Here is a 135,765-nt window from a genome sequence, read left to right as displayed (position 1 = left end):
AGCTAGTCCAAGAATTTTGTACTCCAGTGAGAGAAATGTTAGTATTTTATTTTGATGTTAAGTAATACTCATCACAAGTATCTTTCTCTGCTCCTGAGAACCTCTGTAATGGACCTTACAGAGGACATTGGTCAATATCTTTTGACTTAGGTGAGCTAGCCTACCAAGTCCTGATGGACTAAATAGAGGACATCCTGGGCTTAGCTCCGAAGAGAAAGGAAATCACAAAAAAGTTAAATGGGAAGATTCTGTTTTCCTTGGTTCTCAGGAGGCTATATCATATAACTTCCACTTGCTAACCAAGCTAGCTATCGTTAAATGAAAAGTAAAACGAAGGCTTTAAAACAGAAGCTCAAAAACCAGTGGGTGGCATCATGATGGCTAGCGAGCTGTGCAGGTGCCATAAAAACTTGCTTTAGTAGTTTCATAGTGAGAAGTGTGTACACTTAACTGTGCTAAGTTTGGCTGTTAGCTTGTTACTTGCTACACGTGCAGGAAACCCCACTTTAGTAAAGTGGAGGCTAAAGGCTAATCTGCTGATAATGAAACCGCAACAGAGAGATGCTGCAAGGTATAGGGCAGTACCTTTTTCTTTTCCAGGTTGGCAGTGCAGTGATGGATATGTATACATTAGTGTGTGTTGTTTCCTTTTTAGGGGGCACAAATTCGTTATATCTAGCTGGGATCATCCGCATGTGGCATCATGCACCAAATTGATATGGCAAGGGAACCACGCTCATTCTGCTTGAAATCAGTACCAGGTGCCACTAGTGTCATTACTAAGACTGGGAGTGCCAAACACCCTCTGGTGTTCTTGCTGTCTGTTTCCACCTTGGCATGTCTTCCCTAAAAATCTGTCCAGTGCAGTCATTCAAACATCAGAGTCGTGCAACAGTAAATGCAAAGAACGCTGTCATTGTTTCCTCTAGTGCAAAAAATTGCACTTCAAACAGCCCCTGTTGGCTGTGCTGCCAATCAAACACGTCCTGCCCACTCACAGGTCTGGAGCATAAAGGAGCATTTCACATGCATCTCCAAAGACGCGTCTTTTCTTTTCTTTGAGCAATTAAAAAATTAACAGCGACCTTGAAAATCCCTTTAAGAAGTGAATCTAAAGAGGACCAGTTGGAGACATCCTCAAGCACCTCGGTGACGTGACGCCTGGTGGTATTGTTCACACTTGACCAAGAAAAAAACAAAACAATCGCAGGTTGACCGACGCAAACACGGTCTTAGCTTCTCTTTGTTCCCTCTTTCTTCCCCTCTTTGGTCCTCATTTCTCTTTCTTTCTCTCTCTTTTTTCTCTTTGTAGTTAGAGCACCAGAAGCTGTGGAGAGAAGAGTCCAAGCCGGCCAACAAAGCTATTGAAGCATTACTCCCCCCTTCCCTCCCTCCCCCATCTCCCTCTCTCTCTCCCTCTGTTTCAGGCCTTGCTGTGTTTTTGGCAGTTACTACTGACCATCATGAACGTCATTGCCAATTTTTGTGAAAACTGGCACATATGGCAGCTGAAGTGCCATATGCCATACAGAATATTTTTTGGACGTTACCCCCATTTGTATAATCGCTGGATCCGGTATAAAAGTGGCTCATTATTAATTCATTCCTTCCCAGTTTTTTTCTCTCTCTCCTGTTTGGTTCCCCTGTGTGGGTTTTTTTTCCCCTCATTTTCCTTCATTTTTTTCCAGGTCCGTTTGATGTCTAGGAGGACAGGAACGACAAGTTAATTTAATGTGCAGTGTGGGGATTAAAGCGTTTGGTTAATTCAAAGGTAAATGCAGGGATTATTTCTCGTGTGCACGTCCATCTCTGTGCATTAATCTTGTTTTTATTCTGCTGTACTATAGCACAAATTAGGTTTTAAATGCTTAAATACTCCAGTGCTAAATTGGTTTATTGCAAAAGTGATGCCCTGTAGAGTAGCCAGGGTTTTAAAGGATTGCCTTAATAGTCTTTATTTTTTTTAATATTGAAAAGTCCAATGAAAAATTTCCTATTAGCAAATGATGTATTCGTCTATGTTAAGAGCTAATTTCTGTTTAATATTGTGAATTCCTATGTTTAGCTTTTACTTAACCAAGCATTTTTAATTTGTTCTACTTGAGAAAATAAAACACTTCCTGTGTGACGGAGGAGGACTTTAGCAGCAAATTTAAGAGCTGAACTGGCTGAAGGTTGAGTCACTGTTATATCACTCAAAGTCTGTTGCCAGACTGACATTTATTTATATAAACTTGTGATTAAATGAGCCAAAATCTCTTGGACGCACAGATGCCTTTTACGGCTGCAAGTTCTTCCCGCTCTGTCTCACATGAACAGCTTTCGCATTCCTCGTCCACTATTGCAGGAATTGTTTCCTCTTGTGTGTCTCCGTCTTACTGCAGAGCGCACACACTTGACACACAAACGGCTCACACTTCCTCTCTGATTCTTCCTCACAGTCGCTGCCTCTCTTCCTTCTCCTCTTCTGCCCTCCTTTGGAAAGAGACTGAAAGATCTACTCTAACGCTCTCAGCCTTCCCAGCGTTTCTGTTCGTCCATCATGATGTCAGATTTTGGCTCTTCTTCATCGCACCTGGACCGTTAACTCAGCTCAGAGCTGCTACATTTGAACACTGATGATGTCACTAATAGATAACCAGGAGATTTGAGGCTTTGGGCCAAAGTCACTCCCTTCTTTCGGTGATCACATAACAAACGCACAGCAGTTCAGTTTTTCAGGAGGTTCTCAGTAGTTTTGGTTTATGGCTTCGCGTGCAGCGAGACATGAGCACTTTATTCAGTGACTTTTCCTCAGCTGTTCTGATGAGCTTTAGTGGCTTAATATAAATACTTCTGATTTATTTATTTCTCCTTATTATTATTTCTAGCACCCAAAAAACAAGCAAATAAAAATGAAATATCCTGAAGCTGCATCTGTACAACTGTTTTAAAAGCCGTCAAAGTCAAAGAAAATCTAATCAGTACTGTGCCAACTTACAATTATTAAGCTCCCGCTGGCTTTGACAATTTTGTATTTAATGATAAGCTGTGCAACATGACACCAGCTTTAAGATATAATCTTCCTGCAATTCCAGCAGTATTTTTGCACAAACACAAAAATTAACCTGCAAATATTCGAGCAGAAGAAACAACAAAGGTCTGTGCGGTGCTCAGGAACCCGTCTGCACCAGGGGTTAGTTCATGTGCAACACAATTAACTGGCAGAAAATGAAACGTAGTTCCCTCCCAGTGAATAAATGATTTGGGGCTAAATTGATAGCATCCGAATATTAAGTAAAAGAAAAGAAAAATTAGAGGCACACGAGGCAATGCTTCATATCAGGATTGAAATGTAAATATTTTCTTGCAAAACAAAATCTGTTATTTCTGCTTTTTAATCTTGCTGTCGTAACCGACAAGAGAAGCACATCAGAAGTTTATCTGAGTCTTTGCATTGAATGACTCCTTCATGCTTTACACCACACAAAGAAAAGATAAGAAGAAATGTGAACTAAAAGCAGTTCAACATGCTGCACCTCAGCAAGACGTCAGAAAGGTGCTCTGCATTGAAAGAGAGAGTTTGATAGGTGTCATATAAACCCTGTGTGATGGTGAAGTAAGAAAGCGTCCTGTCTCCCCTTTATTTTATTCATGCGGCGTGTGTGAACGAGTGATTTTTAAAACATATTCATCTCCACATTAAAAGTGGACGGCGATTTATTAAACATTTTTGCAGCAAACAGTAGCTGTCAACACATTCACAGCTGAGAACTCTGACTCTGTCCGGGTGAATAACCTGCTTTTCCTGTGATGTGTTTACCCATCGAAGATCAATGCATTTGTCTCTCGAGCTGCAAAGCAAAACATGCCTAATATTTGATGAGACGCCGTGACAGGAAGACAGTGGGGACGGGACGCGGCGCTGCCAGTTTCTGTCTGCTGAAATCCATTTGCAAAAGCTTCTGTTGTCATTCTCGTGATATGCTGGATGAAAGGAAAGGAAATTAACTTATCATTGCCGGAGAATTTAGTATTACAGGGAGAAGATTAGAGACAAAGTTTGTTTCTGAAGTTGCTCAGGTGTTTGTGAGGAAATGTTCAAGAACGCCTGTTGGTGCATGATAAAAATATGATCCTGTCAAAGTCTTTCTATAATTGATGGCGCGGTGATGATGACCACAAGATTGTTCCCACAAGGTGTTGCGTGATGGCTGTGAATTAATAATGGTGTGGGTATCAACCTGCTTTCCTCATGCAGTATTAATTCATCAGGTAAACTGACCGGATAGAAGTTTTAGATGAATACAGGAAAACATGAGCAACTTTTCATTTGATCAGAGTATGTGTTACAAATTTAATTTTTCAGGTTCTACGACTTTTTTTTGTATATAGTTTGTCAAGATAATGAAACAGTTTAAATCTTAATCAATATCTCAGTTTGAAATGTGAGTCTCATCTCATTGGTCTGATTTTTGGGGTCATTGTCACAGTTTTAGCAGCTCTGGCCGGATGTCCTCTTCTTCCTCCTTCTTACAAACCTCTGATAGGCTAAACCTGGGGTCACTAACGACGGTTTTGTTCCTCCAAGTGCCAAGATGACCGATATCCATGAACTAGCATGCATGACGCATATCTCAACCCAGCTAACCTGATCAACATGACATACCGTGAAATGTTGGCAGCAAAATTGGTTTAGTGGCTTGGTTGTTTGAAACTGTTGATAGCTGTCACAAAAAAGATTGTCGTTTTGAATGTTTATTAAATTCTTGGCACTTAGTCTATCTTGTTAAACCCATGAGTAGCATTATGCTAAATGCTTGGTTACAGCTAGGCTAGTATGCTATCATGCTACATGCAGATTTAGCATGAATTCAGTATCCTCATTTTTTGTCATTTTGGATCTAAATTGCAAAGTGTGACATTGTCTGACATGAAAAAGTTAAGTTATATATATGTTGCTTAATTTCAGTGATACCTCAATCAAGACTACAAATCTCATTTGGTAGTTTTTATTCCTTCTAACTGAAGACAATAAAGAAAACAAGAAAATGAATTATATAAAAGTAAGTTATGTGTTTTATAATTATAAAACACATAACTTACTTTTAAATATATGAAACTGGAAAAATGTGGGGAGGACAAATAAATACAAAGGTCCTTTTAGTTACATGTCTTGCAACGTGACTGGTATGTTGAAATGCTTCTGTGTGGTTATTTTGAAGCATTATCTAAAGTAGACTTCATTTTAGAGATCACCTGGACATTAACAATATTGTGTAAAAAATCAGGTGTCAAAACCATTTTTAAAAAACGGTTAAAAACTTTCCTGACTTGCCCGAAAAGATTCGAGTCCCAAATTTCTCTCATTTCCAGTTTGTCTTTTGACATGCTAATGATTTTAGCAAAATGCTAAATTTAACACAATTCTTTTTTAAATCTCATAATATTTTAAATGTGGTAGGTTTTTCTTTACTAAATTGTATCTTAGTTTGTTTGTCCTCACTACAACATTCAACCCAAAGCCTAATATTACTGTGTCCAGTGAACATTAAGGATGAAGATCTGAAGTGCATCTGTGAGCATCTGAGGATGCTCTCAGTAGATTTCAGCCTTAATAAATAAATGTAATTTAGCCTGATATTAGTGATTTTATTGCCACAGGCTTCACTGCATCTGTTCCACTTTCCACGTGTTGGATCGACAAAATATCGTCTACAGTAGAGGAAACACTTTTACTGAGATAAAATTTACACTGTTATTTCACTCTAAAAATTATTTTGCTGTTTTTTTGCAGTTTTCTCTTAACATGTGAATATGTTGGTATTAACTACAAAATTAGAATAAAATTTGAGTAGAAACTGAAGAGAGATGCTCTCAGGGAAAACTTCAGTTTCAAATGATCCAGATGACACACACTGCTGTGCATTTGTGTCTTAAAAGCACACACAAATACTTTATTTAACCATAGTTTATCGCACAGACATGCCCCTGAATAATTTTTTTATGTTCATGAAATTAAGTTCCTACAATCTTACTAATAACCAGCTGATAGCAATGCCTGAGGGAAAAAAGGAACACATTTCGTGTTCGTTTCTTTATTTTAATTTTAATTTTCGGATTGTCGATTTTGCTCTTAAGTGTCGTATTTTGATTTTTTTGAAGCCACGACTATTTCGACAAAGCTCGATGAAAAATACAGAATAAGTTAAGTGTGTTGGATTTTTCACAAGCACACAATGTCAGGCCAAATACCGGCAGCTCTCAGCAAACTGTGACAACTGTGTTTTATCCTTCAGGGGTTTGTATTGTGTGTGCATTTATTCCCCTCCGAAAAATTTGGGTGCACTCCTGATCACTCATACCACGACAGGATGCTTCAGCTGATCTGTACTCATATTTATCCACAGCACACACTGCAATCTCACACCATCTGTAAAAAAAAAAAAGTAACTGAAAATGACGGTCTGGAGAGGACGATTATTTTAAAATATTCTATTTAGTATTAGGTCTTTAAAAAATGTTAATGTGATTAAAAAGAAGAGGAAATGATTTTGTTTTTCACATCCACGTTCTCCTCTTGCTTCCTTTCTGACTGAGAAGAGCTTTACTTTCTCTTCAGCTGAAACTAGAGGGCGAAAGATCAACTGTTCTTTCAACTAAAACTAGAAGTTGTAACTTAAGTGTTATCTGTTTTTTCTAATATGCAAAAAATTACTTGTGAAACTAACAACAATAAGTAAAACATCACCTCAAAAACCGCCTGAAATACCAATAAATACTTGTTTTTTCCCCTTTCCTTTGGTAAAAGCTTGAGAAAAGCTTTTTGCAGAATATTTCTGGTATAAGAGCAGAATTCAATACAAGTGAGGAACCCAGTTTATCCACATAACCGAGCTCCAATGCAGAAACCTCCAATTCTGTGTTTGGGGTTTAGTGTTGTTTTAAATTATCAAATAAACCACTACAGTGGCTCTGGGAAGGCAAAGTATTCCTAACCCTGTGCTACCAGGATATGTGATTTCTGTCATTGGAAAATTGTTCCAAATCTTGGCAATCAAGGAACCAAAAATAACTAACTGACCCATAATAAAAATGAATAAATAAATAAATAAATAAATACATGTTCTATTTCTCTGTAGAAGCTGGGATTAAGGGTTAGGGTTTGTCCCATCAGTGGCTGATGATACAGACCTCACAAGATGATTGTAACCACTAACTAGAGACTTAGCATAGAGAATATTAATCATGTGACTGATTCATAAATTTTATGTTCAAAGTATATTATGTATATAATGTTCAAATAGTTATTGGTTACATCATTTTCTTTAAAAATGTCTATAACACCAGAAAGAATTTCTTATTGGACTTTACAATAAGAGAATGGGCCTTTAACTTCCTCTTCTTGATTTTTAGCTTTTAATCTTAAAATGACATGCAGGTTGAAAAATCAATGCATAATAGTACACATTTGATTTTTTTTAAGTAGCTATATTAAGACTTTGGTCAAGTCTTAGTTAGGGTACATTAGGAGAAATCTCTTGCACAGATAAAAGTAATGCCTTATTTTCAAATAGACATTAAAAAAGTCCTCAGTGAGCTGTACCTGACCTGCAGCTTTATTTCCATCACAATATCGAGCCTTCACTCAATGCAAATTATACACTGGCGCCCCCTAAATGAGCCCGAACACAGTACAGACAGCATCAGCAGCACTGACAGCAGCGGCAGAGATCCGCTGTGAGAGACTGCCCGGGATACCCAGGCGCTCTGACCGCATGGAGAACCGGCTGGCACGGCGGGAGGCAGCGGGAGCGCGCGGTGCCCCCGGTAATGCCTGCTCAGCTCAGAGTCCAAATTAAAAAAAAATTTAAAAGTGCTGCGAGTTTAAACCACAGAGAAAGTTGGTTTGTTGCACTGAGCAGTACCACCATGCATAAAGGAGGCTTGGAGCCAAATTTGGAGGGGCTGAAGTGGTGCTTTATTGGGTTAACTTAACAATAATAATAATGATGATAACAATAACGATAATAATAATGATAATGATAATGATAATGATAATAATATTCACAGTAATAATAATGATGATGATGGAAGAACATTTTTATTCTCTCGACAACTCGAAGCTGCTGTTGGCTTCTCTCCTCTCCCCTCACAATAGAAATCTTCAACTTAAATGTCACTTTATTCCGACCAATACAACCACCAACTATTGTCATCTGAATTACAATAATAATGGGCGGGGGGTGAGAGGGGTCTTTATCCCTCCGCACATCCATAAATCGCACGAAATGACAGTCGGCCAGTGAAGAGTTAAAGGGAGGAGACGGAGAGTGACACGCCTCATTGGGTAGATTATGTGCCGCAAACAAAAAGTGTGTGTCGGTGTGCCAGTCAGCCAGAGCATCGGGCCCCATCTGCACGCCTCTCTCTCCCCCTCTCTCTCTCTGTCTGCTTTTATCCGCGCAGCTCTCTCTCCCTGCCCCGCTCCTTCACTGCCAGTGTCGGCGGCAGCAGCAGCACTGTCACTTTCAGCACACTGGGGAGGAAATGTACTGATACTACGGAGCAGCCCGGGAGCGCATCACCATCTCCATCATCACCTCCATCACCGTCACCGCATCCCCCCTCTCGTCTTTTCGGGGCTTTTTTCCCCCGCATTGATTCGCAGCATCGCTCTCAAATCGTTTGTGGATTATTGTTCCCTCCTCATCGACGGAAAGGTAGGTCTGTGACGTGAAAGCTGTGTGTGGTTCGGATAGTTTTGGAGCAGGAAAAAGGGGTGGGTTGGGTGGTGGGTTCGCTTTGCGCGGCACGCGTCCTGCAGAATAAACAGCAGGGAAAAAAAATAGGGGGGAAAATAAAGCAAACGCAGATGTTTCCTCGCTGTCGCAGTTCAATCACAGCGCTGATTCGGGACAGTTTTAGCGGATGGGTGAAACACCCCCCAGTTTCAGCTCACCCCCACCTGCAGCGGGTTTGGAGGGAGAGGGTGGCTGCTTTCCTCCAGTTTGGATGTACAAACACGCCGCTCGGTGTCTCTTTTTATTAATTCGAGCCTGGCCTTGACTCATATCAGTCACCCGATAATTTGTGAGGCTTTCATCCACCTCAAACGACTATCTGGGTTCCTTTGAACATAAAGAGGTTCTGTTTAGTGCCGGAAACAATTTTTTTAGCTTCACATCGCAGCGCCGGGATCCGCTTTGGAAAGGCTGTGTGCGCAAAATGTTCCAGAGAATCTTCCTGCTGCTGCTAAACGTTTACGAAGTTACAAAATCCTATAAATCAGCCGACTTCAGTGGCAGCTGTTCTTTGTTATTTAATCAAATTTCCACACTTCTTTTAAAACAATAATACTAATGAAAATAATAAATAACAGTAGAAGCCAAACCAGAGGAAAGCATCGCTTTTTCCCTTTTTGGAGCCACAAAACAACTGCGGATACCGGGGACAAACAGACGGTAGCTCATCTGTTCCCACCGCCAATCACCGGCACGAGAGCAGTTATCAATATCCGCCAGTTTATTTCTGAACCGGATCACATTTACGCGCAAAAGCCACGTTTCTCCCTGCGCGCAAGAGTGCACAGACCTTTATCCCAGCTGTGGAGCTTTTAAATGATACTTAAATGATTTTCTAATTAATGGCTTCATTTCTTTGCACGAACTGTGCCAAGACCGCGCCTCGTGGACTATGAAAAATAATAATAATAATAATTATTATTATTATCATATAATAACAACTGCACTCTAAACTGTTAATTATAGTTACTTTGTTATAGGCCCAAAGTACAACAGTAAATCATTTTTATTCATATTTTGCTGTTGCTAAAATAAACCAAACAGTGATCAGAGAACATTATATACAACATATCATTTCAACAATTTAGAAATGGCGTCTTAAGGAAAAGCTATTTGTCTGAATTTATTGTTTGTATTTATTTATTTATTTATTTCTGCCGTCCTTTGTGCCTAATTTACGGCCGAACAAATGTGCATCAGGTGCAGGCTTCCGCGCACAGATTCTGCAGTATTTAAACGCCAGAGGAGGAAGAGGGGAGGAGAGGAGGGAGTGAAAGAGACGCAGCCGTCTAAACACACACATTCAGAGGTTAGAAAGGGAGAAAAGAAATAATTAACTGGTCGTGCTGCTTTAATTACAGTCTCAGAGGGGAAAGTGGCGGATTATGGTAATGAGGCGACATACGCTGCCGCTTGTAGAAAGGAGAGAAAGGTTGGCTGACATGAAATCACTGACTTTGACAGTCCACTTGAAACCCATTGGACATGCTCTCTCCGTTGGACGTGCTCGGACCTCACCAGCTCCTACTGAGGGCGCCGTCGTCTTATTATCCTTCTCTTTTTTCTCCTTTGTAACAAAAACAGTCCTCAGACAATGTGAGAAATCCAACAAAACCAGACACGATATTAAATGGATAAAGATAATATTTATAGAAAAATCAATGATCACACAAGCGTGAAGCACAGTCAGCTCACTGGAAAAGTAAGGACGTTAAAAGCGACTCTGGGAACTGTAGGAAATACAGTAAACGCTTTAACAGGAAGCACCTGGAAATACTGAAGCACCAAACTTTTTTTTTTTCATAGTAATTTTTCATTTTCATTTTTCTTGCATCAGGCAGAGAGGACATTGAGGGAGTCCGCGAAGGCCTTCTTATGTTAAAATTAGCATTAATACTTTATTATATCACTTATGCGAACATTATATAATAATAATCTGATTGGATTAATAGCCGTGTATACTATTGTTAACAAGAAAACATTCTAGATTGTTTTATTCCTATACACATATCGCTTATTTTTACAGACAGCATTATTATTATTATTATTGTTAATAATAATAATAATAATAAGTATTATTATTATTATTATTATTATTATTATATATTAATGAAAAAAATCACGTGATCACTAATCTCTGATTGATTTAGTTTTTTATTGTCGCTTTGTTTATTGTGATTGTTATATAATCGGATATTGGGAAACTACATCATCAATATGCTGAAAGTGTTGCCGTCATGAACTTATTACGTGGTTTGAATAAATTAAAAGGGAAAAAAAAACGGGCCCCTCAACGACGCCCTTGACAGCTGGTTTAGCCAATCTGTCTAGGAAGAGATTTATTTCCTATCAGCTGGTACAGCGGAGGGTATAATCCACTAAATAACCAAAGGTTAGGCTCCAATGTGTGATTTGTTTTTGCTTGATGAATATATTAAAGAGGAAATTACGCATTTTGGGGACAAAAAAGAGGAAATTTGATGCTTTCCGTTAGACATTTTTGAGGCCTGTACTGACGCTGGTTTCTCGTGGTTCCGTGTGTCCGCAGTGTGACATGGAGGAGTCCAGCTCTCAGAAGTTGGTGTGGGATGGGGACGCCAAAGCGGTGCAGCAGTGTCTCACGGACATTTTTACGAGCGTCTACACAACGTGCGACATCCCGGAAAACGCCATTTTCGGGCCTTGCGTGCTGAGCCACACGTCTCTGTATGACAGCATCGCCTTCATAGCTCTGAAATCCACCGACAAGCGCACAGCACCTTATATATTTAGGGTAAGTGGAGCTTTATTTTGATCACAAATTTGAAATAATTTTATTTTAATGCATCCCTTATACAGGTTTTAATTAGCTCAATTATGACTGAAGACAGATTTTACTGATTGGCATCTAAACTGGCCTAAAATGACAATGTTTTTAAATTTCTGTGCATTTATTTCTGTCCAATAATTAAATATATCCCTAGAGATGAAAACCAAAAGGCTAAAAAAAGGAATAAAAAAACATATATGGTCACTAAAATCTTAGAGGGACATACTAGTAGATTTTGCTTGTTTTTAATAGCTATAGTAATTTGCTTAATTTCAAGTGGAAAATTAGGTTTATTAAAGCATTGTGAACATTTTTTGTCTTCCCTGAATTATTTTTTTAAACTTAGATTCCAAACTATAAAAATACACGTTGTGCCCTCCTTGTTTCTGCAGCAGTTTGGGGGTAATTCTCTCTTCCCATTTGCATCTAAAAAACAGCCTGAGAGGTTTATGGGGTGGAAATAATTTGAAATTAATTATTTAAGTATTAACCCAAAATGCTCTTGCTTGATGGCACAGGTGGACACTTCAGCGGCCAACAGCACCTCGGAGGGCCTGATGTGGCTGCGGCTGGTCCAGTCAGCCCGGGACAAAGAGGAGCAGAACCTGGAGGCCTACGTGAAGAACGGCCAGCTCTTCTACCGCTCGCTCCGACGCATCGAGAAGGACGAGGAGTTGCTGGTCTGGTACGGCAAAGACCTCATCGACCTGCTGCTGCTCAGTTCCAGCAGAGTGCCTCCCAAAAGCAAAGGTGAGCCAGTCAAGACAGTAAAGTGTTTCAGCTTGTGTTTAAACCATGACATTTATTGTTTTCTTCTTTTAGTTTTTACTTTGATTTCATCCGATGCAGGCTTCACACAATGCACTAAAGAATACATAAAGTTATATTTACTGCAGTGCAGTACAAAGGTCATATTCTTGAAGTAAATTTTCAATAATTTCCTTTTGTCCTCCGGTTAGGTTCATCCCACCACTCCTGTCCGGACTGCAGCCAGCGGTTCCAGTTTGAGTTCCCTTTCTTGGCCCATCTCCGGTTCCGTTGCACCAAGAGACTGCAGAGCATTGCTGCAGCCGACGAGGAGCCCAGCAAAGACAGCGGCACAGAGCGACTAAACGCAACCCCAACCAGGACCAGCCCAAAGGTAGTCCGCTCCGAAGGTTTCAGCAGTCATCAGGACAACAATAAACCCTCCACAGACTTTCATAACCTAGCCAGGGATCTAGAGAACAACCGGACCAGCCCGCCGAGTGACAAGGAGGCCGAGATCTGCAGCGAGAGCTCGGGCAAGAGGAAGTTCTCCGAAATAGAGGACAGGGAGTGCAGAGGACCCAGCCTTCCGCAGTCCAAGTCTAAAGATGAGCTTGCAACGTCTGTGCAGAATTACAGAGGAGCATATGGCCTAGAGGACAACCACCGGTCCTTCTCCCCACCAGGCTCCATAGAGCTGGGAGAGGTAAAGCGCAGCGCCTTTACTGAGGTTAAGTCAGCCCAGCACTCCAAACAGCACAGCAGCAGCAAAAGTCTCCAAAGCTCCAACTCTGAAAACAAAGATGGAGGTCGGCCCAGCAGCAACCCCTCGGAGAAACACCTTAGCATCAGGTCTGTGCTGTCAGAGACGCAGCCGCCCCAAAGCTCGCCCATGGGCAGTGCTTTCACCTCCGTCAGCCAGCAAGGAGGTGGCAGTGGTGGGGAGAGGAAGAGTGCCTTCAGTCAGCCATCTCGCTCCTTTTCGCAGATCTCACCACTGGTGATGCCACCCAAGCTGCTGGACTGCCACCCAGCGGTGGGCGACACCATCTCCTCCAACAGACTCTACCAGGCTGACCACCTTGCTGCCAAGCTGCAGGGTGCAGAACTGGGCGCCAACTGCCCCGTGCCGGGCGGCATGGCCAAGCAGAACCCCTTTGTCTACGCCACCACCTTCTGGCCCAAGAACTCCGGACCTATCCAGCTTCAGATGCCCTCAGCTCTCACCCTGCTGCCTCCCTCATTCACCTCGCTCTGTCTGCCCGCTCAGAACTGGTGCGCCAAGTGCAACGCCTCCTTCCGCATGACCTCAGACCTGGTTTACCACATGCGATCCCACCACAAAAAGGAGTACTCCATGGAGCCTCTGGTCAAGCGGCGGCGCGAGGAGAAGCTCAAGTGCCCCATATGCAACGAGTCCTTCCGGGAACGGCATCACTTGTCACGTCACATGACCTCCCATAACTGACTTTTTGAAACTAACAAGGACGAGACTTTTGTTTAACATGGACGGATTGTCAACCTGCCTGGATTTAAGCACTCCAACTGGAAATAGACCACTTAAAAACACAAGAACACCCCTTGCACTTACTTTCACTTTGGACTATAATCTTTGAATTCCTTTTCTGTCTGTTTGCTTTTACTCCCCTGTAAAAACAATTAATGTTTTGGGTGTATGCAAATGCATTTTGACTTCAAAAATGAATCTATTTATGAAAAGTTCACTTAAAAGTTTGAGAATAAGGGAAGATTTAAATATGTGTAATTGTACAGTAAGTTGTATTTTATATCATATAAATGCAAATATAGAGAAAAATGACAAATGTAGTCATACATCATGGTTTACAACGCAGCGAGTTTTTTCATGTCTACAACCAATATGGACACAAATTGGGGATATTATGTCAGACTATATTTCAGAGTGCATGTAATATGAAATGATATTGATTTAAGATGCAGTCTATACATTACAATGTAAATAATTTGTTTTATTTCAAATACAAAGTGTAATATTTTGTGTCAGTGGGGAATAGTTTCAGTGTTTCTTCCTTTTGCGGGAATTTACTACTTGATAGTTTATCTAATCATGTTGAATGCATTGACAATAAAATAGCTTTATTTTCAAACTGTGGCCTTCATGGATTTTTTTTGACTGCAACTCAAATATATATTAAATAAAATCTTTATATATTCTGTGTTTTGTATTCATACATTATAACATTAATTTTAGGGATGCAAAAAGTGGACAAAACCACCTTATTTTACCTTATTTACATTTTTTTTATAAGAAATTGATTTTATATATTGCCAAAGCTCAGTGTTACTAAAATAAATATAAACATATTATGTAAATTTTTTTCCCAACACACTCGAAAACAAAGACACTATTACAGTTAATAAATCTGATGATGAAATATTTATTGTACATTATATGGATATATGGTTATCTACTATGTTTCCTCCTTGGAAATGAGCATTATTATTATTATTATTATTATTATTACTACAGCCATTGTCTTTATTTAGGTAGGACACATTATCCTCTTAATTAAACTTTAAAATAATTAAAAAAAAAAACCTTTATCATACCTGCACATTGGGTGTTTCCCGTTGATAATACGGTCTTGTATTTATCGAAATAAAGTTTATGTAAAAGAAAAAAAAATATATATATATAAAATGTTCCGACTGTTTTTTTTTTAGTCTTTATTTTTATTTATTTATTTTATTTAAAGCAAAAAATACATGGCAATGATTTTCAGGCTTCTCGGTAAGCGACCTATTGTTTTACTTTACTGAATAAAATCCGCGCCGTACGCCTACATTTACGATTCGTTTCCATTAAATCATTAGACTTGTTTTTTTCTTTGAAGAGCCGTGAACAGCCAGTTACAGAGACGCCACGAGTTTCCCATAAATCAATAGGTGCAAATAATTTAAATTTATAATTTTTTAAACACGCCGCAAACTGAAGACAGCAGTGAAGTGCTGCTGTAACACCCAAATAACAACCGTCTATCAGCCCGACGGTGACCTTTAATCTACAGGATATTTATGTCAAAGAAAATCAAACAAGCAAACAAAAAACAGAGTGATAGAAAGTAAAACGTGATAATATTTTTGGATCAGTACTCCTTATTTCCACCACGTTATGAAAACGCAAATATCAAAAAAAAAAAAAAAAAAAAAAAAAACACCGGGTAGGAAACGTTTCAGGCCACGAGCTGAACAGAAACTGGTTCGAGCGCGCCATCAAGTGGTCTGTGAGCAAACTGCACAAGCGGAGATCCCACTGGGCAGCCATAACGTGTTAGGATATATATGTGGAAAACTAAAACCCTTAAATTATATGTAATTTAAGATCTTTGTTTTTAACGACTCATCAGAATCATCATATGACTCATACCTGTAACCATGACAATATCCCTATATGACCATGGCTGATATATATATATATATATATATATATTTCTATTGTTTCTGAAAACTAAAATATCAACTGTGTCTCAAATCCACTGTGACACTGGTTCATGGAGGAATGAATATTTGAACACTAAAAGTACACAAGCATCAAAGAGTATATGGTAAAATATCACAGCCGTAGTTTTCCCAGTTCAAGTGTCATGGGTTAAAAAGAAAACAGCTCCTGGGAAACCACATCATCAGCACGCTGAAGCTCGGCGTCATTTCCCAGAAACCACTTGTATGAGGACACAGGGCTGCATGAGCCTGAATTGCTGAGTTTTCTGTATTTGTTCAGAACTCTATGGTGCCTGCAAAGCACAGTTCTCAGCTCTGCATAATTACTATTAAAGTGAAAACTTTGAAATGAGCATTTAAAGTAGGAAAACATAATTCTGGAGAAAATGGATCCCTCTTCTTAGACAGACATCTGAAAACCTGAAACCAAATCTGTGTGAGGATAAGGTGTTAAAAACGTCTGCTTCCGGGTGAAAAACAGAAAAACTGCAATGCAGGATACGAGAGGAAGGATGCCTGTTTAAATAAGCAGACAAAGGATATTTATTAGGTCATCTTCTTGTGTAATGTAAAGCTTTAGGCTGAACTATATCACTCAGGAGAGCAAAGAAAACAAAACTAGAACTGGAGCTGCAGTGAGAATGTGCTGGATGGAGAGCAAAAGCACATAAAGTGGTAGAGGCTGAGAGGAGTGGATACAGCAGGAATCTGCGAGGCTCACATGATGATAAATTACAAACATGTCCGCATGTTGCATCTCATCTCAGAGCGACACACACCTCCCACTACAGCAATCCAAACAGGTCAGTCTCACCGTAAAGGCATGCGATCGACGGGAAGCGAGGCCATCGTTAACTATCACCGCTCGCCCTCTCCTCACAGCCCGGACACTCCTGTGATATTTTGTACCCTCGTGCTTCGCTGCTGGTGTCATCGTCCCTCTTGGGCCCCAGCTTCCCCCCCGTGTCACATTTGTCACTGCATCACTCATCGCGCAGCAGCGCGGGACAGTTTATATCTCTGCTAAGCTGGCACTTCCATTTGGCCTCCTGCCCCAGTCACACTACATTTTTACATTTCAGGCATTTAGCTGACGCTGACATCTAGCAGGGAAATGAACAAACAGGTACAAAGACCTCAGACAAGTTCAGTTATTTGATAGGAAACATGGCTTCTGGACCCTTCTTTGGTTTTAGTTTGTTAGTCCAGCTTTAAAACTTACGATGTGTTGCATGCACAAGATGGGAAGATTTCTGCAGATGTAAACTTAGAAGAAGAGAGCCAAGATTATTTTTGTTTAACGCTTCATGATAAACTCAGAGGACAAAAACGTCCTTTGGTTTAACAGGTTTGTTCATGACTAAACCATAAGCTGCAGTGACTTCCTTGCTGCTTTGCTTCCTGTTTTTGTAACTGTGGGTTTATCTGTATTTACTTCTTTTTACCCGTGCCCAGTCTGCCTTCTATTTTCCCTTTCTAATACCCACCTTTAGTCTTGTGTTCCTCTTTCTGTTGTTCTTCTGGATCTCTTTCTTTATAATAAGATGCTGAATGTAGTTATGAATGAAGTTATGCTGACACAAAAGCACTGCTTTATCAGGACAAGAAGACCTTGACAGTAACACTCTTCAGTTTGACTTGTAGTAGTAGGGTTATTGATATTTAGTGGGGCTTGACTCTTGTGTCACTTGATGGGAGGAAATCAGGACAGAGGGGAGCGGTGTAGGTGGACTGCTGTCAAATTCAAATGTTGGCACTGATTTATTTCCTTCTAAAGGTTTCTGCATGATGTAGCTTTACTTATATATTCCCCTAATGTTAACTACGAAAAGCCAACACTGCATCTCTCTGTGCTAACTGCTGCGTGATCACATATGTTGTCAGAAAGTCGTCAGTTAAAATTTTCCCGAGTTGTGACTTTGCCTGAGATTTTAGTTAAACATATTCCTTCATTTCACTGAGAGACAGCGATCCACCCCGAGTTACATTTCAGTGCAGTATGGTACGAAGTTTATTCTGATGCAGCTACCACACCAGCGTGTAAAAACACGTCTTCTGCAATCATGGACCTATTACTGCAATGAATGACAGTAACTACAGTACAGTAGTCTCATGTTTGGCGATGAGCTCTGCAGCTCAGGTTCCAAGGGCAGTGTTTTTCTAACCATTACAGCTTTAGCGAAGGTGCTGGTACTGCAGACACATCCGGTTAGAGCTGCTGTGAAATCTGACGCTGAACCTATAAATGAAACCCACATTGAAGGTTTCTATTGTAGGAGCCCCAGTAACCTCTTGCTTATATTAAGAATAATTCCAGTGGACACGCTTTTTAAAAACTTAGCATGTTTCGTATTCTCTGCGACCGACACTGAAAAAGCTGTGCAGTACAACGTGGTTTCAAACGGACTTTTGACGATCTCAGAGTAACAGGAGCCACTAACGTTGCTCCTGGAGCATGTGCTGAGCTCAGGAGCTCCAAACACAGGTGTCCTGTGTGCGCAAAGGGTTGGGACATCGAGCTAACAAGGCTGTGAAAGAAAAGCTCAGATCAGAAGTATCGATTTCACACAGCGTGAGTCCTGGCCTGAGGCCCTGCTTACAAACGCAAGCTGTTTTCAAGTCCTAATCCAGGGTTTACGCAAGGCCAGCTCCTCATGCTGCTATCTGATGTGATGTCGCTGTCATATCATTATTTTTTGAATGTCTAAATATACACAAACAGCACCATCTCCTGTGCACTCGCGCTATTTCTGACTCACAATGCACTCAATCTACAAGTCTGCTGACAGGGACAAATTTACACATCAAGTCCACCCCGAGCATGTCGCTCTCTCTCTGAGACTCTACCTGTCGTCTGATTCTCAGATTCTTCAAATCGTGGCAAAGAGTCTGCAGATAGTACTGCAAGGCTGGGAAACAGGTGGCTAAATACAGTATACACAGCTGCACCTTGTTAAAAAAAAAAAACAGCAGTATAATATAAAAGACCCTTAATAAAATGTACATTTATAGGTACATAGCTACATAGGTAGTCATAGGACTCAACAGGACAACAAAATATGACCTCCTGTTTTACCAGGTTAAGAAAAATACAAATATTGTAATATTAATATTGTAGTTTCTCCAGCTTGAGCATACGTGGTCTTAAAAGCATTGGGTTAGACAGCACTGCTGGTGAATGCTTTGAAGACTATTTATGTTAAAAGTTAAAGCTAAGAGAAAGCATCTAGAAATTAAACAAAAAGCACTGAAACATTTTTGTAATTAAACACAATGATATTTGTGGACGTTAATGTTTTAAACTGAATTTTATCAGGAGAAAATCATTTAATCCTCACTTAAAAATAAAAAATAAAATCCACTAACTTCACATTAAGAGAACTGGGATAATTCCAAGAACACTATAAACACCTTTTTCAGGAGGAACCAGAGATATGCTGCTCATGGTGACTGTTGTTATTTAGGTTTGGTAGAGTAAGTAAAATATAAGATCATATATTTTCTGCATTTTTGAGGATTTCTTGGTTCTTGGTTGAATCTACTTTCAGCTGCTCCCTTACAAGCCTTTCACAAGAGGTGACCACAGCTCTGCGTGTTTGATTTTGCAGATTATTTTTAATTTCTGTCTCCTATTTCCCTCATTTACATGACTTAATTTGTATAAAACTTTCTCTTAGCTGAAATTATCCATGAATTCTGTTAGAAGGCTAAATAACAACATTAAATATATTAATTTTTGGGGGGACAACACTTACATGAAACCACTACACTCAACATATCCTGTGCAAGTTTCAGGCACGATGAGATTACGGAGGCTTTGAAGGGAATGGAGAAAAAGCACCGAATGTGGAAGAAAGAAGTGTAAAAGGCAAACAGTGACAGGACCATTTTGGATGTAGATGTTCATATGTTGATAACCTTATCCTGTAGCTGAAGGTTGAAGGTGTGTGTGCAGGCTGTGGAGTGCATGTGGTACAGTGACTGGAACCAAACACCTCAGAAAAGAGTTATGCAATTTTTTAATGATACACATAGAAAACAAAACTACTTGGTAAAAAGTGGTTAAAGACAAATTTGTTGTGTAACACTGATTGTAGTGATTGTTGTAAAAGTAATGACTCGTTGTGTATTTTCAGCATACTGGTCACATGATGTAGACACGGCGCTTCACGCAGCCAGAGCCAGTGACTCTGAATGTGGTCGTATTACTTTGTTACACATTCTGCTGCTGAGGCCCCCCCTCCTCCTTCCTTTTGAAGCACATCTCCATAACAGCCATAGCACACAGTTTTCTTTGAGACCCGGTTGGCATGTTGTCCCTTCCCCCCTGTCTTCTGCACCCCACATGTCATGAAAGTCAACCCAACTTTATCAGTCACAGTAATGACCGCAGTGCTGGATGACTCTGTGCTTCTTGGCTCAAGATGAATGTTGGCCTGTCATGTGCCCATCTTTCTAGGACGATGGCTAAAACTGCATACGATATCTTACTTCTTTACCACCAGTAGCCGTCCACTTTAAACTCACGACAACATCAGCGACACACACAAACACCCACTAGGCAGTTAAAAGTGCACAAAAAGAAATAAAACAATCTGAATGTGAATGATTTGCAAAATTTGACAAAAGTCATCAGGTGAAGAGTGAGGAAGAAAATCGGATTTAAAAACATGTCAGAATTGTACTTAAAAAGCAGTTATGTGAGCCTGGATTTTACAAACCAAGCAAGGGCTTGAACAGAGCATTAACCAGAAAAGGACACTGTAAAATCCACAGGTTTCAGATACTCTGGACCACCATATACGATGTAAACAGATCAGCAGCAGACAGAAAAAAATGACAGATGATTATTTTTTTCTTAATTCAATTCATTTTATCGATATAAATATATCACAACAACAGTTGGTAAAGATTCTACAATGACACGGAGAAAACCCAACAATCAAACGACCCCCTATGAGCAAGCACTTGGCGACAGTGGAAAGGAAAAACTCCTTTTAACAGGAAGAAACCTTTAACACAACAAAGCTCAGGGAGGGGCGGTCGTCTGCTACCAGTTGGGATGATGGGAGGAAGACGGGACAAAAGACATGCTGTGGACGAGAGCTGGAGAGTCTTTCTTTGTGAAATGGGTGGCTGGACTTCCATGGCTATGATCCACACTGACCAGCACCCAGTGTTGGGGAGCAACGGAATACATGTACCGCCGTTATGTATTTAAAATACAAAATCTGAGTAACTGTATTCTGTTACAGTTACCGTTTAAAACGGTGGTATTCAGAATACAGTTACTTTGTTGGGAAAAAAAAGTTACTTTTTTGAAATAAATGGATTACACGGCGGCCTTTTCCTGTTTCATATTGTAGCGGGTCATTGTATGTTAGGCTATACCCTATTTTTGGTAATTCCACGTGGGTGGAAACCCAAACAAAACACACATTAAGAGGCTCAAATGCCCGTGTCTTAATCTCCCGTCTCATAATGACATGAAGAAATATTTTTTTAAATTATTTAATATGAAGGCAATAGGCAGAGTGTTACAGGCATTGCCCTAAAGAATGTAGCCTCATGGGCAGTGTAGTCCGTGCTGCAGGGAGAACGGACTGCCATACCCGTTATGTGAGTGGAAAAGTACGAGCTGTCACCGAGCAGAAACGGGAGCTGGAAGCATGTAAATATAATAATAACCACTGCAGCCAAGAAGAGTGCCTGACGAGCCCAGTTGTAAGTAAGCTATTAAGACTCGACTGTACGCTGTGTTCGTGTTTTCCTACGAAACAATAAGTTCCGTTGGAGCAGCCTTTCAACGCCTCTCTCTGTCTCTCGCTAGCAAAGTTGACCCAGACAACGAAGTAAAGCTAGTTTTCTGCACCAACATATTAGCCAGAGGTCCCTTTACTACGGCTCGGAGCCGCGAATAGTTTTCTATACGAGATCGCTGCAAAAAGTGCAGCCTTACCTAATGTCCACCTACTGTTACTCATTTTATATTAAGATTTAAACATCTAGTTGCTATTGGTATGGTGATAAACCTTCAGTAATAGTAATAAATCACACAGCAATAGTACATTCATGTAGTTGTAAAAAAGCATGATAATATATTAAGTAATCCAAAGTATTTAGAATAAGTTACTCTCAATGAGTAACGTAACGGAATACGTTACAGAATACATTTTGGGGGCATGTAATCTGTAATCTGTAGTGGAATACATTTTAAAAGTAACCTTACACAGAGACCTGGACACAGTGTTGCCACTGGTTTTCAGCAGTGTTTTTTCTATTTTCTTTCATGTGACTGAGTCAGCTTTGGTGTCAGTATCCAGGTCTTCATAATACATCATGGTGCCATCTGAGGTGTTTGCTTTACGCCGTAAACAGATACCGTAAACTTTACGGTATCTGTTGTTTGTTTAGCCTCTGCCTTTGGTGAAAGCTAGTTATCAAAGTAAAAAGTGTAGCTCCTGCTTACACATTTGCTGTCATTTATTTATTTATTTTTATAAGCTATCTGGATTTATTCATATTTTCTATACTGTAAATAATGACCAGAAAATACATAAAAAATCTATATCCAGTCCTGGTCTTGCTTTCTCTTGCATGATGTTGGCTGTAGTGACCACATGACTATGGTTAAATGATTTAGAGAGAACAAATTAGAAGGAAAAAGTGCTGATAAAAAATTATATTTATATTACCTGCCTGTTGAATTTATTTGTTGTCAGGCACATATGCACACAGTGGCATCTAGTGAAAATGCGACCGAGGCTGAAATAGATAAAAGAGCATTAGCATTTTATCAGGATGTGACTTTTTCTCCAGTTCACATTATTATTTCTGATTACTCCGTTTATAATTATCTTTTGAAATTCCATCCTTTCATTTCTTTTTCTTATCCAAAGTTTGGTCATGATGGCGCCAGGTTAAGTGCAATATCCCAGATGTCTCTTTTGCCAGGTCCTTCTAGGGATCCTACGATGCTCCCAAACAAGACAATATATATTTTCTCTTTGCAGAGAGTTGCAAGTTTACTCTGGGTCTCCTCTCAACTGGGTGTGCTTGGGAAACCACTAAGAGAAGGCACACCGGAAGCATGATAATCAAAAGCCTGGACCACCTCAGCTGAGTACTTTTGAAGTGAAGGAGCTACAACTCTCCCATATGGAAAAGATCTATATAAATCTTATAAAGTTTGTATCTGTCTTGTGTGAAACTTGTATGAAAAGCATACAAGAGTGAAAACAGATATAAGATCCCTCGAAAAATTATATAATGAAACTTGTATGCTTTGGATACTTACTAAAACAATATATGAAAGTAATGAGAAAGTGGCCACTTTAATGAGTAAATCGTATAAGTTTTTACTATTTCTTTTCCATATGGGTTACTCCGAGGTTTCTTGCTAAACAGCCTAGCCACCATAAAGAGGACACTCATTTCAATTGCTTCTACCCAGAAGTCATGACAATTGCATTAATGCAGATGCAAATCAGTCTGCAGTCTCAGCAAAACACTGTTTTCTGACAGAGATGGTGAATTGTCCCACCATTACTGCCAGTTGGGTGGAGTTCTTACGCCAACCAACAGAGTTAAAGATTTTTAGCATCTAGTTCATAACCTTGTTCATTTGTATCTGCTCAGAACTCCAACAGGCCATCACCAATTACGCATTTTAGTTGGAAGTGAAATAAAAGGACGTATTTAGAGAAAATTTTGCTCCTAGAAATCTCTGTGGAGGCTCATCCACTAAGATTTATGCATACTTTAAAACATTTTGATCACTAAAAACAATTTACTTTTTTAAAGCGAGTCCTACTTTCATGAAATATACCCAACCTGCTCCAGTTCCAGATGCCGCATGTTGTTGTAAGTTCTACTTTTAGATATGTATTCAGTGACTGAAGTGACTTTTCCTCTTGTCAAAACCATTAGTAAATCAAGATGAAAGAAAACGAAAAGGCCGCATAAACACATATGTTAATCCTGAACTGTCAAGACTTTGTTTTGTGGGAGTGCATGCATGTGTGTACGCTGGGAGTTCAAGTGTGTGATTAGACCCAGTGAAAGCTCCAAATGAAGATGTATGGTGGCCCAGGGGTGGGCCAGATTCAGAGGTGGATAATGGATTAGTGAAGATCAGTGTTGCTCAGTCTGGCTGTTTCCTGTGAGGAAAAACAGACCAGATTTATCTTCCGTCCTCCAACCCATGGCCACCCAGGCACCACTTAAAGTGAAAAAAAAAGGACCTGTGTCTCATGTGTAAATATCTTTAGAAGGGACTTTATCTGTGGAAAAATGGATGTACCATCATGAGTTGACCAGAACAGAAAGAAGAGAAGGAGAGTTTCTGTTTTGATTGCTGGCAGATGTGTTTCTGGCATTTCAGGAGAAGTGAAAAGTGCTAAGATTTAAGTTTTTGCTGCCCCCCTTCTCCCGCTGTTAGTGCTTTTGGAGTTACCTGGCTCCAATTTGGAAATGTGCATAATGGAATTTTATGTGTCAGTTGGTATGTGACACAGGGTTAAAATGTAATCCATTTTTGACTGAAAACGAGTCCATAAACACTTAAATTCCAGCTGTCAGCTGGAATCTGAAGCACACAAACACACAGTACCAGCTACAGGCACAAACAGCTCCATTCCTTTCTGCTGGATGAGCTCCAAGTCTAGGATTGCAATCAGCTGCTTTTCAGCTGTTTTACCAGGAGCTGAGGACCTCCAATAAAGTCTCCACAGGGAACATTTCAGCACCTGAAATCCATCCAAGCAGTACACTTCCACACCTTAGTCTCAGCAACTACACCAGAGCTCTGCAGGAATCTGATCTGGGCCTGGGTGGACATGGCTGGTCTGCTTACTCGTGCAGTTTCACTCTCTATGTGTGCACAGAAAGCTGTTTTATGCATATGTGAACTATAGGGCAACCTTTTCTATTCTTGGCTTATACGTTCCTAAATTAGTACAACTTATTGTGACTCAAATCCAGGCTCCGCAGCAGCGACTCTAGCCTACAGCACATGAGTCACCTGTTCAACCAGATGAGCTATAGCAGCACCATCAGCTGAGAATCTTGGCCAAGGAATGAGCCACCCTGCATGGCTGCCAATGTGGTACAACGAAGGCCAATAAAAAGCTTTTCACTGTAGAAAATCATCCTGATCAGGAGATCTCCCTGCTCTAAATCCAGTTGCAACAAAACGAAGAGCTGCAACGTGTGTGTGTGCACCGTCTACGCGCATCAACTGCAAAAAACACACGTGCAACACACAAAACTGCCCCTCATGTGTTGTACAGACTGGCACAAAGTGCCCATTTGTTCAGTGGTGATCTGTGCAGATTGACATGAATCTGTTCAATATATGATTAATTTCAAAGAACCAAACATCAGTAGTGATGAGAAACCTCCTTCTGCTTATTTGTGTAACATAAACATGATTTTTCTTGCATCCATGTCTCGGTTATGGTTGAATTTTTCTCTCTTTTAATTAGATTTTATCACAAAAACCAAATAACTCTTTTATTCATAAATGTGCTCTAACAGAGGCAAATGCCAAACATTAACCATATATGTGTTGTGAATTGCTTGGAACTGGGATATAGTAAATTTGTTACTATTAGATAAGTTGTGCATTGAGAGTGTATTGAATTAATACCCTAATAATGCGACGTGTCCATCAGAGAATGAAAACAAACCTAAAACTTACCATTTCTGAACAATAGAAACTACGCTGAAATGAGGAAACTGGCTCTGGAAACTCACTGAAGCTGAAGCAGCTGAGACGATACACACACACACACACACACACACACACACACACACACACACACACCCTTCTTTTCAGTGCTGACAGGTGGAGTATTTGTAACAAGTGAACAGGTGCTGCTTTGTGGCTCCGCCAGGAGACAGTGAACTGAGAAATCCAACAACAAACAAGCAGCGGTGTTCTTGTCCTGCTAATTACCGTGAGAGCTCTTTGATTATAACCTTAGTCTGAAGTTTGGTTAAAAAGCTCCTGAGCCCAGGTTTTGCAGATCACATGCAAATTTTTCATTTCCCCCTCCGTGACCTTCCTTTTTCCTCAAACTACTAAACTTCTTCTAATTTCTCAGAGCTGTCTTTCAGAGCCAGCCTTGAACTTTGGTTAAAGGGAAAGTTCAGGGAAAATGGAGATCCGCTGGGACTCAAAGAGGTCACCAGCAGACTTAACAACACAGCCAGTGGCAACTACTGGACATCTCAGCGAGGCTCCCGAGAACTTCTGATGGTAAGAAAGCACCGATCAGGGTGAACCACATCATGTTTGTGGATTCAGTGAAACACTTGACGTAACACTTCTAAAAGTCAATACAATCAGCTGGCAGTAATTTATTTCTGTGTGGCCTCTTCCCACTGCTGGGCATGCCTACATTCTTGTGCAAAGTAGTATAAACACTGTAAATCATATATGGACACAGCTGATGACTATGAGAATAACTTGGCTGACCCCTTTAGTCATAGATGAAGCTTTGGGCAAGCCACCACTGAAAGGCCTGATGAACCATCCTAAAATATTAAGTGACCAAAGAAAGTGTACACACCAACTGAGAGTCCACAAGTAATTTCACTCCCACGAACGAGCTCAGAAGCATAATAATATACAACAATCTGAGGCACAGCTCATTAATTCTGACCCATACACGCAGGACACATGGATGCTGAAACTAATGCATGTGTTCATATCAGTGTAGGTCTGAAACTACAAAGCTTTAAGCTTTATGTGATTACTTTTATTTCACATTAGTTATTTGCACACAAATGCTACGATTGTTTGAGCAGAGAAGAACTTGTCTTTAACCTCCTAGGACCTGGCGTCCACATATGTGGACATCACATTTTGGGTTCTCTAGACCAAAATACTAAATTTTGCTCCACAAGGGCCTGATATCCACCTACGAGGACGTTATACTGCCACTGCTCTATCGAATTTTAAAATGAACGTCCTCATATGTGGATCTCACAGCGCTGTACTGAAAACCTGTTTGTGATTGCTATGATTGCCACAGTGACCTAAACTGGTAACAGATACTATTTTCCTTTACAGTTAAGTTGCAGCTTTTGAAGTGTGTTCATTGCAGCAGTAAGGCATGAGTTTTACTTTGAAGGGTCCTGGTTTGCATCATGTTTCAAGTATTGAGTCAGTGTTTGGAGGCAAATCAGTGTCTTCATGTAAAATATTCCTCCTCCTCAGATACATCGTCCGGACAAATTTAAAAAAAAAGAAAAAAAAGAAAAAGTGCAAAGATCATAAAGAAGAAGAAAAGTCAGAGAAAAAAAGCACAGAAAGACAACAAAGAAATAATGACTAACTTTATAAATAAAAGTATTTGTAGGTAAATTCAGTCCCCACTTGATTAAAAAAACTGATTTATTTATAGATTCATTACATCCTTATTTGGCAGGTTGTAGTGTTTCTAACATTTCACAAGTTTGTGAAATCATTTCTTTGCAAATTTTTAGAAAGGATAAACTTTATACACCACTTGTAGCACAGTCAGCCCAACTTATACATGAGACAGAAGTCTTTTCTAATCTCACTTTTGTAACATTATTCTCTTTTTCCTTTTCCATTTTTAGTCCAAAAACAGATCCCTTGTTGAATATTAGCTTGAAAGATATTCAGAAATCCTTACATTTTTTCCGTTAAGGTTCACAAGTAACATAAATGAGATCATTGGCACTAGGGGTGCAACGATACACAAAATTCACGGTTCGGTTCGGTACTTTGGTGACACCGTTCGATATTTTTTCGATACAAAAAAAATGTTCATGCCTTTTTAATTTGTCATTTATTAAAATTATAAATATATATTTTAACTCAAACGTACAGTTTTTAAATTTAATGTTGCTGAAACATCAAAGTAATAAAAATAATAAATCTACCTGATGGAGAAATCACTCATCTTTGGAAAAGAGAGTTTATTACAGAGAAATGTCTCTTTCCAAAATAAAAGCTATACTATAGCTTCTTCTGGGCTATATTCTCAGCAGCATATTAAACATATCAGGTCCCCATAAGGAGAATCCTGTGCTAACGGCTGTCTAAATGACTCGGGTGAAGTTTGTAGCATGCTGCTTGTTGTTTTTGTCTGCTTCCACTTGTCTTTGCACTAAGATGATGTCGGAGTAAATGTGCAGTCATATTCGTTGTGTTCCCACTAGTAGGGTTGCCAACCGTCCCTTAAAATACGGAATCGTCCTGTATTTTGAAACAAAAGTACACGTCCCATATTGAGCTAATAAGGGACGCACTTTGTCCCGTAATACAGTGAGAATCAAAAGTAGTCTATAAATGTTAATGGAATTAACACTTTGTTTGAAAACATAATTCCCAGCCCCTCTCCTGCTTTGTGACCAATGAGCTGACAGCACACTTATGACAATTCAGATTACCGCTCATCTCATTGGTCGAGGAAAGGTCGCTTGCGGAGAAAATACCGGAAGACAACAGATGACCACAACAAGAAGCATGGCCAACAGGGAAACAAACGCTGACACTGCGGTGCAAGTCTCGGACGACAGTACACCTAAAGCTGGGCAGACACTGTGCGATTTTTTCAGTCACGTTATTCAGCTCCTGCTCAAACTGCACGATTGACTCGCAGGGGTTAGAAGTTCGTATGTCACGATGTACTCTCACACTATACCGCCCGATGCTCTGATGCGACCTGAGTGCTCACACTGTGCCTCCATAACATGAAGGTTATAACAGAAAATCTGTCGCTCTCTCTCTCTGTCTTTCACTCACACAGACACACCACCACCATCAACTTTGCTAAATTGCTAATGAAAAACATTGATCAGGCAGCTGTGATTAAGCAGCGATGTAAATCCAACTATTTTCACGGTTGTTGTGGTCGTGATAATTTTGTGATGCCGCATTCTACAAGTTGTGCCTCCATCGCTTGTGTCCAGATCACACGCTGCACAGCTGTGCTGCTCCATCTTTTTCACCAACGTTTACGTTTGCGCGTGAGCAGTGTGAGCGCCTGTGGTGACACCCTCACGAGCGATTGATGATCGGGAGCTGGTCGTGAGGTGTTAATCACTTCTCGTTACCCCACGTATACTACACGACGCACGATGAAGGCCAAAATCGGTCCGATCACTCAAAAATCGGCTCAAAATGGGCCAAAAATCGCACAGTGTGAGCCCAGCATTAGAGCAGCAATGTTTGTTCCCCTCAGAGAAAGGGAAGAATGGGAAAAGGAAAACACCTGGCTGGAAAACGTTAATATGGGCATGTGCAGTGAATATTAGCGCTATGTGGCCAGAAGTGTGATAATATAATTTATTTTGTGTAATAAACAACTGCAAGGATAGATGATTACAACAAATAGATGACTAATACATAAAAGTAATACATAGATGAATAATGATGATGAGTTATGATGCGTAATCATGGGAACAAGCGGGTTTACAAACAGGAGCAGCTGATTAGCATTAGAAAAGCTGAAATAATACCTCAACTGAAGCCAATTGTACTAAATGCACTAAATGTGCACTGTTACAAGAATATTTTTCTTTCTATTGTTTTCTATTATTTTAAGTTAAGCAGGACAAAGTTCTTTTAAAGAAAGATTTACTTATATTCTCAAAAGTTAAGCATGACAGGCTTCTGTTTAAGAAAGAGACCTGTTTTACTGTGTTAATGTTGTCATTTTGAGCTAAAAATAAATGGCTAAATGATCATTTGTTTCACATGTGTTCATATCACAAAGAATAGAATACACATCTACTTAAATCAACTTCAAGTCAAATGGTTAAAAAAATAATTTCACACACAAAAAAAGAGCTAGAAAATTCACCACACTGGGAAGGGTGAAGACAACTGGGTCGCCCGGCCCTGGCCACGAGGTGTCCCTTATTTATTTTTCAGGGAGTTGGCAACCCTACCCACTAGTGCTGTCAGCCTTAATCTGAAATGACGTTAACGCCACAACACGGCAAATCTCCGTTAACGAGCTACCGCGGATTGCCCCGTGCGTGGGGCTGGACAGCGTCAACACGTTAACAAGCTAACTGCGCTAACGCACTAGTTCCCACCAATGTAATTGAGCATTGCGTGGCACATCCGACATACTGTTTTACTTTTGTCCATGACGCGCTTACCTTCAGGGTCATACGTCACATGAAGACCAAAATAGTTCCAAAGGCCAGATCTGAATGAGGGTGGGGGAGGTTCAGTTTGCCATGTTGCAAGGAGATTAGCTTCTGTCTCGCTAGCTTGCCCTGCGCTCAGTGAATCTGCGTTCGACTACTCCGCCTAGGCTGCACTGTCGAGCTCAGATCCACTGAGCGCTCAACACTGACAGCATCGTCAGAAGGAAAGTTGATAAAATAAATTAAAAATTTTGTATTGTTCGATATATCGATACGAATATCGTTGCACCCCTAATTGGCACATATTCATTTTGCCAAGCCATCCAATAATAATTGACTTTTTCCTTATTAAAAATTTATTCTGTAGCAACTTTGTTGATATTGTGATTCTTCCAAAATCCTATGTGTCCATGTCCACGCCCACTGGGAATGCTGTTAAACTGGGTTTCCATTTTTTGATAACAGTTCTACAACACCTGATGGAGCTACATGCATCCCATACATCTTTTCAAACCCAGAGTTGTACTCATAATAATACTGTAGTACGACTGCTGTCACACTTCTTCAATCTAAGCACATCTGTATGGTGCCAGCATCATCCATAGGACATAATGTCAATGTGAGACCATACCTGTACTTTCCTTGTTGCAAACTGCCTTGAACCTTATGTAACACATACATTTATACCATGAGAAGCCAACCAACGTTCAGTCAGCGCTATCACCCAACAGTAAGAAGCCTACGTAATAGAACAGTCTGAAAGTTCAAATTTATATGAATCTTATGACCTTAAATATTGAGTTTGCATTGCAGATATTTTGACTTGCCACAGTAGGTCTGCCATTGAGTTACCTACTTAAGTAGGTAAGTAGAATAAGCAGAGTCTCACAGATATATCAGTAGGTACATATATAATAGCTAATATTAGCTATTTGATATGATTGCCACATCAATAGTTAATCTACTGATGTCCCTCTCTGGCCATTTACAGTTTGTTCAATCCTATGTGTCCATGTCCACGCCCACTGGGAATGCTGTTAAACTGGGTTTCCATTTTTTGATAACAGTTCTACAACACCTGGATCACAACCTACTTCAGTTAACTCCGGTGTACCCCAAGGCTCTGTCCTGGGGCCTTTGCTTTTTCATTATTTATCTCCTACTTCTAGGTAATATATTCAGGAAATATAACATTCAATTTCACCATTACGTAGATGACACCCAGCTCTATTTCTCTTCTGAACCCACAGCTACTCTCCCATTAACATCCATTTCTGATCGTTTAAGTAAAATCAAAGTTTGTTTTACTCATAACTTTCATAAAACAGCCAAACGCTTTTCATTATTTATTATTAACTCTGTTGTCACACCTTCTCCTCAGGTTAATAGTTTTGGTGCCATCCTCGACAGTACCCTCTCCTTCACCACTATCACTCTGCTTATTTTCATCTTCGCAATATTAGTCGCCTTCATCCTTCAATTACTCCAAACAGTACCGCCATACTTGTCAATGCTCTTGTCACATCTCATTGATGTTATTATAATTCTTTTCTGTACAGCCTTCCTCATAAATCTCTCCATAAACTGCTGTTACTTCAGAATTCAGCTACTCGTATTATATCCAGAACCAGAAGACCTGTGGTTAAACAACTCCATGTTATCCGTATTCATCTGATCTTCTCCATACATACTTACCCTCTCGTACACTCTGCTCCTCTTCAGCGTCTCTTTTGTCTGTTCCATCTGCTCACCTGACTATTATGGGACTAAGAGTCTTTAGTTGTTCTGGCCCAAGACTGGAAGGATTTCCACCAGATCTCCGGACCACGAACTCTCTTTCTACTTTAAATTTTGTCTTTAAAAACCCATCTGTTCACAACAGCATACCCTTCATTATTACTTGTCTTACTCTATTGTTAGGTTGGTTTTATAGTTGTGATTTTATTTATTTATTTATTTGTTTTTATTTTGCTGTACTAATGTAATGTGAGCTTGAGGGTCTTTAAAAGCACCTATTATTATTACTACTGCTGGGATTTATGACAGCTGATTCAATTTTTAAAAATTAAGGAGACAGGATCAAAGAGACAGGAGAAGCAGTCTTATACCTTGTTATGAGTGTTGGGGTTGCTGTAATTTGTCCACCAGAGGCCGCTGTGCAATTTCCCACGTGGCAACACGATGACCAGCTGATCCGAGCAATGCTAGAAAGTGTGTAAATGAGTAATTTACAAGTTCTTTGTGACAAAAACAAAACACTTACACGTCCTTAAAATGTCTGTCTGGCTCTACTAGTGAGCCATCACAGTGAACCACTATTCACACAAGCAGGACCTTCCTGTTTCCATGAGGGAATGCAGACATTGTTGCTCTTTGCTATTTGATCTAGAGCTCCAATGCTAAAGCTTGAGAATGATTTTATAAAACTTTTTGTTTTCTGTGAGCATTAACATAATAAAACTGTCTTTCCTCCTCACACTGATGCAGACCGTTTGAGCACCACACAACATCAGAGGACCATTGCCATTAAGTTGACGACTGCGACCGTAGCTGGTCGGATGCTCCCAAACACACCCTCACATTGATCACCGTCAGTGGGCTCAGACGGCTCAGGGGTGTAGCAGAACCTGCTGTCTGCTGTTTGCTTAGACTTAAAAGCTGCTAAAAGCTGGGATCAATCGGGCGGGAGAATCAATCAGGATCATCCATGTTTATACGACTCAGGGGGATTACCTCACTGTTACTGGAATGGCCTCACAAGAATGGCTGCCCATTAGAACAGTGGGACTAAACACTGCCCTGCTGTTTACATAAAACGTAATGTTGGCCCGGCCTTGACTCTGTGTGCCAGAGACAATTAGAACTCTATACAGCCTGTAATCCACAGCCGGGCGCAAGCTAATCAAATTCAGACATAGCTGGGCCCCTGAAAACAATGAGGGATGAGATTACGATGAATGTGTGTGAAGATAGAAAATTAATAAGCTTAATACAAAACACGTGCTAGGGTGACCAAGAGTCAGAGAGCACAGGTTCAGATGGACGATTTTAAACTGTTCTACATTTTGGCACTTTGAGCTGGCTGACAAATGTAATTTGAATTGAAATGGTGCAGGTAAGGACCAGGTAGATCATACCGTGTGCCAGAAAATATACAATTTAATGTATTTATAATAATGCACATGTCTGTGTCTTTTTTAGGTGTCCTTTCATGAGAGTTTAAAACAAAATCTACTAGGATCTAATTGCCAGTTGATCATAAAACACTACTACTGCTACTGGAGCAAGAAAGGAAGGGATGCTTTCATGGAGGAAAAATTAGTTTGTGAAAGATGAAAAGAAGTTTGAGGGGAAGTTTAAATACTTGCATACTTCCAGTGCTTTTGAGTGCATGAGAACCTACAAGTACCCAGATGCTGTAACAGTCAAAAAAATCAAAAAATCTTAGCTATATAGAAGAAAGCAAGAGCCTATCAAACAACTATCAGCCACTAGGCATGATAATCATGATTAAACCTAATGATCATTAGATCTAGAGCAGTGGTTGTATTGAAAAGTGGGCCTGACAGCCCCCCCCTCCCACCCCACCCTCAGCCGCCACTCCCCAAGACACCATCTTTTCAAGCATTGTTTACTAGAGAGAGTACATAATCCAACAAGCACATTTGTTTGAGCCATACACAGGGCCTTATTATCCCTTTGCTGCAGCTTAGCAAGAAAACTGTGTCAGATCTCAAAAAGGGAATTTCACACCATAAATAAATAAATAAACACATTTGACTTGTGCAGTTCTGCTGGACAACTACTGAATCCTGCCAGGTTAAACTAAATGGGATGGCTGATGTGTTTTGGTCAAGTTTTTATTTGTCATGTACACGTAACAAATCAGAAAACCAGAAAAAGGAAGATTCGTCTGTCACAGGACAAACATTCAGACTGTGGTAAGCATCAGTTTCAAGATGACAGATTACTATATCTAAGACATTTTTACACATTTTTAGACACACATAGTAAGAAAAGCATAGCTGTTATCAGTTACATTAAGGAGGTTCCCTTGACAAAAAGCCAGAAAGTAAGAAGACTTTGAAGCTGACTTTGAACTGGAAATCAAGCAAAAGGCAGTGATCTCTGCAGAAGCTGTTCACTTGTGTCATTTCAGGTCCACAGGAGCTGTGATCTTCTAACAAACTTTTTTCGCTGACCTTGAACCAGTAAGATAAAGCCTGACAAAAATAAATATGCAGTTCTGTACAGAATCACGTAATCTTGCATCTTTGTGTTACTGGTTATAGGGCATGTTTTTATTTGGGGCTTTCAGTGTTTGGGCACTTTTCCTGGTAACATCTACTGCAAAAACAGCCATCCTAACGGGGTCGTTCAACAGGTTCAAGGGGATATGACTTTTGAAGTAGCAAAAGTCAAACTTGGGTGGAAGGGAGGGAGAAATGTTATACATAAATATGTTACTCATATATCTTCCTTATATTATTTATTTATTTATTTGTTGCATTAATCCACACCACAAACAGATAATTGCATTGTCTCTCCCGCCACTGTACACTGCTCAGAATACATTAGTCAGCTTGACGCTTGTTCACCAAATGTGTGGACGCATCAGATGAAAAGGTGGACTGAGGCCTATAAATACGGCTGCCTGAGTGTCCGGTGAGCCAGTGTTAAAACCCTGCTGTACCACCTGAGGATCTCAGCCCGAACCTCTCTGAATTCACTCCTGCGAGCGGTGTTTCATTATTGCCGTCCGGTGTTTCTTTTACGGAAAGAAGCGTCCACAGCGAAATATTTTGTCCTCGTCGCTTCAAGTGCGAATTAATCGCGTCCACGCTCTATTAACATGTCGTTTCCCTGTGCGTAAAATGCCGCGCTCAGTGCGTCCTGGCGCGGACGATTGCTTGGAAAATGTGCGGTGTCTGTCGCGTTTCCATCACGCCCCGCTGCTGTGGGTCGGTGCTGAGCAGGAGTGGCATCTCGGCGACAAAATCTGGATGAAAGAGCGTCCTTTAGAGCTCAGGCATGCATCGAGAAGTGAGATCATTGGCGTTATAAATATCCCCGTGCCAGCAGAACCACTCCAGCTACTGCAGCCGGGGTAATGCCTAGGAGCGCTGCATGCAGTGCGTGCGCACGGTTTCTGGTGCTCAGATCTCAGGAGCGAGACCAAAATGCTAGAAGTGGCCTCGCGGGTGTCTCCTTTTTGAAAGAATGAATGTTCCTCTTTACCTTCTGACCTTCGCTCACTTGATTTGCACCGCTGCGGGAGCTCAGCACAACTCTTTGGAGCGCCAACTTCTGGAGGAGGGGATCCGTTCGGGACGCAGGACTTGCAGACTCTACTGTAGGGTTGGCATCGGCTTCCATCTCCAGATTCATCCCGACGGTAGAGTCAACGGCAGCCATGAGCCCAACCAGCTGAGTAAGTCATTCAGTCCGGCCTCACTGTGCACGAAGCAGCCTAACTACTAATTTATGAAGGTCTGAGGCGTGGATGAATCCGGTGCGTCCCGCTGAGAATGCGCACTTGGATCCTGTGTTTGTTCCAATTGATCCCCGTTCTGTCTGCAGCGATGTCTATTTTGACTGCCATCCCTGCAAGTTTGAACAATGATTTACACATAAAGACGGTAAGGAGCGCGCTGCTAAACTTAGGCTGCCCGAGCCTGTGAAATATCTGAGCAGGCATCTGTTTGACGAGCCTTGTTTGTGTCTCTCCGGGGATGTTGGCAGGTAGACTATTTGTAGAAGTAACAGGTGCAACAGGATGTATTGGACTGCGACTCAGCACGACTGACATAATCGCAACAACGCGACAATATGCACAAAAAAACAGATTTCTTTTAAAACGTTTATTGTTTGTTGTACCTGCAAAGTTAATGATTTGAGCTGCAGACTCAAGTATTAAAGTGAAATTGATTTTCAGATGATTTAAGAGAAATGAGATTTTGGAACCACAAACAAACGCTGATGTTTGCAGTGCAGATATTCGACTTAAGCGTCATCCTGCACGCTGGATTGTTTAGAGCTGAAATTCTGAAATATTAATGATCATGAATGAAAAAGATCAAACAAACGAGTTGATATTTGTTGTTGCTGATAAATGCATAACAGAATTCAGGAATCACAGAGTAATATAGTTAAATGTATAGGTTGGGTATGAATCTTACAGCTGCCTGTGTGTTTCTGAAGGGACGAACTAAAAAAAATCCCCTATAGATTTGGAAAATTGAATTATGACTTGAAATGTCTGAGGTGTAGCCATTTCCCCCTGTTTCAAATTCATTTACACCTCTACAGGGAGATGACTAACATCACAGTTTCACTAAATAATCTGACTTTTAGAGCATGCCTGGCACTTTGAAAGCTATCTGTTCACACTAAAAACTCCTTCACACTCAAGTAGATGTTGACCATGAACACTAGTTTCTAAGTGACAGCACAAAGTAATGTGCAATTTGACAGTAAACATTTATCTAAATAAAAACCCTTAAGGGAAAATGAACTGTTAAATTTAGCTGTTTCAAAATGCAAAAAGTCCCACCTCTCTGTTTATGAAGTCCTGTGTCAGCTAGGCCACAAAACTAAAGCCATAAATCAGATTTTCAGCTTTTACTGCACCATCAGATCCTTCATCGCTCATCCGTTGACGAAACAGCAAAAGCTCACCGTGAAAGTGCACTTGTGCCTCCATTTCATGGTCCCCTTTAGAAGAGTTGTCAGGTTACATGGATTTCAGCCATGTGGTTTTGAAGCCTGAATGACAGGGCAGCAGACTAGCAGGAGACTGGGCGTCTTGGATTTGTAATATGAAGATTCTTTTACCATCACGCAGCATCAGATTCAACTCTTAGATTTAACTCAAATGCTCACATTCGAGTTTGGATGCGAGACCTTTCTGCTTCAGGACAGCGGTTCTTTATTTATTGATTTATTTCTGTGTGGGTCCAACAGTGTGTGTGCATTTTTGGGGAGTTAGTTTCACAGTTCATTATATTTAATCTTTTGTTTAATGCAGAGGTTCAGGGACTTCTTCTGGCATTGACCGCTTCAGAAGCAGAAAAGGATTTATGCCCCACACCCCACAATTTACAGTTTTCTCAAAGTTTTTTTTTTTTTTTATCATAAAAAGAATCTGATTGAAATTTTAGTTACATAAAGATCAGCACAGCTGCATTCACACAGTCTTGCTGTTTATATTTCCCTCATAAATCATATTAAGCTTAGGTTTTCTCTATACTTTTGTATGGCATTCAGTCATTACTCTCCCCTGCAGTAGTCTCTGAGCCTGTGTGTTGTTCCTCTAATTGAAAAAAAGTGTATTTATCCAAGTTTATTCATGGCTCAAATACTCACATAAGCCATCAGCACAGGTAAGGTTTAGTTCAACATGCTATCACTTAACCCTGTAAGACCCAGTCCATCAAAAAATAGCCAGAAAATTCAGATTTTTTTAGAACTGAGATGTTTATCAACCCTTATAACAAAATCCACTTTTTTTTGCTATATCATGCTGTGTATGATATATTTTTTATTATATTTTTATTATATATGTTTTGTATCACATTTGTATCAATTGAGTGTTTTTGGCAACTTTTTGTTAACAACAATGTTAATTTTAGACAAAAAAAAGAATTTTGTCCATAACATTTTGAAATTATGGCGAGCACTGATCATGTCTGATCATGTCTCAGAAACGTATTTATCAAATATGATACCAAGGGTATTATAGGATCAACAATATCAAGCTTTTTGATGCATGCTCAATCATCCAGGAAAGTAAATCTCCAAAAAGTTGATTCCGTTCATCTGGACGTAGCGTTTTGTGGGAGAAACGTTTCGTCACTCATCCAGGTGACTTCTTCAGTCTCAGCTGACTGCAGGTTTCCCCAAATCTTATAAACAGTACATTTGCATAATGACTGAAACCAGCCCACTGAAGGAACAATGGGCTGGGAGGTCAGCAACTTAATCTTAATTATGCAAAGTATCATAACCACTGATCAACAACCACTGATCAAAACCCACTGATCAATGACCACTGAGATTAAGTAACTTGGATGAGTGACGAAACGTTTCTCCCACAAAACGCTACGTCCAGATGAACAGAATCAACTTTTTGGAGAATATCAAGCTTTGTTAGCAAGATAAACTAATTTACTAATCATAACTAAAGGAATAACTTTGTGGATGGTCTGTTTAAGTAGTCAGCTAGCTGCACTACAAATCACTGACAATCCTCCAAACGTGGTCCAGTTCAGTGGCATGTCCAGTTAGGCACGTGCATTTGTTCAGAACATTTCATATGGTATATTTGATGTAAATAACAAACACTTTGCACATCTTCATAGTAACACTTTAACGGTACACTTTTACGTTTGCATAAAATGTTTTCATTAATAATAAAATGGTTTTGCTTATTATTTTTGTATGAAGCAACTTTGGTATTTGGTCCTTCAGTGTTCAGCCATTAAACACACCATGAACACTGAAGGAGGCGATGGTGGCGATAGGTTTGTGCCTCAGGAGGTGTTCTTCTGTGGCCCCCAAATATTTTATACACCAGTATCCCTCAGTTTGGTTCTTACTCATAACAACTGATTCCTCCAAAACAGCCCATAAAAATCTTTCGTCATAGAGATTTGGAATAATTAAAGATAGAACTACTGCTCCGTGTTCCCTTTTTTCTATTCATGCAAACACTAGCGATCTAAAGAAGCCTACTAAAGAGCCCACTAAGAGATAAGTCTCAACGGTGCAGCTGAACAGGATAACAGCGCTGACATGACAGCAGAGTAGATCATGTCAAAGTCTGTTATTCGGAGTGAGGACGAGCAGCAAGAGACAGAAAATCACAAGACGAGTAAAAATACATCCTGTCACCAGTCAATCATCAGATCATGTTGTTTGTCCTCTTAGGTGTCCTGGAGCTCTTTGCGGTTTCTCAGGGGGTCATCGGTATCAAAGGGGTCTACAGTAACAGATTCCTGGCCATGAATAAAAGAGGACGGCTGCACGCAACTGTAAGTATCCCACTCAGTTCCTACACTATTAAATTCACTCAGCACATACAGTGTGTGGATACTTGAGGGGGCACAAAGCAAGTGCTGACTGGAATGTTGCTGCCCAATTAAGCAGCTTTTAATATGATTAATTAGTTATGTGCAGTTTGGATTTATAAAGGTCAGGGCCTTACTAATGTTTACACTGTCATATATGCTTATATATTGTATGTTCATCATATTATTATTGCTAGCAAGCTGCCTTTTTCCATATCAGGCAGACACTGATCAACATTATCATCCAGCTGCAGACCTGTAATTACAATGTGTATTCGTCCACAAACTATTAAAGTGGATTACACAGAACACTAGCAGGGATATGGTGAGTGTGGAATCCAAGTGAAATCTGCTAACTTGCAGTGATGACATGTGAAATAATAGTTGATGCTACAAAAACTGTAACTAATAAGTTTTTGTAGTTTGAGTTTTTGTGCCAAACTCAGAATTAAGTTTGCCACTCAGATCATGGCAGATAGCTGCCCTTCACTGAGCCTGGTTCTGCCGGTGGTTTCTTGCTGTTAAAAGGGATTTTTTTCCTTCCCACATTTGCCAAGCCCTTGGTCATAGAGGGTCGTCAGATTGTTGGATTTTTTGTGTATTATTGTAGGGTCTTTACCTTCTAATATATATAGAGCATTGTCATGACTGTTGGTGCTATACTACTAAAGTCTTTGTAAGCTACCTAAATGAAAAACATGAGGACAAGACGTGGATACAGACAATTAAACATGAAACGCTAACACAAGAAAGAAGTGGGACATTCGGTATGCTAATGAGCGTAAAAGCATTTGGTAATGATCTGTATTAAACTTGTAAATCTTGACAGAGTATATGATCGATTATTCAGAAAGCACCATTATTCTTTGTGAGTGCATTAGCTAACTATAGCAGCTTGCTAACACATAGCTAGCTTTAGCTTTCTAAGAACAAACTACATATGGAGACAAATACCTGCTACTTGTAATTATGCTCAAGTGTTAGTCACTCACCTTGTTTGGTTAGTGAATATGCCGCTCTGTAGCATATAGTGTAGTGCACTGGTGACTGCTGCTGCTAGAAATGGGTCTGTCAAGAAGTGTAAAGCTGGATGAAAGTGGCAAATGTCTTATAAAAACATACCTGCAAAGACCTAAAAACTTTAAGTATTGTCTTTGTTGACCACTCGTCGTGCTCTGAGACTTCCTGCAAACATATAAACTCAGCACCAGAATTTGTTAACGGTTATTTTCTGCTGATATGATGCTGATTTCTGCTGGAATCAAACATCGTTTGGACTCGTGGTGCATTTATTCATTAGAATCTTTTCTGTTTGTTTTATTTATTAGCTTGTGCAGCTTTATATCTGTGCTGCATAACAAAAATCCCTAAATCTGACATCAACATGTCAAGGCACACTGCTGTAATCTGTAGGCACAGTTTTGAAGATTTTCAAATTCCCCCAAACACACAGTAAGCCCAAATCTACCCACAGCAGCTTGGCCTTGCCGCCGTGAGCAGGCCGGACAGCCAACAACCAGCCGCACTGACGAGTCATCAGCGGGAGTCTTGGCACGCATAGACATAGAAGCAGCTCCCGATTAGCATGTGCTAATGTGAAGAGCAGATTAATTCCAGTCTGGGACGTCTGATAGTATAAAGAGGAGTGAGCCATGAACTGAAAATCAATATGCTGAGTAAACAATCAGCTGGACAAGCAACAATCGGAGAGCCGGAGCGTCTGTGAGCTGCAGCGGTGCTCACGCTGAGCGATTTATGGCCCCTCAGCTCCCAGCATTGTTTCATGAAACCATGTCAGTGGGAAGCGATGCAGCGTTTTCCCTCAAAGTGGATTCTCAGCCACAGCTTGTTATTAAAATTATACACATGTGACTGTGTGCTATTCACCAGCAGAGATTTGTTAACCAGCTTATATTAGCCCTGAAATAAACTTTTTCGAGGTCTCAGTTCTTCGCAAACAAGATTTCAATGTAAACTACATCAGCTGGATATTAGGAGAAAACAATGTGACATAGCGCTGTTGGGTATTGCCTCAAACTAAAGATAATTATTTTGTTCTTCTGGAAGTCTTGAGTACACAATCACCAAGGCTGTGGAACCACCACAACTGTGTTTGGCTGACACTGTGGAAACCTTTAAAAAGCAGTTAAAAACTTAATCAATACTTTTGCATTGTTTATATTGTCTATTTTATTACTTAATGTTTTCTTTATTTTAACCTTTGTGTACAGCGCCTTGTGACTGCCTGTCTACGAGAAGCGCTTAATAATTAAACCTTACCTTACAATCATCACTGGATCAGGGATTTTCTGCTTGGTACCACAACTCCATGCCATGAACTGCATGGCTTATACTATGCAGAGGTCACCGACACTGTAATCCTAATCTGTTGGTGGTTTTGTGTGTTTTTTAGTTTATATGGACCAAGCATCACACCTTAATGTTTCCAAGGATTATTTATGGGCCCCTACAAAAGTGTTCTTGATATACCGTCTCTGATTTTGAGGCCTCGAGATGAGTGTTTTCACAGTCACTTGACAAGTGAAGTCAAATATGCCACAGATGGTCCTCAATTCTGAGCAAAAGCTACACTTTGGAGAGTGTTTGACCCAATAAACTCATCAGGAAAAAGTGTTAACAGAGGTCAAATCAGAAATCCTTTATCCCATAGACGAGTACGGGAGCAGAAATCTTCCTGCAGCTGTAGGTATTGCAATCTGGTGGCCTTAACATAGAATTCTGGTTTAATGCAATTTGCACTGGCTTCTTTTCCACTCTGGAAGCTACATTCATGTTTTATAACCTCATAGATCACGAGTGTGACCACAAAACCTTTTACACTACACTGGGTACACTGTCATTGGCTAACGATGTAGTTCTAACTATTTTAACCTCATTTTTAACTCTAATGAGGACCATGAGTCATACTGATAAATTTCATGTGTTCGTTATGACTTGAAAGTAGTGACTGACCTTATGAACTCCCCAGGAAATAGAGCAAGAAGCCATAGACATTTATACAAATGAGAGTTGCCTCCTGCTGGTTAGTTGAAGGAATGCATGTTTAAGCCGCTTCAACATTGGCCTCACTTTCAGATCCATTTTCTATATATAGCATATTATTATCTGTAAAATAACTCTGAAACTTTCAGTGACATCTGCCTTGATAGGTGGAGTTCAGATTTTTTCTTGTCACATTTCAACACTTTGCTGCCTCTGCAGGATGATCTCAGGCTTTTACGCTTATATTCTTGTGCACATTGCAGCTTATATAGTTGATATTTTCTTTCTTTGTAGTAGAGCTTCGCTGGTTAGATGCCTCGCACTCTGATAGTCTCGTTGCTTCCTGCAGTTGGAGTGTATTTTTGCCTCCAGAGCGGCTCTGCCTTCAGAGGAATATTTGTACAGTTAAACTCCAATCTGTGACTACAGCTGCACTGTGCTATTTAACTGCCTTAATGATTTGGTGGATGTAAAACCTCGGGGGCCTCAGGCTCAGGCCTCGCGGCAGGGTGTCAGGTGACGTGCTGAACTGTATCTGTTGCATCGTCTGTCATATTTACTGTTTAGATGTTTTCACAGTGGCAGTTTATTCGCTGAATAATGGGCGAGGAGACAGATGCACATTGCTCTGCGTGACCTACTCAGCAGGCTATCGCAAACATAATCTTCTGAAAGGTGAAAGGGTCGCCAGCATTTGTTAAACAAACAGTGAGGGAGGGGTTATAGATAAAAGAGAGAGTGATACACACATACATAGCTAAAAGCAAGCCTGTGTAGTGGCAGAAAATACCACTAATCACTTTAATTTGTCACAAATGAAATAATTAATTAAAGAAAGGCCTCACCACCAGGAGCTGTGCTCAGCCTGCACTTCAAAATGTGAAGTAGAGTCCTTCAGGAGACACTTATCATCACTGAGGCACAAAATAATGCCAGGTGTTCAGGCCTTTGATGACATCTCTGCCATCAGATCAGATAACCTGACTAACACAACAGCAGGATCGTGTGTGTGAGTCAGAGGGAAACAGAAGCATTACAAATATGTCAGGATTTGTCTTTTTTTTCTTGTTTCCTAACAAACAGAACAGAGAAGCTATTAAGTAACTAAATAACTGATCGTTTAAATTAAAACACTCATGCATTATATCCTTTGTTACAATAAAAAGTAATCTAATGTATTACTTTGTAACAACTGGTCTCCTTTTATGCAAATGATTGTATAAATGGAACTGTATCATGTACAGTCAAGTTATATACCAGGTTCAGAGAAGAAAGGTGAGTTAAGTTACAACTTCATGTTGTTGGTTGAGTATTTCTGTAAGTGCTGAAATACTAAGAGTATCCCACACAAACATGTCTACAGCCCAAAGTTAATTATGTAAAAAAAGAGAAAATAATTCATGTCAGAGATCAGAGGAGAATAGAAAGACTTCCAAGTGATAGGAAGGTAACAGCAGCTCAGATAACCACTTGTTAAAAAAGAAAGCCTACCAAAGAACATCTGTGAATGCACAGCACACTGAACTCTGAGCGAGACGGGCTACAGCACCAGAAGACCACGCTGCTTGGTCTGATGAGTCTCAGTTTCTGCTGTGACATTTGGAATGCAATATGACGGCATGGATCCGTCCTGCCTTATATCAACAGTTCAGGCTGCTTGTGGTGATGTAATGGTATGGTGGATTTTTTTCTTGGGACACTTGGTATCAAATGAATATGTTCAAAGGCCGCAGCCTACATTAATATTGTTCCTGAGCACGTCCATCCTTTATGACAGCAGTGTACTCATCTTCTGACGCCTGTTTCCATCAGGATCATTCGCCATGCCACAAAGTTCAATTCAACACAAACTAGTTTCTTGACCATGCCAATGTTAAGAAATGTTAAGAAATCAGTTGCAGTCAAACAGCCTCCACAGTCACCAAAGCTCATTTTGACACTTAGGTTTCGTTTTTTATTTAAATAAACTGAACTACGCTGTATGCTTTGTTTCACTATATTTCAGTAAAGGATCATTTTAAAATCACAGCACATTTAGTTGGAAAAATGTAGGATGTGTTATGTCTTACCTTTGTACCGAGTCTCTACAAGATGTTTGATATATATATATATGTATATATGCATGTATATATATCAAGGATCATGGGAACGGACCCTTTAAAAGACTGTAACCTATCCTGCAGGGTAGGAGCCAGGTTAAACAGCTGTACAAGCATTATGATTTTTACAATGAGATCTCTGGAATCTGGCTGCAGCTATTAAATCCTATGAAACGCAGCACGGGCCAAATCTTCTTCTTGGTATGCATGCTTATGTGTGTATACGTGCCTGCATGTGTGTGTGAGAGAGTACATTCATACACGCTCCAGTGGATTTGTTTCCAACGTCTAATTCCCCGACTGGTTCCAGAGACGGTAAGTTGCTCAAATGTAGCATTTCATTTCAGTCCACCCACAGCTGTGACTCTGGAGTTCTATACTTTTTTCTTAAAATCGTCCTTTAAAAACAACAACTAAAAGAAACAGTCGGTCACTTTGAATAACTTAAAGGTTTGCGCTGTTCTGCTGCGGCCGCAGTGCACTCTCCTGTGACTGGCATGTTTACCGAACGCTGTAATGGCATCATTTTCTGCTATGCTGCACTCTTCAGCAAAGCAGAACAGTTTGTTTTATTTCAGAATGGCAGGAGGTTATACAAGGAAGTCATGCTGCAGCAAGAAAGCCGGCATCCCTGGGTACATGTCAAAGTTTCCCACCCGAGATATATTTAGGCACAAAACGGGAACATTCAATGAATATCTGCATCTCTGTGCATGACATGTGTGCAGAATGCAGTGCTGCATGCCAGTGTTACATTTTTACATCTCTTTCTAATACTTTGGTAGACAAAGTCTGATCAAACCTGCGACCCAAATAATACAATTTTGATGCAGTCCAACTATGTGCGTCAGGTCCATCTGGAAAACTTTAAGCTTTATGGTTCTTCTTGGATAACCAAACTATCGCAGGCATGTTAAGCAGTGTTTGGGAATAATATTTGGATCATTTAGATTATTAGTAATAATTCATTAAGGATTTTACTTTGCAGACTTGCTGATATTATCTGCACTATTCATACACGAGTAGTCTGATTTAAACCTGCCCCATTCCTCATCCTCTGTTTGAGAACCTGGGTGGGATGAAAACTTTTGTTTCAACATGAGGAAAAATCCATCTTATCCAACACAGTTTAGAAAAATACAATAACTCTGCTGATTAAATTGTAAGAAGAAGAATGATCATAAAAACGCCGGCCCATGTCTTCGTTCTGAAGTTCTTCCTGAATGAGTTCAATAGCAGATGCCTTTTGAGTTTTGTGGCTTTGCTGCTGTCAGTGAAGGTGTGACTGTGATAATGAAATCATGTAGATCAGCGGTCTCCAACCTTTTTTGCGCCACGGACCGGTTTATGCCCAACAATATTTTCACGGACCGGCCTTTAAGGTGTCGCGGATAAATACAACAAAATAAAACTAGTACCGGTACCGAAAAAAAAGATTTATTCATAACACACGTGAACAGACCCAGGAAAACCGAGTTAACGATAAAAACGATAACAAAATAACGCTGGAAACCGATAAAAACCCTGAAAACCATACATTTCACACCTGAGCCTCAACTCTCGCGGCCTGGTACCAAACGACTCACGGACCGGTACCGGTCCGAGGCCCGGGGGTTGGGGACCGCTGATGTAGATGACTTATTAAACCCATCACCAAGGAGTATCTGATGCTTCTGCACATCTGTTGCAATTATTGCAGCACAAGCATGACCCAGCTGTCTCATTAGAAATGTAAATTCATGCTATTTTTATAGTGTGTGCAGGTCCAGGTTCAGTTCAGGTTTCTGTAAGTGGACCTGAAGGTAGAGTTTGGTAGGTGAACTGTCAGGCGCAGTGGCCCGTGGACATGGGATGGACTCAAGTGCAGATTCAAAACCGGAGGCCAGGGGTGAGGTGTAACGAAAAGAGATTTTATTTTACAATGCTCAGAGGCTAACAGAAAGTGCAGACTAGAATCAATGAACATAAACTAGATGTCTGAGGCGAGAGAAAAATACTGTGATGATAACTAGATGGCAGGGATAACTGGGTGCAGGTACTGGGCAGGGGAAACTGTGGCGGGCCAGGGCACTGAAACAGAGGACAGAGCAGTCAGGGGAATCCCACAGAGGGTTGCGAGTGAATCTAAGGATAGTACACTGAGCTGTCTTACAAGCTTGCAGGTGGGGGTTGCGTGGAGGGGGGAGGCAGGAGAGGTCCAGGTGGGTGCTGCATGCAATGCAGGGAGGCAGGCAGGAGAGAATGGCAGCTCCAAAACGGAGAGGGATTACCGGCGGCAGCAAACTGGTATCCAGGAGAGCTTGGTAGGTGGGTTTCAGAGGCTGACGAGAAAAACAGAGATACGGTTAATACACACGATGAGTCACCAAGGAACGGACGTGAGGCCGAGAAATGACTAAAGTTGGCAGATAATCTGGTGAAGACCAGTTGAGTGCGCCGGTCATAAATACTGCTGGTACGATTGCCATCAGGTGAGGAACAACAAAGACTCCACCCAGTGGGGAGGAGCTGATGCTGTGGAAAACCACCCAGACCACGACATGAACAGTAAATCCTCACGTGTGCATTTCCGGTTTTGCAGGAAAAGGACAAAAATCTCACAGCAAAGGAAATTTGTCACAGAAAGCACAGAAGCTTTTCACAGTAGTTGTGTGTATGTGCTGATGTGAAAGTGAGATCTTCTTGCAAAAAATGAAATAAAATAATAATGCTAAAAGATTTAGTAATGACTTTTTCTGTGTCCACTCACAAGGTAAACAAGTTTAGGTTACATTACATGTTTGGATATGCACAGATCAAGAATCACGTGTGTGAAAATGACTTGGGACTGTTTGCAAATACAGCAAGGTTCAATTATTCAGAAAACAAGAAAGAAATACAAGAAAATGACACGGAATAATACTTGTTAACACCCTGCATTTCCTTTCTTTTGTAGGAACGGTTCACGGATGACTGTAAGTTCAGGGAACGTTTCCAGGAGAACAGCTACAACACTTATGCCTCAGTAATCCACAGGAACCACAGGACAGGTCGCGAGTGGTTTGTGGCCCTTAATAAGAGGGGGAAAGCTAAAATGGGCTCCAGCCCCCGGGTCAAATCCCAACATGTCTCTACCCACTTCTTGCCCAGGGTCAGCATGCACGATAAGGGCGAGCAAGGCTTCACCATCACAGACAGGAGCAAAGAGAGGAGGAAAACCCCACTCCCACCACCTCCAAAGCCACCCGCGGCAAAGGCAAACATCCAAGCAGGAACCACACCGAGGCATACGCAAGTCAAGTACTGGCCCAAGTACAGGTTTGGATAGGTTTATAGAAATTGGACAAATGGACGTACCCCATAAACTGACAATGGTTATTTATCACATTCAAAGCATTCCAGGTATCTACAGACTGTGTGAAAAACCTCAAAGGGCTGACAGGTACAACTGCTGAGCTTTTCTTTTTTGAAGCTATGACAATAGCTGGATGCTGTGTTTGAGTTAACGATGCTCTGTCACGTTTTACGTCGTCATCCGTGTACATACCGATGAAGCTGAAATCCATAACATTAGAAATATTCTTGATGAGGAGTATTTGACAGAGAGACTTTCAGTTTGTTCTGCTGTCTTGCAAGAATAAGAATGATGCTCTTAATCTTGCAATAATGACACTACCCCCCCTGGCTAAACAAAAGCGATTTCGTTCAGGACCACTGGTGGATAGGAGATTATTTCTGTCTGCAGTAATGTATTTTTGGTCACGTGCTTCTGTTCTAGACTGCCCCACCCATCCATGTGTCCAGGTGGAAAGCATAAGGCAATGTTGCCTGCCTCCTCATCTTTCTATGTTCATATATGGAAAGCTAGAAGTAAGGGAGGACAGTACCAAGAACCCTCCACACAGAACAGCAATGACAACTGATCTGAGATTCACTGAGTCAGATGTGACTTGAAAGGAAAAGCTGAGGCTGCGAACTGATCTGCCAGTATCGCAGCTTGACAACATGCTATGACTGATTATGACTCGAGTGAGGACTACATAGTTATTTTGTTTTGTTTTGTTAAATGATAAATAAAATGATGATCAAATGAAGCTGGCGAAACACCATTGTGACTTTTCAGTCATACATTCTTTGTATGGGGGCCTTTTATTCTTCTAATAAAACATGTCATTTCAGAGGAAAATCATTTAAAATTTGCAATTATTTTATGAAATTATGTTGCGTCTAATTTCATTAGGCCAAAAAACGTATCTCAAAGTCCGATCTGAAAAAGTAACGTTTTATATTATGTCTAAAATTAGCAGGGAGGTGACACATCTAAAGCAGATAATGGATTTCAGCTTTAAACACTAAAAAATAATGAGGTCATGAATATTTTCATGTTGGTTAAGTCACACATGCTGTGATCACTTTTTGATGTAATCTGTATTTTCAAGCCACTTTTTGAGATATAACAATGTCTCTCAGTGATTCAGCCTGAACATACACACCGGCCAACTTTTTAGGAACACCAGATTTGTGATAATGAGCAAGAAAACGTGGACTGGCTCTCTGGAGGCTCCTCTTTTTCTTGGACAGCTGTGAGGGATCATGGAGAAAACTGTCCATCAAAACTATCATTTTAGCAACCGGCTGTCCCCCCAAAAAATCCAGAGTCACGACCTCCCAGCATTCCACCCAGGAGGAGCGCACACCGCCGTCACCACAGGGATAAAGATGCCAAGAAAGAGCCGCCGCTTGTGTAGAGGAAGGTTCAAGCTGTAGGTGTATCAGATGGCAATGACCTCATAGGAGCACCGGGACATCTCAGGGGAAAAAGAAAAGCTTGGTGGCGAGGAACGCAGAATGTCTCAGAGTTTGGTTTAAAAATCAAATATTGTCTTTAATGTAATTGTTTGACTTATTGGAGACGGCTGCACATTTTATAAAACACTTGTTTGAAATCAGTGTCATGAATTTACTCCACTGGCAAAAAAAATGCATATTAATCTATGACGAAACTATTTGAGCACACAGCAGTGAGTGCAAACGTTTTAAACGCGTATCAGAACGCTCTATATTTAGTTTGCACTTTTTGTAGCTTGCCATCACCCAGTGTGTGAATGTGTGTGTGAATGGGTGGATGACTGGATATGTAAAGCGCTTTGGGGTCCTTAGGGACTAGAAAAGCGCTATATAAATACAGGCCATTTACATAAGATTGTCTCATCTTACGTTATGAAGCCACCCTGTCTCACAGAAAAAAGAAATATTTCTATTTGTTTGCGTACATGGAGGTTTTTGGTTTACAAAACTTCAAACTAACGTATTTCAATTGTAGGAAAGTTTTATGCCTACAGTAATGTTTTTTTAATGTGTGAGACACCTCGGACAGCGGCAGCAGTTTTATTATAACCCAAACAATGAAGTAGTTTTATTTCATACGCCAAACCAAAGAAATCACATTCAGCACTCCTGCCACCAAACAGAGACTTTTTTGGCCGTTACACCTAAAAAAAACTACATTTACCCAGATATGAGTGAAGGTTGATAAATAAACAAACTGTATTTAAGTAGGTGAGAAAACAGGATGAAATTTGTGTCCATAAACAGAATTCTATATATTATTTTAGGCACTGCTGTGAGTCTCTTGACTGTATCTTCAAAACATGATCAGGTCAGTGTCAAACTCACACTTACATCCTTCAGAGCTGTATAATAATTTAAATGTGCTGTATTATATTGTTGTAATCGTAAGCATTACCAAATTATCATTTTGCATCCTGAACCACATCCATCCTCAGTTTTACCAATTACAATTGAACACACATTGTTGGTGAACATGGCAACAGAATATGAACACGATCATAGAGGAGAAGTAAAAAATATGTAGCTTCATATGTTAAAGTTATTACACCGGTTATTACAGTGGAATAAAGCCATTGTAGCCCAGTGTTAGCCAGTGTTTCTGTTGATGTTCAGCTGTACAACTGATGTTTCTCATGAAAAGCATGTAGCACATGAATGAAGCATTTTCCACACTGTATTTATGCAGATGGCAATCTGTAGTTTCTTGATGCTGTGTGTCTTGTTACAATGCTCTGTGTTGCCACTGCGTTGTGTGATCGCATCCCAGAGCAATATTTTTTCTACCAGATTGTTTTTTTCATAAAAATGTATGTACGACAAAAATCTTTATGTAATAATACCATTAAAAATATATATCAACATGTATATGTTTTTTAATTGCATTAAGTGGGAAGATGCAGAAAGTGGTTAAACATGCTGATTTGAAGGTTCAGAGAGAAGGCTCTATCTAATTTGTGTGTTAAAGTTAGATATCTGCAGTAAAATATGGGAGTGTAGTATATTTCACTTAAGTCCTAATGAGGTCACCAATCTGTCACAGCAAAAGTCTGTGGCTGACTAATGAAAGACAGGTGTGTGTGTGTGTGCGCTGACAGGTCTGTGCTGGCTGACGTTCTCCAAATCCTCTGAGGTCATGACAGATTTTACTTTAGTCTAAAACAGGCCTGAGCGCTGATTACTTACCAACAATCTTCCTGTCCTTTCAGATATGAACACCAGTGGGATCCCTCCTCCCACTCTAATGATCCAACATTTGACCTCATTCACATTTTGTGCCACTCTATCACTAAAAGAGAATTTTTCTCAAATCTTGCTGTCTTCTGTGAAGAGGTATGAGGCCAAAGGTCAGGCACAGTGCTAAAGTTTAAAGATCATGATGCTGTCCATGCTGTATAACGTGGTTATTATCAATTTTATTTCAAATCTTTAATCAAAATCTGAAAAATGCCTGTTGTGTTCTGGCCAGCAGTAGATGCTGGCCAGTTACAGCTTTGTGGGTAAAGTAACAAAACACAGATTTATATTTCAAAATTAAGATTCACATCAAACTAAGATACATTTTGGGCAATCTGTACAAAGCAAGCTATATTATTTGTGAGCTGCTGCCCTTAAAAACCATCCATCCATCCATGCTCTGCATTTGGAGCTGTAACTCACTCCCAACCTTTGGAGTGGGCACTCCACTCTTTTCCACCTGAGAACCATGGCCTCAGACTTGGAGCTGCTATTTCTCATCCCAGCTGGTTCAGACTTCGCTGCAAACTGCCCCTGTACAAGGTAGAAGCAGTCATTTAATAAAACCAGCAGAATGATCTCATCTGCATGTAGCGGAGATGAGATTCTGAGACCACCAAACCCAACACCTTCCACCACCTCTATCCAGAAAAAGGTTCAACGAAATCAGTGACAATCAGTTTGACTTATTACTGGAAATGCAAACTAATCTCTCACTACGACTACACACAGTCACCAAGCAGCCCAACTGCCCAATACCCAATACACATGAGCTGCAGCCCCCAGATGCAGGCAAATGCCTTCTCCAAGTTCAAGGCAGGATTTATGTAGAACTTGGAGTATCAACATGGGTGAGTTATAAAAAGAATCCCAAATACAGTTGTTATGAAGATGGAAATTATTTATCGAGGCCCCAAAAGGTTGGTTGATTCTGTACACTTTGGTTGCCATGATTCAAATTATGGTTTAAATGCCACAGCTATGGCCTGCTCTTTAATATTGCTGATCATGTCTTCCTGCCAACACTTTGATGAATCCAAGACATCAGGAACTGAAACTTGTTTATGAGCAAAAAAAAGGTTCTACTAAGTATTTGATGCTTCTAAAAATAAAGTACTTGGTGAGTGTATTTTATCAAGCTCACCAAAGTGTAGAAAAAATAACTGTACATCACAGAATAAGAACAGCAGAAGTTTCACATTTATTATTTAAAATAGTGTTAATAATTAAATAGGGTTTATTTCTAAGTAAGAAAACACTCTATGACCTCAGAAATGAGAAGCAGCTTGCGTGACAAAGCTAATCTAGAAGGTTGTTAAAGCTCTCCTCCTTTGCTCACTAACCCACTGTGCCTCTGCTGCCTTTTGTCTTATTTGTCTGTGTGCATACGTGCATATAGGTCATATGTTACAGGGCTGCTGTAGGAGAGACCATTCATAAGAAAATTTTTGATCGTTACTTCACTTTCCATGGACGTCACTGCAGAGCTATTAAAATTCACGCTGGATGGCAAAATTAAACAAAATGATAATAAAAATGATAATAACAGCCAAGAGTCACAGTATTTCTGCACATGAAGCTGAGAAAATACCCACTGAAGGTTTTCGTCTCTATTTTATAGTCAGAAAAGGTGCCAAATTGTGTAGATTTGCCAGGATTTAGGGACTGACATCACGAGACAGGATAATTTGTCGTGTGAGACACTATTCTACTTTTATGCGTCAACTGAGCTCACATTAGTTTAAAATAGAAAAACGGTGTTACTGAGGACCTGCAGGAGCTTCTCTGATGGGATGTAGATATAGATGGGATATTATCGCAGGTCACAGGTCACAATATGATCAAAAACAAAGCTATGCATTTCATCTTAGGCAGGATGTATCATAGACCCATCTCATTTCTTTGTGTCTAGGCTGAAATAAAGCCACTGAAAACTCAACATTCGTAAAAAATTTTTTTTGAAGAAAGACAAGACACAGTCTGAAATAAGGCTACAGTAGAATGTAGTTACAAAAGCAACATCTTAAAGCTTCGCCACAGCCACAGTTAAACAAAGCTACACAGTTCACACTTCCAACACTTTTTTTTCTGCGGTGGGCGTTAGATTTTCACCCAAGACCCGAGAAGAAGAATGAGACTCTTCCCAAACTGGTAGGCTATATTTCTCACAAGGAGCAGAAAAGACCTGTGACACAACAACAAAAAAATTCTGCAACAAACATTTTAGGAGCTCAGTTTACATTGCTACCTGCTCAGGGTTTCGGGGTTCTCTTCGGTTCCTCAGCTGCTGCTGACCGAGAGTAACAGCTTCTGCAGTAAAACTGTACAGTCCATGCTTATATACATACATCCAAATCTCTTTAACACGTACGCTATTACAACAAAAGCTTCTCACAGGGGAAATAAATACCCAGACAAACTTTCTTTCTTTTTTTTTCTGTTTTTGAAAAAGTGAGCTGGCGACTGTCCAGAGTGTATCTTTGCACCTTTTGTCCAACTCAGCCAGGATAGGCTTGAGACCCCTAACTAACTACATAAGAAAACAATGGATGGTCCTCTATTGTTGGTGCTTTGTTTCACAAATGACACAACAGTCTATGCAGTTACTTTTTCCTGAAGACAGACTGTTGATGAGCTTCAGACTGTTTTTCAAGAGCTGCAAGCTTCACTGTATGGTCTCAATTGAAAGTACATCCAAAAATTAATTGGGTATCTGGGTGTATAATGTGCTCTCTTAGAGTGTATTGTGGGCATCTAGGAGGTTTAGGAAGTCTAGGTTCAAAAATGTTCCACACTATAAGATGATAGTTTGGACAAAAGCTGCTTCCTCTGCATTATCTACCAACTCTATCATATTATATCCAATTAGCTGTCCAGTGTGCACTTTAAAATCTGGTTTCCAGGCCCTTAGGTGACAGGTAAGCCTATATTTTTATTCCTTTTTATCTATGGAATGTCCTATGATCCAATAAATCAGGAGATGCTGGTTTGCATCCTATGTGGACCATTTTTTAATTGTAATTTTTTGTCTTTTATTTTATTAATTATTTTATTTTATATTATAATATATATAATTTAACAGTTATAACAATTAGAAAAAAATATAAATATTTTATAGTTATATATAATGATATTTTATTTCTATAAATATTTTAGGTGTATTTAAATTAAACTGTGTAACACAATGCTCTTTATTTCTACCACTAAAATAAAAAATATAAATGACTGGAACCCGCCTTCCTTACCTCACAGGTGAATTCTGTGCGTCGTTACAGGGCAGCTGCTTCTCCCGCCTGTTCACAGCTAAAATCATTACTTGTGTGTTTTGCTATTTTTTCTGAAGGAATTGTATTTTTTCTTGGACGGTTCTTGTTATAAAAATGATCTCAAAGAATTCCGGTTTACATAAAGGTTAAACGTGATGTCGTCAACTTCCGCTTCCTGTCTGATGAGAAGCCGGTAAGGCGGTTGCCATAGCAGCGTTTTCCAATACTCACGAGCGCACACGCACACAGAAGATGGAGTACAGCAAATTCAGCCGTTTTCACGATTCTCTAACACAGTTTAAATGTTACGAGGATTACCTGGACTCAAAAGTCACGCCACTGGATCTGTTTTACTTTAAAGTGAGTAAAAAGTACAACTTTTATAAGCACTTTTATCCTACCTATCACTCCTTACACCCCGCTATTTTGTGGCATTGCGCCTCAGAGCCGCACTGACTGCACTACAATTTCTTCATCAATCTACAGCAGTGAATTTTATTAAAAAATAACCATAGTCTCTCCAAAATTACCAGGACTCCTTCAATTCGCCACGTATAAAACCTGCCTTCATTAGCTTGCTAGCACATCACCTGCTTCTGGTACGTTAGCCTCTTGGTATGTTGCTCATCTAATGTCGCTCCGGTGTGCAAAGCAAGAAAATAAATTTTACACGCTTTATACAAATATTGGCCATTTTTAGCTACGTACTATCCCGACATTAAAAATATACTCTTAAAAATATGAAAATAACTTCATGGGTGTTTTACAAGGTGTTTACCTGTTTACCTGTGATCAACCAAACATAGTTGACAAACACTTGTCTGACTTGTGGCATATACTATACATCAAGTGTTATTTTCATCGACAGTAAATATCGTCTTAAGTTAATATCTGTTTGTTACTGCTCTCTGTTATTTTTTCTGCATTGGACTTAGTTCGCTTGTTTCATTAAAAGCAGATTTGACTTGTTGGTGTAATTTCAGTAGTTCAACGCTAGGTGGTAGTCATACCAAGGTTTAGAATAAAACCAGTAACTCTTTATATTCAGTCTGTGGTTTAAACTCTGAATTTAACAAGCAGCTATCATCACTCCAGTCTGCTTGGTTCATGCGATAAAGTAGAGAAACAGTTACTCGTATCACATGGCAGTCGTACCGTTTCAAAGCCACACAGACAGTACAACGGGCTGTATTACATTTTGTTGTTGTTGTTATTGTTGTGTTGTGCTCGCTATAGACCACAGATTATTTGCACAAGTAGCACTATTGTATATGAAATTATAATCCATCCATCCATTATCTTCCGCTAAGGTTAGGGTTAGTTATTTTCATATGTTTTTCAGAGATGAACGAAAGACTTAGGAGAAGTAGCTTTCAGGCTGTATATTATCAAACATATGTCTTTAAAAGGCCCTAAATCGCATTTGTTCTTTCTTTCATGTTGGTCTCTTAAGTTTTTCGAGCCACGTATTCTGCTAAATAAGTTGAAAATGAACCTGCCCTTTAGAAATCAGCAGTCCTGCATCCGTCCAGCAGATAGCGCCCATGCTAATGAGTTATGTGTCTGCTGCGGAATTGTTTGAACACCTGTGTCCACATTGAGAGAACAACGCCTATCTGACCTGATAATCAGCTGCAGTCAATCATTCAGATTCTTCCCTGTGTTGTGACACAGCACACTCAGCCCAGGTCATCTGGAATGTGTAGTTGTGTTGAAAAGGGCCAAATCTGGATAAATCCGCTAATTATGAACCCATTTATCACAGATCATGTTATTCCGGTCTTCTCTCTGAAATGCCGTATATTACAAAGGGATTTCCACCTTAGCTGATTAGTGTAGATCCTGGTGTGTTCGCTCAAATCATCTGTTTGAGTGGATTTTCAGGCCAATTTTAGGACCAGCAAAGGTCTGAGACTCATTTCTGGTCAGCCACATCAAAGCTGAAGGAAAATATAACTTTTCCTCTTGGGTGCGGACACAGGCCCGGCTGCTGGGATTTTGGGTATGAGGACATGTGGCAGAAGCTTTGATCTAACAAGCCACTGGGTTTGACGGCGAGATTTGGTTTTTAGATGATGACTTTATGGCTTTGCTTTAATGACAGCAGGTTTGCAAGTGACGATCGGAATAATGTAGCTAAAAATCCCTGCTGACATACATTAATGCTCACACTTACAACAGAAATAGATCTGGAAATAGGAATGAAATCATCCTGAACCCATAAAACTAAAAATGTGGTGGTGTCGGAGAGCAGGTCATCGCTTCCATACTTTTAGGCAGGGCAGTGAAATGACACCTTTCAATCGAAAGACAAGCGTGACAAGTAAATCCTAAAAACCAGCTGAGAAAATTTCAAGTTTTATCTGTCAGTACTCTTGTGGTGATTAGTGAGTTGAGAGGCCACAATTTGTAAATTCGGCACTGCAAACGTCTGACAATATCCAGCCTTGACTGTAAAGCATGCTCCCTCTTCTTCACTGATTCTTCTTCTGTTCTCATCTCAAGCAGAAGGAGTTGGCCCTTAAGCTGGTGGAACACGGCCACAGGGGCACGGTCCTGAGCAGGGAGGAATTTGAGGAGAGGAAAGCAGCTGTGCAGGCTGCAGAGGCTGCAAAGAGCAACGCTTTCTACGACAGGAGCCGGCCAGTGTGAGTTAACTTCTCACTGACCCCACTGTGCTGTCTGAGGTGTTGTCCTTACGACTGACCAGGAGAGACAGATTCACACAAAGCACCAGTTAAATGCTAGAAGAGGTTGGGTTATATTTGGAAAATTAAATGAGGCTGTTTACAGTCCGAATGTGGTCAGAGGATTTTAAAATCAGTCACAGTGGAAAGGGGAAAAAAAAGTTACTGTTCTGTAGTTCATTATATTCACTTCTCATTTAGTGTGAAAGAATAATATTTTAGTTGAGTGATCCTCAGTCTCTTCCTTGGGTCTTTTTCTGTAGTTGCGGTTGAAGCCAGGGGGCTCCCCGTGAATCAGTTTCTGTGCTTGAGCTGTTTCCATTCCTAACCAGATCTTATATCCCGAGCCATATTTTTGTCAAAGTACCAACTTTTCTGTGTAAACAGTGTCACAGCTCACGTCAAGCAAATTTATTTGTCTTTACTGTTGGGGTGTTTCACATCGTTTCAGATTTGCAGGGGTGCATAATGAGAAGGAAAACCTAAGCTCCATCTGGTGGACTTTGATCCCTTGTTAAAGCAATAATATGTAACTATTTTCTTTTTAAAATAACAACTTCAAAATCATTTTGATGGTACACTGACTTGTAATAGGGCGAGCGGCTTCTCTTTCAACGCCTGCTCTGGCAGTATGTAACGTGGGTGAGTGGGTACAAACCTCCGAGAGAACTGTGTTGCCAAGAACACTGAGAGCGGAGCTCAGCAGATCAGCTACCGAAGACACGGTGCCCAGCAGCAGACGACTGGTGGAACAAGAGGAAGCGGCGTGCAAGAAAGCTTTAGAGGGGTAAACTGATCGGGCTTCTATAGAAGTTTAAGATTAGCGCAACCAGGTTAGCTAGTCCTGTGTTTGTTCCAGCCAAATTTTGTTCACTGTATAATAAATTATACCCGCTCCAGCTAAGATTAAACACACAAAAGGAAACAAGGAGCTATTTAGCTTTCTAATGATCAAAGCTTGGCTCAATAACAACTTGCCGGACTCAGCATTTTAGCTTGATTCGTCTTTTTCAAGTGGGCCAAGACTTGAAGTCTGGGAAAAACAGATGATGGCGGGTCTGCACATGTAGGTTGGTGCAAGAACTGCGCTGTGATTAACAACTGTTCAGTAGTAGAGAAATATATTACAGTCAAATACCCACCGCTGTGTCTTGTTTGATGTTTGGCTGCGTTAGCAAAGTCAGGATGTACTCCAGTGTATGAACAGGGATTATTTATTATATATACTGTTTTTTTTTTTCTTTTTTCTTAGACATAAGCTCCATCTGTTGGGTTAGCTTACTGTTGTTTTTACACATATCTTGACAGATACGGTAGTAGAATTAAAACTTCCACAAGGAAAGAGCTTTTTAAAACCTTATGTTGGCACCAAACCTTTAGTTTTTTAATTTTGGGGCGATCGTGGCTCAAGAGTTGGCAGTTCGCCTTGTAATGGGAAGGTTGCCTGTTCGAGCCCCGGCTCCAACAGTCTTGGTCGTTGTGTCCTTGGGCAAGACACTTCACCTGTTGCCTACTGGTGGTGGTCAGTGGCGCCAGTGTCCGGCAGCCTTGCCTCTGTCAGTGTGCCCCAGGGTGGCTGTGGCTACAATGTAGCTTGCCATTACCAGTGTGTGAATGGGTGGATGACTGAATGTGTAAAGCGCTATACAAATACAGGCCATTTACCATTTAATACGAACCATAAGTAACCGAATAAAGGTCATGTTTTTATTAAGGCTTTAAACCAGACATTAATTTAGGTGATGTCAAAGTGGCTTTGTCCATCCATGGTGTCTCTGGCTGGATCCATTCTACCCTTGTTCAACATATATTTTGGCTAAACCACCAAGGCACAGCATCCATGGCAGCAGACATCTACACATTCACCAGTAAGTTCTGCTTAACACCAACAACAGGTGGAGCTTTTAGACTGTTACTGAGCAAAACTCTAAAAACAAAACAAAGTACTGTAGCTCTCAGCAATTTTGTTTGTGGCAGATGATGGTTGTCAGTATTTCGAACCTCACCAGTCTGACTGGGTGTTCATCAGTATAAAGCTACTTGCATTTAATCACACTGTGTATTCATGCAGTAGTGTTCAGAAGGAAAGTACCAGTTTGTTTTTCTCAAATGATGGAGATGGTGTGCAGGTACAATTACACATGAGGACACAAGTATTTGCCCCTCACTATTAATAATAAATGTTTGTCCTTCTTTAACAGAGCAAGAGATTTTTAACATAGCACTTTGAAACATACTTTCTTTAGAAAGCATCAATTATTTCTGTTATTTCTGATTGCTTTCAGACAAAAAAAAAAATACCAGGGCCAATGTTATAAGGGATCGTTAGCTATTTTTAGCCATAGCACAAACCGCTGGCATGCAATGATATTCTTTAATTTTGCAATGCTCTAATCTATAAAATCAAGTTAAGACTAAGGGATTTTTTTCCTCCAATTTACGTAGTATCAAAACTTCAGCAAGAGTTTGAGATGTCACTTGAGAAAGCATCATGTTAAACACAAACGAAATCAGCAGAAAATGCATATACAAACTTATCACAGTGTTTTCAAGTGTCAAGAACTGAAGCGAGAAGTATAATCAGAAATTCAAAGAGAGCCACACAGTGCAGCACCAGTCTGGCAGAGGTAGGAAGCAAAGATTTGAACGACTGGGGGAAAAAAGTGAGAGATGTGTCTAAAGACCCAAGAACATCTGCCAAGACACTAAATTACTTAGCCAAGTTGTAAATTGTAGTCTCAAAGGAGACAATCATTGGCACCCTGCACAGTAAAAAAAAAAAACAACAACTCCACTTCTGCAAAAGAGATGCCTTCAAGCCAGACTGAAGTATGCTAAGGACAACCTGAAGACAGATTATATATACTGGAAGTCTGTCCTTTGGTCAGATGAGGTGAAACTAGAGCTCTTTGACCCCAGAGACAATGTTTACATTTGGAGAAAGAAGGAAGAGATGTACAACCCAAAGGACACCATCCTCACAGTGAAACGCTGTAGAGATGCTCAAGTGTGCCTGGAACACCTTGAATTCTGTCAGGGTGGAAGGAATCGTGAAGAAAGAAGGATTCTGAAAGAAAAACTCAAGCAGTCAGTAGCAAAACTGGCTCTGGGTCATTTCTTTATCCTCCAACACAACAGTGAGAATGTCACTCCCTCCAGAAGACCAAAGTTAAAGTTACTGACCGGCTTGCACAAAGCCCTGATTTAAATCCCATTGCAAATTTGTGGGGTGAACTGAAGACCAAGGTCCATGCCAGAAGATCATCAAATGTTGAGGAGCTTGAGAGATTTGCCAAAGAAGAATGGATTTGCTCAGGAGGCGTGTTTGAGAGACTTGTCGAAAACTGCAATAAATGACTGCAGGCTGTTATTCAACAAAAAGGATTCACACTTGAGTATAAGCATCAGGGGGGTAATAATTTTAACCCTGCTAATTCTTGGTTTTTCTGAAAAAGAAATCTTCATTGGGGGGCTAATAATTTTGTCCTCATCTGTAAAAAAAAAAATACAAATGAAGCAAGCAGTAACTTGACTTTGTCTGATATCAACTGAAAAATTATTATGTTGACATAGACTTACTGTTTTTGAACCGCAACTGTATATGAGTCATGTTTTGTTTTGTTTTTTAATTTATGCATCATAGGTCACTATATCGTTTAGATTCTCCCTGTGGCTATGAGACACAATTTCTGTCTTCCTGAATGAACCATGTGTTGGAAAGGAAATGCATTTTTGGCAGAAGTTCTGCACTGTTAATAAAAGCCTGACAGGTTGTAAAATTAGATTTTTTTCCCTTATAGCTCTGATTTGCATGGCTGCATTTTTTTCAGCACTTTATATTATTTTAAAAAGACAGAGAAAATGAGACCAGCTCATCAACTTCACATCCTCTGACTTTTGTTTGAACAAGGTCTCCCTGTCTGTTTAAATTTAGATATAAAAAAGAATCTTAACAAAAATAAGCCAAAACTACAAATTGAAGTCCTCTATATACTGCCCGGGATAGTGATCACACAGATATTTGATAAAGCCAAGTGTTTGTGGTGTCTACTTTGATGACAAGCCAGACAGGTAACATCATATACACACACACGCACGCACACACACACACACACACACACACACACACACACACACACACACACACACACGAGTATCCAAACATTTACCTGCTAGGTGTTGAATTTGATTGAACCCTCAGATGGTTATCCAAACGTGCAGATGTCTCGTCGTTCCCCCTCCCCATGGCCCCCTAAACATCAGTGACACTCGTGAAATGGGAGCCTCCACACCTGCAGTTACAGTGATATTAGGGCACAAAGCCTTTCATCTTGTCCCAACAGGATCCACGGAAATGTTGTACTGGAACATTGGGATGTTATACACACAGTAGTCTGTTCCCTTTCCAAGAGCTACATCCATGAAACCGTTTCCAAAGGCTGTGATCATATTTGTAAGCTCTTAACAGTGTTTGGACTACAGAATTGGATTCTTCACATTATCCAATCAGACCGATTTTAATGAATACTCCAAGGACGATTGATCTTTGTAAAAGCTTTTGTTTTTAAGCGGCTCTGAGAGATTTCTAGCTTGCTTCTTCTTAGAGGACAGCAGCTGTTGTCAGCTTGGATTTACAACACTTAGAATGGATTATGTCCCGTAGTCACCGTGGAAAAAAACCCATCTCCCTGTCCATGAAGTGTTCTTAAAGGATTCATTCAGCATAATCAGCTTCTCAGCTGTTGATTCATATGTTGACTGTGTTTCAAACAACTGTCTCTTCTTTCTTTTTTTTTTTGTAAGAGCTTTGAGAGCAAAAGGAGGCAAGGAGGAGCTTATATTGTAAAGTTGACCGTACTGTCACCCATTAGTTTGCTTGAAGGCTTGAGTCAGCAAGCCTTCTGCGTTTTGGCTATTGCCATCTTGTTTATTTTAAACCAGGTGTCACGTCAGAGTTGACATAAACTCATAAATTCAGCTGGAAAATGGTTACTGGGTACTTATGGTTAGACTTCTTTTACCACCACAGAAGTTTCCTGATGTTGTGCATTAGAATGTACTGCCCAACATCCACACTTCTGCATTGGCTTCACTTTTTTTTCAAAGGTTTAGAGAGTACTTTGTTCATTTAGGTCCCAGTTACAAAGGCCTTGAGACTGGTCAGCAACCGTCTGGTAACCACTGGTTGCTAGGACAAAATGTGTATTCCCAAACCAGTAGTTGATTGGCTGCTGGAGAATTCTGTCTGTTTCCAGGTGAACTTGGTCGCAATGAGGGTGCTACACAAAAAGCACTCCTTGTGATTGCTTCGGTTGTTCGCAGATTTCTGCAGTTGCACAGAAGACTGATCTGCAAACACTCATTGTTTACTCTCTTTACTCTCTTTGCTTACCTCTAATGAAACATGGAGAAGTGTGATGCAGTATGCAAACATTTACTTTCAAAGTTGTCTTACACCAAATGTGTTGTTGCTGCATTCAGCATATTTCAGTAGGTGCAACTTTTACTTTAAATGTGAGCATTCAAATTTCTGGTTTGCAACACACTATTTCAAGTTTCACTACTTTTTGGCGAGGTGTTTGCGAGTGTTGGCAGACTTGTGATTGCAGCAACATGCTAGCAACCAAAGTAATCGCAATGATGTTTTTGGCACATTTTATACCAAGTTGAGCAATCAGTTACACACTAGCGACTGTCTGCAATCTCCAGCAATCACTTGGTCCAACTGGTCATGGAATACAAACTTTTACACACACATACACACAACTGCCTCTGTAAATAATGGGCCATAGCTGAAATACGCCTCACTCATACATTTTATGCCATATTTTTCTGAGCTGACTTAACTCTAGCAAATGATTTTTTTTTTAATCCCGTCAAAGGTATTTAACAGACGTGTTACATTATTTCAAAAAGAAAACTCTCCATGTGGGATCTGATTCTGTTCTCTGTCAGTGATAGCAACGTTAATGTTAATTTTATTGCATTAAATTTAATCCTTAAATAATCATCTGCTGTATCAGCTGTCTTTGAAGTTTTCTCACACTTTTATTAGTCAGTGTCTGACCCACTCCGGTGCCAACAACCTATAGCTGACTGAGCACCTTTTCACCCCCCTCACGTATGTCTTTTGAACTGATTAACAGCTTTCATAGCTTTCCCACACTTGGAAATTTGACATCCTGTAAAAGACCTTGACATGACAGAAAAAGAGCTGTACATCATTTATAAACTTTCCCCATCAAAGTTGCACGTCTGAGCTGCGTCCCCCTCTCTGTCTAAATGCAGATTTCTCTTTCCTCTGTGGTTTTTCTGATTGGATTTCCACCACACAGACCCCTTGACCTCCTGTTGTGGTCAGATTGTGAAAACATGGGCCCCAGGATGCAAAGTACCACCTGCAATGTGGCTGAACACAATCAGTACAAGGCTCTGAAAAACGACTTTGGCAACAAAGACTGGCAGCAGCACGGTAAACAGAATAAATGTAGTTGTTGGCTGAAAAAGAAATTGTTTTTCCGTATTTTCAACAAATCACTTCTGTTTGCTTCAAACATGTGTTCTTTCCTAAAGATTTCTGCACCTGCATGCTTCTCTCATGGCACTTGGTAGCCATGCTGTTTTGGGAATGCCTTTTGCCTTCTCTGCAGGCTTTAACCTATGTCTCCCAAGGCATGTCTTTTTTGACAGTTCTGTCACTACTCTGTTTTCTCCCCCCTTCCTTTCTCTTCTCTTCAGCCTCCCTGGGCTCTCTTAGAGACCTTTAGTGCCTGCAGGTGTATAAATAGAGCTGTTTTCAATTAAGGCCTAACCTCAACTATAGCGTGCATCTGATCAATGAATGCCCCTGCACCTGTGGTAATAAAATACCAGGGGAGTGGAGATAGTGCAGTGAATGCTAATCAGATGTTGCCCTGTTGTTGCCCTGTCTCATTTTTTAGAACAACAGGCTCCTCCTGACTGCTTGGCTGTGAAAGAGGGGGGCTTTGCCAACACATCACAAAAAAGACTGAACAAAAGAGCTGCTGCTCTCATCAGACATAAATGAAATTCAATATGTGATTTGGAAAAGGAAACTTGGATGAATGGGATGCTTAGTGAGCTGTATGGATGTTTGGCTTGGGGGAAACCAAAGGCGTTATCAGAATTTGCAAATAGTTTTAGTCTCCTGGCTTCGATTGGTGGTTCCATTTTTTGATGTTAAAATAGATTTGTTAAAGGGAAAGTTTCCCACAAGATCAAATGTACGTATTTTGTCTCTGGTATGTAGTGTTATTTCTCCATTTATATAGATTATTTGGTTGTCAGTTGCTTAGTTTTGGAGATAACTGACTTGAATCTTGAATATAAGGGATCTAAATGGCAAACATGTCCCTGTGCAGAAGTAAACATGATCTAACCACGATGCATGGCTGTCAGATTATTTCATTTATATCTCTGGCTTCATAGATTTTGAAAAAAAGATAGTGAACAACAACTTATTGAAGTTCCAAAAGAAACTTCTCTTTGTAAATGTAGAAATCTTTTTAAAGTAGGCTTCCTTGAACTCTGTGCTGGTGACTGAGTTGGGCTTTTAGGGAGAGGCAAATGCACTCCTCTGTAAAGGAAATGGGTGTGCTTGATTTTATGACATGAAATAAAAGAGAGCTTTGCAGTGGAAACGAATGCAAAAAGCAATATTTTTATCCCAAATGTCTTGTTTTCTTTATATTGGAAGTTATGGTTAATTAAATTAAAATCAGATGAATAGCCCAGCCCTACCCCTTACTGTACCTCTCACCATGTGAAGGCAAGTAAAGAAGCTCCAACATGAAGCTGCTAACAAGATTTGTAGATACTTTTTTTGTGTGCTTTCTGGAGAGAGACATTTGTGCTGAATTTGTATTCTTAATCCAGTTCACGCCAAAAGGAACTATTATAGCGAAGCTGGCCTTTTAAGATCCTATCCAAATAGTTCAGTTAATGAATATGTAGTGTTGTGTTCTTTATCAAATATTCGTACTCATATCATCAACCTGCTGCACTTTGGAAACTGCTTTGTGTTTAATGTGTGCAGAATACATCCATGTCTGGGGTCTTAGTGTTGCATTTTGCATCAGGCAGGACTAACATTTGACATAAATTCAGAGACAAACAAGAGGAGCAGCAGAGCGCTGCTGAACAGACGTGAGGCCTCGGTTTCCCTCCGCTCTGGCTCTGACTCGGGCTCAGAAGTCCATGTCAGCATATGTCCTGACCTCGCGTGCTCACGGCAGTCCTGCGAGGTTTCCATCAGGCTCCCCGCGATCTTCCTACAGTCCAAACCACAGCCACGCTCATTGTCCATTGTGCTGCTACGTTTTTACAGTCTGCCTCAAGAATTCTGCGCTCTCTAACTCTCTACTCTATATTAAAAGTGAGCTATCATTTGTGGTGCCAAGTAAAACCAGTGCCACGAACACGCACACTGCACATTTCACTGCGGATCCAACCTCCAGATACTTAGCAAAAATAAGTTTGTGTATGTGACTGACATGAGAAGCCTCACAAAGCTGATCCCAAACTCTCTCTTTTTTTTTTAAGAGAGCCAAACCCCCCGCCACTCTCCTCCACTGCTACTCTGGTGAGGGCCCTTGGGCGACGAGGTTTTGCAGTCTCTATTACATGTGCTGTCAAGCCAATTGCCTTGCTTGCACTTTGTGATTTTGGACGGGTGTGTAAATTTGGAGCTCTCCACTGCAAGAGCTGTCCAGAGACAGACATCCTGCAAGGCTTAAGCTTGCCACCACATCCCTTCATGGACCTCACAAATGAAAATATATGCCACTTTTTAACCAGCTGGTGCAAAAGATAATAAATAACAAGCTGTCATTTGACCGAAATGTTTCCACATTTTCTTTTCGTGTATCATATTAATGATTAATAAAACAGATGTACCTGCTTACTGCTACTTGTAACACAGTGCATCAAAGTGTTGTCACTCGCTTGCTTTCCTGGAGTTTTCCAAACAAGCCAAATTTTAACAATAATACTCTGAGAGTATTTAGTGTTTTACATATATTTCCATTAGTGTCCATGTCAACATTTGCAAAAGAGATGACGGCAAATTTTAAATTCTGTAACTTTAATATCCTAACACATTGCTGTTGTAGTTTAAAAAATAGAGTGAAGCATAGGAAAAGTTTAGCTACCTTAAATAAATATATAGTTATATTTAAAACAATACTTTTATTATTCTGTGCAAACAAATTGCTTTAAAGCTATAGAAAACAGTGATTCAGTCTCTGGTGATTCATAATATCTGACTCATAATATAGCTTAGCGGCCCTAATGATGTATACAAGTAGTTTTCTACATCATAAGGTCTTAGTATTTATGTATGCTATAGTTGGTGGAGTATTGTTATGGATTCATCAGGCAAGATCTGATGGAATTGCTTTAGTTTCCATCCATCCATCCATCCATCCATCTATCCATCCGCAGCTTGTTTGTGTCTGGGTCATAGGATTAGCAGTTTAAGCAAAGACTAATGGAGTGTCTAATTGTTTTAATTCAGTTTAGAAGATAAGCAAACTTAAATACCAGCTCCTGAGTAGTTACACTGCTAAATAAGAAGAAATTAAAAATAGAGCTCTGCAGGCTCCATTGTGGCACTGCTTTGCTTGAGTCAGTGCTAGCATGTCTACATATTGAAGCTCTCCACTGCCACTTGGAGGCACTGCCAAAGCATCAAGCAGCTGAAGTTCTACTCTTAATTATGTTTGTGTTGGTTGTGTTACAGAGAAGACGAAGAGTTTCTTAGAAATAGTCTACTTGCTTGTTGGTGTGATTCCTATTATCCTTCTCTTTGGGTAGTTTCAGTAGAAGTGCAAATGGACACCAACACAGGACCATAAATCTGCTGTAAAAAAGTTGGTGCTAAGGAAATTCTTCACTAATCAGCAGCTGAAATTGGTTGAAAAATAGTTTTAAATGATTTCATATGTGTTGCTTTGGATTACAGTGTAAGCTAATAAGCTGATGAGGAAGAAACCACATTGCTGACATGTGCACTGCAGAAAGTCATTCAAGGATGAGAGCTCGCCCTCTCATTTTAGGACTAACAATTGGGTAGATTTTCCAAAACTTTCACGTTTCCTGTTGCTCTCTTTAAATCTACACATCGGATTCAAATTCAAAACATGGATTTGAATCATTGTAGTCTTACTCTTTTTCTGTTGTTGTTTGGAGGACATTATCCTTCACTGATTACAGAGGATTTGCTTTGTATGTTTCCCAAATGGAATACATCTTAATATGAGCTCCGCTGAAAAGAAATGACAATGACTCCTTTGATCCACATTTAGAAACAAGTACTTTTTAGGCAGGCGGTACACAATATGTAACCCCCACAACTCCGAAAGCCAAGGTGGCCACAGTATACAAAGAAAAGTCAGGTATAATATCATGTATGCCACATGTGTAACTGATACATTCAGCTCATTGTAATCAGAGGTGACAGAGGATTTTATAAACCCCCCCAAAATAAAGTAAATTGTCATGCTGTGTGGAATTTCCCTTGACGTCCACCAGCCCAAAATAATATTTTCCATAAGATTCATTTTCCCAATCATGCCGAGGAAAAATATTCTGGTACAGTATGTGTTGTTTCTAAAGAAATCACTGTACTATTGAAAGTTCCCATCTGTTACACTGTTGAAAGCTGCAGGCTAATGAAATCTTCAATCTGCTAATCTTTCCTAAGAATAAAATAAGGAATTATTCTATAGCACCACACCTGTTACCTGTCATTGGATCAAATTCTCGTCCAGTGGCTGCATATTTATTTGCAAACCAGTGATTCCAAATTAAGGTGGAATGCTACTCCACTTTTCCAGAAAGAACTTTTTAATGACAGTCAATGGTGGGAAATATTTCCTGTAGCAACTTTTCACACATGAAAGACAGTTAGCTGTAGATCAAATTTATTGAGTGTGATAAAATTTCACAAGCCTAGAATAAAACAAAACAAATGTTATAAAATCAATAAAAATTAGGATTCAAAGTTTTTTTTAAGAATAGAGTCATTATTTTAAAAAATAGGACGTAAAGAAAATATACTGAAGGGAAAGATATGGGCTTTAACCAATTAATTTAAGCATGTTACAGTATTCTTGGTCTTATCTTAAACTATTGTATCTTCTGTTAAAAATGACAAATTATTTGTGGATGTCATCACTTACAGTATATTATTTTCCCAGAAAACTTGTTTGGGTTTTTTTCTCATCCTGTCAGCTCCGAAGTCCACTTATTTAAGTTTCTTCTGTCAGACTTTCTGCTGTTTTCTTGCATTAGACGTACTCTCTTACAATGCTGTTACCATTTTCTCCACTTGAGCTAGAGGTAAACATGTTTTCCTAAATAAAGAAATGGGTGCAGGGCAGTATATGGGTAGCATGTTCATGCTACTGCAGATGCCTGTTGGTTTTGATTGCGTATAGTGGAAAGAACAAAATAGGCCAGTGCACAACTTCATGAATCTGACAGTAATTTTGTGTATCTGCTTGTTTTTTGCAGGGTATGAACCTTTTTATTTAAATTATTTGGTGGTCCAAACTACAGCATATTTTAGTGGTAAAAAAAAAGTCTCACTGTGTATCTCTAGTGGGTGAGTGAGAGTGAGTGAGTGGACTGAATGAGCGTGTGTCCATGGCTGGGCTTGTGTTTGGGGCTTCCTGAGCCTTGGCCCCTGTGGGACATAGTCCCTGCTGGACTTTTCTGCCCCTCCCCCGGATACAGATGCTTGTTGGTTCCGGGGTACGTAACTGGCCCATTAAGGCAGGGGGGGGGGGGGTTCTCTGCCGGGTGCTGTGTGGTTCTTGGGCACCTGGGGCCCTTGAATCGTACCAGGGTGCCCGTTGCCTCTGGTTCTCTAGGACTCTCACCCTTTGGCCTTGGGCTCCCCATCTGGGGCCTACCTCCTTCTCTTGCTTGGATGAACGCACGGATGTGTGGTCTCAGGTCTTTGGTACTCCTGGGGGCTGTGGTTGGCGTGGTTGTCCTGTTTCCATCTCTGTCTGCCTCTGGCCTTGGGTTTGGGGGCAGGCTCCCACCCTTATCAAGTACATTTGTGACAAAGACATACATAGACTCACACTCTCTCTCTCTTTCTCTCACATTCACACTCACACTATAAGAACATTGCTGATTTACGTATGTGTGTATTTTCCAGTTTTTGGGTTCCAGGTGCTGTTTGTTTGCTAAGGCCAAGCTGTATGAGAAATTATATATAAGAATCTATAATTGTAATGCAGCTGACAAAGCTAAGATCCGACTGTTTTCTGTTGTTTTAACAAACAACATGGACTGTCAGATTTGTTTTTGTACAATCAAACAGTATACATAATCAAATGCTCTTTCCAAAAAGATATTAGAAATATGAAAACATGAATTCTCCAGTGCATCCAATAAGATTAGTCAGTGTATACTAATGAGAATAAATAGTGTAAAAACAACAGTTTAAGAACCTTGCAGCTCAGGAAGAAGCCGTCTGGGTTTTGGTATGCAGTGCAGTGGTGTGTTTACACATATATAAACACACTTGGAAGATATTGGTTATGCAGTAACAGCTGTTCACCCCCAGCAGAGGTGAACTAAACATTACATAAACTCCAGTTTGTAACACAGCGACCAGGAGTTTTTATTGAGTTTCTGATTGTGTCATATTTTCATGTATTTCATAATTTATTGAGTTGCAGTCAAGTTAACAGGAAACCCTGTTAACTTCATGGCAGGTGTTGTCGTTGCTTTTACTGAACACTGCAATGCAACATCTGGAGGGTGTGGTTGTTATGAGATGCTGTCAGTAGGTAGTGTTGCACGATATTCGCTCTGGATGTGTTTTTCTTTCTGTTTCATGCTTTAGGATTGCTAGCTATTTAAAAAAAACAAAACATTTTTGCCCACATATGCATTTTCTACTGCATACTGTTTTAGCTACTTTCTCACTTATTTAAATGGACTTACAAACTAGCATTTCAGTGTCAGAACCACAACTAAATGAACTTCAAAAAATGTTTATCAATCTTTGATGCAAAAGGCTCATTAAAAAAAATACAAAGAAAGAACGCTAGCAGTGAGCTCTTGCACAGACATGTCATTGGAATGGTGGTAAAGATCAACGTGACTGCACACTTGTGTCATCAAGCCAGCTACACCAGCCGTGCCAGGTTACAAAAATAAAGAATAAAACAAAACTGCAATGCCATCTAAAAGACTTGTGCACAGTTAAATTCATTCAGGTATATATAATAATATTAAGTGCATAGAATTGGTAGATGGCTTGAGCTGTTTTCCTAACAAGAGATAAAGTTACAACTGTAAAATGGTCAAAGTTGTAAAGTCCCGACTGTGGGCATTACACACTGCTGTGCAGTGTTTGGCATCCGATAAGCCTTTTAACGCCGCTAAGGCCACTACTTCAACTGGACTTCCTGGATCATATTTCGTTGTCTCACTGGTACCTTAAACCGCACCACCACTAACCCAGCCCCCTGCAGTGTTTTAATCCAGCCCCGTTTAATCGGTGTCTTTTTAATAATAAGAGTTCTTGTTAGGAAAATTTGTACAAGCAAAGTAGTGTTTTCGTTTTGGCGAGCAAGGTCTTAAAAGATTTTGAAATCCCAACTCAGGAAAAACTGTCCAAGTGTTAAAGACGCAGATACGCTGACACTTGCATAGCGTCCAAAATTAGATTTATGATGTTTTCTAGCCTTTCCCCCTTTGAACTGGCACACCAACACATATTCTTTGCAAAAGTAATTTCATATCTGCCGTACAAATGCTCTTAGACAGATTTATTTTTTTTCACAAAGCCAGATAATAACTGCTCACCTCCTCCCTCATTTCTTTTCTTTGAATTCCATGGACCACCTGCATGACCACAATCCAAAAACAAGACACTGGGGGCACATGGGTGGATCACTGTGAGAGTAATGCCTAGTCATTAGCCACTAATCAGCATCTTTTAATAGTGAAATTCTTGTTATTCCTAAATGAGGCTTGATAAGAAATTTGTTAATTGACAGGAAACTCAAAATCTCAGCGGTCCGGTCCATATGCTTTACTGAAGTCTTACTTACTGAAGTCTCCGTGACTGTGTGTGTTGCTTTAGCTACTGGATGGGGTAACCCCAGTCACTTGCCTCCGCAACACCTGTGTTTACTTTGGGGCCTCAGTCCCCATGACCCAGCAGCAATCCTTCACTCACTCAGAAGATGAAGTGAGCTTCTAGCCTCCAAGTATGTGCTGTCCATGCACTTTTACCACTGTGTGATTCCTCTAAGACTTTCATTATGGGGTACTGGCCAAATGACTAGTATAAATTACAATCTTGGTCCAAATTCTAGTAAAGTTAAACATTTCGATTCTGTTCTGTTTTACTGTAATGTCAAGTTAATCTAAGAGCAGAAACTGCCTGTTTGTCTGTGCTTGTTGTGGATGTTAAGGCTTTCTTAAAGTGCTTTGGGAATGGAAAGTGAATTTGAGGAGCCATTAATGTAGAATATAACTGAACCTGTCTGCTCTTTGGACAGTGAAGCAGACAGAACTGGATTCAAGATGGAAGAAACAGATTTATTACCAACTCACAGGTGTCTGCAGGAACGTTTGGGATCATTACTTCCTTTCACATTGCCTGTAAAGATCCAAGTACTGAACCTCAGTACACTGTTTGGTTCTGTTATGTGTCAAATATACCTACTAAAAGAATTGACCGCATATTCAGTCAGATCCTTAATTGAGAAAGATTCAGTGACTCCTCCTACAAAAGTAAAAATTATACCTAATTTAAATTTGGTGAGTGTCCCCTTTGAGGTTTTTTAGCAATTTTTATTCACACAGAAGGCAAACATCTGCCTTTGTGTCCCAAATTTCATGCTGACGCTGTGGTTTGAAATCTATTCCTCACAACCAGGTAATTCTCTCCGTGCTCATAGCACGTTTTTCGGCCACACCAGCACAGATAACCAGAAGAATGAGATGTGCCTTTGTCTGCTTTCCCAAGATCCAAATCAAGTTAAAGGTGCTGCTTCGGCAAAATGAAGACCAGCTCACATCACAGATAAAATATAGCGCACAAGTGCCCAGAAAACATTTTGACACTGAGTAACTGTTGACTGGAAGTATTTTCTAAATATCCAGTCTTGGTTAAAAGTTCCAAATTGGTTGATGAGCCCATGTCAAGAGGTGGTTCGGTGCAGATTAGTAAGAATTTTCTGTTGGATCTAAAACTTGACACCCATATAAGCACTAATATCAAAGAATTGAAAATAACACCCAGGTATTATTTTTAGTTATTTTAATAGATAGAACTTTATTAATCGCTCAGGTAGATTCCTCCGGGAAATTCAGTTTCCAGTAGCAGAACACGGAAACAAATGTTTCTTTTATTGTTGTAATCCTAATATGTTTGCCTAGGTCTCTCTTGTAAATGAGACATTAAGTCTCAGTGGAACTAATAAAATCAAACCCACAAAAATACATATAGCTACATGGTACAGACCATCCAAGAAGTTCTGCTCACTCCAAGTGAGTGAAATTCTGCCATTTTATTAGTGAGTTACTTAGCAATGGTTAGCATGTGCGTCTGTGCATTCAACCCATTCCATTTATAAATTCAGATTTGCTAACCAATCCGTATGGCGTTAGCGCGCCGCCATCTCGTCCAAATACTTTCACTCCTTGCAAAAAAATAAAAAATAACTAAAAAATAATGGCAAAAAAGCTTACTTTGGTCTGTTTAACTAACTAAAGAAGAAAGAACAGTTTGTTTGGTCTGTTTAACTAAATATTTTCTGAGTTGATTAACGACCATTTTTAATGGATCAATTTGTCCCACAATGCACTGTTGGGAAATGGGCTTTGATGATATCATTACAAATGAAGATGAAACTGCATAAATATAAAGTTGAATTTAGGTGAAAAAAATATTAAAAATCTTCATAGTTCAGTTCCACGTTATAAGTGAAATACTTAACTCAACACTACTTGAAAAATTGGGCATAATGCACTCATGGGAAATCTGTCGAGAATTTCAGATTTTGTTTGTGTTCATCACTGTTCCAGAAAGCTGAAGTAACACCGGAGTTGCACGTTCTACTTTATTGTAGCTTATTTAAAGGCTGTTCTGCTTCTTCTTCTTTTTTTTTTTTTTAAATTTACATTCTTTCTTCTTCATGTTTTACCACAACTGAGAAGTCACCAATGGCCTGTTTACTGCCTTTAAGATGTTAACTTGGTGTGGGTCTGATGAATGTTTTGCACAGTCGCTTCTGGATGCGTGCCAAAGTTCTGCTGCTCATACTGCAGTGTTAACTGTTCAAATATTAGTGCCAGTGTTTTTTCAGGTGTGGATACGTTTGTGTGCGCCAGAAACAAGTCTCCATGGAAACAGGCTGGCCTAAGTGTAAAAAGTAAAAAGTCATTGAACTCAGATATGATTAATAGCATCTTGCTGGAACGTTCTGCTGATTTTTGTACATTTAAGATGTATTTTAGAATAAAAACCCCTACTTATTAACAACTTAATTTGATACCTTCCGTTAAGAATTTATATGTGGAAGCGTTCTCAGAGCTAGATAAGCTTTGGTGAAGTGCTGTGGATGACATACTAGATGCTGGCTTGAGTCTGCGGGATTATACTTGCAAATTGAAAGGAAAGTCATGCAGACAGAGAGCGGAAATATCTCTCTTCTACAGTGTCAAAGGAGATAAAAAACAAATCAATGGCCAATTTTTAATTCACTTTTTCTTTATAATGTTTGATTATTTGCTCATGTTAGAGCAGAAGGGGGTCAGACTGCCCTGTAGCAACACGAAGGTGAAAAGCTTCCATTAAGAACCTTTAAGGCTTCATGTGACTTTTTTTCAGGTTAAGAGAAACATTTCAAACCGTTTGAGTGTTGTCTTTTCCAGGACACTGGCAAGTGCAGGAAAAGAACTCAAAGATAACTTCCTGAAAGCCCTGGCAGAGCGAGAGGAGGCCAACCGCAGTGGGAAAATGACTGTGAGTACATTATTACAGCACTCCAATTGCTACGTAATGGGATTCCCCTCAAATATTTCTGCAATTCCATTAGGATGGGAACAAAATCCATACTGTGTCAAGTTGAGTGGAAATGCCCTCCCCAGTTCCTTCCCAAATACCATGAGACCCGGCTGCCTACCCGTTTCTGATCCATAAAACTTTGTTTACAAAAACTCAAACTACCTGGTCCCAAGTTTGCTTTTTGGGTTGAACCACTAAGATCGTTTCTAAGGGGGGCCTCACCTGTGGGGCTGTGGTGCCGACTTGAAGTTATATAAACTTTTAGGGGAACACGCTCAGCTCAGTATTTCATCTGGCATTGCACAATAAAATGGAATGATTAGTCTTGCTAGTGAAGTGAGCGAAGCCCTACCCAGACCTGCTGTTTTAATGTCCTTTTGCAGATAACCAGTAAATTTAGTCTTGGACTAAAGTGGACCTTGGAGAACCTTTCACCTGTAAAGATTATCCCGAGATAATTGGTTTCTTGCATTTGTTTTTCTCCTCTCAGTATATTCTTTCATATCCTAATACATAACTGTTCTTTGGATGCATTGGTCCATATTCATTTACACTGAGCCTTCAAAATAACTGCCCAAATAACTATCTGGAAGTGTTACTGTGTTACCAAGATGGTTTCTAAGTGGCAGGACTTGCTTATTTCTGGGTTTTACTTACCCATCTGTCCAGTCTCAGACGTAGCTGTTGAGTGAGATGTTTTTGGATCACAGGCAAAACCTGTATGCTTAATTAAACCTAGATGCACTAGGGAAAGATTTCAGCTCGTGACCATGAAGCTGACTATTTTCATTGCAAACAGTTACTTTTAACATAATTCTCAGTCTTTACTTATATGATGAAAGGAATGTGGACCATTTGAGGGCATGTACACTGCATTGTTCTGCAGGGAGTGTTAGTGTTGATAGACTTCAAACGATTCACTTCCAAGATGCTGGAGTAACAAAAAGGAGTTTTGTTTGACCTCCATTTACCTGCCCCTGTGGGCTTTGCAATTATGAGATCACATGAAGTGCATGGAGGGGAGTAGGAGTAGTAACACCAAAAGCTTCCCTGCTGGTTGTTAACAGAGTAAACCCTACCATGTAAAAGCCCCCACTCCCCTTTCTTTTATCCCTTAATAACTTAAGCCAACTTTTTTCTTTCACAGAAACATCCAGTGAAAATGTATTATTTCTTCCTGCATGCAGAAAACAGAGTCATAATAAAAACAAGCAAACCGTTACAGTTTACATCCCTACCTCTGTTTTGCTGACATATTTTCCCACCTCTTCTTATTTTTCACCTTTTAAGAGTTCCCTTTGCTGAAAAATTGGATTGGGAAGATGTTTATTTTCCTTTCAGCTCTTTTCTGCTTAAAATTGAACCCACATTGGTGCGCTTAATACTCCTCCTCTTTGAAACTGTTTATGTAACAGGTCATCTTAATGCAGTTTGACGAAGCTTGACCTCATTGGTATATTTACATTACACAGATGTGTTCCAGAGACAACATTTGCACATGTGTCGACACAGAGTAAAACATATGTTGAGGCCAGTTCCATACATAGCTTCAGACTGGTATTGTACCATATGTATTGTTTATAATACATTCGCTGTAATCTGTTAGTGAGCGCTGATCCCAGTGTTATTCATAAATACCACACATGCTGTATTTCCATACTAACATGTGCAAACCCCCCCGAAAAGACACAAATACAGTCATGCTGCATGAAAAATTTGGGCTCAGTTTAAATTTCTTTCCTCTTCTCTCAGTTACACCTAAAGTCCCTTCAGTGAAAGTGTAAAACTACACCTGTTTGTCTTCGATAAGGTTCGATAGTAAGACCACCCGGCATCATAAAATGTCTCTCACACTGTTTAAAGTTAGCTTTTGGAAGGACTAGATTTAAGCTTCCTACCTGCTACGCACCTCAAACCTGAAGATCAGTCCCTCCAATGCATTCCAGGTCCTCGTGTCTTCATTTTCTTACTGTGCTCTAATGCAAAGCAGTTCTCGTCCAACATGTGTTTTTACTTTTTCCTTTCTTTTTTCTTTGTGTTTGCACATTATTATTATTTGAAGCATTTAATTTTAAGTGTGGTGCATGCTTTAAAAGACCCACAATTAAACACAGACACACTCAAACACTCCCAGCCTTTCTTCTTGGTCAAATCCACAGGGTTAAGTTTGTTGCTTAAAAACTATCACATTTGAATTGAATTGAAATTAAATGATCAAATGACCTTATCTGTATGATGCAATGTGGAAGTTTTTATGGTTTTTCTTGTAAATCCATCTGGTGTCTCAAGTTTCACCTACCAAATTTCTCATAAAGGATTTCATCACTGAAAGGCTGTGAGGAGAAAAACCACACAATGGACAAGAAAGCAGAGTAATAGCTTTTCCTTTAGATGCATGACACATTCATTGTCATCTCTTGTCTGATTTGTCAACGGGGTCACTCCTTTGTCTTTCTTTTATTGTCACACTCAGCCTTTCAACTTTTAAGATTGAAATTACACCTGTCAATTAATTCACATGTTGGGTTATTCTGTCTCCTCTGTCCTTGCCCTAACAATGGTGTTAAAAAAGATTGATAGCAGACATGACTGTTGATGAAAAGAACTCATCTTTCCTTTGTGTGCTGTGTCACTGCACCCCTCCAGGAGCGTGACCTATTTAGTATTCACAGTGTTGACTTTAATGTATTTTTTAAATTTAGTTGCTTCATAAGTGTTCAGGTTGTAGTCAGCAGAAGGAGCCCTTTGCTAGCCGTCTGATCCAATGAACCTATAAGGCTTTCAGTGCCTTGCCTTTGTTGTGCTATTGGTTCCCAGACTCTGTTGCGAAAGCTGCTGCACTGCCAAAAGTTAGACACAAACAAAAGCTGCACCTGGGCAGCTCTGACTTTATTTGCACTGGGTAAGAAGTTAAGGGTTTTATCAAATCCAGGTCACACCTGCACAGGATGCCTGAGGGTGTCCATTGTTGCGAGGTTCACATTTGAAACTTAAGGTGTGCTGCCACCACCCACCCTGCTCCCTGTTTGTCTTCAGCTGTTTGTTGAAAGGCTCTGATGTTGCAATTTCACAGCCAATCTAACATTACCTATGGAAGAGCACAATTCTGTTATATATGAAGCAGGGAAATGATTGACACTTCACAGGGCTATTTAGCCAAGGCTGTGGCAAAGATTATGTTATAGACTAATAAAGATTAAATAAGAAAAAATTGTCAAGCTATGGTCAAATACATTACATTTTAATATTTGAGTGGAGAGTGTTAAGTGGTAACATTGTTTTTGTAAAACATTTAGTAACAACATTTATCGTTAATTAACATTAACCTGTGGCAACGCGAGCACAACGTGAAGCTTTTTATGGTTTTGTCCCGGAAAATCAGACCTCAGTTAAATTGTGGTTGTGAATTCATTAAAAAACAAAAAGGTTTACGAATGTTTCCCCTTGTTTGTCTGCTCTGAATGGGAAGTTACTCCTGATTATCCTCCTAACACCCCCACCACCACACTCCCCTGCTGTTAAAGTCAAACCTGCCAACCCACACATTCCCACCCCATCCTACCTCCTGTTGTCGTGCCAGTTATTCCTGTTAATTCATTTAACTTTGACTTCTGTTCAGTTTTCATGTTTCACTCTATTCCAAAAGAAAGAAAAGTCAGTTCGACTGTCGACCACCTTTGTTTGCTGGGTGAATCCAGTCCTGGCTGTATCCAGAACGTTTTGAAATGTTTAGTATTAATTAAACTTAAAATCTCTCTTCTTTGTTATTTAGGACCACTATATTCAAAAGTAGATTATTTTATATAGCCAATAGTTTATGAATTGAATAAGTTGCAAGGTGGCTTGCAGATGCACTGTGTGCAAATTAAAGTAGTTCCTGCAGTATGATGGAACTTCTGTGTATCGTGATACAGCACACAAAACTTTGCCCCCACTTCTTTTGGGGGCTTTTGAATTTGTACAAGAAAATAAGACGCGGTACACAAAATACTGCCAGTGAACATAAATCATGCGATTAAAATTCGCCTTAAACCATGTAGCAGTTTATTAAATTAATTCTTCACACAGCAGATTTGATTAAAACTTGTTTAGCTGTTACATTTGATGGCTAAACCTGTGCCTAGCATGTCTAAAACAGTAATGGTGAAGCAGGTGAGCAGTGTTTATCACGGAGAAAAATACCAAAACAGGAGTAATTTTACTTTATCATCCTTTAAAAGGCACTCTGTCAAACAGGCCACAAATATTAAAACAGAACTGACAGGTTGATATAGAATAGTGCTGCACATTACAAAGATATGACATGCTCAACATGTAGTTTGCTACTGAGTAACATAATATACTGTCATCAAATGGTGATGAATCACTTATTCAGTTACAAAAATGTCTTCAAGTGACTGCAGAACATAATATACCCTGAAAGTAAACACCCACCGCCTTTAAGAAGCAATTACATGTATTTCTTATACTTTTAGTAAAGCCATCAGTCACTCCGTAACAGCAGGCAGCTTCATTCAAGAATGCATTGGGCAAAATGCCTCACAATCAGAGTGTAAGGTATGTTTGCTCTCAGATCATTTCCAAGCAGCAAGGCTGTCACAGAAGTCAGTGTCTTGTGTAAGGACTTGCAAAAAAGTGAGAAAACTGTTAGGAGCTGAATTTGCATACTAAACACTGCCTGCTTGTCACCTATGATCATCCCTCAAATTAGATCCAGTTTCCAATTCTAATATTTGCTAATGTTGCCTCAAACTGCGTAACGACAAACCAGCTTTTACTGGATGACTGAGTGGTTTAAGAATTGGCACTAATATCTTTGTTTTTTGTTTTGTTTTATTATTATTCTCTATTTTAAAAGAAAATTGCAAGAAGGTCACAAAGACGTGGGTATTTTTTTCCAGTGTACTCAGTGTACTCGTCTTTTCAAACCTCTCACATGTTTGGCTTCCTTTAGTCTGGTGTGTTTGCAGAGGTTTAACCATACATATATGTCTTAAAATCATATCCTGCCAATACATACAGTTATTCTGCTGTTGAATAATGGACAATTATTGGTTGAAAATCAATTATCCATGAAAACTCAGCTCTCGAGAAAGAGTAAAACATTTCTCAGCTTATGTTCTGGGTTTTTTTTTTGTTTGTTTTTTTTTTTTTTTTATGTTATCCGATTTATTTTACTTTTTTGTTAGACTAATTTGGCTGTTTAGAAATTATTTTCAGTCTCCCACCCTTTCAGTTGTGGAATTCAGCTGGTTGGCCTGCGCGGCGTGTCTCATGCCCCGAGGGTACATCCTGCATAAAGGAAGTGTTTGTCTTTGGTCTGTGGGCCCAGCGAGTTCTGTATTGATAAGCTCCTGTCGCTATAGATAATAAGGTGGTCAGTCATGCAGCCCAGAGATCAAGTATAGCATTGAAATTAAAGAGGAATTCCCAGCCCTATTGCATTTCAAGCCGTGTGTGTGTCCCTGCTGCCCAGTCCCTTTGTCCTTGTCATGGGCAGTAAAAATAACAATGGCAAGTTTGATTTCAAAGCAGCAGGACCAAGGTGGACAGCCTTTAGAAAGGAAAGAGTCCTGCAGGGCTATCATATGACCTTGACTTGAATGGTCACAGAGTTGTGGAGAGGTGGGGATAAGGCCTCAGCAGTTTGCAACCATCTATCAAGTGGACAAAGAGGACATTTTGTCTGGAAAAGCAACCATTGTGATATTTGAGAATCACCTAATCAGGATCTATTTTCTTTTTAGTTCCACGGCTTGATTTTACCTGAGAGACACACAGAAATCTCTATATGATATACCCCAAATCACGCAGAAAAGTTATTTATTCATTAGCTCTTACTTCACGCACCTTCTCCTTTTTTCTTCTCTCCAGTTTTGCTGGGGCTACACTTTCTCACAGTTGCAGGTCTTGAGGAAAAGCATAACATTTAACTGTGAAATATTACTCTTGGCTGATTACAAGACATGGATTTCATGGCTAGTGTCTTAGTCTATAAAAAGAAAATGGATAGCCAGAGCATTATGTATTATGTTAGTCTGTGCAGCCAACATGGCAGCTGTGCCCTGTCTCTCAATGCATTGTATCTGCCACTGGGGGATATAGAAAGGAATTTGGAAACTAAAGATCAAACTGGCCTCATGTTTTATGCAATAATCTTTTAGAGCGTTTGATAAATGGCAATCAAACGATGCTAATAATAGATTGATCTAGAGCTGGGCGATAGAACGATAACGATATGTATCGCGATATAACTTTTACTCGATAGAGAAATTAAGCTATCGCGATAGACCTCGCCGCTCTTGTCCTCTTTTTTTTTTTTTTTAAAAGGTCAGCCAATCCAAATTAAGTAGCGCAGAGCCGAACCAATCACAGCCGCAGCGTCACGTCGCGTGACTTGTTACGTACAGCACAAGTGCCAAGCCGCACGTGTGTTTGTTTGGGAAGCAGCCAGCGGGTAATGGAGGAAATGAGTGTGCCGACTAGAAAAATCAACCGAGCGTGACCGAAGAGAAAACAGATGATGGTTCCAATGCTGGAGAGATTGTCGAACGGAAGAGCCATAGAAGTTCCGTAGTGTGAAGGTATTTCGGCTATTTCAAGTCTGACAAAAAACAGAGTAGCGTGCACTGTAAATTGTGCCGAAAGCAAGTCTGGAAATACAATAAACTGGTGCATGCGTCACACTGTGCGCCACGTTATTGTTTCGGTGAAATGAATTTCTACAATACTGTTACTGTTAATTCTACTCTCTGCAGTGTTTAAATGCTTACATATACACACAGTTACTGTCCGTCCACACTTACGACTCGGTTCTGCTTCTATGCCGCAGCTTTGTTTACTTTTTCCCACCGAGGCTTCTAGACTTCTGATTGGCCAACATTTCTGCACGGTTAGGAATCTAGCGCCACCTGCTGCTTTGGCATGTTCATAGCAGCGTTTTCCTTCATTTCTGCCTTTATGTGTGGACGGGATTATTTTTTAAAACGAAAACGGAAAATCTCAGTTTTCAAAAATACCCGTGTACGTGTGGACGTAGCCTCAGTCTCTGACTGGAAGCGCTAATTCGTCATTCGGCTTTTGTCAGACTAAAGTAACTGTTAAAACTGTTTGAAAAGCTAAGCTATACAACAAGGAGAGATTGAGAATTTCCTTTTAGTTCTCAGTTTATTTGATATTGACAAAAGTTAGTCAGTTTTGTCTGTTCTTCTGTAAAACAAACTAAGATTTATTTTTAGAATTAATATTTTGTTTCTAAGTGGAATTGACAATTTAGTCTGTTTCGTTTGTTCTATTTTGAAACTTAAACGCTTTAGCGGCTGCCTTTTGTGTAGTTTGCAATATTTGCCTTTATTTATCTGAAAAAGTCTCATGTTCCTTAAGTACATCTACCCTGTTGAACTTATTATGGGAAATAAATATTTAAATAAAAACAAGCTGCTGATTATTTCACATTTTACTTGTGAGCAACGGCACATTTAAATCTTACAAATATAGTTATTTGGCTTATATCGTGATAGATATCGTTATCGCCTGAAATGAAAAAAACATATCGTGATATGAAAAAATCTCATATCGCCCAGCTCTAGATTGATCTGAATCATGCATATTTTAATTATTTGGACAGGCTCTCCTCTAAGAGAGGAAAGCTTTTGACAGGAAATAGTTCCTTGAATGAAAGCACAATTAGTTGGTTGAACTTGCAAAAGCCAAATCCAACGAGAACATGCCATGGGCCATTTGGAAGCTGTTTCAGGGTGGATGAAAGGCTTGTTTACCCATTAAATCAAACATCACATCGCACATCAGATCTGTACAAGAATGCAAGTGGCACTTATATTGGCTCGCCTCTCTGTTTTGCCACTGAAAGCCTGGATGAGCCCCACTGTAATGATTTCTCCTGTTCCCCCTGCATTCTGTGAACAGCTGCTATTGTCCAGAGACAACATCACCCCAAAATTGGGGCCCCTGGACCAATTTCAGAGCAAATGAAAACGGATACACTTAATCTAATCTCTCTGAATTTTTTCCCTTTTTTGCGTGCGTTAAAGTTGATATTCTTTTCAAATACACTGGGATCACATGTGGGCTGTGGACCATCATCATTAAAAAAACATTTGCCACTGGGAAGATTGAGAGTCATCTTAAGCTGTCTACTTGGTATCCGAGGAAGTCTTGCATTAAGTACACACCATCTGGGTGCCTGAAGAAAATATGATATCACTTTGTCTTCAACAGCACACATATTTGGACACAGTTAAAGAGTTATTCGAAGGCTGATAATTGAAAGGATTGCTTGGTTTTCTTTAGGTCTTGTGTTTTATCTTGTATAAATATCTCTTAAATCAGGACACCAACTGTAAATACACCAGCTTCCTCTATTTTGTATATTTCACAAAGTCTGAAGTTTAAGTTATGACGGCAAATGTTTCCACCAAAACCATCAATCAGTACTTACTATCCATTATTTTTATGTGGTGTTTGGTGTGTTATTGGAGGAAGACATTTGGCTCGGTTAACCGTTTAACAATTGCTGCTGGTAATATAAGCAAAATGTATTCTTTGCCTTTTTGAAAACATTGGATACAAGTTCACAGAAGGTGAAAAAGCGTCAGATTCAAGCAGCAGACATGAGCTTCCTCCATAGAGTGTCTGGGCTCATACTTAAAGGTAAGATGAGGAGTTCAGTCATTTGAGAGGAGCTCAGAGTAGAGCCACAACCTCTTCATATCAAAAGGAGATAGCTGAGGTGACTCAGGCAGGATGCCCCCTGGATGTTTCCTAATGTAGGTGTGGTGAAGTGGCTTAGAATCACATTATTGTTTCTCTCTCTCTAATCAGATCCTAACCAATGGTATTGGTGATCATTGAGGGGGACTTTATGAGCAACCTGAAGTTGAGTTGAGTTTACATGAGACATTTATTAAAATAGGACCGTTCCACGAGGTGTTGCGGGCATGTCCCACTGGCAGGAGCCCCAGGGCAGAACCAGGACATACTGGAGAGATTGTATCTCTCGGCTGGCCTGTGAACACCTTGACATTCCCCTGGACAAGCTGGAGGAGGTGGCTAGGGAGAGAGGGAGGTCATGGCTTCTCTGCTTAGGCGCGTGCCCCCGTGACCCGGCCCCAGATAAGCAGCAGAAGATGGATGTATGGATCGATGGATAATAGTTCTTGTGGCATCACAAGTTTCTCTTGCACAAGCTTGAAGTAATTGTGATCTATCATTATTTACTGTCTCGTTATCATTTTCATGAACCTTGGTATGTTTTTTACTCGAACTCCCAACCATGTATTATGAAGATAGAGGGCTAACATCTTAAGTAGGGTCAAACATCTGCGTTAAATACTACCTCAAGGTTCCTGGCTTGTCCCTGGAGGAATGTGCACCTGCTGCAGCGCAGGCAGGTTTTCTTAAGACTCCTTGGGCTTAAAATCAACACTTTGTGATGCAGGGCCTTTAATAAACCTGTTATGCTCTGAAATATAGTCACTAAAATACCTTTAAATCAGCAAGACGCGTTTAAGTGCAGCAGAAAACACCTTGCCTTAAATCTATACTCTCAGTCACGTTCATTCTGAAATAACAAAATATTTAGTTTAATTGCGATGACAATGCAGCTGTATATTTAGCCCCTGTTTACATTTCCTCTCCATCCCATATCTCTTACATCATCCCTTTGGATTTTCCAACAAAACAGTGATTAGACTATTACAGCTTGCATCTGCGCCCATCTTCTTCCTGGCCTCCTGTTCGGGATCTAAGCCAAAGGTGACTCACAGTCTGAACTCAACTTCTGGCACCAATCTTTAAGTAATTTTTTTACTACTGTGTCAACATGTCTGAATCTGAACTATTCCAATAATCCAGAAAGACACTTTCATGAAAAATGGAAAGCATCAGTGATCAAGGAGCAATGTGGATAATGTTTTTCAGTCGTGAAAAGATGAAAATTTACAATTCCCGATCTAAAAAAAACGACTCACCTGTTCTAAAACACAAGAGGCAAAATTACAGTGGTGTCTGGTGACATTAGCCAGTCTATTCATCATTTCACCTGCTTTGGTTCAGAGAAAGTTTGATGTAATTCTTAAAGTATGATTATTGAAATCCATAGGATACAAGTGTGATGGACTGGAACCACAGAATGTCACTTTTGTTCATTCAAAATTAAATGTCAGTCAGTTAAAACAGGCTTTAGCAACCACGAGGAAATGATGAGAGCCAGGCAGAAAATGATTTGCACTCCAAACCATCTCAAATGACCGTTTGGAAATAAGCTGGATTTTGGTCAGTAGATGATAAAATGTTGGAGTCCTCACGGTAAAGTTGTGTGACAGTTGTAAGCTCCACCTACTATTCCAACACGAGCAAGCTTTGAAAAAAATCCTTGATAGTACGATTACTTTGTATCATTTTAGGAAAACATAACTGACATAACATCAGTTATGTGCACATGTCTTCCAGAGGTGTGCAGTGCATGCTTCAGCCCCTGTACCTTCTGGCTTACTCTTGGGTCCAGTAGCTCGTTGCTCCCTGCCATCTAGGAGCAAGTCCTGGAGTCTTTTTGATTTGTATCTTGAGAGATCAGCTGCTGCCGATGGACAGTTTCTCTCTTTCTTGATGTTTTGAAGAGGGAGTGATGGATCTGATTGGAAAACTGAGGAATGTTTAACCCTTTAAAGCCGGCCGCTCCATTTTGCATAACTATTTTTAAATCCCGGTAGCACTGCAACCACGTAAGCTAGCGCAATAATTTTTTTTGCATATGAAACCGGAGGAGTTGTACTTACATCTTATACCATCAGCTTGTCCTAGGTCACGGTTTCCCTCCACATATAGCTTTGCAAGAACTGCATAAAAAGCACTAAAAAACACATAATATTCCAGAAACACGCTTTGCCGATCAGCTGTTTGTAACACTTCCTACGTCCATCAGCGCGAACTATCGCATGTCCGCCATTACCTGCCCAAAACCGGGAGTGACGTCATTATGCGGAAATGTAGTTTTTTTTTTTTTTTTTACCATCAGGGCCTTATGAGCCTATACTGGTGTTTTTAAAAGTTATCTTTGACTTTTTGACTTTCTGTTTCGTTTCTGGGATGCTTAGGACTCATATTGCACTGCTGGAAATAGTTTATTTTGATGCATATGCTGTTTTTTTTTTTGCAAATTTGCACTATAATATTTATTTTCGTTTTTCCTGCAATGTATAAAAATTGGTGTATTTCAAAAATAAAACTATGAAGACACTTAAAATAAATTTCCTGTGGTGGGAAACTATTTTGTGCAATTTTTTGGTATTTACAGTTTTGAGGGATAAGCCTGTTAAATTTCTCTAACTAGAAATATATGTTAAAAAAACAAAAACGATTTTAATTTTTTTTTTGTAGTTTATTGGGTAGTCTTAAAGTATATCTTGCTTTATAGCCTTTATAGACACTTCTAGGGACCATATTTTGTAAAATAAACATGACACATTCTAAAAGACTTGAATATGAAAATGATAGGAAAATAGGAAAAACTCATAAGGAAAACGTGTAGTGGTGGCACTAAACGGTGTTCAATGCATTTATACCAACAGCTTTGCTTTTCAGACAAAGTCTACGACTATGTTTCATGCATAGTTCTTGTGTCTAGATATGGTTCATTAACTGGTGGTTTTGAATGTGAGGGAGATAACTATATAGAATAAAGCACTGTATGAATGCGTGGTTAAACGTGACTTATTGTTTCAGTGGTCAGTATGTCTAGAAATGCTGGTATATTATAATTTTACACTTAGATATTTAAAAAAAGAAAATCAGACTTTGTGTGCGAACAGTTTTACATTTGATCCTTTAGGGACTTCCAGTATTCCCTAGCTAATCTTTTTGACTAATAAGGTAGCCCAGAAAGTGTTAAAGGAATCCATTTATGGCCCAAACATTGATACACAATCTGGGACTTAAGCTAAAGCTTATCTCCTCTTAGCAATATATGGAGCACATTTTTCAGAATCTTCTTTGTTTCATGACTACACACTGTACAGCTTTGGCTTTGTATTATTCCACCTGAGTAAATATTAGATGGCATCTCTCCTGCTCTCCTGCTCTCCTAGCATAGTGCACATGTCTTGCAGAGGTGTCCAGTGCACACTTCAGCCCCTGTACCTTCTCCCTTAGTCTTTGGTTCAGTAACTGTCTCATCGCTCCCTGCCATCTAGAATCAAGTCCAGGAGTGTTATTGATTCGTATCTTGAGATCTCAGCTGCTCCCGATGGACAGTTTCTCATTGGGTCAATATCAGTGTGTCTCTCTGTTTCCTGCACACATTCCCACTGAAATACCAAAGAATTGAGCTCATGTTTTTACTTTTGAGCTCCTAAAAGTCTTACAGGCCAAATTCTCAGCATATTTTCATGTCATTGTAATACATATTACATGTGTATGATGCTCTTGCCAGAGAGAAATGCAGATGGTTAGAATATATTTACAAAATCTGGAGGTTTAAGTTAATTATATTTAAATCACCTCCTTTTAAACATGGGGTATCTGTTGTCGACATCTGTTTTAATTCAAAGTGCATTCAGCTATATTACTTAACCTTTTTCTTTGCCATCGGGTTAAGAAATTATTTTATGAACAACTCGAAACATTAACACTAGGCAGAAAAGACTCACGCAAAGAACATAGTGTTATGGTGAGTCACATTAATTACACAAGGCTTTAGACCAAGTGGATAAAATGAAAAATAAAATGTATATCATGGTTAAGAATTATCTGACACTTTAAGCTGCTGTATTTAAAAATAGGTGCTAAGACTGATAGATGTATTTGCATTAATGAGTCTGGTTGGAAGGTAAACAAGAGTGAAATAAGTATACACCCTTATTTGTCCGAAAAGCGATATGTAACCCATTTATCTGATTCAAGATAACGAGCTCCGAAGACTTGTTTGTCATTTATTTTGAATGCTTTGGAGTGGCTACTCTTAATGTAATAGTCTCAAATTAAAGCATTTTCTTTTCCTTTTTAGAACTTGGTGTGTCACAGAGTAGTGACATGAAGAAAAAAAAGATTTTACTGGAGTTTCTGCAGCCCTGTGAAAAACTAAGTACACTCTGCTTCCATTGGAAATAAGATGGTAGGTAGCAGGCAGGTTCACGTGCAGAGTTTTCTGGAGTGAAGCGTTCAGGTGTGCGTCAGAATGCAGCAGTTACCTTAGAGAAGCAGCTGTTGTGCCCATCCATCTGGTAAGGCTTGTAAGGCCATTTCCAAGGAATATGAAGTCCATCATTCTAGAGCGAAAAAGACTATTCACAAGTGAAAAAAAGTTCAAGAGAGTTGCCAATCTTCCCAGGAATCACTGTTCCAGCAAATTCAACTTAAGATCAAACCACGCAGTTACCTTCTCTTCCAACCAATTTCAGTTGATCTGTTTTTTAGATTTTCCTTAATGTTGTTTCACCTTTAGATTATCTTTCCAAAAAGTTGATTCTGTTCATCAAAGGCTGGTGTCCTTCAGGTTTTAGATATCACCCTGGGTCAACACACCTGAATCAAATGATTAGTTCATTTACAGATCTCTGGAGAACTTCAAGACATATTGAGGAGGATCAAGGACACATCTAAAACCTGCAGGACACCGGCCCTTGAGGCCTGGAGTTCAACACCCCTGGTCTAAACGTAGCGTTTTCAGTGGGAGAGACTGAAGATGTCACTTGGATGAGTGACAAAACGTTTCATCCCACTGAAAACGTTACGTCCAGATGAACAGAAACTTTTTGGGATTTCCTTACATGGATGATTAAGCACGCATCAAGACATTTAGCTTGTCTTAAATATTTTAGTGTGGTTTGTTTCAGTGTTTGAAGTGATACACTTTGCTATTTGAAGGTACGTTTTAAATGAAGTTTATTATCATCAATATTATTTTGAATTTGTGCATCTTCAGCAGACAATCTGCAGAACAGAGGTGCAGTTTTGCAATTGTGGCGTCAAGCTTATTTATAGTGCCGTGCAGGTTGAGAGACATATGTCTGTATTCAGTGACATATATGTCACTGTAATATGATTTGATTATGTGGTATGCCTCTACACTTTGTTTAGTTGTTTTTAAATGTGCTGGTGGTAGCACTACATTTTCTTCTCCAGTAATTGTTGGAATCGGGAATGCTTATTTAATCTAAAATTCAATATACAACCTGAACCTAAGTAAGTGGCAGGGAAATGGATGGATGGATTTTCCAAACCTGTGTCCTTAATGTGGGAGCAGAAGCTTTAATGAGCTGCCAGAAAAGTCTTAGAAAGTATGTTTAAGAATCCAGTTCTGCATTTTCTGGTTGCAGTAACACAGTTTTTGGTTGAAATAAATACAAGAATTTGGCCATTAGCATGAAACGGACTAAAAAAGCTCACACCTATCATCAGAAAAGCCCAAGAACATATCACTCTGCTATTTTCCCTTCATTTGATTCCAACATGGAAATAAGTCTAGCAAGTTGCTAAATAACAAAGTTTATTACAAGAGCCTACCACAGCATTTTTTTCCCCTTAACATCACACATGCACACACAAATTAACACTTAACCACAGTTTCCTCAGTGGCTGGCAAGAACTCACCTGCTGCTTTAACTATTTTCTTTAGTTACCTACCAAAGTGGCTGGTACAGTAGATAAACTTCCAGACCACAGCCAGATTTCCCCCAGTATTTAGCTAAGAGCTGGTATTTACTTCCTTTCCTGCCCTCTTGCTGTGTGCAATGTATTTCCAGGCACCATCTGGCTGAGCTGATATGCCATTGGTGGACTGGCTGTAATATCGATATCTCCCTCATTTATCTTATCCCCTATAACACAAAAACAAAAGAAAATCAGCTCATCTTGTCTTAGCAGAAAATAGTCAGATATCAGGCAGCAGAGGCCAAGAAAAGGGTGAAAAAAGATAAACATGTTTGCACTACCAGACATGCAGCGTTGTTCTTATTGCTTTGGACAATGTTAGTGTTGTCTTAAACCACAAGCCCCCTCTTTAGTTATTTCAAAGCAAAGCAGAGATCAAATGAAATCACAGTCTCTATTATTCTTTTCCTCTTGCAGGGCTGAACTGAAGTGCATTTCATGCTTTAAAAAACACAGTAAAAACACTGTGAATTCCCTGCGTTGCAGTGTGACAGCCGGCGATTGCAGGAGCCTCATGGCAAGCCCAAAAGGGGAGCTTCTCAGCAGAGCTGCAGGCCAACTAAAACAGAATCATGTTTGAACACCTATTTCCACTGGGATGGAGGAAGGAGGGGGAGCGCTCCTTGCTTTAATCAGTCTTAAAACAGGCAAGCCTTTGATAAAGACCTTGCTCCTTACATTTATCTTCTTCCTCCAAAGGTTGTGCTGGCTTATGTCATCTACTTTGATCCCAGTTTTTTGGAGCGCAGTCCTGGGCATATCTCTGCCGCTGATAACACAACGGTCAGGTTGCAATGTAGAAAATAAAATTTAAAAAAGAACAACCCCGAAACCCTGACCCCCACCTTCCCTTCTGTAAGTGTATGAGAGTGTGTGGTATATAATACCTCACACATTTTTTTTCTTCCTCTTTATGGAAACAGGGTCATTAATTTTCCAAGGGCTGTCATAAACATCACCTCCTGGTTAAAGAGGAGCTGTGACAGGGTGCTGCCCCACAATGTGTGAGGGCAACAATATTTGACTTGGACGTGTTCCTGGTGATGAGGCCAAACCCTGCAGCAGGCCTCTTGGCAGATGTCATGCCTGAGTGCTTTGGAATAATGCTGATAGGAGCTGAGCTGGACTGGACTATACCCATGACAAACTCAGCTTTTATCTGTGCATCAGCATTCAGGGCACGCCAGGCAGTGGCACAACTCTTTGTCTGCACAGACTCAAATTGTCATACAGTTAATTTTACGTCACTACTCTGCCTGACCCATTGAAGTAAATGGCTGTCCAAACTACACCTACCTGCTGGATAATAATAATAATAAAAAGGCAACTTTCCATCAATTGGAGATTGATGTCACAGTATGAGCAGCACAAGACACAATGGCTGAAAAACGCCCTTTTTTGAACACAGTGCTCCCCGTATTTAGTAACAAGGTATCTAAAGTTGGGGAAGGGAACAAAATTCAGCTTTGTGTTTGAAACCCTGACCCACAGCAATTAGTATAGATTTAGGAGATCATATTAACCCGAGCTTAACCTTCCTGTAAACACTAAAAGAATATCTGAAGACTTGGAGGAAGTTCACCAGGAAGACAATGGGAATATTGAGAATTCTTCTGCGTCATTAGGGAAGACCGGGATTAACGGACTTCCTGTTTGTGACTAGCTTGGGGCCAGACGAGCCTGTGATGTTGGCATTAAAGCGAGATGATAACCTTTGAAAGTATACCCTAAACAGGCCAGCCACAGGGGGCATGTTTTCTTTCCCGTGACACATTGAGCTGCCATTTAGGCCCACAGAGCAAATTCAGCTCGCCCCCTTCTCCGTCCAGCCCGGGGCCAACTGACGGATCATAAACTGATACTAAAGAAAGGGCTCACAAAGAGAAATTTACTATTATGGTTTGTAAAATAACTTTCAAATTACAAGGAGTGGAGGCGCTCTGTTTTGTGTCACAGTGGTGTGGTCACTGTAGCGCAGCCGTGTTTAAGGTCCACAGGTGTGAGCTATATGGTACAGAGCTCTGCAGCACTTGACCCCATTATCATTCGTCATGCCAGCTCAGTATGCTTTATTTATTTGATTGCCGTTCACTACAATTTGTCTGGGGAATCCTTATTAATGTCTTGATAATGTTTTCGACACACATAAGTGTTCTCACACATTTGTTCTGTGCTTCATGTTTTTGACAATCCAAGATAATTCTGTTTAAAACGAGACGGGGACACACCTTCACTGTGGAATCACATTTCCTATGTTGCTGTCTTGGTGACAGTTTGTAAACATACAGTTTTCAGTCATATAATATTTTAGTTTAATATCGCCCCATCATATGGGTTTAGAGGAACAGATCCACGGGACATGCAGCTTAACAAACTGCACGAATGACAGTGTTGACATGTGATATAAACATATACATATAGCATTCAAACTCTAACAGGTAGGCATGCAAGCCTAAGAGAAATGTTTGGGTTTTTTTTTTAATATAAAATAATTTATGTATTATTTTTAAAAATGAAAATGTTTCTGAAAATAATCCTTAAATATAAAATCTTATTAGAAAATCTATCAAATTGCACATTGAATCCTGTAAGCAGTTAATCTGGAGTAAAACGCCCCTGGTGTGTAAAACACATGGCTTAATATAATGTGTTTGGCAGAAAACGACATTAAAGAAAATGTAGATCTTGATATGGAAATCACTTAGAGAACATAAACAAATTCAATTGCTGCTTGATATTTAATAAAAAATGTTGATTATAGTTCAAAAATACTGTGTAATTAAAAAAAAAACTGAAACCTTTTGAGGCCTTTCTACATAATACCCAACAGCTGTTGGGTATTATGTACATTCAGTGTGGTTACAAGTATGGTCTTCAGGTTGTTGTTTACTGTGCAAAAGGTAAACAAGTTGTATGAAGCTCTAAACACTGACTGGCTCACGTTCTGACAGTCTGTCCACGTTGCGGAAATGCTTTCACTGGAGCTTAAGCCTGTGTTAAGAGTGAGTTCATCCAGGCATGCCCTGTTTTAGCCTTCACCCAGAGTAAACACAACTAATAAGAGACTCTAAATAAACAAAGAGTCCTTACAAAAAATTTGCTGTACTACAGCTACAGCAGTAGAGATCAGCACTTAGAAAGAAGAAGACATTCATTTGTTGTGAATGACAGATGTGCAAGGGCACATTTTAATTATCACCAAAGTGTCCTTGAGCAAGGTGCTTAACCTCAGCTGCTCCAGTGGACCCCATTAAAACTAAACTGCGTGGGCGTGCTATGAGTGGGTGATCGCTGATGACTCCAGTCAGAGAATAAGCGAGTAAAGAAGGAGTCAACTTAACATTTTATGAAGCTGTTTGATGTTTGGGTAAATTTTTCCCCTTAATCTGAACAATGGATTATCAGATTTATCTAAACACACACTCAGAATACTGACGCTTTTATAATGGTTGCTCCCAAATGTGCGATTTTCATGGGTAATATGATACACATAGAAGTCGTCATTTGCAGTATCAAGTGTCAGCCACAACAATAATCCATCTGCCTAATAGTGTCCACAGGAATGTGAGTCCTCTGAAGGTGTCCCGTTTTATCAACCACCTGGACTCTAACAGCAGATCCTTTAACTTGTGAGGTGGGGTCTCACGGGATGGGAGGATCCCACATATCCTCAGCTGGATTAAACTTCCTTAAACAATTTCTGAACAGCCATCGCAGTGTGGTAGAGTTCATTATTCTGCTCCAACTGTCACTGCCACCAGAGGATGCTTTTCACAGTATTTGGTGTGCTTGGGTCATAGTAACATCCACATGAAGGTTTTCCGCCAGCGCAGAGCATCACTACATTGCCTGTTATTCCTTCTTCTGATTGTGCATTCTGCTGTCTTCAGGGCACCCAACAATCTGCATCTTCATATGCCATTTATTTTTACCAATAAATGACGAACCCATGACCAGGATTGGCTAAAGAAAGCACACTCATTAATGCAGTGTTTGCTGGTGCACCAGTTTGCCTACACCCCCCCCCCCCCCCCCCCCTCGTTTTGAAGAATTGTTGACCTACCCATCCATCAAGATTAGGTTCTTGTCACTCAGGTCTTTAGGTCATTAACAGTTCATTAACTTCCAGAACTGACACCCACCGACCAATATGCCGGTTCCAAGTGCCTTTGTAATACAGTTGTTAACTTAACCTGTCAGTCATTATAATATATTCATGTCTGTTTTGGTAAAGGTTTTATTTCGAATTCAAATTAGAGTTTAAGAATAACACTAAATATGTATGGGAAAAAATTACGAAACAAATCATAATACATTTCTGTTGGAAACAACACTTTCCTTATGGGCGGGCTCTAACTCTGTAGAGCCAAGTCAAAAGAGTTATTGCCTCTATTCACTCATCATGACCACCAAACAGGAGACTCCTGCCTCATTGAGATGGCTGGCATTCTTGGTACTTTCGCTGACATGTTTGGTCTGTAACGAACAGGCTTTGAAAGCTTCTGTCAACGGCAGAAATGCCTAATAACGTGGAAAGAGTTTGTCTCAGGTCAAAAGAATTAACCTCTAGTTGTGTGCGTGGCTAAACTTGGATAAGAGTCAGACAAGGGGCATGATAGTCAGGTCTTTCAAGATTTATTTTGGGTCCCTCCCACTCTTAAAAACACACTTCAGTTAATTTTACGCAGCCTGCTTGGTATGTGTAAGATTTCCTCCTCATACCACCACACACCCTCATTGTTCCCCACATAAGGACACTCAGCATACTTTCAGATTAGCTGAAACTGAGGCCGTGGCATATTGGGTCGCACTATCAGGACATATGTTTGCCTTGTTAGCCTATGGTACTCAGTGGCTTAATGCTGGTATTTTAAATGGGCAGACTTGCAATCCTTCCAAACATTGCATTTTGTTTTTATTTACATTTTAAAAAGCATTTTAACTTCTTTGGAATTGGCGTTGTACTCGAGACGGAATGGATGGATGTTTTCTGGTCTGCTACCTTTGCAGTTAAGGTGTAGAAAACTAAAACCCTTTGATAAGTTTAGAACAAGATTTTAAATAATTATATTAAATGCTTACCTGTAGATTCGGCAAAAATGTGCCATCTTTGTAGTCACACACTTCGTACTCCCAACCATCTACCCTTACTTGCCCGTACCGTAACATAAACTTCTTAACAAAAACTAAGGTGGTCACAATTTAAAATCCCCAAAACAATATGCTCATATGTTTTTATTGAAGCAGTTAATAGCTGCAGTCCTGTATTAAAATGCATGATAAAAATTTTCCACATGAATCGATGAAAAACAGAAAAGTACAGCATCATCCAGAATCAGAGGCCATTCCCCTCTGTTATGTTACCTAAGTTGTGCCTTTAGAAATACATCTCTTACAGAAGGCACAACTTTTACTTTGAAGGTAAATGTAATTGGCAGCTGTCTGCAGACAAGTCAGTGTCTTCCATGCAAACCATGGAATGCAATAACAAGGATTTGTTTGGTGCAGTACTCTCTTTGCGACTGATTTCACAACAACTGCCAGCAACCTCCAGCAACCCCTCGCCAACCAGTCAAAGAATACACATTTTTCCCTAGTGACCAGAGGTTGCCAAGAGAGTCCAACTGGTCTCCAAGCCTGTATGGTAAGTGGACTAAGTTGGTAGGTGTGAATATCACAGTGAATAGGCACAAGTTAGTCTGAGGATTGGCCTTAAAACAGAAGAAAACCAAGCTAAAGAGGACAATTTTACTTTCGAGTTCTGCGTTTCTTTCTCTTTCAGTGTGTTGCCTTCTCCAGCTTCAGATAAAACATGTGCTCACTAGCAAATGCGGAATTGTGACATTGCTAAAGAACCACAAAACCTCTTAAGGATGAGGTGGATAGATGGGTCACAACTGTGTGACTTTTATATGTAAAACCACTTTCTTATTGCCAATGTTGGCTTCATTTAACCCTGCCAGAGTTCTTTCCTCATCATTCATTAAGAAGTTCTTTTAAGGTCGTGACCAAGACTATTCCCTAAACTTCCACCAAGTACTTTCTATAAACCAAACCATAATCTATATTTGCTTAACCTTACCATGTGTGCACATAAAACTGAAACCATATCCTAGCCACAGAAATATTAGATCAGTCATTTGCTATTGTTTTTATTGTAAATAATAATAAATATTACCATTTAGGTGCATTTGTTGGCAACAGTTAAACCATAGGCCATTTCCGCACTCTGCATCCGCAGTACCACTTTGATGAACAATCTGACCATTAAACAGTTATAGCACAAGTGGACTATTTAGACATATATATTATATTTTTATGGCATTATAAGCTTTAAAATGCAATATTTAAGAACTCTATAAGCAAAGCTCTCATATTACCACATTGAGATTTCTTAACATAGTTTCATGTCTCCTGAATCCAATCTAGACCTTCAAAGGCCTAATCATTACCTTGTTTTGCAGTGTTTATTTCTGTCTGCTCAATCTTTAATTACCAAACTGGAAATCAATCTCTTGCAGGTCTCTCATTTGTTTGTGCTTCACCACTTAAATTATTAGCTGCATTTACCCACCAATAAAATTGTACCACTGTTTTTTTTTTTTTTTTTGAGGGAAGATGAATATATGCCAACTTTCTTCCACTGTCCCTCTGACAGAAAGTGGTAATCTAGAAGCTTATTAGTGGATGTAGCAAGTTTGGTCATATTATACTTAATTACAGGCCACGTCTACAAATCTTCCCATTTGAAGCTGGTAAATTGTGAACAAAGTTTTCACAAGTTTTCCATCAAGTTTTCATAGTTGCCGTGTACAATGCTCTCAATGTCAACCTAATGCTCTGTAAGAATCTAAAGGTTAGCATGCTAAAGGTTTAGCATGTTTAATACTTACTCCATGGACAAAACTAATTGAATTAAGTGCAAGCATTTCCTTTAAGCCCTGCCCAACCCATGCCCTAACAGTCATTCATCTGCCTTAAGAACCGATTGTGCTGTGTACACTTTCCCTTTCAAGGCCTTACACCTGTGGCTTTGTCTGCCTGGGAATGTGTCCACAAACATAAAACTCTGATAATACTGCACCTGTTTTATGAGTTATTTTAAGCAGGGTAAACAATAATCATGGAACAACTCATCATTATGCCGTGAGCTGAGCTATTAACATGGTTATGTATGCGTGTACGTTAGCTTCAGTTCATAGTCCCACAATTCTTTATACAGCTGCAAAAGCTCAAGAAGTTGGGGTTTTAGTTGAAGGCAAGTTTTTATATTAATGATTGTAGTGTTGAAAAGCTGTCTTATGGCTTTCAAAACAGACAAAAATTATTGTGGTCTTGAATAAAGAGGGGCAGAGAGCAAAGTTCATGCACTTCGGGCTCAAACAACCTTCCTCGGGTCATTATTATGTTAAAATACACCTGTGTAAGCATCCTAAATCATGGTTCAGGGTCCAGCAGTCTTGTTTGTACTGACCGAGATGCACTAGATTCAGACTGTTTCCTAAGTCTACAAGTCTTCTCCCCATGCAGAAGCGATTAATTAAGATTTATGAGGTAAATATCTCAAACACGAGGGAGTGCTCCGTCTGAGAAGAGAGTAAGAGGAAACAATGTAAAAAGTTTTAATGTTCCTGTTCCTTTAGTATCTGTTTATACAGGATAATTGTTACCGATTTTGTACGTTGCTGAGTACAAATGCTAATGTGAACAGAAGCCTTACTTAAAGTTGGACCCAGTCAGTCTGTACCTGGCCTCATAAATTTCAGTCAGAGCCTAATCACTCAGACTTTATTCTGGCATATTTATGTTTAACTTACTTGTGTCTTGGCACAGTCTTCATCAAGGTGTTTGCAGATTTCAAGAATCAAGAGTTTTCTAGGATAAGCACAAACACACCATGAGAATAAAATCATTTCACTTCTTATTTAAAAGCCTATATATATACCTCCAAAAGAGCACCTTCAACAGAAACCCCTTTGAATCCAGGGAGCACTCCTGCTGAAAATATTGCTCTTAGGGTTTTCTTCTTTCTTTAAGTCTTTTATTTTGATTTTTTTTTTTCTTTTATTTACTCCACTTAGGTTTGACTTTGGTACTATTGCTGTGTTAATAAGGGCATAGTTTCATGTTGCCTTCCTTTTGGTTGAAGACCTAAATTGTAATAGCAGTCACACTTCACGGTACATTTCTGCAGCAGCCAAAAAAATGACAGCTAAATAAAAAAACTGGTGGCATTTTCTCCCATTCCTCTTTGCAGAATTTCTCAAGATCCATCAGGTTGAGTGGGGAGCATCAGCAGCCATTTTCAGATCTCTTTAGTGGTGTTTAGTTGGGTTCAGGTCTGGGCTCTGGCTGGTGCACTCCTTTGTTATTTTTGGCTTTGTGCTTAGGGTTGTTGTGCTGTTGGAAGATGAACCTTTACCTCAGTCCAAGCTCTGGAGTGCTCTGGACTAGATTATCATCAAGGATGTCTATGCACATTGCTGCATTCTTATTTCCTGTCGACCCTGACTAGTCTCCCATTTACTGCTGCTAAAAAACCCACCATAGTTCACTGTAGGCATGGTATATACCAGATGATGAGCAGTTTCCTCCAGCCATGATGACAAAGTCAGCCTGACAAAGGCCCTTCTACTCTGATCCTTTAGATTCACCAGGCAGCCAGCTCTAGGAAGAGTCCTTGTGGTTCCAACTTCTTACATTAATGGATGATGGAGGCCACTGTGCTTATTGAGACCTGCTGATTTTTCTTTGTACCTTTTCCCAGATCTGTGCCACAATACAGCCCTATCTTATGGGTCTTAAGACAGCTCCTTTGGTTGTGCATGGCTTGGTTTATTATGGTCTGACATTCACTGTCAATTATCGGACACAGGCGTGCCTTTACAAATCAATTCCAATCAACTGAATTTACCACAGATGGACTGAAATGAAGTTGCAGTGTCATTGCAAAGGCTGTGAATATTCATATACATATTATATTTTGGTTTTTTTAGTCTGTTTTTTTATCATTTATAAGAATTTCAAGCAAACTTTTTTCTCATTGAGAGGTTTGTGTGTGTAAAACGTTGAGTTGAAAAATAAATTTTATCCATTTTGGAATAATCCTGTGGAACAAGTGAAGCCCTGTGAATACCTGAAATAATCACCTGATTTACTTCCTTGTACACTATCCTGGACTTAGGTGCACTGTTATTGCTGCCTTAATGTCAACGATCTATCACGAAATAACAGCAGGACCAGATGTTTATATTATACAAAATAGTGGTAATTATGGGTGCCTGGTTATATTTTAACCAATCTTGAAAGTATTTAGAATTGGCAGGAGAGTCTAGGGTTCTTCCCCCAGGAAAAAAAAGGGTATTTATAACTGCATTTTCACACCAACTAATCTCTTGGATTACCTCAAGAAAACACCTGCTGCACAGATTAGTTAAAGTTGCTGCAAAGACCAAGAATGCATCAGGAACAGCATGGCATTAGTGGATCAAGGCAGGAAATCATTGTTAGAAAACTGGCTTTTCATTTTTGAAATTATATTCAGAAAAACATTATATCACCTAAAAATGGTCTTCATGGCTTTTAGTAAATCCTGACGCAATTTGACACATTTGTTATTCATCTGGCATTTAGGGAACGTTAATGTGAATAAGTTTGGTCTCAGTTTCAGTTGATCTACATATGGGCCTTTGCAGGCATCATGCCTGTGACCTTTTAGTTACAAGGTGGTTGCTGCAACCACAAGGCCACCCTGCTGCCTTTAGCTCAGTGGAGGTTCCTGGCTTGACTCACTTATATGCTTAAATGTTAACAGACTTAATACAGTGGAACTCCATCGTGTCATAAGCAGTGTGTGGTTAGAAAGGCTGCTTCTCATTAGCTCATGGACTGGAATCAATATTGTGTGTGCACTTTTATGCACACGCGTATGCACATGCAGATGTGTTTGTGTCTGTATCTGTATTTCACGTGAAATCAACAAGTAGGGACTTCCCCTCAGTTTGGATCTAATCCCCGGCTGCACTGGCCAGATTAATGTGCACTGGGAGCAAGAGCTGACAATTAGAAAAGTGCTTGCTCACTTCAAACCTTCAAAGAGAAGCCTGCTGTGACAGACACGCACCGCAAATGTTAACATTTCAAATGGGGATCCTGGAGATGTGAAATGTTGAAACGTCTCTGAAGACAAGTGTAATAATGCATAGCATACTTGCTTTGAACAGGAAGGTAATGGCTTCATGTCTGCAAATCACGCTGTGGTAGATTTGCTAAGATCAAACTAATCTCCAAACATTTAAGGAGGAAATTGTGCCCCACCCAGTGGCTTTGAAGTCTGATTTCTTGTCAAAAGATTGACAGTTTACTAAGAACAAGTAAACTAAGTAGAGAACATGTGTGCTTGAGCAACGTGATGCTCTTCATCATTCTAAATCCAAGCAATTTTTTATTTTACTAGATGCTGTCAGCACACAGTAGCTGCTACTGGTTGCTTTTTTTTATCTAATAGGAGTTAAATGTAAGATATAGAATCTAGTGTCTAAATCAAAATCGTGGCTTTCTACTGTCAAAAAAGTATTTTTTAAGCTGGCATGCCTTTCCATTTAGACTGGCAAAGCTATCCAGGCTGTACCCCTCCTCTTGCCCTGGACAGCTGGGATATGCTCTAGCCCACAGGTGTCGAACTCAAGGCCTCGAGGGCCGGTGTCCTGCAGGTTTTAGATGTGTCCTTGATCCAACACAGCTGATTTAAATGGCTAAATTACCTCCTCAACATGTCTTGAAGTTCACCAAAGGCCTGGTAATGAACTGATCACTTGATTCAGGTGTGTTGACCCAGGGTGATATCTAAAACCTGCAGGACACCGGCCCTCGAGGCCTGGAGTTCGACACCCCTGCTCTAGCCCAACTGTGATCCTGAATGGATAAGCGGAATTAATGGATGGATGCCTTTCTATCAAACCTCAAGAAATTAATCAAATCAGTTATAGTGCTTGTGTCATGTTAGGGTTTTCGGTAGCAACCTGTTCTGTGGGGACTTGCTACATTCAGTTCAAAGATTCAGTGGATAAAAAGAAAGTGTTTAAAATGAAATATGATAATTATTAATTGAACTGTAATGTTAAGGATTTCAAGCATGTGGGATTCTTTCATTGTAGGAGAATATCAATTTTATTTAACCTTTCAAGACTTTCATCTTTAGGAGCAAAATCTGGTCCACATGTGTTCTGAAACATATTAGTATTTAGACATTACACAGTTTTCCATTTTTCTGAAAGTCCTGTAGCAAAGTCTTTGTTGGTGCCGATTCTCGACCTGGAGAATGTTGAGAATTTTTTGGGGGGGGTTTGTCCCATGAACACAATGCAACCTAACATGTGAGTTGAAATGAAAGCTTGGTGTTTAGATTGTGGTAAACAATATCAAGCTGAAGCTTTCTAAGCATTTACTGTGTGGCTTCCTGTCTCAGAGGATGCAAGATGTTGAGGAAATGACTTTGAGATTCAGTAATTTTTACAGCTTTATGTGGTTGGTCACGGTTTTGAGTTATGTTGCATTTGGAAATCTTGCACCAGCAAGATTCGGACAAGAGGGCACAAGAGGGCATTTCGTTGATCCTGAAACATTTCCAAAATCTTGTTTTTACTTGTGTCAGGTATGCTGCGGCATTTCTGTAGTTTTCAGTCCTTGAGTCCCTACAAGCCGACCCTTAGACAGCACTGTTTCTAAAATAGGTTGAGATGCTGTGTAAAATAAAACTACGACTTTTTTTTTCTTGAAAATGTATATACTTATTTTGAATTTCACACCAGTAGCACTGCAAGTGTTTGGAAACTGTGACTTTATTTTTTGCTTTCTAATGTTAAAATTGTTTATAATACTGTGTTTTCTGGGATATTTTCTTCAGCGTTAATAAAGTAAACATTTGCAAGTTACCCATGCCAGTGTTTGCAAAGCTGCCCTGAGGACACAAAGTGAAAGTGATATACATTTCTAACAAAAAATTTGAATTAAGCACTGTGTAACTGATCCTCAGATGATTGGATTATCTTTTTAAGAACATTTCACACAGCATCCAAACTGTGTGAGACAGCGTTGCATTACTGCTCAGTGTATATAAAACTCAAGAAGCAATATTTCTACACAACGAGTGAGCAACTTCACCACATTTGGACCATTGCAGACATGTAGTCAGGTAAAAACGTGGGAAATAAAGACATTAAACCCCTTAGTCTCTCTTCATCTGACAAAAGCAAAACTAACCTTTGTCCAAGACAAAGAAGGAAGGAAAATAATTATGCCTCAGGGGATTTCTGCAAGAGTGTTTTCACAGTGGTCAGCTCCCTCAAAGCATCCTTTTTTCTTTTTTTGTATTTACTACACCTGTGTTGGCTTTTGAAGTCTTTTGATTTTTTTTCTTCATGCCATATAAACAACCCTTTGACAACTTTTTTTTAACACTGTCTCATAAAGACATTGGCGTTTGACTTTACTTCCTGTGTTGACTAGAACAGATAAACTATCAATCCTGGCAATGCATTTGCTTTGTTTCACTGCAACAGAATTAAGTAAGATGTATGTTTGCTTTACATTATTGAGATCTTTGCTTTTAATTTGTGTAGCTTGAGTGGATTTGAAGTAAGAAACCAGGAAACGGATAATGGACGAGTGTAACACATGTACACGTAAAAATCTAGGCTTAAATTTGTTGACATTTAATTTTATGTTAGAGAGCAGCTTTTGGTTCATAACGTTTGCGCCACATAGCAAAGACTAAATATTGTCAGAAGTATGAAGTGAATCTTCAGATACCAGCAGTCCTTATAGAAGCTGTTGGTCGCCCTTTAAATTCTACTAAGTGTTGCAGTGAAAGATTGGTATGTGTTTACTACTGCTGGATCATCGTCATGTGGTTACTGTAGCCAACATCTCCGCTTAAAATAGTGACTTTGTGAGCCAGGGCACTGCTGTATCTTCTAAGCTGCAGATGCAGCTGACCAATGTAACATGTATTTGCCTCCACTCAAAAATCTGTTAAAACATCCGTCTCAAATAACAGGAAGGGAGTGCACTCAAAAATAAAGTTGTTTGTGGCAGCCTTGTTCGAGCCTACTTTAGAACTACGGGCACTGTGTAATTTCTGCATAGCTGCACTCTGAGTAACTATACGACAACTTAAACCACATTAAAGTTATTTGTCCCCAAGGTGATAATAAGTATTCGGACCACTAAGATGACTTCCCGATTCCAGCCAAATGATTCAAGAATTTTTGTAATCTTGACTTTTGCATCATTTGCTGTATGTCATCTTGGTTTAGGCCAGTTGTGGAGATGCTGTCATACTGTAGTTCATAGAAGCTCATAAAATGTGTTTAGTAGCTATTACTCAGTTTCACATAACATGCAGAAAATCTTCTACTTTACTTTCCCCTTTACTGACTTTTCTTTTTTTTGCATAGTTTCAGATCACCAAACAAATTAGAATATTAGACAAAGGTAACCAGAGTAAATACAAATATAGTTTTTAAATGATGATTTCACTCATTGAAGGAAAAATGTTGTCTAAACCTACCTGGCCCCATGTGCAGACATAATTGCCCCCTAAACCCAATAACTGTTTGTGCCACCCACCTTGCAATGAGTCTTTCACTCTCGGTGGATGAATTTTCACCCACTCTTCCAAGCAGAATTTTTGTTCCATTCAGCCAAACTGGAGGGTTTTCCATCATAAGAACGTGCCAAAGCATCTCAATCTGATTTAAATGTTTTCTTCTTTTTGAACCATTTAGAGGCAGACCTGCTGGTGTGTTTAAGGTCATTGTACTGCTACGTGACCTGAGTCCACCTTTTCAGGGCACAAGCTGATGGCTGGTCATTCCCCTTCAGGAGTTTCTGAGTTCGTGGTCCATCAATTATCAAGTTGTTCTGAAGCAGTAAAGCAGCCCCAGATCATGACACTATCACCACCATGTTTGACTGGTGATATGATGTTCTTTATATGATACGCTTTTTTTTTTGTAACGGGACGTAAACCTTGCAAATTACTTTTTTTTTAATGTAAGCAGGTGGGTTTGGATAGTTTTGGCTTCTTATACCACTAAACATGCATATTTTATGTTTCCTGATTCAGGCGTTTGTATTAACCAATGAGGTCATGTGAAGTCAGTGGCAATAGCTTTGATAGCTTTAGAAGGCATAAAAAACAAAGGAAGCAATGAAATAGTTTGGAGAGAAGATATATAAAGAACGTTGTTTTGGCAGTGAAAGCAATTTAGTTTAAAAATAAAATGTCACTGATTGATTTATGAAATTTTCTTTATTTTAAGCCTGAGTGTTGTGTTTTTACTGCTGCTATGAATTTGTTGTTGTTGTTGTTGGTTCAAGAAATTACCATATTTGGGCAGGGAATGTTTTAGCTATTGCTAACCAGACTGGTTAGCAAATACAATAATATATCATATGATATAGTTTACCACCAGCAAGCCATATTATTGCTTAGATAATTCAACTGGAAAAACTTTAAAAGGCGCCATCAGTGCAAACACAGTAGAGAAATCCAGTTTAAATGAGCTTTAAGCCTTAACAAAATCCAGACAGGTGAGTTTTGATAACATTCACCCTCTTGCAGTTATCATGAAGAGGAAAACTGACCATAGAAGTCTGTTCTGTTTGCAAATGTGTATTGTTGAAGGTAGACATTTTAACAAATGTCTTAACTTATGTGGTGATGCGACATTATGATCCTCAGTGAGAGGAAGAAGCAGCAATACATGTGTGTGAATGGGAGGGAGACAGGTGCTACAGGTGCAGGTAAAGCTACAAGGAGCAGAGGTAGTGAAGCAAGATGTGTTTAAATACCTGGGATTAACCATCCAAAGCAACAGACAGTGCACAAGATGAAGAAGAAGGTGCAGGAAGGGTGGAGTGGGTAGGATGATATGTGACAGAAGGATAGCAGCAGGAGTGAAAGGGAAAGGTTTACAAGATGGTAGATCTGCTATGTTTTATGGTTTGGAGCAGGTGGCACGGACAAAAAGACAGGAGGCGGAGCTGGAGGTGGCAGACAGATTTTCACTGGAAATAACCAGGATGGATTAGAAATGAGTTCCTCAGCTTAGATTGAGTATTTTGTAGACAAAGTTCTAGACGAGGTTGAAATGGTGTAGAGAAGGGTGGTGGACATACTGGACAAAGGATGTTGAAGATGGAGCTGCCAGGCAGGAGGAAAGAGGAAGACCAAAGAGAAGATTCATGGATGTAGTGAAGGAGGCAGGTGTGACAGAAGAGCATGCTAGGGAGAGGTGGAGGTGCAGGTGGAGGCGCAGGTGGAGGCATCCACTGCGGTAGAAGAAAAAACAAAAACTAAGTAACTACTGGCCATCTTAGCATGTTGTTAGAGCCTGGCTGATGTTGACGGGCCGATCACATGCATTTACATTTGTGTTTAGATATTGTTTGAAATGCATTCAAATTTGAAACGTGAGGTTTTTCGATTGTTTCTTCTTTTCCTCCTGGCTTCAACCCTATAGTTTACACTGCAAACTGTCTTCATCACATGTGACAGAGCTGAGAAAGCGGTGTTCACAGAAAGTTACTGACTAGTTTGTGCAACATTCAGTCATTCAGGTTCTCCTGGTCCCTTTTTATCATAACTCTTTCAGTGAAAACAACTTTGTTCTTTCACAGCACTAAATCAGTTGTTACAGATGGTACAGCATGTAGCACAGATGACAACATTGCTTGCATGGCCCATTTTCACATAGATGTATAAGAAATCAAATCCTCAGCACGGCTACAGTTACCTGAAGGTCTTCGCCTTTGTTCCACCAAGAAAACACAGCAGCTTACATTCTGAGCAGCTTCCCACCGAAAAACAAAGACAAGAAAACCTCAAGTTTTGTGTGTCAGGCATTCATGAACAGGTTCTCAAGGACTCAGATTTTCATAAATGCTTGCTCATAAGCTGTTGGTAATTTCATGCACCTGCACAAGCAGATCTCTGGAAGTAAGTCAGGAAGTTCTTCTTTTTGTGTTTAGGTGTGTTCATCTTTTGTAATAATAATAATAATCCTGTCAAGAAAATACAGTTTCCATGTGATCCACTTTCTATATCACGAAATCACAAGGAGATACAATTTATAGAAACAAAAAATTCTTGGTTTTCGTGGCCCCTAATGCACCAGATCTTAAAGATGATCAGTAATGATTTGAGATAATAGAGGTTTGTGTATTTTCTAGAACTTATTAAAGGGCTTTCTCTTTATTTATACTGTATTCTGTACCCTTGAATAAAATAAAATAGGGTGGGGCCTTCAACATCACTCTTAACAATGAATATGCTCATATTATGCTCAAGTTTTGAATCACATCCTCAGTATATTTGATCTGAACTTCATGACTGTTTTGCTAGTTGTGGTGTACCACAGTTTGTACCCTGCAGTCTTTGGTACAGATGATAAAAATCTTGTTTTAATAAGGGAGGGTCTCAAAATAAAGCTGTTTCCTAAAGAAGCCCAGAGCACAGAAAATACCTGTGTTTGCAAAGCAACTTCTGGTCTGTAGAACACTGAAAGATTTTCTTAATGTCTGTGCCAACGATGGGCATGTGGTCAGAAGTGGAGGCCTGAACTGACCTGGAAAAATGAGATTTCTTGAAAGATGGATAGAGTTGTAAATGTCACTGTTACAGTTAAAACCCCCAAAAGAAGTTACAAAAATAAAAATCAATCGTCATGTATGTAATTTGCAGGAAAAATATGAATAACTGCCCTAAAAAACTGATTGGAGGGAAGCAAGATTAAACTATAACTCTAAGATGACTCGTGGTATGCAAGGATTTCTGTAAAGTGTAAAGCTGAGGTAATTACACAATAAGAAGCAATGTTACAGTATTATAGTGACTACTGCAGTAGTCAAGTCAAGCTGAAAGGTTTATTTATGCTGTATTAATAAGTAAAACTCTGAGTCTTATCTTAGACAAATTGAATATTTAACAAAAGATTACATATAACAGATGAAGGTAGAGTGTGGTTTTGAAAACTGAAGCTATTGATGGGCGATTAGAATCAGAATCAGAATACTTTATTAATCCCGAAGGAAATTATGGGTAAATTAGATGTTTTTGTCTGTCCTACCTTAAAAGCTTACAAAAGCTTACAAAGATTACAAAAAGGTGCCTTTGGTCAGCCCACCACATGTATTTTGGTAAATGTACATATCAATATCAATATTAATAACAATTTTACAACATAAAAATTATGAATATTTTTGCTACAATCAAATAGTCTAAAATGAATCCCATTACTGTGCCTTGAACTGTCTTTAACCGGGGGCGTGGGGGTACTCCTGCAGTTAAGATGTCTGATTGTATATGGGTTTATGAGAAACTGTCCTCTGGCTTTCTTGCTATTTAACCTGAGAAAACTTTCTGTTCACCCATTCGCTAGTTTAAAAATTAATGTATATGTTTTGTTTGTAAATCATAGTCCCCATTAGAGTGAAAATGGACGATAAAGCAGGGTATGCTTTTTGTTTCTCAGTCAGATCCGCCCCTCACTCATTGCATCCAGTTTGCAAACACCAAGATGTTGGTAACCTAAATGTGGACCTCAAGTTTTCACAGCTGGACCTTGCTTTCCAGTGATGTCACAATGTCTTCATCAACTATATTCGATACAGATGTTGCATAAACGATGATGCTGCAATTTAAAATATAAAAAGCACTGGTCATTATGGATGTGGAATCTTGAATTTCTTAGTTACTGCTGAAGCAAACTGTCATAAACTGAGGATTTTTTCAGGTTTAAGACATGCAGATTTACACCTTGTTTGCACCGAGACTTAAAGAATATTAGATGTTTTAAAGTAGAAGTAAAGTAGGAAGGCTTAAAGAAATGTTGTTTTCCTTCTATACATGGACGGTTGTGTCAGCCAACCAGGTTTAGCGTAGAATTTGCACAATAAAAGATTATCTCTACTTAAATAGGATTAAAGTGGCCACAAAGTTAATGACACCATCGCTCTTTTAGACTGTGATTTGCAAACTTGCTAGTGGACAAACAGCTTTGTTGCACTACTCTCACATATATTTTGGGCTAAACTTGTATTCTTCTTCCCACTGGTAATTTAAAAGCCAGTGGAATGTGGAAAATGATTGTAGGAGTGGAGGGGAGGGAAAAGATATGCCTCGCATGGTCACTTTGGTGTCTGAAATCCGTAGCTGAGATGGCGTTTGACTGATTTGTGTTGCGACCACATGTGCCAGACCCGCCCGCTATTCTCAACCCGTAATTCCTCTCTGAATTCAGGCATGCGACTAATTTACTGTAGGGCCAGGATTTTTTTCTCCTCTCGGGAGTAGAAACTTTACCCTGTTTCTGTTACAGGGCACTGCACCGAGCGCTGTAAGTGATGCCACCTGTCAGGCTGACAGCTTACTCTCCATATGGGGAAGGCCTTTATCAGCTGCAGTTGTGGGGAACAGGAAAATGTATGCCACCTGCCAAATATTTCAAACCTTTTTCTCTTCTTTAGCAGGCTGCAGAGTAATTCTAAAACTTTACTGTCTTTCTGTCTATTAATTTAACAGTGACGTTTTGGCCATCATGAAGTAGCAGCAGCAGTAAAAGCCTTTTCTTTAAACTTAACTCCTTCCTGATACATCGAGGTGCATAGCAGATGATTCACTGATGTTGATCTTGCAAAAGAACGCGGCTTGTTCATAATAGGCCTGCATTTACTGCTCATACACGCTCCCTTCTTAGTTCCAGATTAGAAACTAAACTGATATATTGGGTTTTCTACAGTGTTTTCATTGAGTTGTGTCTACAGTTGTGTCTACTCCACTCAGAGTGGCTCCAGTCGATATGAACTGATGCAGTCAGAGGAAAAACTGCAGAGCTGCACCGTGGGCCCAACTGAGGAGGTTTTAATAGAATTTCTAAAACATCAATTGCAAAAAGCAGGATAGCATTTTCTGATTTCGAGTGCCCTGTAATTTGAAGTGTGTGGGTTCAAGCCACTTATTTTGTGGTGATGGCTTTACTGGCGGGTTCTCCAAAAAGACAGAGGCCAATGCAGCCAAGGGTTGAGCTAGCTGCCTTGCCTTTCCTTGCTGACTGACTGAGCCGCTTCCTCTTTGGTATTTGGCCATAGTTGTTCTGCCCGTACGGCTAACCTCAGTGGGTGTAGCTGTCCACTGTTGGGTGTTTAGAAAGCTCAACAGCAGGACACCTGTTTCTGGATTTATTTACTTCATTTCTTGCGCAAACAGTCATGTAATCTGTTTATGGATGCATTTGAAGAGCAAATAAAGTAAACACGTTTTTGTTTTTGTTTTTTGTTTTTTCAGAAATGACGTCTAAACCAGAATTAGATATCCTGTATTTTAACATCCACCTAGAATCTCATGCATGTCCAGGAAAATATATCCAAACATACTGTGCATTATAAAAAATTTATTCTGGACCTTAGGTCGCATGACTTCAAAACACTGTATTCTGTCTTTTGTGCACTTTTGGACATTTTTATGGTCTTTAGCAACAAAAGCATGTGTGCATACACTCTGTGACGATCTAAAACTCTTTTAGCTCGGTGCTTTTCATACAATCATTTAAAAAATATTTGTACCATTTTGTGTGGCCTGACCAGCCTTTGTGCAGTGCCTTAAGTGAATACAGATATAACATTAAACCACAGTGTAGAGCTTGAAGTCCTTTTGAACAGTTCACTTGTGCATTTTTGCATCCGGTGCCAAGACATCTGTCTAGAGACACACCCTGTAATTATAAGTGAGAGAAAAAAAGAAATGTCTTTTGATTATTTCCAATCCTTATTGCATACATATACTACAGCGTCTGTTAAGGCAATTACATCTTTTATCTGTAAATTAAAGATTTTATTTTTCTATAAGGTAAGATAAGCCAATAACATGATAAGACGAAAATGGCGAGGTGTAGAATAGAAGTTGTTCCCATTAAAGCTGCTGAGCAGAAGTTACCAGCTTTATTTATTTATTATTTTTGTAGTTATAGACCTGTTTTAAAATTCCACTCGGCTGTGGGTTAATGCAGCAACATTCACTGGAAAGGGTGGCTGCAGTATATCAGTGGTTGAGGGTTGTGATGAAAGGGTATGCTAAAGACTGCTTCAACAGATTATGGCTAGCAATGCACAAACAGTTCACAACCCTCTGCTCTTGTACCTGCTCTTGTAAGACGCAAACTCTAACACATTTTAATCATTGCATATATTAGATGTCTCTGTGTTGTGGTATTTTTGTAGCTTGTTACCTAAAGTCTCTTCAAAATAGCTCTGATACACACTGAATTCAGCTGCTGGCTCGTAGAATGAATTCATAGCAATTTAAACCATGTAAGTATTTTTTGTGGTCTCAGTAGTTTAATCATAGGTGATGACTTCAACCCCAACCTCTGTGCTGTTCTTCCAAACCCTTGCAATTGTGACAAAAGATAATAATCATTCTGAGGGATGCACATCAAATCTATTTGCAGTTTTTACAAAAAAACCCAAACCAAAACATGCTTTCTGCCTGCCTTCAACATTAGGTTAGCATTAGAATTCAGTGCTAGGGTTTGGGTCATTACTGAGGTCAATTATTCTTTACCAGAAGTGATTCGTCTGCAGGGAATACATGAAAGAAAAATCACAATTTGATTAAAAAAGGCTGCTGTGAGCCACAATAACAAGATAGAATAGAATAGAATAGACCTTTATTGTCATTGTACATGCATGTGCAACGAAATTGTAGGTACTCCACAACAACTGCTCTGGAATAAAATATAAGTAGTAAACAGCAGGAAGAATAGCAAACAGGAAAATGTATACAATCAAGAGGGATATATCCAAAACAACACAAATATATATATATAAATAAATAAGAGAAAGGCACACATTGGAGAACAAAATACTTGCAAAGTACTCAGAGGTAATGCAAAGAAAAGACTTGGTCTGAAGGAGGCTGTGTGTGATTCGCCTGAGTGATGAAGGTTACTCACACCATGGCTCAGATTGGTGAGGTGGGTGGGCAGGGGTGGGGTTTGGGATGGGGGTTGTGTTTGTTAACAGCCCAAATGGCCCAGGGGAAAAGGGTGTTTGTGAGTCTGGAGGTGTGGGACCTGATTGACCTGAGGCGCTGACCAGAAGGCAGCGGGTCAAACAGGTGGTGGGCGGGGTGCAAGGGGTCACCTGTGATGGCCCTGGTTTTCCTGAGACATTAGGATCTGGCGATGGTCTCCAGGGGTGGCAGAGGGAAGCCAGTGATTTTTTTTGGGCGGTGTTAATTACCCTCTAAGGCTTTCCTGTTTTCATTAGTGGCCCCTGCGTACCAAACACCCAGGCAGGAGGAGAGCACGCTCTCCATTCAGCAGCAGTAGAAGGCCAGCAGCAGCTTCTGGTCCAGGTTATTCTTCCGCAGGACACTGAGGAAGTGCAGCTGCTGCTGGGCCTTCTTTATCAGGGCGATGGTGTTGTGGGCCCAAGTGAGATCAGCGGAGATGTGGATGCCCAGAAACCTGAAGTTTGACTCAGATTCCACCCGCTCTCCACTTATAATAAGAGGATAGAGGACCTGTTTGTGCCTCCTGGGGTAAAAATACACAATGACTCATACTTTCTCCTGTGTTTGCATGTTTTGTATTTGTGTTTTTCGTTCTCCTCACTGTCCTTGTGTCTGTCTACTGTTTTGCAACAAAATATATATTAGTATAATGTTTTTACTTAAACTCTTAAACCTAAAAAGAGAGGGGGGGGGTTCTCTATTCAGGTTTCTGCTCCACAGCCCAGCAGCATGAGTTACAGAGGATGGATGGGTGGATGAATGGATGGATGGCATTATTATCAGGCCAGTTCAGATTTGGTGAAGCCTTTTCAGAAGCAAAGCTGTTTGGAACGATTAGCATGTCATGCACATAGCCTGGTTGCTAAGATTATTGAGTAAGTTGTTAGCGTTGCTCTCTTTTTTTTTTTTAAGTCACTGCCATTAGTGCCGGCTAATGTAGGTTACTGACTGCTTTGACCTGGTTCATTGCCTACACTCTTCAAGTAAGTGAACGCGGGCTCTGGATCACATGTCCTACAGGATGTGTAATTCGGGTAGATCCCCACAGATGCAACACACCTCACCACATATGGTTTCTGCCATTGCATCTATTACACAAGCAGCCTGTGTGAAGTCACTTCCAAGTCAAATAAGCAATGAGCCCCCCCCCCCTTATCCTACTCCTGAACCCCTCCTTAAACCCTCTGACAAACACACATATGTTTCTCAAGAAAGGGGACAAGGGTAAAGCCAAAAAAAGGGCTCTCACCTCAAAACATTCCTGCAGGCCATGTTTTCCTTACCCCAACAAATTTACACAGTTGTTAGTGATGGCCCGGGATTCCTCCTAAAGCGTAGCCTACCAATAATAAACAGTATGGCAGCTGACACCGCAAGACACCTGCACGGCTCCCTGACACTGCAGGATTGTTCCCAGGGACTGGGGGCATGTGGGTGTGGGCTGAAGGATGGGGGAAGTGGGGGCCATGAGGGCCTTCAGACAGGTTGGTTGTGTGTGTGTGTGTGTGTGTGTGTGTGTGTGTGTGTGTGTGTGTGTGTGTGTGTGTGTTTGGGATGGGGGAGAGGGGTTGGTGAAGGTGGTAGTAAACAATCAGTTCTCTACACAGGTTTACTGATATGATTTTATTTATGTGAGATTGTGTACAACGTGCAAAAGATAATACATTTTGCTGTTTCACTATTTGAGACCATTACATTACAGCCTATTTTATTACTCTGTTTCTTATTTTTAGTGGAACACTTGTTTTTTCAATATGAATTCTTTGCTTTACCTATGTATTCTCTTATTACCTAACACAACAAGTAAAATACATCAGAGCCAGCCCTACACACAGGGAATTACAGTCCAGTCGCTAGATTTAAAACCGTTCAGATCCACTGAATGCCGAGTTGATTAATTAGTGTGAATGCTTGAAAAGCATTCACAGTATTGTTATTCGAATCTTTATTCTATTTTATTATTATCTATTCCGTACGTTTTTTGTAATCTATCTCCTTCAAAACCGTTCAACTTAGAAAAACCATTCAAACACCATTCGATTCCTATTCTTTTGGACATGACTGCTTCTACTTTTCTCATTTTTAACATTTATATTTTTAATTTTATTCAACTTTATTCAACAAAAATTTCCCATGTATTTCAATGGGGAGACCCTTCAAATTCTCATTCAACTTACTCATTTTTAAACTCTTACTACTTCAACATACGTTCACATAGAGCCACCATTCAAACTTTAAAACGAAGACAAGACATTCAACTATTCAACTTGTATTTATCTTTTCAATATCTATTATACTTTTTCTTCAGTTCCAGTTTAAGTTTCATGATGTTTTTTCACCCGTTTCAGAGTTTATAATGGGTGTGTATGGGACGGAATGTTGGGGCTAGAGTGAGGCAGCTCAACTGCTAGAGTGAGAGGAGCAAAAAAATTAATCTTAAAATCTTTTTTAAAACTGCTGCTGTGTCCGCAGCGTTTGCTCTACAGGTATGATTTTACCCTCAAAACGTAGCCATCGCTGTCCTCTTTCATCCAATGTGTTTACTATTGTCCTAGGTGTTATGGTTCTTTCGTAAATGTCACCAATGCACAGCCTCCTCCCTCCAACTCTTCCATAGACTCTAATGTTAAAATGGCTCAGAAGGTTCGTTTGAAAATCAGAAGAGCATGGTGTCTTTACACTATCACCACGTCCATATAATAAACTCCACAGGCATGAAAACTGAGAATTAGGTAGACTGGACATTGCTGCCGCTCACGGTGAAAGAATTTCGTCAATACGACCTATACTTTTCATTTGGGAGCGATTTGTTTCGGCCTGACTTTTCTGTTCATTTTAAGCAGCAAAAGTGAGGCGCAAGTCTGTGTACGTGTGTATGGAGCCGTTGGGTGCAGTCACTATAGCAACCAGGCTCACACCTGCCTGCTTAACGAGCTCTGCCTGCCACTGTACCAAGATTCATCTTAAGCACTTCTCTTTCAACTGCTGCTGTGTCCACAGTGTTACAGCCATCATTTTACCCTCAAAACGTTGCCATCGTTGTTCTTTTTCCAACATCTTGTCTTTCAAAGCTCAGAGATGTAAACTTTTTAAACTGTGTGGGTCCAAGTGGAGGGATCACATTTTAGTCATTCAGTGATTCAAAGAATATGACCTTTTAATATTCTTTCAGATGTTTTCTGACTCTAAATGTTCTTTTCTCATTTCTTAGGTTTTTCTAATTTACAATTAAAACATTTTCAGCTTTTTTTCCAACTTCTTCTTCTGTGTAACCTTCAGCTTTTAGCAGTTCAGCACTTTTGTTTTCAGGTTAAATTCGGGTTTTTTTTTTATCTCATTCAAGATTTTTAACTTAAATTCAGTAATTAATTCATTTCAGTGCATACATTCAGATTCAAGCATTCACACTGCAGTTTCTTCAGAAAATGCACTTTCTAGTTAATGTCTTTTATCCTGTCTTCCTTCTCTCTCCCCAACCGGTCGCAGCAGATAGCCCCGCCCCTCCCTGAGCCTGGTTCTGTCGGAGGTTTCTTCCTGTTAAAAGGGAGTTTTTCCTTCTCACTGTCGACAAAGTGCTTGCTCAAAGGGGTTCATATGATTGTTGAGTTTTTCTCTGTATGTATTATTTTAGGGTCTACCTTACAATATAAAACACCTTGAGGCGACTGTTGTTTTGATTTGGTGCTGTATTAATAAAATTGAATTGAAGTGAATTAATGTGCTTCGTCTTGTTTTATTTTGCGTTTTCTCAGATGTCACTCATTGACTGACCAAAAGCAATGTTGACTTAAAATTTAAATAAGGAATCATTAGATTAAAGGATATGTGGTACTTCAAAAGATAATAACACTCACCAGCCATTTCAACTATATTTATATATAGTATATTCAAATATTTTAATCAATGCAGTTTTTATAGCAGCAGTTCACAGAAACACTTGTTTTAAGGTGCTTCATATTGCAAGGTAAAACTCTATAACCCCAACAATCGCTCCTTTGACCACGTGCTTGGTGACCCTCTGGACAGGAAAATACCCATTTAAGAGGAAGAGACCTCCATCAGAACCAGGATCAAACCGGTTCTGGGTTGAAGTAAAAGAAAAGCGTTAAAAGGTTATAAGTAACAAATGGGGCAAAACACAAACTATTGGAAATGAAACTTTTCTTCTCCAGCTGGGCACTTCTACTACTCATGTTCCGATTACTGGACAACTCTCTCGATCTCCTGATCTATGGTTGCCTCCATCTATCCTACAGACATATTTAAGTGGCTTCTAAAATCGAAGCTTCAATTTCCTTGTTGCCACTTAGCTCTATTCAGCTCTAATTTGGCATTTTTCTTTCTTTCTGTGTCGTACCCACTACACAGGCAAACATCTACAGTCACACACACATTCAGATGTCTCATGCTCCTCTACAGGATTTCAAGTGGTCTGGCCATTGTGTCCCCACCTGTAGAACATTGTCAAAGCACAAAGGAAGACCTCCTGTCAGCTTCTGTTTGATGTGATTTGATTTTGTATAGCCCTCTCAAACTGTACGTCCATGGGGCTTTGAAAGAAAGGCCAACAGCATGTGGAGTAATTTACATGTGTGTGTCAAGGAGGTATTGAGTTCCTCTCAATTTGTCACAAACCTCAAAAATCCTGCTTACTAACAAACATGCTTACTTTTGTATGGAAGTGCTTTTATTTGGACTTTTTTAAGGTTGTATAGTCAAAAGAACTTGTAGATGGTTTGTTGTGTTTCGTGGCCACAGGTAATACTTCACTTGCGTACAAAAAAAAAAAAAAAGAGTTTCAAACTGAATATTGAGTATCACAAAAGGCTGGAATCTCTACCTGAGACTAGTTCAGCGCTCAGCTGCTCAAGCATTAAATAGACTGATGTTTGCCATAAAGTGGGGCCCCTTACTCGCCGCCCTGTGAGGTCACAGCACCTGTTCTTGGTAATTGCTGGCAGGTGATGTAAGGCCTCCACTTGTTTTCCATGGTGTAAGGTGGAGGTCCCCCTGCTCCCTCCTACAAGGCGGCTGGAAACTCATGTTGCTTGTTTGGAGCAAATAATAGAGTCTGACTCGTTTGTTCTGCTTTCCCTGCGACCTGTGAGTGAAATGACTCTTTACCCACCTAATTCTAGTTCCAGAAATATGCAGTGGCTTGTTTTTGATGGATGGACCATATTGATTTGATATAATTTTCAGTTCTAATTTTCCAGAAACTTATGTCAAAGACTATTTTCTCAAGAAGTTATACTACAAAAAAATAAACTTTTACAGAAAGAGAAATGCTAAGTAAGCAAAACATTTAAAATACTGTTGCATTTGTTGGTAATTCTAAAATTTTAGTCACATTTTAGTGTAACTACTAGAGTCTTGAAATACAGTTACTCAACTCAACACAATGCGTATTGTTAATATCATGATATAACCTTGTTGCAGTTACGTCCACTCAGATTGACAAGACCTGAACACATCTAAGAGCTGAAGGCTGTATAAAAATGAGACGTTTTAAGTGTTACAGTGTGAAACTGAGGACACTGAAAATTGTGGACTATTTTTTTTTGTTTGCACCCCAAAGACAAGCTAAACTGTTATTGTTTTAATCAGAATTTCTGACCATCTTTGTCTTTGCTGGGTCCACCTGATGATGTCTTTTCAAGGCTGGCTGCAGGAGGACAGAAGCCAGTAGATAGGGTATATGGCTCAGTCCTCCAGCCAGCTGTGAACCTGATAGCATCTGTTTTAAACGTTTGAGAGGTGGAGAGAAAGCAGCCCTCTTTTCGTCTGAGCTCTGGAGTGCTAGTTATCTCATGCCTTTTTAGTAAAGGGATCCGCAGATGGCCCGTGTCCTGATAGCTATACAAATGTGATATCACTAGCTGAGGTATTCCACAAGGATCCTCTTACTGTGTTACTGTAGGCCGAGAAGTGGGACTCATTCATGCTCAGAGTAAACAAAACAAGTCGGCCACAAAAAGACTTCTCCTATCTCAAGACGAGGCAGAAAAGACAGAAAGAAAAGCTGCTTTCTTGTCTTTGTGATGGCAGACAAAACAACCTCTTCACACCTGAGTGTGTCTCCTGTTCAGTTCTTTCCACGCATTGTCATCCTGTGTTATCGAAACCATCGAATCGACATGAAAAGATCATTTCATGTTCGGCTGTCGCCTGAGGGGGTTTGGACAACTTGGCTTCCATTTGCTTTGTCTGATTCCAGTGACGGAACCATTCGTCATCATCTTTTTTCTCAGGTTGTGTCTAGTTTGAACTAATTTCAAAGACATGATGAGCAGTCATGAAGCTGTCCTTAGAAGTATGTGTTTTGCTGGCAGTGAAGAATCCAAACCTGTTCATGGTGTTTTAATCAGATCGTGTTTGAGTTAAGGTGGCCCAAGTGTCGCCTGCACATCCTGTGTTATGGTGAATGGCCTGTATTTACTACTCCCTAAGGACCCCAAAGCGCTTTACACATGCAGTCATCCACCCATTCACGCACACATTCACACACTGGTGATGGCAGCTACATTGTAGCCACAGCCACCCTGGGGCGCACTGACAGAGGCGATATTTCATATTCTAAGCTAAACAGGCATTCAGCTTATATTTTGCTCCCAGTTTTGGTGGTCTCTGTCAAGGCCTGCACTGTTTTGTTACATAAATAAATGTAATGTACTGGCAACCCTGCTGTTAGAAGTCTACTGTAAAGGGTGATTGCCTGTGTGCCTGATAGGACCCCTCTTGAGTTGTTGATTTATGCCTGTCTGGTAGGTTTTCAATTGTTTCAGACCAAGTCCAAAGACTTTAAACATCAAGGCATGGGTCTGTCATTTTCATGTAATTTTACTAGACTGACTTGGTCTGAAATCACAACTTTGCTTCAAAGAGCTTACAATATGCACAACACATGACACCCTGTGTCCTTAAACCCTGAAATCTGGATAAGGAAAAAAAAGCGAAACCTCAAGTGGAACAATGAGAGAGGGTTCCCTCTACGGGATAGGTTTTTTCTGACTTGACTCTCCCTCCCTTTCCACCAAAGAGTCCTTATAATGACACACAACATCAAGTTTTAACTAAGCACTTCATTTTTTATGTCATTTAAAAGTACATTCTTCCCCCAGCTGTAGGTGTTTTGGAACGGAACTCAGACTTTAGTTACTGTAAGTGGAAGGACTCAGACCGTGTCCCACGCTAGTATCTGAGCAGGATATTTTGTAGACATCCCACTTCTGCAAGCGAGGCCTATTGAAGTATAACATAAGTTGGACTCATTGCTGATTTGAACCTGATTCAAAGTAAAACACGACCCTTTATATTTCAAAGTGGGAGGATTTGTAACAGATCCCTTCTATCTTTCCACAAGTGACTTTTTCCTCACTGGCTGTTACTCAGGAGAGGTTTGATGGTCATGATTATTTACACAGAGGGTTTCCTTCTTTTTCTCTCTTTTTACAGTCGGTCATTTTCATAAGGGATCATAATACTCTTGGACAGGAAGTATCTGGCTATATAGACTACACCCACAGACTCAAGACCCAAGATTTTGAACCATATTTCAGTGGAAAGAAGAGGCTCATGCCAGCACGCTCAGATTTATGGTAAGTCTCCTTCCATTGTAACATGTCCACATTGGTTTAAGAAGCCTTTACTCAGGTGGGATTTGACAAAATTTGAAGTGTAAGGAAATCATATTATCCAAGAATAAAAATTCACATTGTCGTGAGACACCAATATAGGTTTGGAAGGAGCTCTTTAAAAAGCACAGTATGGTTGATACATACAGAGCAAGCTGCTGTGAGCTGAAAATGTAGAATAAATAAATAATAATAAAGTAGAGCTGCCAAAGTGCAGAACTTCTCTGGCTGACGCAGACGTGACTGAAGTCTCGATTTAAACAGACTGAGATCATGAGATTATTTTTAATGTATAGCTGATGACTGTAAAACAAACTGAAGACAATCCAGTTTCTTCAGTGTGACAGCGTTTTAGATTGCTCTTTAGTTCGTGGGGGGCCTGGACACAGTTCCTTTAAACAGGTTCCTTTTAGGTCTTCCTCTTTGTTTGTAATTCTGTTTTCCACTGTGCCAAATCTCCCGGAAGAATTTGTTGGAGAAGGCAAAGATAGAGTGACAAAAACAGAGGAATGGAGAAGCATCACATTAAAGTTAGGGTCCTTGAATTTAATTCAAAACCAGCTGTCAGTACTGTGGCATCTCTGTAAGGTTTAAGTAAGGTTTCATTAAGGGTGAAGGGATGGGAACATTTCACTAACCCACAGTGACTTTCTGTGCTTTTATTTATCAGTCACCAAAGTTAGACTAACACATTTTCAGTCATACATGTGTACTGTACGTTTGACAATTCGAGGGTCAGCACCGGTCACACAATCCCAGAACAAGCCATCAATGAACTGCTGACCTTACAGGTGTAAGCTAAAATCTCCACTCTACTATTCAGCAAGGCAGGTGACATCTTTATAATTCCTGGTCTATCAGGATAGCTGTTTACACAGAGAGCTGTCAGCAGATTACCAGAGCCAAAACCATTCCCACATTCCACATATTCATGCAGACTAACACCTTACCAACATTTCAGATACGTGCGAGAAATCCCAAAAGGACAGACACAACCGGAGAAGGGTGAGAATGAGAGTGTAATACGTGGTTTTATTCAGAGTTCAGCCAAACGGCACACAGCCTGTTTGACCTCGGTGACAGAACAAGGTCTATAACATCCTAATGTAGATAGCTTTTCACGCTGAAATTCTGCTTTGTTTTTCATGCTGTGAATCTCATTTTTCTACTTTCAACATTTTTATAAACAACTTTCCGTCTTCATGTGTGAACCCCACCAACAAGGCTGCATCACTGAGGACAACATATTATAATCATGACGTTTTTGTCTTTTTAATGTGGTTACAAAGAAATACTGAGTATATTAATAAAAAGTTTGGAATTTGTAAACAGCATCTGTAGTTTGTTGGAACCAAAAACTGCTTCATAAGCACATTGTCCAACAACAATATTCAAAATGCTAAATGGCAGTCTTAGAGAAAACTGCTATTGTTCCAGCAGTCAGAAGACAAGAATGACAGTTGGGGTTTTATTTTTGGAAGTGGTTTCCCCTTCCTTTTGAAACCAAAGTGTCAGACATGTGAAGCTTTGTTGTTTTATTTATCCATTTCTCACCACGTGTTCCGACACACAACACCGCTTGTGACCTTGAACTCGACCTCCTCTCTGGTGAGTAGAAGCCCTAACAAGCTCTAGGTGTGAGTCATTGGGTGAGCATGCCTGGAGGTAAAACCTACTCTCTAATGATGCTTTTAAGACACCCCTCACCACCCCGCCCCACCACCATCGACCCGCACCCCCATCTGACTTGCCGCTCCCTCTCTCCGACTCATTTTTCAGTCACTAAAACTTCATCAGATTTACACGTCTCCTTGTCTTTATTTAACTTCTCTAAACTTGCCTTCCATGCTTTGCTACCGCTCCCCTTTTCTCCCCTCATATGTCATCTTCCACCCCCCCCCTTTTTTTTTTTCATCTCTGTCGGGAACAATAACACCCAGTGTGGTTGCCGCTAAGAGGGAGCAGATGCTGGAGCTGCTGCCCACTCAGTGCACTAAACCTCCCACCGCAGGACTCTGAATCCTGTCCCTCCTCCTCCTCCATAGCCACAAAGAACACAGGGCAGCGACACCAGCGCCAGCTCTGGCCTCCACCTCCCATCTCCAGCAAGGAAGGGTGGATAGGTTCACGTACGCAGCCTTATGGGGGTGTAGCAGTAGCAGTACTGTCCTCTTGGACTAAAGTATGAAGATTTAAAGATATAAAATACTAGAGAAAAAAACATTATCGTTGAAAACCAAATGTGTTAAATGTACAGTTTATCTGTTCCACAAGTTTGATGTGGAAAATATTTCTAACTTTCCAACTTTGTGTAACAGGTGCCTGTGCTGTTTGGAAAAAAAGAAAGAAAAGGATATTCAAGACTAAATACATACGACTTCCCCTCTGAGTAATAATAATAAAGGAGAAGAGTTGTCGTCTCTTATATCTTACTACAACCTTTAGTTCCTATTTAAAATCACATCTGGTTACACAGGCACAATCATTTCACAGTTTAATTTCTTACATGTGAGTTGCAAAAATGGGAAGTGCTCAGTCATGTGACCGATAGAGCTGTGAATGTATTTGTACATAAACAACGAGCCATCCTTCTGAATATTTCCATGGATTCTATAAGAGCAGCAACAATATTCAGCTAAATGCTGGATGTGATTTATTTTAGCACGCACACTCGGCAGGTGGGTCATATAAATATAATTTGTAAGGACACACGTTCTGAGCCTCTGACCTCCAGAGGAAACCTGGTTAAAGTATGTCAAGGACGGGATTTTCCCAATTGCTTCAGAAGAAATTTAACATCTAGAAACTAGTAAACAAGACACAATCTCATAACCAGAAACACAATATTTGCTCTTCTGCTCTACTTACTGTCACCTCAGGGGAAACTGTGGCGTAAGCCTTTAAGTAAATAAAAGCAAAACCTGACACTAATACTGCAAATGGAGGGTGAAAAAAGTGTGTTTTTAGGTTAAATTTGTGAGCTTCCAACATAGACACGCACTGAAGTTCTGACCCTGATCTAATTAACCCACAGATCTGCAGCTCTGTGCACCCACCTTCCTGCCACTCCAGATGTGCCTACAGCATCTCTGATGTCTATTTAATGTTCACCAGCTAAGTGACCATCTGTTTATGCACTCTAGCTGTTCCCTTCCTCCCTCTCTTTATCTCTCCCTCTCTTCAGGCCCTGTGTTTAGCCAAGAGTTTTAAGAGGCTGAGCAGCTCACTATATGGGAATCCTAATTGATTTACTGGTTTTTCTGCTTTACATTGTTTATGTTTTGTTCTACTTGAAATCATGCCTCTTCCTGAAAACAAAACTTCTTTCATCTGAAGTATAAAACATCTTTACTCTTCAACAAGTCGTTCAAACGCAAACATTTTAAATTGCTGAATAATATAAATATCTCCTGCCTGCACTGCACGCCTTTGCCAACAGACTGAAACAATGAATCTAAAGGATCAGCTCGACTGAAACATATAGCGCATGCCTCTTCTGGAGCCAAAACCATGTTGCCGCCACGCTCGGCCTCTGCAGTGCACCTGTGTGTCTGGCTTCATTTTCTGCTGTGAAAATATTTGCACTGCTGTCCCATTTTATTAAGTTTTAATACAAAAGAGAAACTGTTCCAGCTCTGAAGGTGATTTAGCGGCTCCGTCTCAAGCGTTGTGCCTGGGCTTTGTGGGGGTCGGTGGGACGTTTTATCAAAGCCAGCATGGTAAATATTTGCGGGAAGATTTCATGTCATCTTTGCTGATCTTCACATATGGCACACACATACCCTTTTGGCAGGGTTAAATCCAATCAGATTCTTCCCAGTGCTTATGGGTATAGATTGTTTTTGAGGGTTCCAATGTCAGTACCATCGTCAGTCTCTTACCATCTTTCTATCTCATGTGCGTGTAAAATGACAGCGGCGACTCTTTAAATACCATAAGAACAAAGGCATTGTGTGTTTCACCCCCTACCGCTGCCCATCAGTATGCTCTTACTCAATGGCTACATTCAAATGGAACATAGCATAGCACCCAGTTCTGTCAGTTGACATGTAATGCATGTAATACACACAAACAGTTTCACCTTTTCTAAGTTACAAAAATCTTTGCAGTTCAATAATTGGAATAACAGAAGTAAAATACATTTATCAGCTCTACAGTGGCTTGCAAAAGTATTCGGCCCCCTTGAGCTTTCCCACATTTTGTCACATTATAGCCACAAACATGAATCAATTTTATTGGAATTCCACGTGAAAGACCAACACAAAGTGGTGCACACGTGAGAAGTGGAACGAAAATCATACATGATTCCAAACATTTTTTACAAATAAATAACTGAAAAGTGGGGTGTGCGTAATTATTCAGCCCCCTGAGTCAATACTTTGTTGAACCACCTTTTGCTGCAATTATAGCTGCCAGTCTTTTAGGGTCTGTCTCTACCAGCTTTGCACATCTAGAGACTAAAATCCTTGCTCATTCTTCTTTGCAAAACAGCTCCAGCTCAGTCAGATTAGATGGACAGCGTTTGTGAACAGCAGTTTTCAGATCTTGCCACAGTTTCTCGATTGGATTTAGATCTGGACTTTGACTGGGCCATTCTAACACATGGATATGTGTGGACAGATTCCCCCACCTGAGCTGTAGATCTCTGCAGCTCGTCCAGAGTCACCATGGGCCTCTTGGCTGCATTTCTGATCAGCGCTCTCCTTGTTCAGCCTGTGAGTTTAGGTGGACGGCCTTGTCTTGGTAGGTTTACACTTGTGCCATACTCCTTCCATTTCTGAATGATTGCTTGAACAGTGCTCCGTGGGATGTTCAAGGCTTGGGAAATCTTTTTGTAGCCTAAGTCTGCTTTAAATTTCTCAATAACTTTATCCCTGACCTGTCTGGTGTGTTCTTTGGACTTCATGGTGTTGTTGCTCCCAATATTCTCTTAGACAACCTCTGAGGCCGTCACAGGGCAGTTGTGGAGCTGTTTTGCAAAGAAGAATGGGCAAGAATTTCAGTCTGTAGATATGCAAAGCTGGTAGAGACATACCCTAAAAGACTGGCAGCTGTAATTGCAGCAAAAGGTGGTTCAAGTATTGACTCAGGGGGCTGACTAATTACGCACACCCCATTTTTCAGTTATTTATTTGTAAAAAATGTTTGGAATCATGTATGATTTTCGTTCCACTTCTCACGTGTGCACCACTTTGTGTTGGTCTTTCACGTGGAATTCCAATAAAATTGATTCATGTTTGTGGCTGTAATGTGACAAAATGTGGAAAAGTTTAAGGGGGCCAAATACTTTTGCAAGCCACTGTATATACAAAACCCTTTTGTAAAAACCATAGACTGTATGTAAAATTTATGGTCTAAATGATTTTTAATCATCAATTTTGATGTTCATTTTGTAAATTGTGTTCCCATTTAGATAAAAAAGATAATGATGGTAGCACGGTACGCTATCATTTAGCACAGTCAGATCCATGTGTTGGGTTTCAAAAAAACAAAATCCAAAAGGTTTAAGTCAAGGCTTTAAAACAATACATACAAAGCAGTGTTGATGTCATGGACACCAAGTTAACCTTTTCTGTACAGTCAGTGGTAAACGCTTTTTAGTCAAACTGATACACCAGAAGTGTGTTTTACAGCTCGTCTTCTAATAAAAAAACAAACAAACACCAGAACAACACGATGTTCACCTGAGTACTCAATTCTAACAGCACATTATACAGCTATGTTTTATAATTTAATATAAACATAATAAATTCTTAGATGAAACCAAAAATAATGATCGAGTGTGTAGGCGGACAGTTAGTTATGTGTCTGCTAAAAGAGCTGTCAGCTGGACATGGTCATAGACATGATTTGCTGTTGAACTAGGCCCGTGACACTCCCAATAGGTTTAACAGTAATTTCGGCACATTACACTACTCCTTTCAACATTGAAAAGGCCTTTGTGATTTACACTGGAAACATTAACTTCTGAAACACTTGCTAGACTATTTATTCTGCAGCCGCTAAAGAAAAGAATAGCTGAACGAATACACATGCTGAGTACTTGCACTTTATGATATATATCATCCAGCTCCTCTGAGCCCTGTAATGAGACTGTTGACATTACACTGGAAAATGACTGCCTGGAGATAACAATAGAGCTAAGCAGGGTAACTATGGAAAGTGAAAGGACACACTGCACGTGTCAAACAGCCATTGTAAATGCATAGGCAACCAGGAACCGGTGCTGAGAGCAGCGTCATTGTTTCCACCAAATCCAGGTTCTCACACTTTTACTGGTCCATGTGTCTGGGTGTGGTGCCATCCAGCAGCTGGAGCTTTGTGACCAAATGTGCACCGACCATGCAGTTAGTTGCCCTAGTGAGAGTTCATATAGGACAGCGAGGGAGGTGGGTCCAATAAACGTATGAACAAAATTCTCGGCATTGCTTCAAAAAAATTTTCTTTTACTCTTTCCGTCTTTTTCTTGTTCAGTGTTAAAATATCTCACATCTGTCCCAGTAAGCGGTTCACCATGGAATAAAAGTGGTTGACCAAAAAATGTTAATTGTTGTATGGCATTTTGGTATAAATAGTCACTGAAACACTGTCAGGCCCAATTTACAAAGAGAAGAAGGATGCATGTGCCTGAAAGCAAATCTTGGACAATGTAATTTTCTTCTGAGTCTTAAAGGAAAAACCTCAATTTGTATTTCATAATTGGGTCATTGCAGCAATCTATTCTGAACATGCTTTATTCAGCTCTGTTGGCAACTTGGAAAAAAATGCCAGACCTCTCATACCTTGTAATTTTATGCATCAGTGTATTTCCCCACACAGTTTGGACTGTTCGGAGGCGTCCAGATTATGTGTTTTCTGGAGAGGGAGATTACTTTGACAGCTGGTAGGGAATGGCTGACAGATAGCTGAAACATCAGATGCTGTTCATTGTCACATTTTCTGACAGCTATTCTGTAATAGTAGTACCAAAATATAGCAATGTGTAGCTCTTTATATTGTTAATTTCTAACAAAATAAATAAAGAAAATCTTTTTTTCCTGCTACATTATCATTAAAAATGGTAAATGGCCTGTATTTGTATAGCGCTTTTACTAGTCCCTAAGGGGGACTGGTTACACATCCAGTCATCCACCCATTCATTCACACACTGGTGATGGCAGCTACATTGTAGCCACAGCCACCCTGGGGCGCACTGACAGAGGCGAGGCTGCCGGACACTGGCGCCACCGGGCCCTCTGACCACCACCAGTAAGCAACGGGTGAAGTGTCTCGCCCAAGGACACAACGACCAAGCAACCTTCCAATTACAAGGCAAACTCCCAACTCTTGAGCCACAATCGCCCCCCATCATTAGAAGTCTTAACCTATTAAGGTCACTGACCCCGACACTAACACTATCTAACCCTAGGCAATCACAATATGTCATTTTTGTTTTGGTAAAAGTCTCTCCCAAGTCTTGGCAGTCAGGTAACCAATAAAATAATCATTTTACCTGAGACCGAGATGTTAAGCCACAGTAACACAAAATTAGGACTGGGATTTGGGTTATCGCCATTAAAAACTTAGACCTCAGAGTGTTGTCTGTTTTGGTTCTTAGTCATCCAGGTCATGGTAGTTTTAAGCACTTGAGTTGAAGGCAGCTGGGCTTCCTTTTTGGGTTTTTGAAAACATTTCACCTCACTCCAAAAGCTTCTTCAGCACTAAAAGGTGATGGGGCATCTCAGGTATTTAACCTCTAGTGGGGCTGGTATCTTGAAAGTGTTCTGAGCATCACTGATCCATCCTGTCTTTATGTGAGTTGTTAAAGTTAACATGAATCATGACTCCAAAGTAAAAGCCCTAAAAACAAGTCCACTTGTCTTCCTCCAAAGTTAAATTAATAAACTATTCTGACCATCTGCACATCTGCATATGCAATTTAACCAATAGCTTCAAGTGTAGGCTGAGAGAAAACATCAACTTCTGTGTAAAACTCTAATTTGTGTCAAGGATCATCACCATTAATGAGTTTTGCACAGTGACTTTATCCCCCAAGAGGGAGTTCTACCCATGTATGGCCTGAGGACATTCATCATGAACCACCTGTAGTACACCACCTGTCTTCACACACCTGCTCATGTCGCACTGAGAAGGCAGAAATTTTCAGTGTAGATTTTTGCTTTTTATAGGAAGATTTGCAGAACTATTCAATCATACCTCGTGTAGGTCAATGACCAATCATCATAGTGAATCTTTTACCAATGTTTCAAGCATTTTATCTGTTATTTAAACTATGTTTTATTTTTATTGTTTATGTCACATTTCTTTTTAATTTAACAGAATCATTTTAACCATCCGTGTGTATCGTACGCCCTTTGTTTTCTGTCTTGGTCTAAAGGCAGAAGCTTTCCTCGGTAGCTGGAGCAGGGTCTTTATCACAATGCTAAATACTAGACCAAGCCTCCAGGGTCTGACATTGGAGATCAACTGTCTGTTGGAATATGACAAATATCCAATCCAGGAAAATATGTTACCAGGATACGAGCAGTAAAGTCACTTTTGTTGTTGGCTGGAATACCTGGTCCTTTTCATAGCTATTCAGAAACTGACCATTCTGCAGAAATATGTATTTACATTTCCCAAAATTGCATAGTGGGGGTCTGTGGGTTTTGGAAAAACCACATGGTTGGATTTTATATTGCTTGTACTATATGTTTGCTTGTAATTTGTAGCAAGCATGCTTTATATGTTGCAGGGAGAAAATATTTTTATGGCTCAAATGCAAATAGTTTTTTGTGAGCAGTTTTATGTTCCACTAGAGATTAGCTCTTAAACAGGTTCTGGAGAAAACATCCTCACGTCAGCCAAACTGCCAGGATATTTCAAAGATCATAGGGGGGCCTACAGTGTAAATGCAAACATTTTGAGATGTATTTTACCTAATGTGGGTCATTAATACTTTATATCTACTGTTAATCATGCACTGCTCTAGTAATGCATCACAGCCAGAGAAATATAGCCTGCAGAATGCTGGCAGTCCTTCATTATGTTACTATCCCATGTTAACAGCTTGCTGCTGCAATATCAGCCTGTTCAACTCCCCATCATAATATAACTCGTCTCAGATTTATACTCAGACTTCTCCCTGAGCTCCATCTTTGTAGTTGGACCACGATCTGCTGTTGGGGACCAGCCAAGGCTCAGTAAAGCAACCTTTGGGTACTCGGTGTGACATGGAGTTGTGTTGCTAATTATGCCAATTGTTAATGATAAAAACCACTAAAAACTAGTGCTGTTTGAAGATTTTGAAAACTTGTTGATGCAGTTTGTTTTCTGGGATTCTGGGATTATTTGCTTGTTTAGAATTTTAAATTTTTTTTAAAAATGTGCTGGGTCATTTTTGTAAGCAAGCTAGCTAATAGCCAGATGAAGGCAAGCTAAGGATTGGCTTTGATCCCTGAAGCCAACCAAACATTTCTTCATCTATCTAGTGCCCCATTCACATTCAGTAGAAAAATCTGTCGTTTTTCTGCATGATGTTAACTAATGTTAGTTTACCTGCTAACACCAGAATAAATTTGACAAGCTTGAGTCGAGTATATTCATAACACCATAATTTTCTTTCTTTCAACATTGGGTGTAATGAGTGAGGGATAGATTTCACTGAGAAACTGCACACCCACAGGCTAGCAACTTGTGAATCACACAGAAAAGCACACTTGGTTTTATTCTCTTTCAAGGGGGCCCCATTACAATTGGGACCATAATTTACTAAATGAAAATTATATTTTGTATAAGATATTGAGACGATCGTTTACGGAGGTCACAGACAAAGACACTGAAAGAATGGAGGTTTACAGTACTACCTACACATTTTACATATAACACAGACTAATTGTGAGATACCCCAAAGGCATGCATGGCCATCTTGCCAAGGCAACTTTTTTCAAACTCATGTGGAGTTGTGTTGGAATCTGTGGGTACTGGGAGACACTGTGTCCAGTATATGTGCATTTTTTTAACACCAACATGGTATTTTTACAACAGCAAACCCTGTTTTTGGATTCTTGAACTGGTTAATGTTCTTAGCATGCATTCTGGTTTTATCCAGAACATTCACCAATTTTCTTATGCAAAAATATTTGAAGGCCGATAGTTATTGTTAAGGCCTCAGACTTGGAGAATAGTCAGAGACCTGGTTGCTAGGGTCACTTGGTGTATTGCCCAACCACTTAGCAAGTGGTTGCTCGCTGTCATTGAGTGAAATCTGTTGCTAAGAGGGTTCTGATACAAAGCCTGCATGGAAGAAGCTGATTTGTCTCGCTGATTAACCATCTAGGGGTTGTATAACTTGAAAAAGCACCAGTTGCTACGCATTCTTCACAGCTTCACTATTACTTAGCGATAGGTTGGCAAGTGTTTGCAGTCAACAGTGTCTTCCATATCATAGTCACTGCTAACAACCATTCACAACCAGATGGGAATACTCATTTTTCCCTGCTGACCAGTGCTTGACAAATGGTTGCCAGCTGGTCTTATGAATGTGTGACTAAAGCCTAATATCACTGGATGTTGGTCATTGTGTGGTTAACATTTCTGGTCCATTGTTGAAATTTTTTTGTTTGTTAGCAAGTAAATAAGCTGAGCCAACATGGCTAATGTTGCTCATTGTTGGTGCTGTAGTGTCACAGATGAGAGGTAGAGCGAAGTGAGCATACTTTTTTTTACATTATATATATGTGTGTGTACTTACATGACATGTATTAACACTTAAAAAATGTACCTTTGAGCTTCTCAAAGTAATATCACATTTCAGAGCAATCAAATACCAATTACAGTGTGTGCAATACAAAGAATACATGTTTTAATACACAAATATGTTGTAAATTAAACACGTATTAATTCCAGACCGGGCATTGTAGCTCAGTCTGGCATCATTTAAGGTTAGTTTAGCTTTTTTTTTCTTTCTTTCTCTAAAAAAAAAGTTTAACTAATTTTGAAATTTGTGCCTTTGTTTTATTTATTTCCATGCCTGGCTCGTCTCGACTGAAAGGCTGAGCTGAAACCAAATCCAACATGGGAACAATGCAGGACTCAACTCTATCATAATGAGATGTTTTCAACTCACAAACTCTCATATTTCATGTTAACAAAGGGTAATGATCTTCCAATTTTATGGCTAAAGGATGTTAACTTGATGTTTTATTCTTTTTTTTAATCAGAAAGCGCTTTGCTTCCAAGACACTGCTTGAGAAGTGTTTCTTTGATCAATCATCTGAGAGGGTTAAATGCTACCTAAATGCATATTATGTAAAAATACTAATAAATCACAGCCTAAATTTTATGCACATGCTTATCAAATTATCCTCACCTGCAAGTCCAAACATTTTGGTTCCTTTTGCTCCATCAAAAAGTTGCATATTCTTGTTCTGCTGTATCAGAAATAGCAGAAAACTTAAAAGCAGATCAGGATCCAGTCGGATGCTGTAAATTAATCAGTCATTTATTTTGGAATTCAGACCTGTCTTTGGTTTCACTTGGTTATTAGTCCCAGCTTTACTCTAATGCCTGGCTTGGCGAACCCACAAACAGCATCCCAGAGATCAAATTGGAAACAGACTTCTCGCTATTATAAAAGTTGCATTACTCTGCAGGTTGCTTTTCTTTCTTTTCTGTAAAACAGAGTTCTTTTATAACCTGTTGTTGAATAATAATATGATAATGGTGGCTGTGAAATGCTCTGAAATCCATCAATCTTTTTTTTTATTCCTCATGGTAAGTCATGACCTCAAAGTGGTCCTTTTTCTTTATTTTAAGGCCTCCTGCTGCGTGAGCCTATAAAGAGAAATGTTCCACAAAAAAAGCAGAGGGTCGAGTAGCACGCACCACTAGAACTACGCAGCAGTCGTTTCCTCCTAATAAAGTCTTAGAAAGTCATGCAAAAAATGTTCTACTCTCATACTTTTCTTTTTTCTTTGTAACATATGAAGTCATTATTTGACAATTTAAGATAAAACGTATTACAGTGTTCTTGTCATGCAGAGATCACTCTCTGTGACTTTCCAATGCTGCTTTCAACTTTTGACTGTTTGATTCGATGATTATTTCTAGTAATGCTGCAAATATGCTGCCTAACCAATCTAAAAAAATGCCCAAATTAAAAAATTATTTACAGAGTTAGAGGAAAGATGTCATGCAGAAGAAATGGTCATGATGATTGTTTTCTGTTTGTTGTTGTTGTTTTTCATTTTAGTTCAGACCTGCATATTAGTTTTATTTTCCAAAAGAAAAGTCACGGCACTCCCCACCAAGTGCTATAAATTACCTCCTACATGCTTTAAAACTGTGTTTTAGTCACACAGGCTTAGAGACCAGTTGATGACCGCTTGACAAACGTCTTGGTCGATAGGGAAAAATTTGTATTCTCCCGCAGTACCCTCTTTGTGACCTTTTTCACCTAGTGACACCCAGCAGGTTCAGTCAACTACTCACAAGCAATCAGGAAATGCACCTTTCTTGCCTAGCAATTGAGGGTTTCCAGGATGTCTCCAGGCATTTCTATGCACGGGTCTCTAGGCCTATGTGAATGAGATCTTAAGCACTATGCTTGTGCAGCTTCAAAGCAACAACAGAAGCCCAAAAGGACAGTGAGTAGAATGGAAAACACTGGTTCATAAGTTACATTCCCACACTTTGTCACTTCAAAAAGTGCCAGATGTTCTTCTGCCTTTCCAAAAAAAAAAACTTCCTGAGATACCTTTGCTCCCAAAAATGATCATCACTAAAGTGGATTCAGGTGGTTTGGTGGATAATGCCAGCCCTTTTGGTTTTCTTTAAGACACTTAAACATGATGGTAGCTGTGCCATCATGTTTAAGTTGGAGTCATCTTCCACTGTCCGCACAAGCATCGGCTGCTGCCAAGATTGCAACATTTTCCAGCTGGCCTCAGGGAAAACCAGTGGTATATCAGTGCAGCAGTAACCCCATGTGATTATATAAAATCCTTATATAAAGGATATTCAAGCTTTAAATAAAATGACCCCAATCATCTTACATTTATTGTTGCCTCTTTTTTACAGCTACTACAACTGGAAGACGCAAGTGTCCACTTCCAACTCGAGCCCAAACTTTGAGGTGATTTATGACGACCCTAACGGCCTTCTCTTTAAGAACAAGAGGGACAAAAAGATTCTGAATTTGGACCCTTTGGTAGGTTTTTGTGTTGCTGTTGTTATTGTCCTGCTTTGGTTTTAAAACCTAGGGAGACAAATGGTGCTGCTAATTAGACCGGGTCACCTGTTCCATCGCAGTAAAAATGTCTCAGGGGAGCAAAAAAGGGCTTTAGGGAGAAGGCTCTTTTCTAAATTCTTTTTGCTGCACAACGGACTGCTTCTGAAAACAGATTTTGTTGTCCTTTTGGCTCAGATGACTGTGATGCACCTCCAATATCCTGATCATTTCCTCTCTTGTTACCTTTAACACCTTTTACTTTGTTGCACCATTTTAACGAACTGCAAATGTTCCAAAGAAAATCGCTTGTTTTTCAACTAGTCACAAGTTACTTCAGAGACTGCACTCTAAGGGAAGAGGTTGGGGAGACAGAGAGAGATAAAGAAATCAGTGGGAGGGAAAGATATTTGTGTTCCACCTGCACAAAGAAGGGAGGATCAAGTGGTCGAGACAGGTGCTTCCTCTACACTCAAAGGCTGACAGGGGCCCTGGAAGAATAACGACTCCCTAATGTTTTTTTCTCTCCAGTTTCCTTCTTTGCTGGGGGGTAGGGAAGTAGTTGGTGGGGCTGAACTATTTTGAAATTGCAGACAGAGCTGTGGGGACTGCGTTTTTGAGGCCAAGCGCCAAAATGGCAGCACAGTGTTCTAGCTGTGGTCGAGCACCGCCCCAACCAGGCTGTCTATTAAAAACACAAGCGAAGGCATTGGGAGCCAGACACAGCAAACCACCCGTGTGCCCAGAACCCAGCTCAGCTCAGCCCAGATTGGCTCGACATGGAGCAGCACAGAACCATCCGGCCTTTAACCCGCCATGAGCTCACTAGCTGCTCATGTGGCCTTAGAGCCACCGGAGAACCTTCCAAAATCAAAGCTCACATCAACTCATTTGGGGTGGCTTGTTTGTTTTTCTGCCTTTGTCATTCCATGACCGCTTTTCTATCCCTGCCAGAAAGTGGGTTGGGGTGGAGGGGTTGTCATTTTTCAGTTATGACAATGGCTTGATTGGCTTGGCAAAGTAAAAGTTAGAGAGAAAAAAACCCCTTGATGCTCAAATTTGAAGAACAGGGTAAGCTGACATGAATTTAAATGTGAGTGTTAATGACAGTGTTTGGTTTCTATAACATTTGAAAAAAAAATGCTTGGCCTTAAGCAGCATTTCCCATTATCTCTCACTGTGTCTGTGACATCAGGTTTATTGGCTTATTTTTATTGATGCTCTTTTCAACTTGCAGAGGAAGACTGTCTCAGTTATTAGGACACCCACAAGTGTGGCTTAGGTAAAAGTGTAAATTGAGTGTAATGGTTCGCTATGGTTCCGTTCCCTCCAGAAGCTTTTGACACACTTAGCCTGAAATAAATGTTCCCAGCTGGTAGTGGCTTCACATCTTAGTGGTGGGGCTGTGTCAGCTTTGACAGCCAAAGTAACACAAAACATCTTGGAAAATGAACAGTTACAGTCACTGTCAAATTATGCAGCACTTGGCCTCCCCTTTAATATACCTGCTATTATAAAGAGGTGTGCTCTAGAGATGTGCGGTTTTGTTTAATTGCTAACATACTCTCTCTGTGGCAGCTGTCACATTTTCAGTATGGTGATATTTTTAATTTAACACTGAAACTAATATTCCCATGCACTGGAAAGCTATCTTTGGTATTTCTAAAACCACAGCAACTCTGTATTTATTTGAAGATTTTAGCTTCTTTCAGCTCACAGTTTTGGTTCTAAATGATGCAGGTTTGATGCAGAAAAAAGTAATAAAGATGATGTTTAAAAAGTCTCATGAATTCACCTTTTTTGTTCTAAAAAAAACAGAAAACTTTCATAAATACAGATCATAAATTTGTACAGAAAGTCCTTAATAATGTCATAAATCAAGTGACAGGTAGGGGCCTTTTCTTATAGACTTCTATAGAATCTGACTCCTTGTCTAATGCCCCCTGCTGGCCATTAGAGAGAGTGCAGATTTTAGAGTTGTCCACATTGGCTTCACTTTTACAGACGGACGCTACATCCATCTTTTCTTATACAGCTTCTGAAAACATGTCTTGAGATCTTGAAAATTCATGAGACCAGTCGAAAACATCACAAATGTTTAGTTCTTTGCTTTGCGTTTGAATGCACGATTGTAGACTGTAGACAGCACTACCCCCAAACAAGCACCACTAACTTCTCTGTGCTGGGTTTCAGTCTGGTCCTGGCGAGGACTCCAACAGGACATTCCTGCAGTCGGACATCTACATCCATGTTGTCATCTACGACCACAACGTCAGGACAGTCTAAACTTCACAGGCCGTCGCCAACACTTGCATACATATGGCACATATTGGAGAGCACTGGAAGCCTCTAATTTGACTGAGTTGCTGTAGTTGGACCATCATTTACACTGTTCCCCTCATATCATGCATGCCATCTGGGTGGAGGTGTTGTAGTGGAGAAAAAAAGGCTTTAAACTGAGGAATCCCAGAGGATGAAGTTGATGGACTCGTGTGACAACTTGGAAGTTTCTTTGCAAATACTCTGGGGTTTTATGTCTAACTTTGGCCTTAAATTGTTGCATCCAGGTCGGGATTGACTGTGCTTTTGGCACTTACCCAAGCAAGCAGAGTTAGTTAGGGGCAAGAACCTGCTCAGAGACCCCAGGCTCGTATCATCATTTGGTCTGGCATGTTTTGGGCTGTTTGTCTAAACAAATTAAAGGCGTAAGAGCTTTGAAAGATGATGGGGGTTGCTTTCATGTCCTCCCCCAGGCTGCGGTAGCTCCAATTGGACTGGAAGAGTGGGTAATGGGCTTAAAGCATTCCGTATGTTTCCAGATGCAAGGCACACGTTACGGGACATCAAAGTGCCCTATCATTTACATATTAGTCATTCACTATGACATTTTTAAATTATTTTCTCAGAGGGCTTTTGGTAACTTAAATCCCTTTAATTTCAGGATTATTATTTGTTGTTTTTTGTAACAGTATCTAAATCTAGAAGTTGAGTCTTTATTAGTTCATAAATTTGCTTTCTGTACATTCTGCTGACTCAATGTCTCTGCATGTAGAAAATTTGGGGGGATAGCAGTAATGCTGCTTCTCAGACTTATCTACCTCTGTTTATTGTGTTTAGTCCTTTTTTGGACTAAACACGTTCACTGGGCGAGATTTAGGGTGCACCCTGGACAGGTCATCAGTCCGTCACAGGCCTAACAGAGGGACAGTCAACCACACACTCTCACATCCACACCTACAGCCAATTTGGAGTCACCAATTAACCTAACTAGCAAGTCTGAGGGTAGAAGACTACCCAAAGGACACCCGTGTAGGCACAGTGATATGCAAACTCCACACAGAGAGGCCTCAGCCAGCCAGGAGATTCAAATCAAAAACCTACCAAAGGTAAGTAACAAATAATGAACACATTAAATCTTGGTTAATTAATCCAGACATGCACGCATAAATAAATAAATGGCTAGGGGTTAGGATTGGGGTTTTATGAGTGGCTGTTCTGAACCTGTATCTGAACATGTATCTGCTGCACAGACGTGCAAGTGGTATCAATCTTTTCATCTAAATCAAATAAGCTTATTTCCTTAACTGCTGAGCCTTTAAGCTCACACTGTCACCTCCACATTTTATCTCGCCTTTATATTAATTTTCTCATTACTAATCTATCACCTGTTTTTCCCCTGAAAGTCACAAGCTTCAAACAAATTAGTTCATTCTAATACAAACGTCTAATGTTTCTCATCTGGCTTGATACCAGAGAAGCATTCCACTTGCTGCATCTGTTTGTTTTCACCGAATTGGACCCTGTTGTCCTCATTGAAATAATATGTGTGGTGACAAGGCTATTTGGGCTGTGGTTCTGTAAAAACTGGGGTTAGGGAAATGACGGTCTGGTTTGGGGTTGTTAATCATTACTGTTCTTTTGTTTTTCCTTCCCTTTTTTAAAGACGATAGGAGTTCTGGGCCTGTTTTTGTGGTTATCGTGAGCAAAGCTGGTGAAAAGTCTGATGGAGTTATAAAAGTGACACAGATGGGAATGTAGGATGTGCCTATTTTCAGTCTTTAACATGTTTTCGTGCAGTTTTATGTATTTTTTTTTATCATCTATTTGTGGTTGCTGGTGTGTAAACTGATCTTAAACTGTTTCTTTGTTTCTTGCTGAAACTACAACCTAAGTAGCAGAAGTATATTCAGACCTGGTTTCTCTGTTGACTGCCTTGTTGAACAGCATATTTAACCTGAGTGCAGGGCATGTTGTAATTGAGAAACCTTCCACCTGCCTGTCTCACTACTTGGTTATTTGTTGTTGTTTTTTCTGTTTTCAGTTTGGAGATTTTTTTGTAATTGTGTTTGGAAATGAGAAGTCAGGCAGCAAATGAACACTTCACCCTCATCTACAGCTGTTTAGGCTTACAGGCCACGGCTCATTTATGTGGCCAGGTAATGGCGATGGAACTGGCTGCTTTATTCTCTCTCCCACCCTGAAAGTTGCATCAGTCATTCCAAATACCTTCCAATGAAAACAGCAGATGTGCACAAGACGGGAAAAAGGCCATCTAAAACAAACAGGCAAACAAGTGCACTGCATCTGAAATGCATTGGTTGTTCTTTGAATGCCTTACCTCTGTAGAAAACAGCATTTAAAATGATTACTGGAATCCACCCAGATCATGTGTCTGCAAACAGGGATGATTTCACAATAAAGTCCAGGTTAAACAGTAATATTCCCCTTCATTTCCTTTATTGGGCTTTTAAGCTGTTGGGGTTTTAACTGAAGCGTTAAAACCCCTAATGTTAAAACATTAGTTAGAGGTCTGAGGTCTAATATGCACAACTTGAGTCAAAGTGGTGGATTCAGACTGCAGCAGAGGCACGATTCAGTCTTTTCTATGAAACAAGCTCAGTTTCACCTCAGTTTGTCTTTTTGTGTAGTTTTCACTCATAGATTATTGTGTTTGACATCTCATTACCTACAACCTTATGATTAATAGATTAATATTGGCATGCAGATATTACAATAACCTTGTGAATCTAGTGATAGCTGCTGACATGCAAAAATAAATTCCAAATTAAATCCTAAGCTAAATTACAGCGCTTTCACTTTCAAACACACAACCACTTCTTACCCCTCAGCCAAAAAGGCTGATGGGTTATTGTTGTCACCCGTTGGATGGGCGAGTGGGCAGCGTAGACACCCAAGTTTTTGAATGCGCTAACTTGAGAAGGATGTCACCTGTCCAAAAATACAAACCCAATAAAAATGTCTAATTAGCAGAGGTGTGGCCTAGCAGACTTCTGCTGATTGGAGCCGCCTGTGTTGTTATACCTAAAAGCCTTTCTGTACAATTTTTAATGAAGGGTGAAACTATCGAGACCAAAATCAGGTTCAAAACATCTGTTTTAATGCTATAGATTTGGGAATGTTATACAAATATACGAGATTGACTCACTTTTGGGGCCAGTCTCAAGTGGCCACAA

The 135,765-nt window shown here is 39.9% G+C and overlaps 3 protein-coding genes and 2 long non-coding RNA genes across 8 annotated transcripts in view; 4 read left to right on the top strand and 1 right to left on the bottom strand.

Annotated features, from left to right (window-relative positions):
• Positions 1 to 1,930, top strand: part of LOC309719746 — a 3,717-nt gene extending 1,787 nt beyond the window's left edge. The window contains exons 2-3 of the long non-coding RNA XR_014280309.1: positions 1,313 to 1,576; positions 1,689 to 1,930. This is a non-coding gene — a long non-coding RNA (uncharacterized lncRNA). The remainder of the gene's footprint in view (positions 1 to 1,312; positions 1,577 to 1,688) is intronic.
• A 5,586-nt stretch (positions 1,931 to 7,516) lies between these two features.
• Positions 7,517 to 14,449, top strand: prdm8b (PR domain containing 8b). Its single transcript, XM_082554505.1, has 4 exons — positions 7,517 to 8,702; positions 11,332 to 11,556; positions 12,111 to 12,342; positions 12,552 to 14,449. The coding sequence occupies exons 1-4, from the start codon at positions 8,337 to 8,339 to the stop codon at positions 13,805 to 13,807; spliced, it is 2,079 nt and encodes a 692-aa protein (XP_082410631.1). The 5' UTR covers positions 7,517 to 8,336; the 3' UTR covers positions 13,808 to 14,449.
• Positions 14,450 to 34,115: 19,666 nt separating this feature from the next.
• Positions 34,116 to 48,265, top strand: fgf5 (fibroblast growth factor 5). Of its 2 annotated transcripts, XM_082556086.1 has the most exons (4): positions 34,116 to 35,386; positions 38,884 to 38,987; positions 47,061 to 47,154; positions 47,255 to 48,265. In XM_082556086.1, the coding sequence occupies exons 1-4, from the start codon at positions 35,176 to 35,178 to the stop codon at positions 47,557 to 47,559; spliced, it is 714 nt and encodes a 237-aa protein (XP_082412212.1). In that variant the 5' UTR covers positions 34,116 to 35,175; the 3' UTR covers positions 47,560 to 48,265. The 2 variants fall into 2 exon arrangements, with proteins under 2 accessions (XP_082412212.1, XP_082412213.1); XM_082556087.1 differs by having other exon boundaries at positions 47,061 to 47,516.
• On the bottom strand, positions 46,015 to 46,653 carry LOC309719744. The gene is made up of 2 exons (XR_014280308.1): positions 46,278 to 46,653; positions 46,015 to 46,195 (listed from the first exon to the last, which is right to left on the bottom strand). It is a non-coding gene; the product is annotated as an uncharacterized lncRNA (long non-coding RNA).
• Positions 48,266 to 54,122: 5,857 nt separating the features above from the next.
• cfap299 (cilia and flagella associated protein 299) lies at positions 54,123 to 135,486 on the top strand. 3 transcript variants are annotated; one of them, XR_014280304.1, is made up of 7 exons: positions 54,123 to 54,315; positions 56,461 to 56,603; positions 73,575 to 73,665; positions 116,906 to 117,048; positions 130,144 to 130,273; positions 132,485 to 133,677; positions 134,235 to 135,486. XR_014280304.1 is itself a non-coding variant. In XM_082556088.1 (6 exons), the coding sequence occupies exons 1-6, from the start codon at positions 54,208 to 54,210 to the stop codon at positions 132,575 to 132,577; spliced, it is 708 nt and encodes a 235-aa protein (XP_082412214.1). In that variant the 5' UTR covers positions 54,123 to 54,207; the 3' UTR covers positions 132,578 to 135,486. The 3 variants fall into 3 exon arrangements, 2 of the variants coding, with proteins under 2 accessions (XP_082412214.1, XP_082412215.1); XM_082556088.1 differs by having other exon boundaries at positions 132,485 to 135,486; XM_082556089.1 differs by having other exon boundaries at positions 54,124 to 54,315; positions 56,464 to 56,603; positions 132,485 to 135,486.
• Positions 135,487 to 135,765: the final 279 nt, after the last annotated feature.

The sequence above is a fragment of the Aulonocara stuartgranti genome (assembly GCF_965226115.1).
Source record: "Aulonocara stuartgranti genome assembly, chromosome: 12".
Classification (NCBI taxonomy): domain Eukaryota; kingdom Metazoa; phylum Chordata; class Actinopteri; order Cichliformes; family Cichlidae; genus Aulonocara; species Aulonocara stuartgranti.
Note: the sequence above shows the minus strand (reverse complement) of the source record. Positions and strands in the feature narration are given on the sequence as shown.

Coding starts and splice junctions, on each gene's coding strand:
- cfap299 (XM_082556088.1), top strand. CDS start 54,208: ATGGAGTACAGCAAATTCAGCCGTTTTCACGATTCTCTAACACAGTTT. Junction 54,316..56,460: donor TGGATCTGTTTTACTTTAAA/GTGAGTAAAAAG, acceptor TCTCATCTCAAG/CAGAAGGAGTTGGCCCTTAA. Junction 73,666..116,905: donor ACCGCAGTGGGAAAATGACT/GTGAGTACATTA, acceptor CTCTTTTTACAG/TCGGTCATTTTCATAAGGGA.
- prdm8b (XM_082554505.1), top strand. CDS start 8,337: ATGTGCCGCAAACAAAAAGTGTGTGTCGGTGTGCCAGTCAGCCAGAGC. Junction 8,703..11,331: donor CCCTCCTCATCGACGGAAAG/GTAGGTCTGTGA, acceptor GTGTGTCCGCAG/TGTGACATGGAGGAGTCCAG. Junction 12,343..12,551: donor AGTGCCTCCCAAAAGCAAAG/GTGAGCCAGTCA, acceptor TCCTCCGGTTAG/GTTCATCCCACCACTCCTGT.
- fgf5 (XM_082556086.1), top strand. CDS start 35,176: ATGAATGTTCCTCTTTACCTTCTGACCTTCGCTCACTTGATTTGCACC. Junction 38,988..47,060: donor GAGGACGGCTGCACGCAACT/GTAAGTATCCCA, acceptor TTTCTTTTGTAG/GAACGGTTCACGGATGACTG. Junction 47,155..47,254: donor CCACAGGAACCACAGGACAG/GTCGCGAGTGGT, acceptor CTTCTTGCCCAG/GGTCAGCATGCACGATAAGG.